Raw genomic sequence first — 144,179 nt, 5'->3', positions numbered from 1 at the left:
TAACATGTCAAGAAAACACAATTTTTTGATGATCAAAACTACCCAAATTTAGACACCTCCTTTTCTGAAAAAGTGGACAGGTCCGGACCTGTTGAAAAAAATAAAATTTTGGCCAATTTTATTTCTTCATAATTTCGATGCCCGAGCTTTAGAAATAGCTTACAGGTTAACATGTCAAGAAAACACAATTTTTTGATGATCAAAACTACCCAAATTTAGACACCTCCTTTTCTGAAAAAGTGGACAGGTCCGGACCTGTTGAAAAAAATAAAATTTTGGCCAATTGTATTTCTTCATAATTTCGATGCCCGAGCTTTAGAAATAGCTTACAGGTTAACATGTCAAGAAAACACAATTTTTTGATGATCAAAACTACCCAAATTTAGACACCTCCTTTTCTGAAAAAGTGGACAGGTCCGGACCTGTTGAAAAAAATTAAATTTTGGCCAATTTTATTTCTTCATAATTTCGATGCCCGAGCTTTAGAAATAGCTTACAGGTTAACATGTCAAGAAAACACAATTTTTTGATGATCAAAACTACCCAAATAGACACCTCCTTTTCTGAAAAAGTGGACAGGTCCGGACCTGTTGAAAAAAATAAATTATGGCCAATTTTATTTCTTCATAATTTCGATGCCCGAGCTTTAGAAATAGCTTACAGGTTAACATGTCAAGAAAACACAATTTTTTGATGATCAAAACTACCCAAATTTAGACACCTCCTTTTCTGAAAAAGTGGACAGGTCCGGACCTTTTGAAAAAATTAAATTTTGGCCAATTTTATTTCTTCATAATTTCGATGCCCGAGCTTTAGAAATAGCTTACAGGTTAACATGTCAAGAAAACACAATTTTTTGATGATCAAAACTACCCAAATAGACACCTCCTTTTCTGAAAAAGTGGACAGGTCCGGACCTGTTGAAAAAAATAAATTATGGCCAATTTTATTTCTTCATAATTTCGATGCCCGAGCTTTAGAAATAGCTTACAGGTTAACATGTCAAGAAAACACAATTTTTTGATGATCAAAACTACCCAAATTTAGACACCTCCTTTTCTGAAAAAGTGGACAGGTCCGGACCTTTTGAAAAAATTAAATTTTGGCCAATTTTATTTCTTCATAATTTCGATGCCCGAGCTTTAGAAATAGCTTACAGGTTAACATGTCAAGAAAACACAATTTTTTGATGATCAAAACTACCCAAATTTAGACACCTCCTTTTCTGAAAAAGTGGACAGGTCCGGACCTGTTGAAAAAAATTAAATTTTGGCCAATTTTATTTCTTCATAATTTCGATGCCCGAGCTTTAGAAATAGCTTACAGGTTAACATGTCAAGAAAACACAATTTTTTGATGATCAAAACTACCCAAATTTAGACACCTCCTTTTCTGAAAAAGTGGACAGGTCCGGACCTGTTGAAAAAAATTAAATTTTGGCCAATTTTATTTCTTCATAATTTCGATGCCCGAGCTTTAGAAATAGCTTACAGGTTAACATGTCAAGAAAACACAATTTTTTGATGATCAAAACTACCCAAATTTAGACACCTCCTTTTCTGAAAAAGTGGACAGGTCCGGACCTGTTGAAAAAAAATAAATTTTGGCCAATTTTATTTCTTCATAATTTCGATGCCCGAGCTTTAGAAATTGCTTACAGGTTAACATGTCAAGAAAACACAATTTTTTGATGATCAAAACTACCCAAATTTAGACACCTCCTTTTCTGAAAAAGTGGACAGGTCCGGACCTGTTGAAAAAAATTAAATTTTGGCCAATTTTATTTCTTCATAATTTCGATGCCCGAGCTTTAGAAATAGCTTACAGGTTAACATGTCAAGAAAACACAATTTTTTGATGATCAAAACTACCCAAATTTAGACACCTCCTTTTCTGAAAAAGTGGACAGGTCCGGACCTGTTGAAAAAAATTAAATTTTGGCCAATTTTATTTCTTCATAATTTCGATGCCCGAGCTTTAGAAATAGCTTACAGGTTAACATGTCAAGAAAACACAATTTTTTGATGATCAAAACTACCCAAATTTAGACACCTCCTTTTCTGAAAAATTGGACAGGTCCGGACCTGTTGAAAAAAAATAAATTTTGGCCAATTTTATTTCTTCATAATTTCGATGCCCGAGCTTTAGAAATAGCTTACAGGTTAACATGTCAAGAAAACACAATTTTTTGATGATCAAAACTACCCAAATTTAGACACCTCCTTTTCTGAAAAAGTGGACAGGTCCGGACCTGTTGAAAAAAATTAAATTTTGGCCAATTTTATTTCTTCATAATTTCGATGCCCGAGCTTTAGAAATAGCTTACAGGTTAACATGTCAAGAAAACACAATTTTTTGATGATCAAAACTACCCAAATTTAGACACCTCCTTTTCTGAAAAAGTGGACAGGTCCGGACCTGTTGAAAAAAAATAAATTTTGGCCAATTTTATTTCTTCATAATTTCGATGCCCGAGCTTTAGAAATAGCTTACAGGTTAACATGTCAAGAAAACACAATTTTTTGATGATCAAAACTACCCAAATTTAGACACCTACTTTTCTGAAAAAGTGGACAGGTCCGGACCTGTTGAAAAAAATTAAATTTTGGCCAATTTTATTTCTTCATAATTTCGATGCCCGAGCTTTAGAAATAGCTTACAGGTTAACATGTCAAGAAAACACAATTTTTTGATGATCAAAACTCCCCAAATTTAGACACCTCCTTTTCTGAAAAAGTGGACAGGTCCGGACCTGTTGAAAAAAAATAAATTTTGGCCAATTTTATTTCTTCATAATTTCGATGCCCGAGCTTTAGAAATAGCTTACAGGTTAACATGTCAAGAAAACACAATTTTTTGATGATCAAAACTACCCAAATTTAGACACCTCCTTTTCTGAAAAAGTGGACAGGTCCGGACCTGTTGAAAAAAAATAAATTTTGGCCAATTTTATTTCTTCATAATTTCGATGCCCGAGCTTTAGAAATAGCTTACAGGTTAACATGTCAAGAAAACACAATTTTTTGATGATCAAAAATACCCAAATTTAGACACCTCCTTTTCTGAAAAAGTGGACAGGTCCGGACCTGTTGAAAAAAAATAAATTTTGGCCAATTTTATTTCTTCATAATTTCGATGCCCGAGCTTTAGAAATAGCTTACAGGTTAACATGTCAAGAAAACACAATTTTTTGATGATCAAAACTACCCAAATTTAGACACCTACTTTTCTGAAAAAGTGGACAGGTCCGGACCTGTTGAAAAAAATTAAATTTTGGCCAATTTTATTTCTTCATAATTTCGATGCCCGAGCTTTAGAAATAGCTTACAGGTTAACATGTCAAGAAAACACAATTTTTTGATGATCAAAACTACCCAAATTTAGACACCTACTTTTCTGAAAAAGTGGACAGGTCCGGACCTGTTGAAAAAAAATAAATTTTGGCCAATTTTATTTCTTCATAATTTCGATGCCCGAGCTTTAGAAATAGCTTACAGGTTAACATGTCAAGAAAACACAATTTTTTGATGATCAAAACTACCCAAATTTAGACACCTACTTTTCTGAAAAAGTGGACAGGTCCGGACCTGTTGAAAAAAATAAAATTTTGGCCAATTTTATTTCTTCATAATTTCGATGCCCGAGCTTTAGAAATAGCTTACAGGTTAACATGTCAAGAAAACACCATTTTTTGATGATCAAAACTACCCAAATTTAGACACCTCCTTTTCTGAAAAAGTGGACAGGTCCGGACCTGTTGAAAAAAAATAAATTTTGGCCAATTTTATTTCTTCATAATTTCGATGCCCGAGCTTTAGAAATAGCTTACAGGTTAACATGTCAAGAAAACACAATTTTTTGATGATCAAAACTACCCAAATTTAGACACCTACTTTTCTGAAAAAGTGGACAGGTCCGGACCTGTTGAAAAAAAATAAATTTTGGCCAATTTTATTTCTTCATAATTTCGATGCCCGAGCTTTAGAAATAGCTTACAGGTTAACATGTCAAGAAAACACAATTTTTTGATGATCAAAACTACCCAAATTTAGACACCTCCTTTTCTGAAAAAGTGGACAGGTCCGGACCTGTTGAAAAAAAATAAATTTTGGCCAATTTTATTTCTTCATAATTTCGATGCCCGAGCTTTAGAAATAGCTTACAGGTTAACATGTCAAGAAAACACAATTTTTTGATGATCAAAACTACCCAAATTTAGACACCTACTTTTCTGAAAAAGTGGACAGGTCCGGACCTGTTGAAAAAAATTAAATTTTGGCCAATTTTATTTCTTCATAATTTCGATGCCCGAGCTTTAGAAATAGCTTACAGGTTAACATGTCAAGAAAACACAATTTTTTGATGATCAAAACTACCCAAATTTAGACACCTACTTTTCTGAAAAAGTGGACAGGTCCGGACCTGTTGAAAAAAATAAAATTTTGGCCAATTTTATTTCTTCATAATTTCGATGCCCGAGCTTTAGAAATAGCTTACAGGTTAACATGTCAAGAAAACACAATTTTTTGATGATCAAAACTACCCAAATTTAGACACCTCCTTTTCTGAAAAAGTGGACAGGTCCGGACCTGTTGAAAAAAAATAAATTTTGGCCAATTTTATTTCTTCATAATTTCGATGCCCGAGCTTTAGAAATAGCTTACAGGTTAACATGTCAAGAAAACACAATTTTTTGATGATCAAAACTACCCAAATTTAGACACCTACTTTTCTGAAAAAGTGGACAGGTCCGGACCTGTTGAAAAAAAATAAATTTTGGCCAATTTTATTTCTTCATAATTTCGATGCCCGAGCTTTAGAAATAGCTTACAGGTTAACATGTCAAGAAAACACAATTTTTTGATGATCAAAACTACCCAAATTTAGACACCTCCTTTTCTGAAAAAGTGGACAGGTCCGGACCTGTTGAAAAAAAATAAATTTTGGCCAATTTTATTTCTTCATAATTTCGATGCCCGAGCTTTAGAAATAGCTTACAGGTTAACATGTCAAGAAAACACAATTTTTTGATGATCAAAACTACCCAAATTTAGACACCTACTTTTCTGAAAAAGTGGACAGGTCCGGACCTGTTGAAAAAAATTAAATTTTGGCCAATTTTATTTCTTCATAATTTCGATGCCCGAGCTTTAGAAATAGCTTACAGGTTAACATGTCAAGAAAACACAATTTTTTGATGATCAAAACTACCCAAATTTAGACACCTACTTTTCTGAAAAAGTGGACAGGTCCGGACCTGTTGAAAAAAATAAAATTTTGGCCAATTTTATTTCTTCATAATTTCGATGCCCGAGCTTTAGAAATAGCTTACAGGTTAACATGTCAAGAAAACACAATTTTTTGATGATCAAAACTACCCAAATTTAGACACCTCCTTTTCTGAAAAAGTGGACAGGTCCGGACCTGTTGAAAAAAAATAAATTTTGGCCAATTTTATTTCTTCATAATTTCGATGCCCGAGCTTTAGAAATAGCTTACAGGTTAACATGTCAAGAAAACACAATTTTTTGATGATCAAAACTACCCAAATTTAGACACCTACTTTTCTGAAAAAGTGGACAGGTCCGGACCTGTTGAAAAAAAATAAATTTTGGCCAATTTTATTTCTTCATAATTTCGATGCCCGAGCTTTAGAAATAGCTTACAGGTTAACATGTCAAGAAAACACAATTTTTTGATGATCAAAACTACCCAAATTTAGACACCTCCTTTTCTGAAAAAGTGGACAGGTCCGGACCTGTTGAAAAAAAATAAATTTTGGCCAATTTTATTTCTTCATAATTTCGATGCCCGAGCTTTAGAAATAGCTTACAGGTTAACATGTCAAGAAAACACAATTTTTTGATGATCAAAAATACCCAAATTTAGACACCTCCTTTTCTGAAAAAGTGGACAGGTCCGGACCTGTTGAAAAAAAATAAATTTTGGCCAATTTTATTTCTTCATAATTTCGATGCCCGAGCTTTAGAAATAGCTTACAGGTTAACATGTCAAGAAAACACCATTTTTTGATGATCAAAACTACCCAAATTTAGACACCTCCTTTTCTGAAAAAGTGGACAGGTCCGGACCTGTTGAAAAAAAATAAATTTTGGCCAATTTTATTTCTTCATAATTTCGATGCCCAAGCTTTAGAAATAGCTTACAGGTTAACATGTCAAGAAAACACAATTTTTTGATGATCAAAACTACCCAAATTTAGACACCTCCTTTTCTGAAAAAGTGGACAGGTCCGGACCTGTTGAAAAAAATAAAATTTTGGCCAATTTTATTTCTTCATAATTTCGATGCCCGAGCTTTAGAAATAGCTTACAGGTTAACATGTCAAGAAAACACAATTTTTTGATGATCAAAACTACCCAAATTTAGACACCTCCTTTTCTGAAAAAGTGGACAGGTCCGGACCTGTTGAAAAAAAATAAATTTTGGCCAATTTTATTTCTTCATAATTTCGATGCCCGAGCTTTAGAAATAGCTTACAGGTTAACATGTCAAGAAAACACAATTTTTTGATGATCAAAACTACCCAAATTTAGACACCTCCTTTTCTGAAAAAGTGGACAGGTCCGGACCTGTTGAAAAAAAATAAATTTTGGCCAATTTTATTTCTTCATAATTTCGATGCCCGAGCTTTAGAAATAGCTTACAGGTTAACATGTCAAGAAAACACAATTTTTTGATGATCAAAACTACCCAAATTTAGACACCTCCTTTTCTGAAAAAGTGGACAGGTCCGGACCTGTTGAAAAAAATAAATTTTGACCAATTTTATTTCTTCATAATTTCGATGCCCGAGCTTTAGAAATAGCTTACAGGTTAACATGTCAAGAAAACACAATTTTTTGATGATCAAAACTACCCAAATTTAGACACCTACTTTTCTGAAAAAGTGGACAAGTCCGGACCTGTTGAAAAAAATTAAATTTTGGCCAATTTTATTTCTTCATAATTTCGATGCCCGAGCTTTAGAAATAGCTTACAGGTTAACATGTCAAGAAAACACAATTTTTTGATGATCAAAACTACCCAAATTTAGACACCTACTTTTCTGAAAAAGTGGACAGGTCCGGACCTGTTGAAAAAAATAAAATTTTGGCCAATTTTATTTCTTCATAATTTCGATGCCCGAGCTTTAGAAATAGCTTACAGGTTAACATGTCAAGAAAACACAATTTTTTGATGATCAAAACTACCCAAATTTAGACATCTACTTTTCTGAAAAAGTGGACAGGTCCGGACCTGTTGAAAAAAATAAAATTTTGGCCAATTTTATTTCTTCATAATTTCGATGCCCGAGCTTTAGAAATAGCTTACAGGTTAACATGTCAAGAAAACACAATTTTTTGATGATCAAAACTACCCAAATTTAGACACCTACTTTTCTGAAAAAGTGGACAGGTCCGGACCTGTTGAAAAAAATTAAATTTTGGCCAATTTTATTTCTTCATAATTTCGATGCCCGAGCTTTAGAAATAGCTTACAGGTTAACATGTCAAGAAAACACAATTTTTTGATGATCAAAACTACCCAAATTTAGACACCTACTTTTCTGAAAAAGTGGACAGGTCCGGACCTGTTGAAAAAAATAAAATTTTGGCCAATTTTATTTCTTCATAATTTCGATGCCCGAGCTTTAGAAATAGCTTACAGGTTAACATGTCAAGAAAACACAATTTTTTGATGATCAAAACTACCCAAATTTAGACACCTCCTTTTCTGAAAAAGTGGACAGGTCCGGACCTGTTGAAAAAAAATAAATTTTGGCCAATTTTATTTCTTCATAATTTCGATGCCCGAGCTTTAGAAATAGCTTACAGGTTAACATGTCAAGAAAACACAATTTTTTGATGATCAAAACTACCCAAATTTAGACACCTCCTTTTCTGAAAAAGTGGACAGGTCCGGACCTGTTGAAAAAAAATAAATTTTGGCCAATTTTATTTCTTCATAATTTCGATGCCCGAGCTTTAGAAATAGCTTACAGGTTAACATGTCAAGAAAACACAATTTTTTGATGATCAAAACTACCCAAATTTAGACACCTCCTTTTCTGAAAAAGTGGACAGGTCCGGACCTGTTGAAAAAAATAAATTTTGGCCAATTTTATTTCTTCATAATTTCGATGCCCGAGCTTTAGAAATAGCTTACAGGTTAACATGTCAAGAAAACACAATTTTTTGATGATCAAAACTACCCAAATTTAGACACCTACTTTTCTGAAAAAGTGGACAAGTCCGGACCTGTTGAAAAAAATTAAATTTTGGCCAATTTTATTTCTTCATAATTTCGATGCCCGAGCTTTAGAAATAGCTTACAGGTTAACATGTCAAGAAAACACAATTTTTTGATGATCAAAACTACCCAAATTTAGACACCTACTTTTCTGAAAAAGTGGACAGGTCCGGACCTGTTGAAAAAAATAAAATTTTGGCCAATTTTATTTCTTCATAATTTCGATGCCCGAGCTTTAGAAATAGCTTACAGGTTAACATGTCAAGAAAACACAATTTTTTGATGATCAAAACTACCCAAATTTAGACACCTACTTTTCTGAAAAAGTGGACAGGTCCGGACCTGTTGAAAAAAATAAAATTTTGGCCAATTTTATTTCTTCATAATTTCGATGCCCGAGCTTTAGAAATAGCTTACAGGTTAACATGTCAAGAAAACACAATTTTTTGATGATCAAAACTACCCAAATTTAGACACCTACTTTTCTGAAAAAGTGGACAGGTCCGGACCTGTTGAAAAAAATTAAATTTTGGCCAATTTTATTTCTTCATAATTTCGATGCCCGAGCTTTAGAAATAGCTTACAGGTTAACATGTCAAGAAAACACAATTTTTTGATGATCAAAACTACCCAAATTTAGACACCTACTTTTCTGAAAAAGTGGACAGGTCCGGACCTGTTGAAAAAAATAAAATTTTGGCCAATTTTATTTCTTCATAATTTCGATGCCCGAGCTTTAGAAATAGCTTACAGGTTAACATGTCAAGAAATCACAATTTTTTGATGATCAAAACTACCCAAATTTAGACACCTACTTTTCTGAAAAAGTGGACAGGTCCGGACCTGTTGAAAAAAAATAAATTTTGGCCAATTTTATTTCTTCATAATTTCGATGCCCGAGCTTTAGAAATAGCTTACAGGTTAACATGTCAAGAAAACACAATTTTTTGATGATCAAAACTACCCAAATTTAGACACCTATTTTTCTGAAAAAGTGGACAGGTCCGGACCTGTTGAAAAAAATTAAATTTTGGCCAATTTTATTTCTTCATAATTTCGATGCCCGAGCTTTAGAAATAGCTTACAGGTTAACATGTCAAGAAAACACAATTTTTTGATGATCAAAACTACCCAAATTTAGACACCTACTTTTCTGAAAAAGTGGACAGGTCCGGACCTGTTGAAAAAAATAAAATTTTGGCCAATTTTATTTCTTCATAATTTCGATGCCCGAGCTTTAGAAATAGCTTACAGGTTAACATGTCAAGAAAACACAATTTTTTGATGATCAAAACTACCCAAATTTAGACACCTACTTTTCTGAAAAAGTGGACAGGTCCGGACCTGTTGAAAAAAATAAAATTTTGGCCAATTTTATTTCTTCATAATTTCGATGCCCGAGCTTTAGAAATAGCTTACAGGTTAACATGTCAAGAAAACACAATTTTTTGATGATCAAAACTACCCAAATTTAGACACCTCCTTTTCTGAAAAAGTGGACAGGTCCGGACCTGTTGAAAAAAATTAAATTTTGGCCAATTTTATTTCTTCATAATTTCGATGCCCGAGCTTTAGAAATAGCTTACAGGTTAACATGTCAAGAAAACACAATTTTTTGATGATCAAAACTACCCAAATTTAGACACCTACTTTTCTGAAAAAGTGGACAGGTCCGGACCTGTTGAAAAAAATAAAATTTTGGCCAATTTTATTTCTTCATAATTTCGATGCCCGAGCTTTAGAAATAGCTTACAGGTTAACATGTCAAGAAAACACAATTTTTTGATGATCAAAACTACCCAAATTTAGACACCTACTTTTCTGAAAAAGTGGACAGGTCCGGACCTGTTGAAAAAAATAAAATTTTGGCCAATTTTATTTCTTCATAATTTCGATGCCCGAGCTTTAGAAATAGCTTACAGGTTAACATGTCAAGAAAACACAATTTTTTGATGATCAAAACTACCCAAATTTAGACACCTACTTTTCTGAAAAAGTGGACAGGTCCGGACCTGTTGAAAAAAATAAAATTTTGGCCAATTTTATTTCTTCATAATTTCGATGCCCGAGCTTTAGAAATAGCTTACAGGTTAACATGTCAAGAAAACACAATTTTTTGATGATCAAAACTACCCAAATTTAGACACCTCCTTTTCTGAAAAAGTGGACAGGTCCGGACCTGTTGAAAAAAATAAAATTTTGGCCAATTTTATTTCTTCATAATTTCGATGCCCGAGCTTTAGAAATAGCTTACAGGTTAACATGTCAAGAAAACACAATTTTTTGATGATCAAAACTACCCAAATTTAGACACCTACTTTTCTGAAAAAGTGGACAGGTCCGGACCTGTTGAAAAAAATAAAATTTTGGCCAATTTTATTTCTTCATAATTTCGATGCCCGAGCTTTAGAAATAGCTTACAGGTTAACATGTCAAGAAAACACAATTTTTTGATGATCAAAACTACCCAAATTTAGACACCTCCTTTTCTGAAAAAGTGGACAGGTCCGGACCTGTTGAAAAAAATTAAATTTTGGCCAATTTTATTTCTTCATAATTTCGATGCCCGAGCTTTAGAAATAGCTTACAGGTTAACATGTCAAGAAAACACAATTTTTTGATGATCAAAACTACCCAAATTTAGACACCTACTTTTCTGAAAAAGTGGACAGGTCCGGACCTGTTGAAAAAAATAAAATTTTGGCCAATTTTATTTCTTCATAATTTCGATGCCCGAGCTTTAGAAATAGCTTACAGGTTAACATGTCAAGAAAACACAATTTTTTGATGATCAAAACTACCCAAATTTAGACACCTACTTTTCTGAAAAAGTGGACAGGTCCGGACCTGTTGAAAAAAATAAAATTTTGGCCAATTTTATTTCTTCATAATTTCGATGCCCGAGCTTTAGAAATAGCTTACAGGTTAACATGTCAAGAAAACACAATTTTTTGATGATCAAAACTACCCAAATTTAGACACCTACTTTTCTGAAAAAGTGGACAGGTCCGGACCTGTTGAAAAAAATAAAATTTTGGCCAATTTTATTTCTTCATAATTTCGATGCCCGAGCTTTAGAAATAGCTTACAGGTTAACATGTCAAGAAAACACAATTTTTTGATGATCAAAACTACCCAAATTTAGACACCTCCTTTTCTGAAAAAGTGGACAGGTCCGGACCTGTTGAAAAAAATTAAATTTTGGCCAATTTTATTTCTTCATAATTTCGATGCCCGAGCTTTAGAAATAGCTTACAGGTTAACATGTCAAGAAAAAACAATTTTTTGATGATCAAAACTACCCAAATTTAGACACCTCCTTTTCTGAAAAAGTGGACAGGTCCGGACCTGTTGAAAAAAAATAAATTTTGGCCAATTTTATTTCTTCATAATTTCGATACCCGAGCTTTAGAAATAGCTTACAGGTTAACATGTCAAGAAAACACAATTTTTTGATGATCAAAACTACCCAAATTTAGACACCTCCTTTTCTGAAAAAGTGGACAGGTCCGGACCTGTTGAAAAAAAATAAATTTTGGCCAATTTTATTTCTTCATAATTTCGATGCCCGAGCTTTAGAAATAGCTTACAGGTTAACATGTCAAGAAAACACAATTTTTTGATGATCAAACTACCCAAATTTAGACACCTACTTTTCTGAAAAAGTGGACAGGTCCGGACCTGTTGAAAAAAATTAAATTTTGGCCAATTTTATTTCTTCATAATTTCGATGCCCGAGCTTTAGAAATAGCTTACAGGTTAACATGTCAAGAAAACACAATTTTTTGATGATCAAAACTACCCAAATTTAGACACCTACTTTTCTGAAAAAGTGGACAGGTCCGGACCTGTTGAAAAAAATAAAATTTTGGCCAATTTTATTTCTTCATAATTTCGATGCCCGAGCTTTAGAAATAGCTTACAGGTTAACATGTCAAGAAAACACAATTTTTTGATGATCAAAACTACCCAAATTTAGACACCTACTTTTCTGAAAAAGTGGACAGGTCCGGACCTGTTGAAAAAAATAAAATTTTGGCCAATTTTATTTCTTCATAATTTCGATGCCCGAGCTTTAGAAATAGCTTACAGGTTAACATGTCAAGAAAACACAATTTTTTGATGATCAAAACTACCCAAATTTAGACACCTCCTTTTCTGAAAAAGTGGACAGGTCCGGACCTGTTGAAAAAAATTAAATTTTGGCCAATTTTATTTCTTCATAATTTCGATGCCCGAGCTTTAGAAATAGCTTACAGGTTAACATGTCAAGAAAACACAATTTTTTGATGATCAAAACTACCCAAATTTAGACACCTACTTTTCTGAAAAAGTGGACAGGTCCGGACCTGTTGAAAAAAATAAAATTTTGGCCAATTTTATTTCTTCATAATTTCGATGCCCGAGCTTTAGAAATAGCTTACAGGTTAACATGTCAAGAAAACACAATTTTTTGATGATCAAAACTACCCAAATTTAGACACCTACTTTTCTGAAAAAGTGGACAGGTCCGGACCTGTTGAAAAAAATAAAATTTTGGCCAATTTTATTTCTTCATAATTTCGATGCCCGAGCTTTAGAAATAGCTTACAGGTTAACATGTCAAGAAAACACAATTTTTTGATGATCAAAACTACCCAAATTTAGACACCTACTTTTCTGAAAAAGTGGACAGGTCCGGACCTGTTGAAAAAAATAAAATTTTGGCCAATTTTATTTCTTCATAATTTCGATGCCCGAGCTTTAGAAATAGCTTACAGGTTAACATGTCAAGAAAACACAATTTTTTGATGATCAAAACTACCCAAATTTAGACACCTCCTTTTCTGAAAAAGTGGACAGGTCCGGACCTGTTGAAAAAAATTAAATTTTGGCCAATTTTATTTCTTCATAATTTCGATGCCCGAGCTTTAGAAATAGCTTACAGGTTAACATGTCAAGAAAACACAATTTTTTGATGATCAAAACTACCCAAATTTAGACACCTACTTTTCTGAAAAAGTGGACAGGTCCGGACCTGTTGAAAAAAATAAAATTTTGGCCAATTTTATTTCTTCATAATTTCGATGCCCGAGCTTTAGAAATAGCTTACAGGTTAACATGTCAAGAAAACACAATTTTTTGATGATCAAAACTACCCAAATTTAGACACCTACTTTTCTGAAAAAGTGGACAGGTCCGGACCTGTTGAAAAAAATAAAATTTTGGCCAATTTTATTTCTTCATAATTTCGATGCCCGAGCTTTAGAAATAGCTTACAGGTTAACATGTCAAGAAAACACAATTTTTTGATGATCAAAACTACCCAAATTTAGACACCTACTTTTCTGAAAAAGTGGACAGGTCCGGACCTGTTGAAAAAAATAAAATTTTGGCCAATTTTATTTCTTCATAATTTCGATGCCCGAGCTTTAGAAATAGCTTACAGGTTAACATGTCAAGAAAACACAATTTTTTGATGATCAAAACTACCCAAATTTAGACACCTCCTTTTCTGAAAAAGTGGACAGGTCCGGACCTGTTGAAAAAAATTAAATTTTGGCCAATTTTATTTCTTCATAATTTCGATGCCCGAGCTTTAGAAATAGCTTACAGGTTAACATGTCAAGAAAAAACAATTTTTTGATGATCAAAACTACCCAAATTTAGACACCTCCTTTTCTGAAAAAGTGGACAGGTCCGGACCTGTTGAAAAAAAATAAATTTTGGCCAATTTTATTTCTTCATAATTTCGATACCCGAGCTTTAGAAATAGCTTACAGGTTAACATGTCAAGAAAACACAATTTTTTGATGATCAAAACTACCCAAATTTAGACACCTCCTTTTCTGAAAAAGTGGACAGGTCCGGACCTGTTGAAAAAAAATAAATTTTGGCCAATTTTATTTCTTCATAATTTCGATGCCCGAGCTTTAGAAATAGCTTACAGGTTAACATGTCAAGAAAACACAATTTTTTGATGATCAAACTACCCAAATTTAGACACCTACTTTTCTGAAAAAGTGGACAGGTCCGGACCTGTTGAAAAAAATTAAATTTTGTCCAATTTTATTTCTTCATAATTTCGATGCCCGAGCTTTAGAAATAGCTTACAGGTTAATATGTCAAGAAAACACAATTTTTTGATGATCAAAACTACCCAAATTTAGACACCTCCTTTTCTGAAAAAGTGGACAGGTCCGGACCTGTTGAAAAAAATTAAATTTTGGCCAATTTTATTTCTTCATAATTTCGATGCCCGAGCTTTAGAAATAGCTTACAGGTTAACATGTCAAGAAAACACAATTTTTTGATGATCAAAACTACCCAAATTTAGACACCTACTTTTCTGAAAAAGTGGACAGGTCCGGACCTGTTGAAAAAAAATAAATTTTGGCCAATTTTATTTCTTCATAATTTCGATACCCGAGCTTTAGAAATAGCTTACAGGTTAACATGTCAAGAAAACACAATTTTTTGATGATCAAAACTACCCAAATTTAGACACCTCCTTTTCTGAAAAAGTGGACAGGTCCGGACCTGTTGAAAAAAAATAAATTTTGGCCAATTTTATTTCTTCATAATTTCGATGCCCGAGCTTTAGAAATAGCTTACAGGTTAACATGTCAAGAAAACACAATTTTTTGATGATCAAACTACCCAAATTTAGACACCTACTTTTCTGAAAAAGTGGACAGGTCCGGACCTGTTGAAAAAAATTAAATTTTGGCCAATTTTATTTCTTCATAATTTCGATGCCCGAGCTTTAGAAATAGCTTACAGGTTAATATGTCAAGAAAACACAATTTTTTGATGATCAAAACTACCCAAATTTAGACACCTCCTTTTCTGAAAAAGTGGACAGGTCCGGACCTGTTGAAAAAAATTAAATTTTGGCCAATTTTATTTCTTCATAATTTCGATGCCCGAGCTTTAGAAATAGCTTACAGGTTAACATGTCAAGAAAACACAATTTTTTGATGATCAAAACTACCCAAATTTAGACACCTACTTTTCTGAAAAAGTGGACAGGTCCGGACCTGTTGAAAAAAAATAAATTTTGGCCAATTTTATTTCTTCATAATTTCGATGCCGAGCTTTAGAAATAGCTTACAGGTTAACATGTCAAGAAAACACAATTTTTTGATGATCAAAACTACCCAAATTTAGACACCTCCTTTTCTGAAAAAGTGGACAGGTCCGGACCTGTTGAAAAAAATTTAATTTTGGCCAATTTTATTTCTTCATAATTTCGATGCCCGAGCTTTAGAAATAGCTTACAGGTTAACATGTCAAGAAAAAACAATTTTTTGATGATCAAAACTACCCAAATTTAGACACCTCCTTTTCTGAAAAAGTGGACAGGTCCGGACCTGTTGAAAAAAAATAAATTTTGGCCAATTTTATTTCTTCATAATTTCGATGCCCGAGCTTTAGAAATAGCTTACAGGTTAACATGTCAAGAAAACACAATTTTTTGATGATCAAAACTACCCAAATTTAGACACCTACTTTTCTGAAAAAGTGGACAGGTCCGGACCTGTTGAAAAAAATTTAATTTTGGCCAATTTTATTTCTTCATAATTTCGATGCCCGAGCTTTAGAAATAGCTTACAGGTTAACATGTCAAGAAAAAACAATTTTTTGATGATCAAAACTACCCAAATTTAGACACCTCCTTTTCTGAAAAAGTGGACAGGTCCGGACCTGTTGAAAAAAAATAAATTTTGGCCAATTTTATTTCTTCATAATTTCGATACCCGAGCTTTAGAAATAGCTTACAGGTTAACATGTCAAGAAAACACAATTTTTTGATGATCAAAACTACCCAAATTTAGACACCTCCTTTTCTGAAAAAGTGGACAGGTCCGGACCTGTTGAAAAAAAATAAATTTTGGCCAATTTTATTTCTTCATAATTTCGATGCCCGAGCTTTAGAAATAGCTTACAGGTTAACATGTCAAGAAAACACAATTTTTTGATGATCAAAACTACCCAAATTTAGACACCTACTTTTCTGAAAAAGTGGACAGGTCCGGACCTGTTGAAAAAAATTAAATTTTGGCCAATTTTATTTCTTCATAATTTCGATGCCCGAGCTTTAGAAATAGCTTACAGGTTAACATGTCAAGAAAACACAATTTTTTGATGATCAAAACTACCCAAATTTAGACACCTCCTTTTCTGAAAAAGTGGACAGGTCCGGACCTGTTGAAAAAAATTAAATTTTGGCCAATTTTATTTCTTCATAATTTCGATGCCCGAGCTTTAGAAATAGCTTACAGGTTAACATGTCAAGAAAACACAATTTTTTGATGATCAAAACTACCCAAATTTAGACACCTACTTTTCTGAAAAAGTGGACAGGTCCGGACCTGTTGAAAAAAAATAAATTTTGGCCAATTTTATTTCTTCATAATTTCGATGCCCGAGCTTTAGAAATAGCTTACAGGTTAACATGTCAAGAAAACACAATTTTTTGATGATCAAAACTACCCAAATTTAGACACCTCCTTTTCTGAAAAAGTGGACAGGTCCGGACCTTTTGAAAAAAATAAATTTTGGCCAATTTTATTTCTTCATAATTTCGATGCCCGAGCTTTAGAAATAGCTTACAGGTTAACATGTCAAGAAAACACAATTTTTGATGATCAAAACTACCCAAATTTAGACACCTACTTTTCTGAAAAAGTGGACAGGTCCGGACCTGTTGAAAAAAAATAAATTTTGGCCAATTTTATTTCTTCATAATTTCGATGCCCGAGCTTTAGAAATAGCTTACAGGTTAACATGTCAAGAAAACACAATTTTTTGATGATCAAAACTACCCAAATTTAGACACCTCCTTTTCTGAAAAAGTGGACAGGTCCGGACCTGTTGAAAAAAATTTAATTTTGGCCAATTTTATTTCTTCATAATTTTGATGCCCGAGCTTTAGAAATAGCTTACAGGTTAACATGTCAAGAAAACACAATTTTTTGATGATCAAAACTACCCAAATTTAGACACCTCCTTTTCTGAAAAAGTGGACAGGTCCGGACCTGTTGAAAAAAAATAAATTTTGGCCAATTTTATTTCTTCATAATTTCGATGCCCGAGCTTTAGAAATAGCTTACAGGTTAACATGTCAAGAAAACACATTTTTTTGATGATCAAAACTACCCAAATTTAGACACCTCCTTTTCTGAAAAAGTGGACAGGTCCGGACCTGTTGAAAAAAAATAAATTTTGGCCAATTTTATTTCTTCATAATTTCGATGCCCGAGCTTTAGAAATAGCTTACAGGTTAACATGTCAAGAAAACACAATTTTTTGATGATCAAAACTACCCAAATTTAGACACCTCCTTTTCTGAAAAAGTGGACAGGTCCGGACCTGTTGAAAAAAATAAATTTTGGCCAATTTTATTTCTTCATAATTTCGATGCCCGAGCTTTAGAAATAGCTTACAGGTTAACATGTCAAGAAAACACAATTTTTTGATGATCAAAACTACCCAAATTTAGACACCTACTTTTCTGAAAAAGTGGACAGGTCCGGACCTGTTGAAAAAAATAAAATTTTGGCCAATTTTATTTCTTCATAATTTCGATGCCCGAGCTTTAGAAATAGCTTACAGGTTAACATGTCAAGAAAACACAATTTTTTGATGATCAAAACTACCCAAATTTAGACACCTACTTTTCTGAAAAAGTGGACAGGTCCGGACCTGTTGAAAAAAATAAAATTTTGGCCAATTTTATTTCTTCATAATTTCGATGCCCGAGCTTTAGAAATAGCTTACAGGTTAACATGTCAAGAAAACACAATTTTTTGATGATCAAAACTACCCAAATTTAGACACCTCCTTTTCTGAAAAAGTGGACAGGTCCGGACCTTTTGAAAAAAATAAATTTTGGCCAATTTTATTTCTTCATAATTTCGATGCCCGAGCTTTAGAAATAGCTTACAGGTTAACATGTCAAGAAAACACAATTTTTTGATGATCAAAACTACCCAAATTTAGACACCTCCTTTTCTGAAAAAGTGGACAGGTCCGGACCTGTTGAAAAAAAATAAATTTTGGCCAATTTTATTTCTTCATAATTTCGATGCCCGAGCTTTAGAAATAGCTTACAGGTTAACATGTCAAGAAAACACAATTTTTTGATGATCAAAACTACCCAAATTTAGACACCTCCTTTTCTGAAAAAGTGGACAGGTCCGGACCTGTTGAAAAAAAATAAATTTTGGCCAATTTTATTTCTTCATAATTTCGATGCCCGAGCTTTAGAAATAGCTTACAGGTTAACATGTCAAGAAAACACAATTTTTTGATGATCAAAACTACCCAAATTTAGACACCTCCTTTTCTGAAAAAGTGGACAGGTCCGGACCTGTTGAAAAAAATAAATTTTGGCCAATTTTATTTCTTCATAATTTCGATGCCCGAGCTTTAGAAATAGCTTACAGGTTAACATGTCAAGAAAACACAATTTTTTGATGATCAAAACTACCCAAATTTAGACACCTACTTTTCTGAAAAAGTGGACAGGTCCGGACCTGTTGAAAAAAATAAAATTTTGGCCAATTTTATTTCTTCATAATTTCGATGCCCGAGCTTTAGAAATAGCTTACAGGTTAACATGTCAAGAAAACACAATTTTTTGATGATCAAAACTACCCAAATTTAGACACCTCCTTTTCTGAAAAAGTGGACAGGTCCGGACCTGTTGAAAAAAATTAAATTTTGGCCAATTTTATTTCTTCATAATTTCGATGCCCGAGCTTTAGAAATAGCTTACAGGTTAACATGTCAAGAAAACACAATTTTTTGATGATCAAAACTACCCAAATTTAGACACCTCCTTTTCTGAAAAAGTGGACAGGTCCGGACCTGTTGAAAAAAAATAAATTTTGGCCAATTTGATTTCTTCATAATTTCGATGCCCGAGCTTTAGAAATAGCTTACAGGTTAACATGTCAAGAAAACACAATTTTTTGATGATCAAAACTACCCAAATTTAGACACCTCCTTTTCTGAAAAAGTGGACAGGTCCGGACCTGTTGAAAAAAAATAAATTTTGGCCAATTTTATTTCTTCATAATTTCGATGCCCGAGCTTTAGAAATAGCTTACAGGTTAACATGTCAAGAAAACACAATTTTTTGATGATCAAAACTACCCAAATTTAGACACCTACTTTTCTGAAAAAGTGGACAGGTCCGGACCTGTTGAAAAAAATTAAATTTTGGCCAATTTTATTTCTTCATAATTTCGATGCCCGAGCTTTAGAAATAGCTTACAGGTTAACATGTCAAGAAAACACAATTTTTTGATGATCAAAACTACCCAAATTTAGACACCTCCTTTTCTGAAAAAGTGGACAGGTCCGGACCTGTTGAAAAAAATTAAATTTTGGCCAATTTTATTTCTTCATAATTTCGATGCCCGAGCTTTAGAAATAGCTTACAGGTTAACATGTCAAGAAAACACAATTTTTTGATGATCAAAACTACCCAAATTTAGACACCTCCTTTTCTGAAAAAGTGGACAGGTCCGGACCTGTTGAAAAAAATTAAATTTTGGCCAATTTTATTTCTTCATAATCTCGATGCCCGAGCTTTAGAAATAGCTTACAGGTTAACATGTCAAGAAAACACAATTTTTTGATGATCAAAACTACCCAAATTTAGACACCTCCTTTTCTGAAAAAGTGGACAGGTCCGGACCTGTTGAAAAAAATTAAATTTTGGCCAATTTTATTTCTTCATAATTTCGATGCCCGAGCTTTAGAAATAGCTTACAGGTTAACATGTCAAGAAAACACAATTTTTTGATGATCAAAACTACCCAAATTTAGACACCTCCTTTTCTGAAAAAGTGGACAGGTCCGGACCTGTTGAAAAAAAATAAATTTTGGCCAATTTTATTTCTTCATAATTTCGATGCCCGAGCTTTAGAAATAGCTTACAGGTTAACATGTCAAGAAAACACAATTTTTTGATGATCAAAACTACCCAAATTTAGACACCTCCTTTTCTGAAAAAGTGGACAGGTCCGGACCTGTTGAAAAAAATTAAATTTTGGCCAATTTTATTTCTTCATAATTTCGATGCCCGAGCTTTAGAAATAGCTTACAGGTTAACATGTCAAGAAAACACAATTTTTTGATGATCAAAACTACCCAAATTTAGACACCTACTTTTCTGAAAAAGTGGACAGGTCCGGACCTGTTGAAAAAAATTAAATTTTGGCCAATTTTATTTCTTCATAATCTCGATGCCCGAGCTTTAGAAATAGCTTACAGGTTAACATGTCAAGAAAACACAATTTTTTGATGATCAAAACTACCCAAATTTAGACACCTCCTTTTCTGAAAAAGTGGACAGGTCCGGACCTGTTGAAAAAAATTAAATTTTGGCCAATTTTATTTCTTCATAATTTCGATGCCCGAGCTTTAGAAATAGCTTACAGGTTAACATGTCAAGAAAACACAATTTTTTGATGATCAAAACTACCCAAATTTAGACACCTCCTTTTCTGAAAAAGTGGACAGGTCCGGACCTGTTGAAAAAAAATAAATTTTGGCCAATTTTATTTCTTCATAATTTCGATGCCCGAGCTTTAGAAATAGCTTACAGGTTAACATGTCAAGAAAACACAATTTTTTGATGATCAAAACTACCCAAATTTAGACACCTCCTTTTCTGAAAAAGTGGACAGGTCCGGACCTGTTGAAAAAAAATAAATTTTGGCCAATTTTATTTCTTCATAATTTCGATGCCCGAGCTTTAGAAATAGCTTACAGGTTAACATGTCAAGAAAACACAATTTTTTGATGATCAAAACTACCCAAATTTAGACACCTCCTTTTCTGAAAAAGTGGACAGGTCCGGACCTGTTGAAAAAAATTAAATTTTGGCCAATTTTATTTCTTCATAATTTCGATGCCCGAGCTTTAGAAATAGCTTACAGGTTAACATGTCAAGAAAACACAATTTTTTGATGATCAAAACTACCCAAATTTAGACACCTCCTTTTCTGAAAAAGTGGACAGGTCCGGACCTGTTGAAAAAAAATAAATTTTGGCCAATTTTATTTCTTCATAATTTCGATGCCCAAGCTTTAGAATAGCTTACAGGTTAACATGTCAAGAAAACACAATTTTTTGATGATCAAAACTACCCAAATTTAGACACCTACTTTTCTGAAAAAGTGGACAGGTCCGGACCTGTTGAAAAAAATAAAATTTTGGCCAATTTTATTTCTTCATAATTTCGATGCCCGAGCTTTAGAAATAGCTTACAGGTTAACATGTCAAGAAAACACAATTTTTTGATGATCAAAACTACCCAAATTTAGACACCTCCTTTTCTGAAAAAGTGGACAGGTCCGGACCTGTTGAAAAAAAATAAATTTTGGCCAATTTTATTTCTTCATAATTTCGATGCCCGAGCTTTAGAAATAGCTTACAGGTTAACATGTCAAGAAAACACAATTTTTTGATGATCAAAACTACCCAAATTTAGACACCTCCTTTTCTGAAAAAGTGGACAGGTCCGGACCTGTTGAAAAAAATTAAATTTTGGCCAATTTTATTTCTTCATAATTTCGATGCCCGAGCTTTAGAAATAGCTTACAGGTTAACATGTCAAGAAAACACAATTTTTTGATGATCAAAACTACCCAAATTTAGACACCTACTTTTCTGAAAAAGTGGACAGGTCCGGACCTGTTGAAAAAAATTAAATTTTGGCCAATTTTATTTCTTCATAATTTCGATGCCCGAGCTTTAGAAATAGCTTACAGGTTAACATGTCAAGAAAACACAATTTTTTGATGATCAAAACTACCCAAATTTAGACACCTCCTTTTCTGAAAAAGTGGACAGGTCCGGACCTGTTGAAAAAAAATAAATTTTGGCCAATTTTATTTCTTCATAATTTCGATGCCCGAGCTTTAGAAATAGCTTACAGGTTAACATGTCAAGAAAACACAATTTTTTGATGATCAAAACTACCCAAATTCAGACACCTACTTTTCTGAAAAAGTGGACAGGTCCGGACCTGTTGAAAAAAATTAAATTTTGGCCAATTTTATTTCTTCATAATTTCGATGCCCGAGCTTTAGAAATAGCTTACAGGTTAACATGTCAAGAAAACACAATTTTTTGATGATCAAAACTACCCAAATTTAGACACCTCCTTTTCTGAAAAAGTGGACAGGTCCGGACCTGTTGAAAAAAATTAAATTTTGGCCAATTTTATTTCTTCATAATTTCGATGCCCGAGCTTTAGAAATAGCTTACAGGTTAACATGTCAAGAAAACACAATTTTTTGATGATCAAAACTACCCAAATTTAGACACCTACTTTTCTGAAAAAGTGGACAGGTCCGAACCTGTTGAAAAAAATAAAATTTTGGCCAATTTTATTTCTTCATAATTTCGATGCCCGAGCTTTAGAAATAGCTTACAGGTTAACATGTCAAGAAAACACAATTTTTTGATGATCAAAACTACCCAAATTTAGACACCTACTTTTCTGAAAAAGTGGACAGGTCCGGACCTGTTGAAAAAAATAAAATTTTGGCCAATTTTATTTCTTCATAATTTCGATGCCCGAGCTTTAGAAATAGCTTACAGGTTAACATGTCAAGAAAACACAATTTTTTGATGATCAAAACTACCCAAATTTAGACACCTACTTTTCTGAAAAAGTGGACAGGTCCGGACCTGTTGAAAAAAAATAAATTTTGGCCAATTTTATTTCTTCATAATTTCGATGCCCGAGCTTTAGAAATAGCTTACAGGTTAACATGTCAAGAAAACACAATTTTTTGATGATCAAAACTACCCAAATTTAGACACCTACTTTTCTGAAAAAGTGGACAGGTCCGGACCTGTTGAAAAAAAATACATTTTGGCCAATTTTATTTCTTCATAATTTCGATGCCCGAGCTTTAGAAATAGCTTACAGGTTAACATGTCAAGAAAACACAATTTTTTGATGATCAAAACTACCCAAATTTAGACACCTCCTTTTCTGAAAAAGTGGACAGGTCCGGACCTGTTGAAAAAAATAAAATTTTGGCCAATTTTATTTCTTCATAATTTTGATGCCCGAGCTTTAGAAATAGCTTACAGGTTAACATGTCAAGAAAACACAATTTTTTGATGATCAAAACTACCCAAATTTAGACACCTACTTTTCTGAAAAAGTGGACAGGTCCGGACCTGTTGAAAAAAAATAAATTTTGGCCAATTTTATTTCTTCATAATTTCGATGCCCGAGCTTTAGAAATAGCTTACAGGTTAACATGTCAAGAAAACACAATTTTTTGATGATCAAAACTACCCAAATTTAGACACCTACTTTTCTGAAAAAGTGGACAGGTCCGGACCTGTTGAAAAAAATTAAATTTTGGCCAATTTTATTTCTTCATAATTTCGATGCCCGAGCTTTAGAAATAGCTTACAGGTTAACATGTCAAGAAAACACAATTTTTTGATGATCAAAACTACCCAAATTTAGACACCTCCTTTTCTGAAAAAGTGGACAGGACCGGACCTGTTGAAAAAAATTAAATTTTGGCCAATTTTATTTCTTCATAATTTCGATGCCCGAGCTTTAGAAATAGCTTACAGGTTAACATGTCAAGAAAACACAATTTTTTGATGATCAAAACTACCCAAATTTAGACACCTCCTTTTCTGAAAAAGTGGACAGGACCGGACCTGTTGAAAAAAATTAAATTTTGGCCAATTTTATTTCTTCATAATTTCGATGCCCGAGCTTTAGAAATAGCTTACAGGTTAACATGTCAAGAAAACACAATTTTTTGATGATCAAAACTACCCAAATTTAGACACCTCCTTTTCTGAAAAAGTGGACAGGTCCGGACCTGTTGAAAAAAATAAAATTTTGGCCAATTTTATTTCTTCATATTTTCGATGCCCGAGCTTTAGAAATAGCTTACAGGTTAACATGTCAAGAAAACACAATTTTTTGATGATCAAAACTACCCAAATTTAGACACCTCCTTTTCTGAAAAAGTGGACAGGTCCGGACCTGTTGAAAAAAAATAAATTTTGGCCAATTTTATTTCTTCATAATTTCGATGCCCGAGCTTTAGAAATAGCTTACAGGTTAACATGTCAAGAAAACACAATTTTTTGATGATCAAAACTACCCAAATTTAGACACCTCCTTTTCTGAAAAAGTGGACAGGTCCGGACCTGTTGAAAAAAAATAAATTTTGGCCATTTTTATTTCTTCATAATCTCGATGCCCGAGCTTTAGAAATAGCTTACAGGTTAACATGTCAAGAAAACACAATTTTTTGATGATCAAAACTACCCAAATTTAGACACCTCCTTTTCTGAAAAAGTGGACAGGTCCGGACCTGTTGAAAAAAAATAAATTTTGGCCAATTTTATTTCTTCATAATTTCGATGCCCAAGCTTTAGAAATAGCTTACAGGTTAACATGTCAAGAAAACACAATTTTTTGATGATCAAAACTACCCAAATTTAGACACCTCCTTTTCTGAAAAAGTGGACAGGTCCGGACCTGTTGAAAAAAATTAAATTTTGGCCAATTTTATTTCTTCATAATTTCGATGCCCGAGCTTTAGAAATAGCTTACAGGTTAACATGTCAAGAAAACACAATTTTTTGATGATCAAAACTACCCAAATTTAGACACCTCCTTTTCTGAAAAAGTGGACAGGTCCGGACCTGTTGAAAAAAAATAAATTTTGGCCATTTTTATTTCTTCATAATCTCGATGCCCGAGCTTTAGAAATAGCTTACAGGTTAACATGTCAAGAAAACACAATTTTTTGATGATCAAAACTACCCAAATTTAGACACCTACTTTTCTGAAAAAGTGGACAGGTCCGGACCTGTTGAAAAAAAATAAATTTTGGCCAATTTTATTTCTTCATAATTTCGATGCCCGAGCTTTAGAAATAGCTTACAGGTTAACATGTCAAGAAAACACAATTTTTTGATGATCAAAACTACCCAAATTTAGACACCTCCTTTTCTGAAAAAGTGGACAGGTCCGGACCTGTTGAAAAAAATTAAATTTTGGCCAATTTTATTTCTTCATAATTTCGATGCCCGAGCTTTAGAAATAGCTTACAGGTTAACATGTCAAGAAAACACAATTTTTTAATGATCAAAACTACCCAAATTTAGACACCTCCTTTTCTGAAAAAGTGGACAGGTCCGGACCTTTTGAAAAAAATAAATTTTGGCCAATTTTATTTCTTCATAATTTCGATGCCCGAGCTTTAGAAATAGCTTACAGGTTAACATGTCAAGAAAACACAATTTTTTGATGATCAAAACTACCCAAATTTAGACACCTCCTTTTCTGAAAAAGTGGACAGGTCCGGACCTGTTGAAAAAAAATAAATTTTGGCCATTTTTATTTCTTCATAATCTCGATGCCCGAGCTTTAGAAATAGCTTACAGGTTAACATGTCAAGAAAACACAATTTTTTGATGATCAAAACTACCCAAATTTAGACACCTACTTTTCTGAAAAAGTGGACAGGTCCGGACCTGTTGAAAAAAAATAAATTTTGGCCAATTTTATTTCTTCATAATTTCGATGCCCGAGCTTTAGAAATAGCTTACAGGTTAACATGTCAAGAAAACACAATTTTTTGATGATCAAAACTACCCAAATTTAGACACCTCCTTTTCTGAAAAAGTGGACAGGTCCGGACCTGTTGAAAAAAAATAAATTTTGGCCAATTTTATTTCTTCATAATTTCGATGCCCGAGCTTTAGAAATAGCTTACAGGTTAACATGTCAAGAAAACACAATTTTTTGATGATCAAAACTACCCAAATTTAGACACCTCCTTTTCTGAAAAAGTGGACAGGTCCGGACCTGTTGAAAAAAATAAAATTTTGGCCAATTTTATTTCTTCATAATTTCGATGCCCGAGCTTTAGAAATAGCTTACAGGTTAACATGTCAAGAAAACACAATTTTTTGATGATCAAAACTACCCAAATTTAGACACCTCCTTTTCTGAAAAAGTGGACAGGTCCGGACCTTTTGAAAAAAATAAATTTTGGCCAATTTTATTTCTTCATAATTTCGATGCCCGAGCTTTAGAAATAGCTTACAGGTTAACATGTCAAGAAAACACAATTTTTTGATGATCAAAACTACCCAAATTTAGACACCTCCTTTTCTGAAAAAGTGGACAGGTCCGGACCTGTTGAAAAAAAATAAATTTTGGCCATTTTTATTTCTTCATAATCTCGATGCCCGAGCTTTAGAAATAGCTTACAGGTTAACATGTCAAGAAAACACAATTTTTTGATGATCAAAACTACCCAAATTTAGACACCTACTTTTCTGAAAAAGTGGACAGGTCCGGACCTGTTGAAAAAAAATAAATTTTGGCCAGTTTTATTTCTTCATAATTTCGATGCCCGAGCTTTAGAAATAGCTTACAGGTTAACATGTCAAGAAAACACAAGTTTTTGATGATCAAAACTACCCAAATTTAGACACCTCCTTTTCTGAAAAAGTGGACAGGTCCGGACCTGTTGAAAAAAATTAAATTTTGGCCAATTTTATTTCTTCATAATTTCGATGCCCGAGCTTTAGAAATAGCTTACAGGTTAACATGTCAAGAAAACACAATTTTTTGATGATCAAAACTACCCAAATTTAGACACCTCCTTTTCTGAAAAAGTGGACAGGTCCGGACCTGTTGAAAAAAAATAAATTTTGGCCAATTTTATTTCTTCATAATTTCGATGCCCGAGCTTTAGAAATAGCTTACAGGTTAACATGTCAAGAAAACACAATTTTTTGATGATCAAAACTACCCAAATTTAGACACCTACTTTTCTGAAAAAGTGGACAGGTCCGGACCTGTTGAAAAAAATTAAATTTTGGCCAATTTTATTTCTTCATAATTTCGATGCCCGAGCTTTAGAAATAGCTTACAGGTTAACATGTCAAGAAAACACAATTTTTTGATGATCAAAACTACCCAAATTTAGACACCTACTTTTCTGAAAAAGTGGACAGGTCCGGACCTGTTGAAAAAAATAAAATTTTGGCCAATTTTATTTCTTCATAATTTCGATGCCCGAGCTTTAGAAATAGCTTACAGGTTAACATGTCAAGAAAACACAATTTTTTGATGATCAAAACTACCCAAATTTAGACACCTCCTTTTCTGAAAAAGTGGACAGGTCCGGACCTGTTGAAAAAAAATAAATTTTGGCCAATTTTATTTCTTCATAATTTCGATGCCCGAGCTTTAGAAATAGCTTACAGGTTAACATGTCAAGAAAACACAATTTTTTGATGATCAAAACTACCCAAATTTAGACACCTACTTTTCTGAAAAAGTGGACAGGTCCGGACCTGTTGAAAAAAAATAAATTTTGGCCAATTTTATTTCTTCATAATTTCGATGCCCGAGCTTTAGAAATAGCTTACAGGTTAACATGTCAAGAAAACACAATTTTTTGATGATCAAAAATACCCAAATTTAGACACCTCCTTTTCTGAAAAAGTGGACAGGTCCGGACCTGTTGAAAAAAAATAAATTTTGGCCAATTTTATTTCTTCATAATTTCGATGCCCGAGCTTTAGAAATAGCTTACAGGTTAACATGTCAAGAAAACACAATTTTTTGATGATCAAAACTACCCAAATTTAGACACCTCCTTTTCTGAAAAAGTGGACAGGTCCGGACCTGTTGAAAAAAATAAAATTTTGGCCAATTTTATTTCTTCATAATTTCGATGCCCGAGCTTTAGAAATAGCTTACAGGTTAACATGTCAAGAAAACACAATTTTTTGATGATCAAAACTACCCAAATTTAGACACCTCCTTTTCTGAAAAAGTGGACAGGTCCGGACCTGTTGAAAAAAAATAAATTTTGGCCAATTTTATTTCTTCATAATTTCGATGCCCGAGCTTTAGAAATAGCTTACAGGTTAACATGTCAAGAAAACACAATTTTTTGATGATCAAAACTACCCAAATTTAGACACCTCCTTTTCTGAAAAAGTGGACAGGTCCGGACCTGTTGAAAAAAAATAAATTTTGGCCAATTTGATTTCTTCATAATTTCGATGCCCGAGCTTTAGAAATAGCTTACAGGTTAACATGTCAAGAAAACACAATTTTTTGATGATCAAAACTACCCAAATTTAGACACCTCCTTTTCTGAAAAAGTGGACAGGTCCGGACCTTTTGAAAAAAATAAATTTTGGCCAATTTTATTTCTTCATAATTTCGATGCCCGAGCTTAGAAATAGCTTACAGGTTAACATGTCAAGAAAACACAATTTTTTGATGATCAAAACTACCCAAATTTAGACACCTCCTTTTCTGAAAAAGTGGACAGGTCCGGACCTTTTGAAAAAAATAAATTTTGGCCAATTTTATTTCTTCATAATTTCGATGCCCGAGCTTAGAAATAGCTTACAGGTTAACATGTCAAGAAAACACAATTTTTTGATGATCAAAACTACCCAAATTTAGACACCTACTTTTCTGAAAAAGTGGACAAGTCCGGACCTGTTGAAAAAAATTAAATTTTGGCCAATTTTATTTCTTCATAATTTCGATGCCCGAGCTTTAGAAATAGCTTACAGGTTAACATGTCAAGAAAACACAATTTTTTGATGATCAAAACTACCCAAATTTAGACACCTCCTTTTCTGAAAAAGTGGACAGGTCCGGACCTGTTGAAAAAAAATAAATTTTGGCCAATTTTATTTCTTCATAATTTCGATGCCCGAGCTTTAGAAATAGCTTACAGGTTAACATGTCAAGAAAACACAATTTTTTGATGATCAAAACTACCCAAATTTAGACACCTCCTTTTCAGAAAAAGTGGACAGGTCCGGACCTGTTGAAAAAAATAAAATTTTGGCCAATTTTATTTCTTCATAATTTCGATGCCCGAGCTTTAGAAATAGCTTACAGGTTAACATGTCAAGAAAACACAATTTTTTGATGATCAAAACTACCCAAATTTAGACACCTCCTTTTCTGAAAAAGTGGACAGGTCCGGACCTGTTGAAAAAAAATAAATTTTGGCCAATTTTATTTCTTCATAATTTCGATGCCCGAGCTTTAGTAATAGCTTACAGGTTAACATGTCAAGAAAACACAATTTTTTGATGATCAAAACTACCCAAATTTAGACACCTACTTTTCTGAAAAAGTGGACAGGTCCGGACCTGTTGAAAAAAATTAAATTTTGGCCAATTTTATTTCTTCATAATTTCGATGCCCGAGCTTTAGAAATAGCTTACAGGTTAACATGTCAAGAAAACACAATTTTTTGATGATCAAAACTACCCAAATTTAGACACCTACTTTTCTGAAAAAGTGGACAGGTCCGGACCTGTTGAAAAAAATAAAATTTTGGCCAATTTTATTTCTTCATAATTTCGATGCCCGAGCTTTAGAAATAGCTTACAGGTTAACATGTCAAGAAAACACAATTTTTTGATGATCAAAACTACACAAATTTAGACACCTCCTTTTCTGAAAAAGTGGACAGGTCCGGACCTGTTGAAAAAAAATAAATTTTGGCCAATTTGATTTCTTCATAATTTCGATGCCCGAGCTTTAGAAATAGCTTACAGGTTAACATGTCAAGAAAACACAATTTTTTGATGATCAAAACTACCCAAATTTAGACACCTCCTTTTCTGAAAAAGTGGACAGGTCCGGACCTTTTGAAAAAAATAAATTTTGGCCAATTTTATTTCTTCATAATTTCGATGCCCGAGCTTAGAAATAGCTTACAGGTTAACATGTCAAGAAAACACAATTTTTTGATGATCAAAACTACCCAAATTTAGACACCTACTTTTCTGAAAAAGTGGACAGGTCCGGACCTGTTGAAAAAAAATAAATTTTGGCCAATTTTATTTCTTCATAATTTCGATGCCCGAGCTTTAGAAATAGCTTACAGGTTAACATGTCAAGAAAACACAATTTTTTGATGATCAAAACTACCCAAATTTAGACACCTCCTTTTCTGAAAAAGTGGACAGGTCCGGACCTGTTGAAAAAAAATAAATTTTGGCCAATTTTATTTCTTCATAATTTCGATGCCCGAGCTTTAGAAATAGCTTACAGGTTAACATGTCAAGAAAACACAATTTTTTGATGATCAAAACTACCCAAATTTAGACACCTCCTTTTCTGAAAAAGTGGACAGGTCCGGACCTTTTGAAAAAAATAAATTTTGGCCAATTTTATTTCTTCATAATTTCGATGCCCGAGCTTAGAAATAGCTTACAGGTTAACATGTCAAGAAAACACAATTTTTTGATGATCAAAACTACCCAAATTTAGACACCTCCTTTTCTGAAAAAGTGGACAGGTCCCGAATGTTGAAAAAAATTAAATTTTGGCCAATTTTATTTCTTCATAATTTCGATGCCCGAGCTTTAGAAATAGCTTACAGGTTAACATGTCAAGAAAACACAATTTTTTGATGATCAAAACTACCCAAATTTAGACACCTCCTTTTCTGAAAAAGTGGACAGGTCTGGACCTGTTGAAAAAAATTTAATTTTGGCCAATTTTATTTCTTCATAATTTCGATGCCCGAGCTTTAGAAATAGCTTACAGGTTAACATGTCAAGAAAACACAATTTTTTGATGATCAAAACTACCCAAATTTAGACACCTCCTTTTCTGAAAAAGTGGACAGGTCCGGACCTGTTGAAAAAAAATAAATTTTGGCCAATTTTATTTCTTCATAATTTCGATGCCCGAGCTTTAGAAATAGCTTACAGGTTAACATGTCAAGAAAACACAATTTTTTGATGATCAAAACTACCCAAATTTAGACACCTCCTTTTCTGAAAAAGTGGACAGGTCCGGACCTGTTGAAAAAAAATAAATTTTGGCCAATTTGATTTCTTCATAATTTCGATGCCCGAGCTTTAGAAATAGCTTACAGGTTAACATGTCAAGAAAACACAATTTTTTGATGATCAAAACTACCCAAATTTAGACACCTCCTTTTCTGAAAAAGTGGACAGGTCCGGACCTTTTGAAAAAAATAAATTTTGGCCAATTTTATTTCTTCATAATTTCGATGCCCGAGCTTAGAAATAGCTTACAGGTTAACATGTCAAGAAAACACAATTTTTTGATGATCAAAACTACCCAAATTTAGACACCTCCTTTTCTGAAAAAGTGGACAGGTCCGGACCTTTTGAAAAAAATAAATTTTGGCCAATTTTATTTCTTCATAATTTCGATGCCCGAGCTTAGAAATAGCTTACAGGTTAACATGTCAAGAAAACACAATTTTTTGATGATCAAAACTACCCAAATTTAGACACCTACTTTTCTGAAAAAGTGGACAAGTCCGGACCTGTTGAAAAAAATTAAATTTTGGCCAATTTTATTTCTTCATAATTTCGATGCCCAAGCTTTAGAAATAGCTTACAGGTTAACATGTCAAGAAAACACAATTTTTTGATGATCAAAACTACCCAAATTTAGACACCTCCTTTTCTGAAAAAGTGGACAGGTCCGGACCTGTTGAAAAAAAATAAATTTTGGCCAATTTGATTTCTTCATAATTTCGATGCCCGAGCTTTAGAAATAGCTTACAGGTTAACATGTCAAGAAAACACAATTTTTTGATGATCAAAACTACCCAAATTTAGACACCTCCTTTTCAGAAAAAGTGGACAGGTCCGGACCTGTTGAAAAAAAATAAATTTTGGCCAATTTTATTTCTTCATAATTTCGATGCCCGAGCTTTAGAAATAGCTTACAGGTTAACATGTCAAGAAAACACAATTTTTTGATGATCAAAACTACCCAAATTTAGACACCTACTTTTCTGAAAAAGTGGACAGGTCCGGACCTGTTGAAAAAAATAAAATTTTGGCCAATTTTATTTCTTCATAATTTCGATGCCCGAGCTTTAGAAATAGCTTACAGGTTAACATGTCAAGAAAACACAATTTTTTGATGATCAAAACTACCCAAATTTAGACACCTCCTTTTCTGAAAATGTGGACAGGTCCGGACCTGTTGAAAAAAAATAAATTTTGGCCAATTTTATTTCTTCATAATTTCGATGCCCGAGCTTTAGAAATAGCTTACAGGTTAACATGTCAAGAAAACACAATTTTTTGATGATCAAAACTACCCAAATTTAGACACCTACTTTTCTGAAAAAGTGGACAGGTCCGGACCTGTTGAAAAAAAATAAATTTTGGCCAATTTTATTTCTTCATAATTTCGATGCCCGAGCTTTAGAAATAGCTTACAGGTTAACATGTCAAGAAAACACAATTTTTTGATGATCAAAACTACCCAAATTTAGACACCTCCTTTTCTGAAAAAGTGGACAGGTCCGGACCTGTTGAAAAAAAATAAATTTTGGCCAATTTGATTTCTTCATAATTTCGATGCCCGAGCTTTAGAAATAGCTTACAGGTTAACATGTCAAGAAAACACAATTTTTTGATGATCAAAACTACCCAAATTTAGACACCTCCTTTTCTGAAAAAGTGGACAGGTCCGGACCTTTTGAAAAAAATAAATTTTGGCCAATTTTATTTCTTCATAATTTCGATGCCCGAGCTTAGAAATAGCTTACAGGTTAACATGTCAAGAAAACACAATTTTTTGATGATCAAAACTACCCAAATTTAGACACCTACTTTTCTGAAAAAGTGGACAAGTCCGGACCTGTTGAAAAAAATTAAATTTTGGCCAATTTTATTTCTTCATAATTTCGATGCCCGAGCTTTAGAAATAGCTTACAGGTTAACATGTCAAGAAAACACAATTTTTTGATGATCAAAACTACCCAAATTTAGACACCTCCTTTTCTGAAAAAGTGGACAGGTCCGGACCTGTTGAAAAAAAATAAATTTTGGCCAATTTGATTTCTTCATAATTTCGATGCCCGAGCTTTAGAAATAGCTTACAGGTTAACATGTCAAGAAAACACAATTTTTTGATGATCAAAACTACCCAAATTTAGACACCTCCTTTTCAGAAAAAGTGGACAGGTCCGGACCTGTTGAAAAAAAATAAATTTTGGCCAATTTTATTTCTTCATAATTTCGATGCCCGAGCTTTAGAAATAGCTTACAGGTTAACATGTCAAGAAAACACAATTTTTTGATGATCAAAACTACCCAAATTTAGACACCTACTTTTCTGAAAAAGTGGACAGGTCCGGACCTGTTGAAAAAAATAAAATTTTGGCCAATTTTATTTCTTCATAATTTCGATGCCCGAGCTTTAGAAATAGCTTACAGGTTAACATGTCAAGAAAACACAATTTTTTGATGATCAAAACTACCCAAATTTAGACACCTCCTTTTCTGAAAATGTGGACAGGTCCGGACCTGTTGAAAAAAAATAAATTTTGGCCAATTTTATTTCTTCATAATTTCGATGCCCGAGCTTTAGAAATAGCTTACAGGTTAACATGTCAAGAAAACACAATTTTTTGATGATCAAAACTACCCAAATTTAGACACCTACTTTTCTGAAAAAGTGGACAGGTCCGGACCTGTTGAAAAAAAATAAATTTTGGCCAATTTTATTTCTTCATAATTTCGATGCCCGAGCTTTAGAAATAGCTTACAGGTTAACATGTCAAGAAAACACAATTTTTTGATGATCAAAAATACCCAAATTTAGACACCTCCTTTTCTGAAAAAGTGGACAGGTCCGGACCTGTTGAAAAAAAATAAATTTTGGCCAATTTTATTTCTTCATAATTTCGATGCCCGAGCTTTAGAAATAGCTTACAGGTTAACATGTCAAGAAAACACAATTTTTTGATGATCAAAACTACCCAAATTTAGACACCTCCTTTTCTGAAAAAGTGGACAGGTCCGGACCTGTTGAAAAAAATAAAATTTTGGCCAATTTTATTTCTTCATAATTTCGATGCCCGAGCTTTAGAAATAGCTTACAGGTTAACATGTCAAGAAAACACAATTTTTTGATGATCAAAACTACCCAAATTTAGACACCTCCTTTTCTGAAAAAGTGGACAGGTCCGGACCTGTTGAAAAAAAAAAAATTTTGGCCAATTTGATTTCTTCATAATTTCGATGCCCGAGCTTTAGAAATAGCTTACAGGTTAACATGTCAAGAAAACACAATTTTTTGATGATCAAAACTACCCAAATTTAGACACCTCCTTTTCTGAAAAAGTGGACAGGTCCGGACCTTTTGAAAAAAATAAATTTTGGCCAATTTTATTTCTTCATAATTTCGATGCCCGAGCTTAGAAATAGCTTACAGGTTAACATGTCAAGAAAACACAATTTTTTGATGATCAAAACTACCCAAATTTAGACACCTACTTTTCTGAAAAAGTGGACAAGTCCGGACCTGTTGAAAAAAAATAAATTTTGGCCAATTTTATTTCTTCATAATTTCGATGCCCGAGCTTTAGAAATAGCTTACAGGTTAACATGTCAAGAAAACACAATTTTTTGATGATCAAAACTACCCAAAATTAGACACCTCCTTTTCTGAAAAAGTGGACAGGTCCGGACCTGTTGAAAAAAAATAAATTTTGGCCAATTTGATTTCTTCATAATTTCGATGCCCGAGCTTTAGAAATAGCTTACAGGTTAACATGTCAAGAAAACACAATTTTTTGATGATCAAAACTACCCAAATTTAGACACCTCCTTTTCAGAAAAAGTGGACAGGTCCGGACCTGTTGAAAAAAAATAAATTTTGGCCAATTTTATTTCTTCATAATTTCGATGCCCGAGCTTTAGAAATAGCTTACAGGTTAACATGTCAAGAAAACACAATTTTTTGATGATCAAAACTACCCAAATTTAGACACCTACTTTTCTGAAAAAGTGGACAGGTCCGGACCTGTTGAAAAAAAATAAATTTTGGCCAATTTTATTTCTTCATAATTTCGATGCCCGAGCTTTAGAAATAGCTTACAGGTTAACATGTCAAGAAAACACAATTTTTTGATGATCAAAACTACCCAAATTTAGACACCTCCTTTTCTGAAAAAGTGGACAGGTCCGGACCTGTTGAAAAAAATAAAATTTTGGCCAATTTTATTTCTTCATAATTTCGATGCCCGAGCTTTAGAAATAGCTTACAGGTTAACATGTCAAGAAAACACAATTTTTTGATGATCAAAACTACCCAAATTTAGACACCTCCTTTTCTGAAAAAGTGGACAGGTCCGGACCTGTTGAAAAAAAAAAAATTTTGGCCAATTTGATTTCTTCATAATTTCGATGCCCGAGCTTTAGAAATAGCTTACAGGTTAACATGTCAAGAAAACACAATTTTTTGATGATCAAAACTACCCAAATTTAGACACCTCCTTTTCTGAAAAAGTGGACAGGTCCGGACCTTTTGAAAAAAATAAATTTTGGCCAATTTTATTTCTTCATAATTTCGATGCCCGAGCTTAGAAATAGCTTACAGGTTAACATGTCAAGAAAACACAATTTTTTGATGATCAAAACTACCCAAATTTAGACACCTACTTTTCTGAAAAAGTGGACAAGTCCGGACCTGTTGAAAAAAAATAAATTTTGGCCAATTTTATTTCTTCATAATTTCGATGCCCGAGCTTTAGAAATAGCTTACAGGTTAACATGTCAAGAAAACACAATTTTTTGATGATCAAAACTACCCAAAATTAGACACCTCCTTTTCTGAAAAAGTGGACAGGTCCGGACCTGTTGAAAAAAAATAAATTTTGGCCAATTTGATTTCTTCATAATTTCGATGCCCGAGCTTTAGAAATAGCTTACAGGTTAACATGTCAAGAAAACACAATTTTTTGATGATCAAAACTACCCAAATTTAGACACCTCCTTTTCAGAAAAAGTGGACAGGTCCGGACCTGTTGAAAAAAAATAAATTTTGGCCAATTTTATTTCTTCATAATTTCGATGCCCGAGCTTTAGAAATAGCTTACAGGTTAACATGTCAAGAAAACACAATTTTTTGATGATCAAAACTACCCAAATTTAGACACCTACTTTTCTGAAAAAGTGGACAGGTCCGGACCTGTTGAAAAAAATAAAATTTTGGCCAATTTTATTTCTTCATAATTTCGATGCCCGAGCTTTAGAAATAGCTTACAGGTTAACATGTCAAGAAAACACAATTTTTTGATGATCAAAACTACCCAAATTTAGACACCTCCTTTTCTGAAAATGTGGACAGGTCCGGACCTGTTGAAAAAAAATAAATTTTGGCCAATTTTATTTCTTCATAATTTCGATGCCCGAGCTTTAGAAATAGCTTACAGGTTAACATGTCAAGAAAACACAATTTTTTGATGATCAAAACTACCCAAATTTAGACACCTACTTTTCTGAAAAAGTGGACAGGTCCGGACCTGTTGAAAAAAAATAAATTTTGGCCAATTTTATTTCTTCATAATTTCGATGCCCGAGCTTTAGAAATAGCTTACAGGTTAACATGTCAAGAAAACACAATTTTTTGATGATCAAAACTACCCAAATTTAGACACCTCCTTTTCAGAAAAAGTGGACAGGTCCGGACCTGTTGAAAAAAATAAAATTTTGGCCAATTTTATTTCTTCATAATTTCGATGCCCGAGCTTTAGAAATAGCTTACAGGTTAACATGTCAAGAAAACACAATTTTTTGATGATCAAAACTACCCAAATTTAGACACCTACTTTTCTGAAAAAGTGGACAAGTCCGGACCTGTTGAAAAAAATTAAATTTTGGCCAATTTTATTTCTTCATAATTTCGATGCCCGAGCTTTAGAAATAGCTTACAGGTTAACATGTCAAGAAAACACAATTTTTTGATGATCAAAACTACCCAAATTTAGACACCTACTTTTCTGAAAAAGTGGACAGGTCCGGACCTGTTGAAAAAAATAAAATTTTGGCCAATTTTATTTCTTCATAATTTCGATGCCCGAGCTTTAGAAATAGCTTACAGGTTAACATGTCAAGAAAACACAATTTTTTGATGATCAAAACTACCCAAATTTAGACACCTACTTTTCTGAAAAAGTGGACAGGTCCGGACCTGTTGAAAAAAATAAAATTTTGGCCAATTTTATTTCTTCATAATTTCGATGCCCGAGCTTTAGAAATAGCTTACAGGTTAACATGTCAAGAAAACACAATTTTTTGATGATCAAAACTACCCAAATTTAGACACCTACTTTTCTGAAAAAGTGGACAGGTCCGGACCTGTTGAAAAAAATTAAATTTTGGCCAATTTTATTTCTTCATAATTTCGATGCCCGAGCTTTAGAAATAGCTTACAGGTTAACATGTCAAGAAAACACAATTTTTTGATGATCAAAACTACCCAAATTTAGACACCTACTTTTCTGAAAAAGTGGACAGGTCCGGACCTGTTGAAAAAAATAAAATTTTGGCCAATTTTATTTCTTCATAATTTCGATGCCCGAGCTTTAGAAATAGCTTACAGGTTAACATGTCAAGAAAACACAATTTTTTGATGATCAAAACTACCCAAATTTAGACACCTCCTTTTCTGAAAAAGTGGACAGGTCTGGACCTGTTGAAAAAAATAAAATTTTGGCCAATTTTATTTCTTCATAATTTCGATGCCCGAGCTTTAGAAATAGCTTACAGGTTAACATGTCAAGAAAACACAATTTTTTGATGATCAAAACTACCCAAATTTAGACACCTACTTTTCTGAAAAAGTGGACAGGTCCGGACCTGTTGAAAAAAATTAAATTTTGGCCAATTTTATTTCTTCATAATTTCGATGCCCGAGCTTTAGAAATAGCTTACAGGTTAACATGTCAAGAAAACACAATTTTTTGATGATCAAAACTACCCAAATTTAGACACCTCCTTTTCTGAAAAAGTGGACAGGTCCGGACCTGTTGAAAAAAATAAAATTTTGGCCAATTTTATTTCTTCATAATTTCGATGCCCGAGCTTTAGAAATAGCTTACAGGTTAACATGTCAAGAAAACACAATTTTTTGATGATCAAAACTACCCAAATTTAGACACCTACTTTTCTGAAAAAGTGGACAGGTCCGGACCTGTTGAAAAAAATAAAATTTTGGCCAATTTTATTTCTTCATAATTTCGATGCCCGAGCTTTAGAAATAGCTTACAGGTTAACATGTCAAGAAAACACAATTTTTTGATGATCAAAACTACCCAAATTTAGACACCTCCTTTTCTGAAAAAGTGGACAGGTCTGGACCTGTTGAAAAAAAATAAATTTTGGCCAATTTTATTTCTTCATAATTTCGATGCCCGAGCTTTAGAAATAGCTTACAGGTTAACATGTCAAGAAAACACAATTTTTTGATGATCAAAACTACCCAAATTTAGACACCTACTTTTCTGAAAAAGTGGACAGGTCCGGACCTGTTGAAAAAAAATAAATTTTGGCCAATTTTATTTCTTCATAATTTCGATGCCCGAGCTTTAGAAATAGCTTACAGGTTAACATGTCAAGAAAACACAATTTTTTGATGATCAAAACTACCCAAATTTAGACACCTCCTTTTCTGAAAAAGTGGACAGGTCCGGACCTTTTGAAAAAAATAAATCTTGGCCAATTTTATTTCTTCATAATTTCGATGCCCGAGCTTTAGAAATAGCTTACAGGTTAACATGTCAAGAAAACACAATTTTTTGATGATCAAAACTACCCAAATTTAGACACCTCCTTTTTTGAAAAAGTGGACAGGTCCGGACCTGTTGAAAAAAAATAAATTTTGGCCAATTTTATTTATTCATAATTTCGATGCCCGAGCTTTAGAAATAGCTTACAGTTTAACATGTCAAGAAAACACAATTTTTTGATGATCAAAACTACCCAAATTTAGACACCTACTTTTCTGAAAAAGTGGACAGGTCCGGACCTGTTGAAAAAAAATAAATTTTGGCCAATTTTATTTCTTCATAATTTCGATGCCCGAGCTTTAGAAATAGCTTACAGGTTAACATGTCAAGAAAACACAATTTTTTGATGATCAAAACTACCCAAATTTAGACACCTCCTTTTCTGAAAAAGTGGACAGATCCGGACCTGTTGAAAAAAAATAAATTTTGGCCAATTTTATTTCTTCATAATTTCGATGCCCGAGCTTTAGAAATAGCTTACAGGTTAACATGTCAAGAAAACACAATTTTTTGATGATCAAAACTACCCAAATTTAGACACCTCCTTTTCTGAAAAAGTGGACAGGTCCGGACCTGTTGAAAAAAATTAAATTTTGGCCAATTTTATTTCTTCATAATTTCGATGCCCGAGCTTTAGAAATAGCTTACAGGTTAACATGTCAAGAAAACACAATTTTTTGATGATCAAAACTACCCAAATTTAGACACCTCCTTTTCTGAAAAAGTGGACAGGTCCGGACCTGTTGAAAAAAAATAAATTTTGGCCAATTTTATTTCTTCATAATTTCGATGCCCGAGCTTTAGAAATAGCTTACAGGTTAACATGTCAAGAAAACACAATTTTTTGATGATCAAAACTACCCAAATTTAGACACCTCCTTTTCTGAAAAAGTGGACAGGTCCGGACCTGTTGAAAAAAATTAAATTTTGGCCAATTTTATTTCTTCATAATTTCGATGCCCGAGCTTTAGAAATAGCTTACAGGTTAACATGTCAAGAAAACACAATTTTTTGATGATCAAAACTACCCAAATTTAGACACCTCCTTTTCTGAAAAAGTGGACAGGTCCGGACCTTTTGAAAAAAATAAATCTTGGCAATTTTATTTCTTCATAATTTCGATGCCCGAGCTTTAGAAATAGCTTACAGGTTAACATGTCAAGAAAACACAATTTTTTGATGATCAAAACTACCCAAATTTAGACACCTCCTTTTTTGAAAAAGTGGACAGGTCCGGACCTGTTGAAAAAAAATAAATTTTGGCCAATTTTATTTATTCATAATTTCGATGCCCGAGCTTTAGAAATAGCTTACAGTTTAACATGTCAAGAAAACACAATTTTTTGATGATCAAAACTACCCAAATTTAGACACCTACTTTTCTGAAAAAGTGGACAGGTCCGGACCTGTTGAAAAAAAATAAATTTTGGCCAATTTTATTTCTTCATAATTTCGATGCCCGAGCTTTAGAAATAGCTTACAGGTTAACATGTCAAGAAAACACAATTTTTTGATTATCAAAACTACCCAAATTTAGACACCTCCTTTTCTGAAAAAGTGGACAGATCCGGACCTGTTGAAAAAAAATAAATTTTGGCCAATTTTATTTCTTCATAATTTCGATGCCCGAGCTTTAGAAATAGCTTACAGGTTAACATGTCAAGAAAACACAATTTTTTGATGATCAAAACTACCCAAATTTAGACACCTCCTTTTCTGAAAAAGTGGACAGGTCCGGACCTTTTGAAAAAAATAAATTTTGGCCAATTTTATTTCTTCATAATTTCGATGCCCGAGCTTTAGAAATAGCTTACAGGTTAACATGTCAAGAAAACACAATTTTTTGATGATCAAAACTACCCAAATTTAGACACCTCCTTTTCTGAAAAAGTGGACAGGTCCGGACCTGTTGAAAAAAATTAAATTTTGGCCAATTTTATTTCTTCATAATTTCGATGCCCGAGCTTTAGAAATAGCTTACAGGTTAACATGTCAAGAAAACACAATTTTTTGATGATCAAAACTACCCAAATTTAGACACCTACTTTTCTGAAAAAGTGGACAGGTCCGGACCTGTTGAAAAAAATAAAATTTTGGCCAATTTTATTTCTTCATAATTTCGATGCCCGAGCTTTAGAAATAGCTTACAGGTTAACATGTCAAGAAAACACAATTTTTTGATGATCAAAACTACCCAAATTTAGACACCTACTTTTCTGAAAAAGTGGACAGGTCCGGACCTGTTGAAAAAAAATAAATTTTGGCCAATTTTATTTCTTCATAATTTCGATGCCCGAGCTTTAGAAATAGCTTACAGGTTAACATGTCAAGAAAACACAATTTTTTGATGATCAAAACTACCCAAATTTAGACACCTCCTTTTTTGAAAAAGTGGACAGGTCCGGACCTGTTGAAAAAAAATAAATTTTGGCCAATTTTATTTCTTCATAATTTCGATGCCCGAGCTTTAGAAATAGCTTACAGGTTAACATGTCAAGAAAACACAATTTTTTGAATTTCAAAACTACCCAAATTTAGACACCTCCTTTTTTGAAAAAGTGGACAGGTCCGGACCTTTTGAAAAAAATAAATCTTGGCAATTTTATTTCTTCATAATTTCGATGCCCGAGCTTTAGAAATAGCTTACAGGTTAACATGTCAAGAAAACACAATTTTTTGATGATCAAAACTACCCAAATTTAGACACCTCCTTTTTTGAAAAAGTGGACAGGTCCGGACCTGTTGAAAAAAAATAAATTTTGGCCAATTTTATTTATTCATAATTTCGATGCCCGAGCTTTAGAAATAGCTTACAGGTTAACATGTCAAGAAAACACAATTTTTTGATTATCAAAACTACCCAAATTTAGACACCTCCTTTTCTGAAAAAGTGGACAGATCCGGACCTGTTGAAAAAAAATAAATTTTGGCCAATTTTATTTCTTCATAATTTCGATGCCCGAGCTTTAGAAATAGCTTACAGGTTAACATGTCAAGAAAACACAATTTTTTGATGATCAAAACTACCCAAATTTAGACACCTCCTTTTCTGAAAAAGTGGACAGGTCCGGACCTTTTGAAAAAAATAAATTTTGGCCAATTTTATTTCTTCATAATTTCGATGCCCGAGCTTTAGAAATAGCTTACAGGTTAACATGTCAAGAAAACACAATTTTTTGATGATCAAAACTACCCAAATTTAGACACCTACTTTTCTGAAAAAGTGGACAGGTCCGGACCTGTTGAAAAAAAATAAATTTTGGCCAATTTTATTTCTTCATAATTTCGATGCCCGAGCTTTAGAAATAGCTTACAGGTTAACATGTCAAGAAAACACAATTTTTTGATTATCAAAACTACCCAAATTTAGACACCTCCTTTTCTGAAAAAGTGGACAGATCCGGACCTGTTGAAAAAAATTAAATTTTGGCCAATTTTATTTCTTCATAATTTCGATGCCCGAGCTTTAGAAATAGCTTACAGGTTAACATGTCAAGAAAACACAATTTTTTGATGATCAAAACTACCCAAATTTAGACACCTACTTTTCTGAAAAAGTGGACAGGTCCGGACCTGTTGAAAAAAATAAAATTTTGGCCAATTTTATTTCTTCATAATTTCGATGCCCGAGCTTTAGAAATAGCTTACAGGTTAACATGTCAAGAAAACACAATTTTTTGATGATCAAAACTACCCAAATTTAGACACCTCCTTTTCTGAAAAAGTGGACAGGTCCGGACCTGTTGAAAAAAATTAAATTTTGGCCAATTTTATTTCTTCATAATTTCGATGCCCGAGCTTTAGAAATAGCTTACAGGTTAACATGTCAAGAAAACACAATTTTTTGATGATCAAAACTACCCAAATTTAGACACCTACTTTTCTGAAAAAGTGGACAGGTCCGGACCTGTTGAAAAAAATAAAATTTTGGCCAATTTTATTTCTTCATAATTTCGATGCCCGAGCTTTAGAAATAGCTTACAGGTTAACATGTCAAGAAAACACAATTTTTTGATGATCAAAACTACCCAAATTTAGACACCTACTTTTCTGAAAAAGTGGACAGGTCCGGACCTGTTGAAAAAAATAAAATTTTGGCCAATTTTATTTCTTCATAATTTCGATGCCCGAGCTTTAGAAATAGCTTACAGGTTAACATGTCAAGAAAACACAATTTTTTGATGATCAAAACTACCCAAATTTAGACACCTCCTTTTTTGAAAAAGTGGACAGGTCCGGACCTGTTGAAAAAAAATAAATTTTGGCCAATTTTATTTATTCATAATTTCGATGCCCGAGCTTTAGAAATAGCTTACAGTTTAACATGTCAAGAAAACACAATTTTTTGATGATCAAAACTACCCAAATTTAGACACCTACTTTTCTGAAAAAGTGGACAGGTCCGGACCTGTTGAAAAAAAATAAATTTTGGCCAATTTTATTTCTTCATAATTTCGATGCCCGAGCTTTAGAAATAGCTTACAGGTTAACATGTCAAGAAAACACAATTTTTTGATGATCAAAACTACCCAAATTTAGACACCTCCTTTTCTGAAAAAGTGGACAGGTCCGGACCTTTTGAAAAAAATAAATTTTGGCCAATTTTATTTCTTCATAATTTCGATGCCCGAGCTTTAGAAATAGCTTACAGGTTAACATGTCAAGAAAACACAATTTTTTGATGATCAAAACTACCCAAATTTAGACACCTCCTTTTCTGAAAAAGTGGACAGGTCCGGACCTTTTGAAAAAAATAAATTTTGGCCAATTTTATTTCTTCATAATTTCGATGCCCGAGCTTTAGAAATAGCTTACAGGTTAACATGTCAAGAAAACACAATTTTTTGATGATCAAAACTACCCAAATTTAGACACCTACTTTTCTGAAAAAGTGGACAGGTCCGGACCTGTTGAAAAAAATAAAATTTTGGCCAATTTTATTTCTTCATAATTTCGATGCCCGAGCTTTAGAAATAGCTTACAGGTTAACATGTCAAGAAAACACAATTTTTTGATGATCAAAACTACCCAAATTTAGACACCTCCTTTTCTGAAAAAGTGGACAGGTCCGGACCTGTTGAAAAAAATAAAATTTTGGCCAATTTTATTTCTTCATAATTTCGATGCCCGAGCTTTAGAAATAGCTTACAGGTTAACATGTCAAGAAAACACAATTTTTTGATGATCAAAACTACCCAAATTTAGACACCTCCTTTTCTGAAAAAGTGGACAGGTCCGGACCTGTTGAAAAAAATTAAATTTTGGCCAATTTTATTTCTTCATAATTTCGATGCCCGAGCTTTAGAAATAGCTTACAGGTTAACATGTCAAGAAAACACAATTTTTTGATGATCAAAACTACCCAAATTTAGACAACTACTTTTCTGAAAAAGTGGACAGGTCCGGACCTGTTGAAAAAAATAAAATTTTGGCCAATTTTATTTCTTCATAATTTCGATGCCCGAGCTTTAGAAATAGCTTACAGGTTAACATGTCAAGAAAACACAATTTTTTGATGATCAAAACTACCCAAATTTAGACACCTACTTTTCTGAAAAAGTGGACAGGTCCGGACCTGTTGAAAAAAATAAAATTTTGGCCAATTTTATTTCTTCATAATTTCGATGCCCGAGCTTTAGAAATAGCTTACAGGTTAACATGTCAAGAAAACACAATTTTTTGATGATCAAAACTACCCAAATTTAGACACCTCCTTTCTGAAAAAGTGGACAGGTCCGGACCTGTTGAAAAAAATAAAATTTTGGCCAATTTTATTTCTTCATAATTTCGATGCCCGAGCTTTAGAAATAGCTTACAGGTTAACATGTCAAGAAAAAACAATTTTTTGATGATCAAAACTACCCAAATTTAGACACCTACTTTTCTGAAAAAGTGGACAGGTCCGGACCTGTTGAAAAAAATAAAATTTTGGCCAATTTTATTTCTTCATAATTTCGATGCCCGAGCTTTAGAAATAGCTTACAGGTTAACATGTCAAGAAAACACAATTTTTTGATGATCAAAACTACCCAAATTTAGACACCTACTTTTCTGAAAAAGTGGACAGGTCCGGACCTGTTGAAAAAAATAAAATTTTGGCCAATTTTATTTCTTCATAATTTCGATGCCCGAGCTTTAGAAATAGCTTACAGGTTAACATGTCAAGAAAACACAATTTTTTGATGATCAAAACTACCCAAATTTAGACACCTACTTTTCTGAAAAAGTGGACAGGTCCGGACCTGTTGAAAAAAATAAAATTTTGGCCAATTTTATTTCTTCATAATTTCGATGCCCGAGCTTTAGAAATAGCTTACAGGTTAACATGTCAAGAAAACACAATTTTTTGATGATCAAAACTACCCAAATTTAGACACCTCCTTTTTTGAAAAAGTGGACAGGTCCGGACCTGTTGAAAAAAAATAAATTTTGGCCAATTTTATTTATTCATAATTTCGATGCCCGAGCTTTAGAAATAGCTTACAGTTTAACATGTCAAGAAAACACAATTTTTTGATGATCAAAACTACCCAAATTTAGACACCTACTTTTCTGAAAAAGTGGACAGGTCCGGACCTGTTGAAAAAAAATAAATTTTGGCCAATTTTATTTCTTCATAATTTCGATGCCCGAGCTTTAGAAATAGCTTACAGGTTAACATGTCAAGAAAACACAATTTTTTGATGATCAAAACTACCCAAATTTAGACACCTCCTTTTCTGAAAAAGTGGACAGGTCCGGACCTTTTGAAAAAAATAAATTTTGGCCAATTTTATTTCTTCATAATTTCGATGCCCGAGCTTTAGAAATAGCTTACAGGTTAACATGTCAAGAAAACACAATTTTTTGATGATCAAAACTACCCAAATTTAGACACCTCCTTTTCTGAAAAAGTGGACAGGTCCGGACCTTTTGAAAAAAATAAATTTTGGCCAATTTTATTTCTTCATAATTTCGATGCCCGAGCTTTAGAAATAGCTTACAGGTTAACATGTCAAGAAAACACAATTTTTTGATGATCAAAACTACCCAAATTTAGACACCTACTTTTCTGAAAAAGTGGACAGGTCCGGACCTGTTGAAAAAAATAAAATTTTGGCCAATTTTATTTCTTCATAATTTCGATGCCCGAGCTTTAGAAATAGCTTACAGGTTAACATGTCAAGAAAACACAATTTTTTGATGATCAAAACTACCCAAATTTAGACACCTCCTTTTCTGAAAAAGTGGACAGGTCCGGACCTGTTGAAAAAAATAAAATTTTGGCCAATTTTATTTCTTCATAATTTCGATGCCCGAGCTTTAGAAATAGCTTACAGGTTAACATGTCAAGAAAACACAATTTTTTGATGATCAAAACTACCCAAATTTAGACACCTCCTTTTCTGAAAAAGTGGACAGGTCCGGACCTGTTGAAAAAAATTAAATTTTGGCCAATTTTATTTCTTCATAATTTCGATGCCCGAGCTTTAGAAATAGCTTACAGGTTAACATGTCAAGAAAACACAATTTTTTGATGATCAAAACTACCCAAATTTAGACAACTACTTTTCTGAAAAAGTGGACAGGTCCGGACCTGTTGAAAAAAATAAAATTTTGGCCAATTTTATTTCTTCATAATTTCGATGCCCGAGCTTTAGAAATAGCTTACAGGTTAACATGTCAAGAAAACACAATTTTTTGATGATCAAAACTACCCAAATTTAGACACCTACTTTTCTGAAAAAGTGGACAGGTCCGGACCTGTTGAAAAAAATAAAATTTTGGCCAATTTTATTTCTTCATAATTTCGATGCCCGAGCTTTAGAAATAGCTTACAGGTTAACATGTCAAGAAAACACAATTTTTTGATGATCAAAACTACCCAAATTTAGACACCTCCTTTCTGAAAAAGTGGACAGGTCCGGACCTGTTGAAAAAAATAAAATTTTGGCCAATTTTATTTCTTCATAATTTCGATGCCCGAGCTTTAGAAATAGCTTACAGGTTAACATGTCAAGAAAAAACAATTTTTTGATGATCAAAACTACCCAAATTTAGACACCTACTTTTCTGAAAAAGTGGACAGGTCCGGACCTGTTGAAAAAAATAAAATTTTGGCCAATTTTATTTCTTCATAATTTCGATGCCCGAGCTTTAGAAATAGCTTACAGGTTAACATGTCAAGAAAACACAATTTTTTGATGATCAAAACTACCCAAATTTAGACACCTACTTTTCTGAAAAAGTGGACAGGTCCGGACCTGTTGAAAAAAATAAAATTTTGGCCAATTTTATTTCTTCATAATTTCGATGCCCGAGCTTTAGAAATAGCTTACAGGTTAACATGTCAAGAAAACACAATTTTTTGATGATCAAAACTACCCAAATTTAGACACCTCCTTTTCTGAAAAAGTGGACAGGTCCGGACCTGTTGAAAAAAATAAAATTTTGGCCAATTTTATTTCTTCATAATTTCGATGCCCGAGCTTTAGAAATAGCTTACAGGTTAACATGTCAAGAAAACACAATTTTTTGATGATCAAAACTACCCAAATTTAGACACCTCCTTTTCTGAAAAAGTGGACAGGTCCGGACCTGTTGAAAAAAATAAAATTTTGGCCAATTTTATTTCTTCATAATTTCGATGCCCGAGCTTTAGAAATAGCTTACAGGTTAACATGTCAAGAAAACACAATTTTTTGATGATCAAAACTACCCAAATTTAGACACCTACTTTTCTGAAAAAGTGGACAGGTCCGGACCTGTTGAAAAAAATTAAATTTTGGCCAATTTTATTTCTTCATAATTTCGATGCCCGAGCTTTAGAAATAGCTTACAGGTTAACATGTCAAGAAAACACAATTTTTTGATGATCAAAACTACCCAAATTTAGACACCTACTTTTCTGAAAAAGTGGACAGGTCCGGACCTGTTGAAAAAAATAAAATTTTGGCCAATTTTATTTCTTCATAATTTCGATGCCCGAGCTTTAGAAATAGCTTACAGGTTAACATGTCAAGAAAACACAATTTTTTGATGATCAAAACTACCCAAATTTAGACACCTACTTTTCTGAAAAAGTGGACAGGTCCGGACCTGTTGAAAAAAATAAAATTTTGGCCAATTTTATTTCTTCATAATTTCGATGCCCGAGCTTTAGAAATAGCTTACAGGTTAACATGTCAAGAAAACACAATTTTTTGATGATCAAAACTACCCAAATTTAGACACCTACTTTTCTGAAAAAGTGGACAGGTCCGGACCTGTTGAAAAAAATAAAATTTTGGCCAATTTTATTTCTTCATAATTTCGATGCCCGAGCTTTAGAAATAGCTTACAGGTTAACATGTCAAGAAAACACAATTTTTTGATGATCAAAACTACCCAAATTTAGACACCTCCTTTTCTGAAAAAGTGGACAGGTCCGGACCTGTTGAAAAAAATTAAATTTTGGCCAATTTTATTTCTTCATAATTTCGATGCCCGAGCTTTAGAAATAGCTTACAGGTTAACATGTCAAGAAAACACAATTTTTTGATGATCAAAACTACCCAAATTTAGACACCTACTTTTCTGAAAAAGTGGACAGGTCCGGACCTGTTGAAAAAAATAAAATTTTGGCCAATTTTATTTCTTCATAATTTCGATGCCCGAGCTTTAGAAATAGCTTACAGGTTAACATGTCAAGAAAACACAATTTTTTGATGATCAAAACTACCCAAATTTAGACACCTACTTTTCTGAAAAAGTGGACAGGTCCGGACCTGTTGAAAAAAATAAAATTTTGGCCAATTTTATTTCTTCATAATTTCGATGCCCGAGCTTTAGAAATAGCTTACAGGTTAACATGTCAAGAAAACACAATTTTTTGATGATCAAAACTACCCAAATTTAGACACCTACTTTTCTGAAAAAGTGGACAGGTCCGGACCTGTTGAAAAAAATAAAATTTTGGCCAATTTTATTTCTTCATAATTTCGATGCCCGAGCTTTAGAAATAGCTTACAGGTTAACATGTCAAGAAAACACAATTTTTTGATGATCAAAACTACCCAAATTTAGACACCTACTTTTCTGAAAAAGTGGACAGGTCCGGACCTGTTGAAAAAAATAAAATTTTGGCCAATTTTATTTCTTCATAATTTCGATGCCCGAGCTTTAGAAATAGCTTACAGGTTAACATGTCAAGAAAACACAATTTTTTGATGATCAAAACTACCCAAATTTAGACACCTCCTTTTCTGAAAAAGTGGACAGGTCCGGACCTGTTGAAAAAAATTAAATTTTGGCCAATTTTATTTCTTCATAATTTCGATGCCCGAGCTTTAGAAATAGCTTACAGGTTAACATGTCAAGAAAAAACAATTTTTTGATGATCAAAACTACCCAAATTTAGACACCTCCTTTTCTGAAAAAGTGGACAGGTCCGGACCTGTTGAAAAAAAATAAATTTTGGCCAATTTTATTTCTTCATAATTTCGATACCCGAGCTTTAGAAATAGCTTACAGGTTAACATGTCAAGAAAACACAATTTTTTGATGATCAAAACTACCCAAATTTAGACACCTCCTTTTCTGAAAAAGTGGACAGGTCCGGACCTGTTGAAAAAAAATAAATTTTGGCCAATTTTATTTCTTCATAATTTCGATGCCCGAGCTTTAGAAATAGCTTACAGGTTAACATGTCAAGAAAACACAATTTTTTGATGATCAAAACTACCCAAATTTAGACACCTACTTTTCTGAAAAAGTGGACAGGTCCGGACCTGTTGAAAAAAATTAAATTTTGGCCAATTTTATTTCTTCATAATTTCGATGCCCGAGCTTTAGAAATAGCTTACAGGTTAACATGTCAAGAAAACACAATTTTTTGATGATCAAAACTACCCAAATTTGACACCTCCTTTTCTGAAAAAGTGGACAGGTCCGGACCTGTTGAAAAAAATTAAATTTTGGCCAATTTTATTTCTTCATAATTTCGATGCCCGAGCTTTAGAAATAGCTTACAGGTTAACATGTCAAGAAAACACAATTTTTTGATGATCAAAACTACCCAAATTTAGACACCTACTTTTCTGAAAAAGTGGACAGGTCCGGACCTGTTGAAAAAAAATAAATTTTGGCCAATTTTATTTCTTCATAATTTCGATGCCGAGCTTTAGAAATAGCTTACAGGTTAACATGTCAAGAAAACACAATTTTTTGATGATCAAAACTACCCAAATTTAGACACCTCCTTTTCTGAAAAAGTGGACAGGTCCGGACCTGTTGAAAAAAAATAAATTTTGGCCAATTTTATTTCTTCATAATTTCGATGCCCGAGCTTTAGAAATAGCTTACAGGTTAACATGTCAAGAAAACACAATTTTTTGATGATCAAAACTACCCAAATTTAGACACCTCCTTTTCTGAAAAAGTGGACAGGTCCGGACCTGTTGAAAAAAAATAAATTTTGGCCAATTTTATTTCTTCATAATTTCGATGCCCGAGCTTTAGAAATAGCTTACAGGTTAACATGTCAAGAAAACACAATTTTTTGATGATCAAAACTACCCAAATTTAGACACCTCCTTTTCTGAAAAAGTGGACAGGTCCGGACCTGTTGAAAAAAATTAAATTTTGGCCAATTTTATTTCTTCATAATTTCGATGCCCGAGCTTTAGAAATAGCTTACAGGTTAACATGTCAAGAAAACACAATTTTTTGATGATCAAAACTACCCAAATTTAGACACCTCCTTTTCTGAAAAAGTGGACAGGTCCGGACCTGTTGAAAAAAATAAAATTTTGGCCAATTTTATTTCTTCATAATTTCGATGCCCGAGCTTTAGATAGAGCTTACAGGTTAACATGTCAAGAAAACACAATTTTTTGATGATCAAAACTACCCAAATTTAGACACCTCCTTTTCTGAAAAAGTGGACAGGTCCGGACCTTTTGAAAAAAATAAATTTTGGCCAATTTTATTTCTTCATAATTTCGATGCCCGAGCTTTAGAAATAGCTTACAGGTTAACATGTCAAGAAAACACAATTTTTTGATGATCAAAACTACCCAAATTTAGACACCTACTTTTCTGAAAAAGTGGACAGGTCCGGACCTGTTGAAAAAAATAAAATTTTGGCCAATTTTATTTCTTCATAATTTCGATGCCCGAGCTTTAGAAATAGCTTACAGGTTAACATGTCAAGAAAACACAATTTTTTGATGATCAAAACTACCCAAATTTAGACACCTCCTTTTCTGAAAAAGTGGACAGGTCGGACCTTTTGAAAAAAATAAATTTTGGCCAATTTTATTTCTTCATAATTTCGATGCCCGAGCTTTAGAAATAGCTTACAGGTTAACATGTCAAGAAAACACAATTTTTTGATGATCAAAACTACCCAAATTTAGACACCTACTTTTCTGAAAAAGTGGACAGGTCCGGACCTGTTGAAAAAAATAAAATTTTGGCCAATTTTATTTCTTCATAATTTCGATGCCCGAGCTTTAGAAATAGCTTACAGGTTAACATGTCAAGAAAACACAATTTTTTGATGATCAAAACTACCCAAATTTAGACACCTCCTTTTCTGAAAAAGTGGACAGGTCCGGACCTTTTGAAAAAAATAAATTTTGGCCAATTTTATTTCTTCATAATTTCGATGCCCGAGCTTTAGAAATAGCTTACAGGTTAACATGTCAAGAAAACACAATTTTTTGATGATCAAAACTACCCAAATTTAGACACCTACTTTTCTGAAAAAGTGGACAGGTCCGGACCTGTTGAAAAAAATAAAATTTTGGCCAATTTTATTTCTTCATAATTTCGATGCCCGAGCTTTAGAAATAGCTTACAGGTTAACATGTCAAGAAAACACAATTTTTTGATGATCAAAACTACCCAAATTTAGACACCTCCTTTTCTGAAAAAGTGGACAGGTCCGGACCTGTTGAAAAAAATTAAATTTTGGCCAATTTTATTTCTTCATAATTTCGATGCCCGAGCTTTAGAAATAGCTTACAGGTTAACATGTCAAGAAAACACAATTTTTTGATGATCAAAACTACCCAAATTTAGACACCTACTTTTCTGAAAAAGTGGACAGGTCCGGACCTGTTGAAAAAAATTAAATTTTGGCCAATTTTATTTCTTCATAATTTCGATGCCCGAGCTTTAGAAAAAGCTTACAGGTTAACATGTCAAGAAAACACAATTTTTTGATGATCAAAACTACCCAAATTTAGACACCTACTTTTCTGAAAAAGTGGACAGGTCCGGACCTGTTGAAAAAAATAAAATTTTGGCCAATTTTATTTCTTCATAATTTCGATGCCCGAGCTTTAGAAATAGCTTACAGGTTAACATGTCAAGAAAACACAATTTTTTGATGATCAAAACTACCCAAATTTAGACACCTACTTTTCTGAAAAAGTGGACAGGTCCGGACCTGTTGAAAAAAATTAAATTTTGGCCAATTTTATTTCTTCATAATTTCGATGCCCGAGCTTTAGAAATAGCTTACAGGTTAACATGTCAAGAAAACACAATTTTTTGATGATCAAAACTACCCAAATTTAGACACCTCCTTTTCTGAAAAAGTGGACAGGTCCGGACCTGTTGAAAAAAATTAAATTTTGGCCAATTTTATTTCTTCATAATTTCGATGCCCGAGCTTTAGAAATAGCTTACAGGTTAACATGTCAAGAAAACACAATTTTTTGATGATCAAAACTACCCAAATTTAGACACCTACTTTTCTGAAAAAGTGGACAGGTCCGGACCTGTTGAAAAAAATAAAATTTTGGCCAATTTTATTTCTTCATAATTTCGATGCCCGAGCTTTAGAAATAGCTTACAGGTTAACATGTCAAGAAAACACAATTTTTTGATGATCAAAACTACCCAAATTTAGACACCTCCTTTTCTGAAAAAGTGGACAGGTCCGGACCTTTTGAAAAAAATAAATTTTGGCCAATTTTATTTCTTCATAATTTCGATGCCCGAGCTTTAGAAATAGCTTACAGGTTAACATGTCAAGAAAACACAATTTTTTGATGATCAAAACTACCCAAATTTAGACACCTACTTTTCTGAAAAAGTGGACAGGTCCGGACCTGTTGAAAAAAATAAAATTTTGGCCAATTTTATTTCTTCATAATTTCGATGCCCGAGCTTTAGAAATAGCTTACAGGTTAACATGTCAAGAAAACACAATTTTTTGATGATCAAAACTACCCAAATTTAGACACCTCCTTTTCTGAAAAAGTGGACAGGTCCGGACCTTTTGAAAAAAATAAATTTTGGCCAATTTTATTTCTTCATAATTTCGATGCCCGAGCTTTAGAAATAGCTTACAGGTTAACATGTCAAGAAAACACAATTTTTTGATGATCAAAACTACCCAAATTTAGACACCTACTTTTCTGAAAAAGTGGACAGGTCCGGACCTGTTGAAAAAAATAAAATTTTGGCCAATTTTATTTCTTCATAATTTCGATGCCCGAGCTTTAGAAATAGCTTACAGGTTAACATGTCAAGAAAACACAATTTTTTGATGATCAAAACTACCCAAATTTAGACACCTCCTTTTCTGAAAAAGTGGACAGGTCCGGACCTGTTGAAAAAAATTAAATTTTGGCCAATTTTATTTCTTCATAATTTCGATGCCCGAGCTTTAGAAATAGCTTACAGGTTAACATGTCAAGAAAACACAATTTTTTGATGATCAAAACTACCCAAATTTAGACACCTACTTTTCTGAAAAAGTGGACAGGTCCGGACCTGTTGAAAAAAATTAAATTTTGGCCAATTTTATTTCTTCATAATTTCGATGCCCGAGCTTTAGAAAAAGCTTACAGGTTAACATGTCAAGAAAACACAATTTTTTGATGATCAAAACTACCCAAATTTAGACACCTACTTTTCTGAAAAAGTGGACAGGTCCGGACCTGTTGAAAAAAATAAAATTTTGGCCAATTTTATTTCTTCATAATTTCGATGCCCGAGCTTTAGAAATAGCTTACAGGTTAACATGTCAAGAAAACACAATTTTTTGATGATCAAAACTACCCAAATTTAGACACCTACTTTTCTGAAAAAGTGGACAGGTCCGGACCTGTTGAAAAAAATTAAATTTTGGCCAATTTTATTTCTTCATAATTTCGATGCCCGAGCTTTAGAAATAGCTTACAGGTTAACATGTCAAGAAAACACAATTTTTTGATGATCAAAACTACCCAAATTTAGACACCTCCTTTTCTGAAAAAGTGGACAGGTCCGGACCTGTTGAAAAAAATTAAATTTTGGCCAATTTTATTTCTTCATAATTTCGATGCCCGAGCTTTAGAAATAGCTTACAGGTTAACATGTCAAGAAAACACAATTTTTTGATGATCAAAACTACCCAAATTTAGACACCTACTTTTCTGAAAAAGTGGACAGGTCCGGACCTGTTGAAAAAAATAAAATTTTGGCCAATTTTATTTCTTCATAATTTCGATGCCCGAGCTTTAGAAATAGCTTACAGGTTAACATGTCAAGAAAACACAATTTTTTGATGATCAAAACTACCCAAATTTAGACACCTCCTTTTCTGAAAAAGTGGACAGGTCCGGACCTGTTGAAAAAAATTAAATTTTGGCCAATTTTATTTCTTCATAATTTCGATGCCCGAGCTTTAGAAATAGCTTACAGGTTAACATGTCAAGAAAACACAATTTTTTGATGATCAAAACTACCCAAATTTAGACACCTCCTTTTCTGAAAAAGTGGACAGGTCCGGACCTGTTGAAAAAAATTAAATTTTGGCCAATTTTATTTCTTCATAATTTCGATGCCCGAGCTTTAGAAATAGCTTACAGGTTAACATGTCAAGAAAACACAATTTTTTGATGATCAAAACTACCCAAATTTAGACACCTCCTTTTCTGAAAAAGTGGACAGGTCCGGACCTGTTGAAAAAAAATTAATTTTGGCTAATTTTATTTCTTCATAATTTCGATGCCCGAGCTTTAGAAATAGCTTACAGGTTAACATGTCAAGAAAACACAATTTTTTGATGATCAAAACTACCCAAATTTAGACACCTACTTTTCTGAAAAAGTGGACAGGTCCGGACCTGTTGAAAAAAATTAAATTTTGGCCAATTTTATTTCTTCATAATTTCGATGCCCGAGCTTTAGAAATAGCTTACAGGTTAACATGTCAAGAAAACACAATTTTTTGATGATCAAAACTACCCAAATTTAGACACCTACTTTTCTGAAAAAGTGGACAGGTCCGGACCTGTTGAAAAAAATAAAATTTTGGCCAATTTTATTTCTTCATAATTTCGATGCCCGAGCTTTAGAAATAGCTTACAGGTTAACATGTCAAGAAAACACAATTTTTTGATGATCAAAACTACCCAAATTTAGACACCTCCTTTTCTGAAAAAGTGGACAGGTCCGGACCTGTTGAAAAAAATTAAATTTTGGCCAATTTTATTTCTTCATAATTTCGATGCCCGAGCTTTAGAAATAGCTTACAGGTTAACATGTCAAGAAAACACAATTTTTTGATGATCAAAACTACCCAAATTTAGACACCTCCTTTTCTGAAAAAGTGGACAGGTCCGGACCTGTTGAAAAAAATTAAATTTTGGCCAATTTTATTTCTTCATAATTTCGATGCCCGAGCTTTAGAAATAGCTTACAGGTTAACATGTCAAGAAAACACAATTTTTTGATGATCAAAACTACCCAAATTTAGACACCTCCTTTTCTGAAAAAGTGGACAGGTCCGGACCTGTTGAAAAAAAATTAATTTTGGCTAATTTTATTTCTTCATAATTTCGATGCCCGAGCTTTAGAAATAGCTTACAGGTTAACATGTCAAGAAAACACAATTTTTTGATGATCAAAACTACCCAAATTTAGACACCTACTTTTCTGAAAAAGTGGACAGGTCCGGACCTGTTGAAAAAAAATAAATTTTGGCCAATTTTATTTCTTCATAATTTCGATGCCCGAGCTTTAGAAATAGCTTACAGGTTAACATGTCAAGAAAACACAATTTTTTGATGATCAAAACTACCCAAATTTAGACACCTCCTTTTCTGAAAAAGTGGACAGGTCCGGACCTGTTGAAAAAAAATAAATTTTGGCCAATTTTATTTCTTCATAATTTCGATGCCCGAGCTTTAGAAATAGCTTACAGGTTAACATGTCAAGAAAACACAATTTTTTGATGATCAAAACTACCCAAATTTAGACACCTCCTTTTCTGAAAAAGTGGACAGGTCCGGACCTGTTGAAAAAAAATAAATTTTGGCCAATTTTATTTCTTCATAATTTCGATGCCCGAGCTTTAGAAATAGCTTACAGGTTAACATGTCAAGAAAACACAATTTTTTGATGATCAAAACTACCCAAATTTAGACACCTCCTTTTCTGAAAAAGTGGACAGGTCCGGACCTGTTGAAAAAAAATAAATTTTGGCCAATTTTATTTCTTCATAATTTCGATGCCCGAGCTTTAGAAATAGCTTACAGGTTAACATGTCAAGAAAACACAATTTTTTGATGATCAAAACTACCCAAATTTAGACACCTCCTTTTCTGAAAAAGTGGACAGGTCCGGACCTTTTGAAAAAAATAAATTTGGGCCAATTTTATTTCTTCATAATTTCGATGCCCGAGCTTTAGAAATAGCTTACAGGTTAACATGTCAAGAAAACACAATTTTTTGATGATCAAAACTACCCAAATTTAGACACCTACTTTTCTGAAAAAGTGGACAGGTCCGGACCTGTTGAAAAAAATAAAATTTTGGCCAATTTTATTTCTTCATAATTTCGATGCCCGAGCTTTAGAAATAGCTTACAGGTTAACATGTCAAGAAAACACAATTTTTTGATGATCAAAACTACCCAAATTTAGACACCTCCTTTTCTGAAAAAGTGGACAGGTCCGGACCTGTTGAAAAAAAATAAATTTTGGCCAATTTTATTTCTTCATAATTTCGATGCCCGAGCTTTAGAAATAGCTTACAGGTTAACATGTCAAGAAAACACAATTTTTTGATGATCAAAACTACCCAAATTTAGACACCTCCTTTTCTGAAAAAGTGGACAGGTCCGGACCTGTTGAAAAAAAATTAATTTTGGCTAATTTTATTTCTTCATAATTTCGATGCCCGAGCTTTAGAAATAGCTTACAGGTTAACATGTCAAGAAAACACAATTTTTTGATGATCAAAACTACCCAAATTTAGACACCTACTTTTCTGAAAAAGTGGACAGGTCCGGACCTGTTGAAAAAAAATAAATTTTGGCCAATTTTATTTCTTCATAATTTCGATGCCCGAGCTTTAGAAATAGCTTACAGGTTAACATGTCAAGAAAACACAATTTTTTGATGATCAAAACTACCCAAATTTAGACACCTCCTTTTCTGAAAAAGTGGACAGGTCCGGACCTGTTGAAAAAAAATTAATTTTGGCTAATTTTATTTCTTCATAATTTCGATGCCCGAGCTTTAGAAATAGCTTACAGGTTAACATGTCAAGAAAACACAATTTTTTGATGATCAAAACTACCCAAATTTAGACACCTACTTTTCTGAAAAAGTGGACAGGTCCGGACCTGTTGAAAAAAAATAAATTTTGGCCAATTTTATTTCTTCATAATTTCGATGCCCGAGCTTTAGAAATAGCTTACAGGTTAACATGTCAAGAAAACACAATTTTTTGATGATCAAAACTACCCAAATTTAGACACCTCCTTTTCTGAAAAAGTGGACAGGTCCGGACCTGTTGAAAAAAAATAAATTTTGGCCAATTTTATTTCTTCATAATTTCGATGCCCGAGCGTTAGAAATAGCTTACAGGTTAACATGTCAAGAAAACACAATTTTTTGATGATCAAAACTACCCAAATTTAGACACCTCCTTTTCTGAAAAAGTGGACAGGTCCGGACCTGTTGAAAAAAAATAAATTTTGGCCAATTTTATTTCTTCATAATTTCGATGCCCGAGCTTTAGAAATAGCTTACAGGTTAACATGTCAAGAAAACACAATTTTTTGATGATCAAAACTACCCAAATTTAGACACCTCCTTTTCTGAAAAAGTGGACAGGTCCGGACCTGTTGAAAAAAAATAAATTTTGGCCAATTTTATTTCTTCATAATTTCGATGCCCGAGCTTTAGAAATAGCTTACAGGTTAACATGTCAAGAAAACACAATTTTTTGATGATCAAAACTACCCAAATTTAGACACCTCCTTTTCTGAAAAAGTGGACAGGTCCGGACCTGTTGAAAAAAAATAAATTTTGGCCAATTTTATTTCTTCATAATTTCGATGCCCGAGCTTTAGAAATAGCTTACAGGTTAACATGTCAAGAAAACACAATTTTTTGATGATCAAAACTACCCAAATTTAGACACCTCCTTTTCTGAAAAAGTGGACAGGTCCGGACCTGTTGAAAAAAAATAAATTTTGGCCAATTTTATTTCTTCATAATTTCGATGCCCGAGCTTTAGAAATAGCTTACAGGTTAACATGTCAAGAAAACACAATTTTTTGATGATCAAAACTACCCAAATTTAGACACCTCCTTTTCTGAAAAAGTGGACAGGTCCGGACCTGTTGAAAAAAAATTAATTTTGGCTAATTTTATTTCTTCATAATTTCGATGCCCGAGCTTTAGAAATAGCTTACAGGTTAACATGTCAAGAAAACACAATTTTTTGATGATCAAAACTACCCAAATTTAGACACCTACTTTTCTGAAAAAGTGGACAGGTCCGGACCTGTTGAAAAAAAATAAATTTTGGCCAATTTTATTTCTTCATAATTTCGATGCCCGAGCTTTAGAAATAGCTTACAGGTTAACATGTCAAGAAAACACAATTTTTTGATGATCAAAACTACCCAAATTTAGACACCTCCTTTTCTGAAAAAGTGGACAGGTCCGGACCTGTTGAAAAAAAATAAATTTTGGCCAATTTTATTTCTTCATAATTTCGATGCCCGAGCGTTAGAAATAGCTTACAGGTTAACATGTCAAGAAAACACAATTTTTTGATGATCAAAACTACCCAAATTTAGACACCTCCTTTTCTGAAAAAGAGGACAGGTCCGGACCTGTTGAAAAAAAATAAATTTTGGCCAATTTTATTTCTTCATAATTTCGATGCCCGAGCTTTAGAAATAGCTTACAGGTTAACATGTCAAGAAAACACAATTTTTTGATGATCAAAACTACCCAAATTTAGACACCTACTTTTCTGAAAAAGTGGACAGGTCCGGACCTGTTGAAAAAAAATAAATTTTGGCCAATTTTATTTCTTCATAATTTCGATGCCCGAGCTTTAGAAATAGCTTACAGGTTAACATGTCAAGAAAACACAATTTTTTGATGATCAAAACTACCCAAATTTAGACACCTCCTTTTCTGAAAAAGTGGACAGGTCCGGACCTGTTGAAAAAAATAAAATTTTGGCCAATTTTATTTCTTCATAATTTCGATGCCCGAGCTTTAGAAATAGCTTACAGGTTAACATGTCAAGAAAACACAATTTTTTGATGATCAAAACTACCCAAATTTAGACACCTCCTTTTCTGAAAAAGTGGACAGGTCCGGACCTGTTGAAAAAAAATAAATTTTGGCCAATTTTATTTCTTCATAATTTCGATGCCCGAGCTTTAGAAATAGCTTACAGGTTAACATGTCAAGAAAACACAATTTTTTGATGATCAAAACTACCCAAATTTAGACACCTCCTTTTCTGAAAAAGTGGACAGGTCCGGACCTGTTGAAAAAAAATAAATTTTGGCCAATTTTATTTCTTCATAATTTCGATTCCCGAGCTTTAGAAATAGCTTACAGGTTAACATGTCAAGAAAACACAATTTTTTGATGATCAAAACTACCCAAATTTAGACACCTCCTTTTCTGAAAAAGTGGACAGGTCCGGACCTGTTGAAAAAAATTAAATTTTGGCCAATTTTATTTCTTCATAATTTCGATGCCCGAGCTTTAGAAATAGCTTACAGGTTAACATGTCAAGAAAACACAATTTTTTGATGATCAAAACTACCCAAATTTAGACACCTCCTTTTCTGAAAAAGTGGACAGGTCCGGACCTGTTGAAAAAAATTAAATTTTGGCCAATTTTATTTCTTCATAATTTCGATGCCCGAGCTTTAGAAATAGCTTACAGGTTAACATGTCAAGAAAACACAATTTTTTGATGATCAAAACTACCCAAATTTAGAAACCTACTTTTCTGAAAAAGTGGACAGGTCCGGACCTGTTGAAAAAAATTAAATTTTGGCCAATTTTATTTCTTCATAATTTCGATGCCCGAGCTTTAGAAATAGCTTACAGGTTAACATGTCAAGAAAACACAATTTTTTGATGATCAAAACTACCCAAATTTAGACACCTCCTTTTCTGAAAAAGTGGACAGGTCCGGACCTGTTGAAAAAAAATTAATTTTGTCCAATTTTATTTCTTCATAATTTCGATGCCCGAGCTTTAGAAATAGCTTACAGGTTAACATGTCAAGAAAACACAATTTTTTGATGATCAAAACTACCCAAATTTAGACACCTCCTTTTCTGAAAAAGTGGACAGGTCCGGACCTGTTGAAAAAAATTAAATTTTGGCCAATTTTATTTCTTCATAATTTCGATGCCCGAGCTTTAGAAATAGCTTACAGGTTAACATGTCAAGAAAACACAATTTTTTGATGATCAAAACTACCCAAATTTAGACACCTCCTTTTCTGAAAAAGTGGACAGGTCCGGACCTGTTGAAAAAAATAAAATTTTGGCCAATTTTATTTCTTCATAATTTCGATGCCCGAGCTTTAGAAATAGCTTACAGGTTAACATGTCAAGAAAACACAATTTTTTGATGATCAAAACTACCCAAATTTAGACACCTACTTTTCTGAAAAAGTGGACAGGTCCGGACCTGTTGAAAAAAAATAAATTTTGGCCAATTTTATTTCTTCATAATTTCGATGCCCGAGCTTTAGAAATAGCTTACAGGTTAACATGTCAAGAAAACACAATTTTTTGATGATCAAAACTACCCAAATTTAGACACCTCCTTTTCTGAAAAAGTGGACAGGTCCGGACCTGTTGAAAAAAAATAAATTTTGGCCAATTTTATTTCTTCATAATTTCGATGCCCGAGCTTTAGAAATAGCTTACAGGTTAACATGTCAAGAAAACACAATTTTTTGATGATCAAAACTACCCAAATTTAGACACCTCCTTTTCTGAAAAAGTGGACAGGTCCGGACCTGTTGAAAAAAATTAAATTTTGGCCAATTTTATTTCTTCATAATTTCGATGCCCGAGCTTTAGAAATAGCTTACAGGTTAACATGTCAAGAAAACACAATTTTTTGATGATCAAAACTACCCAAATTTAGACACCTCCTTTTCTGAAAAAGTGGACAGGTCCGGACCTGTTGAAAAAAAATAAATTTTGTCCAATTTTATTTCTTCATAATTTCGATGCCCGAGCTTTAGAAATAGCTTACAGGTTAACATGTCAAGAAAACACAATTTTTTGATGATCAAAACTACCCAAATTTAGACACCTCCTTTTCTGAAAAAGTGGACAGGTCCGGACCTGTTGAAAAAAAATAAATTTTGTCCAATTTTATTTCTTCATAATTTCGATGCCCGAGCTTTAGAAATAGCTTACAGGTTAACATGTCAAGAAAACACAATTTTTTGATGATCAAAACTACCCAAATTTAGACACCTACTTTTCTGAAAAAGTGGACAGGTCCGGACCTGTTGAAAAAAATTAAATTTTGGCCAATTTTATTTCTTCATAATTTCGATGCCCGAGCTTTAGAAATAGCTTACAGGTTAACATGTCAAGAAAACACAATTTTTTGATGATCAAAACTACCCAAATTTAGACACCTCCTTTTCTGAAAAAGTGGACAGGTCCGGACCTGTTGAAAAAAATTAAATTTTGGCCAATTTTATTTCTTCATAATTTCGATGCCCGAGCTTTAGAAATAGCTTACAGGTTAACATGTCAAGAAAACACAATTTTTTGATGATCAAAACTACCCAAATTTAGACACCTACTTTTCTGAAAAAGTGGACAGGTCCGGACCTGTTGAAAAAAATAAAATTTTGGCCAATTTTATTTCTTCATAATTTCGATGCCCGAGCTTTAGAAATAGCTTACAGGTTAACATGTCAAGAAAACACAATTTTTTGATGATCAAAACTACCCAAATTTAGACACCTCCTTTTCTGAAAAAGTGGACAGGTCCGGACCTGTTGAAAAAAAATAAATTTTGGCCAATTTTATTTCTTCATAATTTCGATGCCCGAGCTTTAGAAATAGCTTACAGGTTAACATGTCAAGAAAACACAATTTTTTGATGATCAAAACTACCCAAATTTAGACACCTCCTTTTCTGAAAAAGTGGACAGGTCCGGACCTGTTGAAAAAAAATAAATTTTGGCCAATTTTATTTCTTCATAATTTCGATGCCCGAGCTTTAGAAATAGCTTACAGGTTAACATGTCAAGAAAACACAATTTTTTGATGATCAAAACTACCCAAATTTAGACACCTACTTTTCTGAAAAAGTGGACAGGTCCGGACCTTTTGAAAAAAATAAATTTTGGCCAATTTTATTTCTTCATAATTTCGATGCCCGAGCTTTAGAAATAGCTTACAGGTTAACATGTCAAGAAAACACAATTTTTTGATGATCAAAACTACCCAAATTTAGACACCTCCTTTTCTGAAAAAGTGGACAGGTCCGGACCTGTTGAAAAAAAATAAATTTTTTCCAATTTTATTTCTTCATAATTTCGATGCCCGAGCTTTAGAAATAGCTTACAGGTTAACATGTCAAGAAAACACAATTTTTTGATGATCAAAACTACCCAAATTTAGACACCTACTTTTCTGAAAAAGTGGACAGGTCCGGACCTGTTGAAAAAAATTAAATTTTGGCCAATTTTATTTCTTCATAATTTCGATGCCCGAGCTTTAGAAATAGCTTACAGGTTAACATGTCAAGAAAACACAATTTTTTGATGATCAAAACTACCCAAATTTAGACACCTCCTTTTCTGAAAAAGTGGACAGGTCCGGACCTGTTGAAAAAAATTAAATTTTGGCCAATTTTATTTCTTCATAATTTCGATGCCCGAGCTTTAGAAATAGCTTACAGGTTAACATGTCAAGAAAACACAATTTTTTGATGATCAAAACTACCCAAATTTAGACACCTCCTTTTCTGAAAAAGTGGACAGGTCCGGACCTGTTGAAAAAAAATAAATTTTGGCCAATTTTATTTCTTCATAATTTCGATGCCCGAGCTTTAGAAATAGCTTACAGGTTAACATGTCAAGAAAACACAATTTTTTGATGATCAAAACTACCCAAATTTAGACACCTCCTTTTCTGAAAAAGTGGACAGGTCCGGACCTGTTGAAAAAAAATAAATTTTGGCCAATTTTATTTCTTCATAATTTCGATGCCCGAGCTTTAGAAATAGCTTACAGGTTAACATGTCAAGAAAACACAATTTTTTGATGATCAAAACTACCCAAATTTAGACACCTCCTTTTCTGAAAAAGTGGACAGGTCCGGACCTGTTGAAAAAAATAAATTTTGGCCAATTTTATTTCTTCATAATTTCGATGCCCGAGCTTTAGAAATAGCTTACAGGTTAACATGTCAAGAAAACACAATTTTTTGATGATCAAAACTACCCAAATTTAGACACCTCCTTTTTTGAAAAAGTGGACAGGTCCGGACCTGTTGAAAAAAAATAAATTTTGGCCAATTTTATTTATTCATAATTTCGATGCCCGAGCTTTAGAAATAGCTTACAGTTTAACATGTCAAGAAAACACAATTTTTTGATGATCAAAACTACCCAAATTTAGACACCTACTTTTCTGAAAAAGTGGACAGGTCCGGACCTGTTGAAAAAAATAAAATTTTGGCCAATTTTATTTCTTCATAATTTCGATGCCCGAGCTTTAGAAATAGCTTACAGGTTAACATGTCAAGAAAACACAATTTTTTGATGATCAAAACTACCCAAATTTAGACACCTCCTTTTCTGAAAAAGTGGACAGGTCCGGACCTGTTGAAAAAAAATAAATTTTGGCCAATTTTATTTCTTCATAATTTCGATGCCCGAGCTTTAGAAATAGCTTACAGGTTAACATGTCAAGAAAACACAATTTTTTGATGATCAAAACTACCCAAATTTAGACACCTCCTTTTCTGAAAAAGTGGACAGGTCCGGACCTGTTGAAAAAAATTAAATTTTGGCCAATTTTATTTCTTCATAATTTCGATGCCCGAGCTTTAGAAATAGCTTACAGGTTAACATGTCAAGAAAACACAATTTTTTGATGATCAAAACTTCCCAAATTTAGACACCTCCTTTTCTGAAAAAGTGGACAGGTCCGGACCTGTTGAAAAAAAATAAATTTTGGCCAATTTTATTTCTTCATAATTTCGATGCCCGAGCTTTAGAAATAGCTTACAGGTTAACATGTCAAGAAAACACAATTTTTTGATGATCAAAACTTCCCAAATTTAGACACCTCCTTTTCTGAAAAAGTGGACAGGTCCGGACCTGTTGAAAAAAAATAAATTTTGGCCAATTTTATTTCTTCATAATTTCGATGCCCGAGCTTTAGAAATAGCTTACAGGTTAACATGTCAAGAAAACACAATTTTTTGATGATCAAAACTACCCAAATTTAGACACCTCCTTTTCTGAAAAAGTGGACAGGTCCGGACCTGTTGAAAAAAATTAAATTTTGGCCAATTTTATTTCTTCATAATTTCGATGCCCGAGCTTTAGAAATAGCTTACAGGTTAACATGTCAAGAAAACACAATTTTTTGATGATCAAAACTACCCAAATTTAGACACCTCCTTTTCTGAAAAAGTGGACAGGTCCGGACCTTTTGAAAAAAATAAATATTGGCCAATTTTATTTCTTCATAATTTCGATGCCCGAGCTTTAGAAATAGCTTACAGGTTAACATGTCAAGAAAACACAATTTTTTGATGATCAAAACTACCCAAATTTAGACACCTCCTTTTCTGAAAAAGTGGACAGGTCCGGACCTGTTGAAAAAAATTAAATTTTGGCCAATTTTATTTCTTCATAATTTCGATGCCCGAGCTTTAGAAATAGCTTACAGGTTAACATGTCAAGAAAACACAATTTTTTGATGATCAAAACTACCCAAATTTAGACACCTACTTTTCTGAAAAAGTGGACAGGTCCGGACCTGTTGAAAAAAATAAAATTTTGGCCAATTTTATTTCTTCATAATTTCGATGCCCGAGCTTTAGAAATAGCTTACAGGTTAACATGTCAAGAAAACACAATTTTTTGATGATCAAAACTACCCAAATTTAGACACCTACTTTTCTGAAAAAGTGGACAGGTCCGGACCTGTTGAAAAAAATTAAATTTTGGCCAATTTTATTTCTTCATAATTTCGATGCCCGAGCTTTAGAAATAGCTTACAGGTTAACATGTCAAGAAAACACAATTTTTTGATGATCAAAACTACCCAAATTTAGACACCTACTTTTCTGAAAAAGTGGACAGGTCCGGACCTGTTGAAAAAAATAAAATTTTGGCCAATTTTATTTCTTCATAATTTCGATGCCCGAGCTTTAGAAATAGCTTACAGGTTAACATGTCAAGAAAACACAATTTTTTGATGATCAAAACTACCCAAATTTAGACACCTACTTTTCTGAAAAAGTGGACAGGTCCGGACCTGTTGAAAAAAATAAAATTTTGGCCAATTTTATTTCTTTATAATTTCGATGCCCGAGCTTTAGAAATAGCTTACAGGTTAACATGTCAAGAAAACACAATTTTTTGATGATCAAAACTACCCAAATTTAGACACCTCCTTTCTGAAAAAGTGGACAGGTCCGGACCTTTTGAAAAAAATAAATTTTGGCCAATTTTATTTCTTCATAATTTCGATGCCCGAGCTTTAGAAATAGCTTACAGGTTAACATGTAAAGAAATCACAATTTTTTGATGATCAAAACTACCCAAATTTAGACACCTACTTTTCTGAAAAAGTGGACAGGTCCGGACCTGTTGAAAAAAATTAAATTTTGGCCAATTTTATTTCTTCATAATTTCGATGCCCGAGCTTTAGAAATAGCTTACAGGTTAACATGTCAAGAAAACACAATTTTTTGATGATCAAAACTACCCAAATTTAGACACCTCCTTTTCTGAAAAAGTGGACAGGTCCGGACCTGTTGAAAAAAATTAAATTTTGGCCAATTTTATTTCTTCATAATTTCGATGCCCGAGCTTTAGAAATAGCTTACAGGTTAACATGTCAAGAAAACACAATTTTTTGATGATCAAAACTACCCAAATTTAGACACCTCCTTTTCTGAAAAAGTGGACAGGTCCGGACCTGTTGAAAAAAATTAAATTTTGGCCAATTTTATTTCTTCATAATTTCGATGCCCGAGCTTTAGAAATAGCTTACAGGTTAACATGTCAAGAAAACACAATTTTTTGATGATCAAAACTACCCAAATTTAGACACCTACTTTTCTGAAAAAGTGGACAGGTCCGGACCTGTTGAAAAAAATAAAATTTTGGCCAATTTTATTTCTTCATAATTTCGATGCCCGAGCTTTAGAAATAGCTTACAGGTTAACATGTCAAGAAAACACAATTTTTTGATGATCAAAACTACCCAAATTTAGACACCTCCTTTTCTGAAAAAGTGGACAGGTCCGGACCTGTTGAAAAAAATAAATTTTGGCCAATTTTATTTCTTCATAATTTCGATGCCCGAGCTTTAGAAATAGCTTACAGGTTAACATGTCAAGAAAAAACAATTTTTTGATGATCAAAACTACCCAAATTTAGACACCTCCTTTTCTGAAAAAGTGGACAGGTCCGGACCTGTTGAAAAAAAATAAATTTTGGCCAATTTTATTTCTTCATAATTTCGATGCCCGAGCTTTAGAAATAGCTTACAGGTTAACATGTCAAGAAAACACAATTTTTTGATGATCAAAACTACCCAAATTTAGACACCTCCTTTTCTGAAAAAGTGGACAGGTCCGGACCTGTTGAAAAAAATTAAATTTTGGCCAATTTTATTTCTTCATAATTTCGATGCCCGAGCTTTAGAAATAGCTTACAGGTTAACATGTCAAGAAAACACAATTTTTTGATGATCAAAACTACCCAAATTTAGACACCTACTTTTCTGAAAAAGTGGACAGGTCCGGACCTGTTGAAAAAAAAATAAATTTTGGCCAATTTTATTTCTTCATAATTTCGATGCCGAGCTTTAGAAATAGCTTACAGGTTAACATGTCAAGAAAACACAATTTTTTGATGATCAAAACTACCCAAATTTAGACACCTCCTTTTCTGAAAAAGTGGACAGGTCCGGACCTGTTGAAAAAAATTTAATTTTGGCCAATTTTATTTCTTCATAATTTCGATGCCCGAGCTTTAGAAATAGCTTACAGGTTAACATGTCAAGAAAACACAATTTTTTGATGATCAAAACTACCCAAATTTAGACACCTACTTTTCTGAAAAAGTGGACAGGTCCGGACCTGTTGAAAAAAAATAAATTTTGGCCAATTTTATTTCTTCATAATTTCGATGCCCGAGCTTTAGAAATAGCTTACAGGTTAACATGTCAAGAAAACACAATTTTTTGATGATCAAAACTACCCAAATTTAGACACCTCCTTTTCTGAAAAAGTGGACAGGTCCGGACCTTTTGAAAAAAATAAATTTTGGCCAATTTTATTTCTTCATAATTTCGATGCCCGAGCTTTAGAAATAGCTTACAGGTTAACATGTCAAGAAAACACAATTTTTGATGATCAAAACTACCCAAATTTAGACACCTACTTTTCTGAAAAAGTGGACAGGTCCGGACCTGTTGAAAAAAAATAAATTTTGGCCAATTTTATTTCTTCATAATTTCGATGCCCGAGCTTTAGAAATAGCTTACAGGTTAACATGTCAAGAAAACACAATTTTTTGATGATCAAAACTACCCAAAATTTAGACACCTCCTTTTCTGAAAAAGTGGACAGGTCCGGACCTTTTGAAAAAAATAAATTTTGGCCAATTTTATTTCTTCATAATTTCGATGCCCGAGCTTTAGAAATAGCTTACAGGTTAACATGTCAAGAAAACACAATTTTTGATGATCAAAACTACCCAAATTTAGACACCTACTTTTCTGAAAAAGTGGACAGGTCCGGACCTGTTGAAAAAAAATAAATTTTGGCCAATTTTATTTCTTCATAATTTCGATGCCCGAGCTTTAGAAATAGCTTACAGGTTAACATGTCAAGAAAACACAATTTTTTGATGATCAAAACTACCCAAATTTAGACACCTCCTTTTCTGAAAAAGTGGACAGGTCCGGACCTGTTGAAAAAAATTTAATTTTGGCCAATTTTATTTCTTCATAATTTCGATGCCCGAGCTTTAGAAATAGCTTACAGGTTAACATGTCAAGAAAACACAATTTTTTGATGATCAAAACTACCCAAATTTAGACACCTCCTTTTCTGAAAAAGTGGACAGGTCCGGACCTTTTGAAAAAAATAAATTTTGGCCAATTTTATTTCTTCATAATTTCGATGCCCGAGCTTTAGAAATAGCTTACAGGTTAACATGTCAAGAAAACACAATTTTTTGATGATCAAAACTACCCAAATTTAGACACCTCCTTTTCTGAAAAAGTGGACAGGTCCGGACCTGTTGAAAAAAATTAAATTTTGGCCAATTTTATTTCTTCATAATTTCGATGCCCGAGCTTTAGAAATAGCTTACAGGTTAACATGTCAAGAAAACACAATTTTTTGATGATCAAAACTACCCAAATTTAGACACCTACTTTTCTGAAAAAGTGGACAGGTCCGGACCTGTTGAAAAAAATTAAATTTTGGCCAATTTTATTTCTTCATAATTTCGATGCCCGAGCTTTAGAAATAGCTTACAGGTTAACATGTCAAGAAAACACAATTTTTTGATGATCAAAACTACCCAAATTTAGACACCTACTTTTCTGAAAAAGTGGACAGGTCCGGACCTGTTGAAAAAAATAAAATTTTGGCCAATTTTATTTCTTCATAATTTCGATGCCCGAGCTTTAGAAATAGCTTACAGGTTAACATGTCAAGAAAACACAATTTTTTGATGATCAAAACTACCCAAATTTAGACACCTACTTTTCTGAAAAAGTGGACAGGTCCGGACCTGTTGAAAAAAATTAAATTTTGGCCAATTTTATTTCTTCATAATTTCGATGCCCGAGCTTTAGAAATAGCTTACAGGTTAACATGTCAAGAAAACACAATTTTTTGATGATCAAAACTACCCAAATTTAGACACCTACTTTTCTGAAAAAGTGGACAGGTCCGGACCTGTTGAAAAAAATTAAATTTTGGCCAATTTTATTTCTTCATAATTTCGATGCCCGAGCTTTAGAAATAGCTTACAGGTTAACATGTCAAGAAATCACAATTTTTTGATGATCAAAACTACCCAAATTTAGACACCTACTTTTCTGAAAAAGTGGACAGGTCCGGACCTGTTGAAAAAAAATAAATTTTGGCCAATTTTATTTCTTCATAATTTCGATGCCCGAGCTTTAGAAATAGCTTACAGGTTAACATGTCAAGAAAACACAATTTTTTGATGATCAAAACTACCCAAATTTAGACACCTACTTTTCTGAAAAAGTGGACAGGTCCGGACCTGTTGAAAAAAATTAAATTTTGGCCAATTTTATTTCTTCATAATTTCGATGCCCGAGCTTTAGAAATAGCTTACAGGTTAACATGTCAAGAAAACACAATTTTTTGATGATCAAAACTACCCAAATTTAGACACCTACTTTTCTGAAAAAGTGGACAGGTCCGGACCTGTTGAAAAAAAATAAATTTTGGCCAATTTTATTTCTTCATAATTTCGATGCCCGAGCTTTAGAAATAGCTTACAGGTTAACATGTCAAGAAAACACAATTTTTTGATGATCAAAACTACCCAAATTTAGACACCTACTTTTCTGAAAAAGTGGACAGGTCCGGACCTGTTGAAAAAAAATAAATTTTGGCCAATTTTATTTCTTCATAATTTCGATGCCCGAGCTTTAGAAATAGCTTACAGGTTAACATGTCAAGAAAACACAATTTTTTGATGATCAAAACTACCCAAATTTAGACACCTACTTTTCTGAAAAAGTGGACAGGTCCGGACCTGTTGAAAAAAATAAAATTTTGGCCAATTTTATTTCTTCATAATTTCGATGCCCGAGCTTTAGAAATAGCTTACAGGTTAACATTTCAAGAAAACACAATTTTTTGATGATCAAAACTACCCAAATTTAGACACCTCCTTTTCTGAAAAAGTGGACAGGTCCGGACCTGTTGAAAAAAAATAAATTTTGGCCAATTTTATTTCTTCATAATTTCGATGCCCGAGCTTTAGAAATAGCTTACAGGTTAACATGTCAAGAAAACACAATTTTTTGATGATCAAAACTACCCAAATTTAGACACCTAATTTTCTGAAAAAGTGGACAGGTCCGGACCTGTTGAAAAAAATTAAATTTTGGCCAATTTTATTTCTTCATAATTTCGATGCCCGAGCTTTAGAAATAGCTTACAGGTTAACATGTCAAGAAAACACAATTTTTTGATGATCAAAACTACCCAAATTTAGACACCTACTTTTCTGAAAAAGTGGACAGGTCCGGACCTGTTGAAAAAAATAAATTTTGGCCAATTTTATTTCTTCATAATTTCGATGCCCGAGCTTTAGAAATAGCTTACAGGTTAACATGTCAAGAAAACACAATTTTTTGATGATCAAAACTACCCAAATTTAGACACCTCCTTTTCTGAAAAAGTGGACAGGTCCGGACCTTTTGAAAAAAAATAAATTTTGGCCAATTTTATTTCTTCATAATTTCGATGCCCGAGCTTTAGAAATAGCTTACAGGTTAACATGTCAAGAAAACACAATTTTTGATGATCAAAACTACCCAAATTTAGACACCTACTTTTCTGAAAAAGTGGACAGGTCCGGACCTGTTGAAAAAAAATAAATTTTGGCCAATTTCATTTCTTCATAATTTCGATGCCCGAGCTTTAGAAATAGCTTACAGGTTAACATGTCAAGAAAACACAATTTTTTGATGATCAAAACTACCCAAATTTAGACACCTCCTTTTCTGAAAAAGTGGACAGGTCCGGACCTGTTGAAAAAAAAATAAATTTTGGCCAATTTTATTTCTTCATAATTTCGATGCCCGAGCTTTAGAAATAGCTTACAGGTTAACATGTCAAGAAAACACAATTTTTTGATGATCAAAACTACCCAAATTTAGACACCTACTTTTCTGAAAAAGTGGACAGGTCCGGACCTGTTGAAAAAAATAAAATTTTGGCCAATTTTATTTCTTCATAATTTCGATGCCCGAGCTTTAGAAATAGCTTACAGGTTAACATGTCAAGAAAACACAATTTTTTGATGATCAAAACTACCCAAATTTAGACACCTACTTTTCTGAAAAAGTGGACAGGTCCGGACCTGTTGAAAAAAATTAAATTTTGGCCAATTTTATTTCTTCATAATTTCGATGCCCGAGCTTTAGAAAAAGCTTACAGGTTAACATGTCAAGAAAACACAATTTTTTGATGATCAAAACTACCCAAATTTAGACACCTACTTTTCTGAAAAAGTGGACAGGTCCGGACCTGTTGAAAAAAATAAAATTTTGGCCAATTTTATTTCTTCATAATTTCGATGCCCGAGCTTTAGAAATAGCTTACAGGTTAACATGTCAAGAAAACACAATTTTTTGATGATCAAAACTACCCAAATTTAGACACCTACTTTTCTGAAAAAGTGGACAGGTCCGGACCTGTTGAAAAAAATTAAATTTTGGCCAATTTTATTTCTTCATAATTTCGATGCCCGAGCTTTAGAAATAGCTTACAGGTTAACATGTCAAGAAAACACAATTTTTTGATGATCAAAACTACCCAAATTTAGACACCTCCTTTTCTGAAAAAGTGGACAGGTCCGGACCTGTTGAAAAAAATTAAATTTTGGCCAATTTTATTTCTTCATAATTTCGATGCCCGAGCTTTAGAAATAGCTTACAGGTTAACATGTCAAGAAAACACAATTTTTTGATGATCAAAACTACCCAAATTTAGACACCTCCTTTTCTGAAAAAGTGGACAGGTCCGGACCTGTTGAAAAAAATAAAATTTTGGCCAATTTTATTTCTTCATAATTTCGATGCCCGAGCTTTAGAAATAGCTTACAGGTTAACATGTCAAGAAAACACAATTTTTTGATCAAAACTACCCAAATTTAGACACCTCCTTTTCTGAAAAAGTGGACAGGTCCGGACCTGTTGAAAAAAAATAAATTTTGGCCAATTTTATTTCTTCATAATTTCGATGCCCGAGCTTTAGAAATAGCTTACAGGTTAACATGTCAAGAAAACACAATTTTTTGATGATCAAAACTACCCAAATTTAGACACCTCCTTTTCTGAAAAAGTGGACAGGTCCGGACCTGTTGAAAAAAATAAAATTTTGGCCAATTTTATTTCTTCATAATTTCGATGCCCGAGCTTTAGAAATAGCTTACAGGTTAACATGTCAAGAAAACACAATTTTTGATGATCAAAACTACCCAAATTTAGACACCTCCTTTTCTGAAAAAGTGGACAGGTCCGGACCTGTTGAAAAAAAATAAATTTTGGCCAATTTTATTTCTTCATAATTTCGATGCCCGAGCTTTAGAAATAGCTTACAGGTTAACATGTCAAGAAAACACAATTTTTTGATGATCAAAACTACCCAAATTTAGACACCTACTTTTCTGAAAAAGTGGACAGGTCCGGACCTGTTGAAAAAAATAAAATTTTGGCCAATTTTATTTCTTCATAATTTCGATGCCCGAGCTTTAGAAATAGCTTACAGGTTAACATGTCAAGAAAACACAATTTTTTGATGATCAAAACTACCCAAATTTAGACACCTCCTTTTCTGAAAAAGTGGACAGGTCCGGACCTGTTGAAAAAAAATAAATTTTGGCCAATTTTATTTCTTCATAATTTCGATGCCCGAGCTTTAGAAATAGCTTACAGGTTAACATGTCAAGAAAACACAATTTTTTGATGATCAAAACTACCCAAATTTAGACACCTCCTTTTCTGAAAAAGTGGACAGGTCCGGACCTGTTGAAAAAAATTAAATTTTGGCCAATTTTATTTCTTCATAATTTCGATGCCCGAGCTTTAGAAATAGCTTACAGGTTAACATGTCAAGAAAACACAATTTTTTGATGATCAAAACTTCCCAAATTTAGACACCTCCTTTTCTGAAAAAGTGGACAGGTCCGGACCTGTTGAAAAAAAATAAATTTTGGCCAATTTTATTTCTTCATAATTTCGATGCCCGAGCTTTAGAAATAGCTTACAGGTTAACATGTCAAGAAAACACAATTTTTTGATGATCAAAACTTCCCAAATTTAGACACCTCCTTTTCTGAAAAAGTGGACAGGTCCGGACCTGTTGAAAAAAAATAAATTTTGGCCAATTTTATTTCTTCATAATTTCGATGCCCGAGCTTTAGAAATAGCTTACAGGTTAACATGTCAAGAAAACACAATTTTTTGATGATCAAAACTACCCAAATTTAGACACCTCCTTTTCTGAAAAAGTGGACAGGTCCGGACCTGTTGAAAAAAATTAAATTTTGGCCAATTTTATTTCTTCATAATTTCGATGCCCGAGCTTTAGAAATAGCTTACAGGTTAACATGTCAAGAAAACACAATTTTTTGATGATCAAAACTACCCAAATTTAGACACCTCCTTTTCTGAAAAAGTGGACAGGTCCGGACCTTTTGAAAAAAATAAATATTGGCCAATTTTATTTCTTCATAATTTCGATGCCCGAGCTTTAGAAATAGCTTACAGGTTAACATGTCAAGAAAACACAATTTTTTGATGATCAAAACTACCCAAATTTAGACACCTCCTTTTCTGAAAAAGTGGACAGGTCCGGACCTGTTGAAAAAAATTAAATTTTGGCCAATTTTATTTCTTCATAATTTCGATGCCCGAGCTTTAGAAATAGCTTACAGGTTAACATGTCAAGAAAACACAATTTTTTGATGATCAAAACTACCCAAATTTAGACACCTACTTTTCTGAAAAAGTGGACAGGTCCGGACCTGTTGAAAAAAATAAAATTTTGGCCAATTTTATTTCTTCATAATTTCGATGCCCGAGCTTTAGAAATAGCTTACAGGTTAACATGTCAAGAAAACACAATTTTTTGATGATCAAAACTACCCAAATTTAGACACCTACTTTTCTGAAAAAGTGGACAGGTCCGGACCTGTTGAAAAAAATTAAATTTTGGCCAATTTTATTTCTTCATAATTTCGATGCCCGAGCTTTAGAAATAGCTTACAGGTTAACATGTCAAGAAAACACAATTTTTTGATGATCAAAACTACCCAAATTTAGACACCTACTTTTCTGAAAAAGTGGACAGGTCCGGACCTGTTGAAAAAAATAAAATTTTGGCCAATTTTATTTCTTCATAATTTCGATGCCCGAGCTTTAGAAATAGCTTACAGGTTAACATGTCAAGAAAACACAATTTTTTGATGATCAAAACTACCCAAATTTAGACACCTACTTTTCTGAAAAAGTGGACAGGTCCGGACCTGTTGAAAAAAATAAAATTTTGGCCAATTTTATTTCTTTATAATTTCGATGCCCGAGCTTTAGAAATAGCTTACAGGTTAACATGTCAAGAAAACACAATTTTTTGATGATCAAAACTACCCAAATTTAGACACCTCCTTTCTGAAAAAGTGGACAGGTCCGGACCTTTTGAAAAAAATAAATTTTGGCCAATTTTATTTCTTCATAATTTCGATGCCCGAGCTTTAGAAATAGCTTACAGGTTAACATGTAAAGAAATCACAATTTTTTGATGATCAAAACTACCCAAATTTAGACACCTACTTTTCTGAAAAAGTGGACAGGTCCGGACCTGTTGAAAAAAATTAAATTTTGGCCAATTTTATTTCTTCATAATTTCGATGCCCGAGCTTTAGAAATAGCTTACAGGTTAACATGTCAAGAAAACACAATTTTTTGATGATCAAAACTACCCAAATTTAGACACCTACTTTTCTGAAAAAGTGGACAGGTCCGGACCTGTTGAAAAAAATTAAATTTTGGCCAATTTTATTTCTTCATAATTTCGATGCCCGAGCTTTAGAAATAGCTTACAGGTTAACATGTCAAGAAAACACAATTTTTTGATGATCAAAACTACCCAAATTTAGACACCTCCTTTTCTGAAAAAGTGGACAGGTCCGGACCTGTTGAAAAAAAATAAATTTTGGCCAATTTTATTTCTTCATAATTTCGATGCCCGAGCTTTAGAAATAGCTTACAGGTTAACATGTCAAGAAAACACAATTTTTTGATGATCAAAACTACCCAAATTTAGACACCTACTTTTCTGAAAAAGTGGACAGGTCCGGACCTGTTGAAAAAAAATAAATTTTGGCCAATTTTATTTCTTCATAATTTCGATGCCCGAGCTTTAGAAATAGCTTACAGGTTAACATGTCAAGAAAACACAATTTTTTGATGATCAAAACTACCCAAATTTAGACACCTCCTTTTCTGAAAAAGTGGACAGGTCCGGACCTGTTGAAAAAAATTAAATTTTGGCCAATTTTATTTCTTCATAATTTCGATGCCCGAGCTTTAGAAATAGCTTACAGGTTAACATGTCAAGAAAACACAATTTTTTGATGATCAAAACTACCCAAATTTAGACACCTACTTTTCTGAAAAAGTGGACAGGTCCGGACCTGTTGAAAAAAAATAAATTTTGGCCAATTTTATTTCTTCATAATTTCGATGCCGAGCTTTAGAAATAGCTTACAGGTTAACATGTCAAGAAAACACAATTTTTTGATGATCAAAACTACCCAAATTTAGACACCTCCTTTTCTGAAAAAGTGGACAGGTCCGGACCTGTTGAAAAAAATTTAATTTTGGCCAATTTTATTTCTTCATAATTTCGATGCCCGAGCTTTAGAAATAGCTTACAGGTTAACATGTCAAGAAAACACAATTTTTTGATGATCAAAACTACCCAAATTTAGACACCTACTTTTCTGAAAAAGTGGACAGGTCCGGACCTGTTGAAAAAAAATAAATTTTGGCCAATTTTATTTCTTCATAATTTCGATGCCCGAGCTTTAGAAATAGCTTACAGGTTAACATGTCAAGAAAACACAATTTTTTGATGATCAAAACTACCCAAATTTAGACACCTCCTTTTCTGAAAAAGTGGACAGGTCCGGACCTTTTGAAAAAAATAAATTTTGGCCAATTTTATTTCTTCATAATTTCGATGCCCGAGCTTTAGAAATAGCTTACAGGTTAACATGTCAAGAAAACACAATTTTTGATGATCAAAACTACCCAAATTTAGACACCTACTTTTCTGAAAAAGTGGACAGGTCCGGACCTGTTGAAAAAAAATAAATTTTGGCCAATTTTATTTCTTCATAATTTCGATGCCCGAGCTTTAGAAATAGCTTACAGGTTAACATGTCAAGAAAACACAATTTTTTGATGATCAAAACTACCCAAAATTTAGACACCTCCTTTTCTGAAAAAGTGGACAGGTCCGGACCTTTTGAAAAAAATAAATTTTGGCCAATTTTATTTCTTCATAATTTCGATGCCCGAGCTTTAGAAATAGCTTACAGGTTAACATGTCAAGAAAACACAATTTTTGATGATCAAAACTACCCAAATTTAGACACCTACTTTTCTGAAAAAGTGGACAGGTCCGGACCTGTTGAAAAAAAATAAATTTTGGCCAATTTTATTTCTTCATAATTTCGATGCCCGAGCTTTAGAAATAGCTTACAGGTTAACATGTCAAGAAAACACAATTTTTTGATGATCAAAACTACCCAAATTTAGACACCTCCTTTTCTGAAAAAGTGGACAGGTCCGGACCTGTTGAAAAAAATTTAATTTTGGCCAATTTTATTTCTTCATAATTTCGATGCCCGAGCTTTAGAAATAGCTTACAGGTTAACATGTCAAGAAAACACAATTTTTTGATGATCAAAACTACCCAAATTTAGACACCTACTTTTCTGAAAAAGTGGACAGGTCCGGACCTGTTGAAAAAAAATAAATTTTGGCCAATTTTATTTCTTCATAATTTCGATGCCCGAGCTTTAGAAATAGCTTACAGGTTAACATGTCAAGAAAACACAATTTTTTGATGATCAAAACTACCCAAATTTAGACACCTCCTTTTCTGAAAAAGTGGACAGGTCCGGACCTGTTGAAAAAAATTAAATTTTGGCCAATTTTATTTCTTCATAATTTCGATGCCCGAGCTTTAGAAATAGCTTACAGGTTAACATGTCAAGAAAACACAATTTTTTGATGATCAAAACTACCCAAATTTAGACACCTACTTTTCTGAAAAAGTGGACAGGTCCGGACCTGTTGAAAAAAAATAAATTTTGGCCAATTTTATTTCTTCATAATTTCGATGCCGAGCTTTAGAAATAGCTTACAGGTTAACATGTCAAGAAAACACAATTTTTTGATGATCAAAACTACCCAAATTTAGACACCTCCTTTTCTGAAAAAGTGGACAGGTCCGGACCTGTTGAAAAAAATTTAATTTTGGCCAATTTTATTTCTTCATAATTTCGATGCCCGAGCTTTAGAAATAGCTTACAGGTTAACATGTCAAGAAAACACAATTTTTTGATGATCAAAACTACCCAAATTTAGACACCTACTTTTCTGAAAAAGTGGACAGGTCCGGACCTGTTGAAAAAAAATAAATTTTGGCCAATTTTATTTCTTCATAATTTCGATGCCCGAGCTTTAGAAATAGCTTACAGGTTAACATGTCAAGAAAACACAATTTTTTGATGATCAAAACTACCCAAATTTAGACACCTCCTTTTCTGAAAAAGTGGACAGGTCCGGACCTTTTGAAAAAAATAAATTTTGGCCAATTTTATTTCTTCATAATTTCGATGCCCGAGCTTTAGAAATAGCTTACAGGTTAACATGTCAAGAAAACACAATTTTTGATGATCAAAACTACCCAAATTTAGACACCTACTTTTCTGAAAAAGTGGACAGGTCCGGACCTGTTGAAAAAAAATAAATTTTGGCCAATTTTATTTCTTCATAATTTCGATGCCCGAGCTTTAGAAATAGCTTACAGGTTAACATGTCAAGAAAACACAATTTTTTGATGATCAAAACTACCCAAAATTTAGACACCTCCTTTTCTGAAAAAGTGGACAGGTCCGGACCTTTTGAAAAAAATAAATTTTGGCCAATTTTATTTCTTCATAATTTCGATGCCCGAGCTTTAGAAATAGCTTACAGGTTAACATGTCAAGAAAACACAATTTTTGATGATCAAAACTACCCAAATTTAGACACCTACTTTTCTGAAAAAGTGGACAGGTCCGGACCTGTTGAAAAAAAATAAATTTTGGCCAATTTTATTTCTTCATAATTTCGATGCCCGAGCTTTAGAAATAGCTTACAGGTTAACATGTCAAGAAAACACAATTTTTTGATGATCAAAACTACCCAAATTTAGACACCTCCTTTTCTGAAAAAGTGGACAGGTCCGGACCTGTTGAAAAAAATTTAATTTTGGCCAATTTTATTTCTTCATAATTTCGATGCCCGAGCTTTAGAAATAGCTTACAGGTTAACATGTCAAGAAAACACAATTTTTTGATGATCAAAACTACCCAAATTTAGACACCTACTTTTCTGAAAAAGTGGACAGGTCCGGACCTGTTGAAAAAAAATAAATTTTGGCCAATTTTATTTCTTCATAATTTCGATGCCCGAGCTTTAGAAATAGCTTACAGGTTAACATGTCAAGAAAACACAATTTTTTGATGATCAAAACTACCCAAATTTAGACACCTACTTTTCTGAAAAAGTGGACAGGTCCGGACCTGTTGAAAAAAATTAAATTTTGGCCAATTTTATTTCTTCATAATTTCGATGCCCGAGCTTTAGAAATAGCTTACAGGTTAACATGTCAAGAAAACACAATTTTTTGATGATCAAAACTACCCAAATTTAGACACCTACTTTTCTGAAAAAGTGGACAGGTCCGGACCTGTTGAAAAAAATTAAATTTTGGCCAATTTTATTTCTTCATAATTTCGATGCCCGAGCTTTAGAAATAGCTTACAGGTTAACATGTCAAGAAATCACAATTTTTTGATGATCAAAACTACCCAAATTTAGACACCTCCTTTTCTGAAAAAGTGGACAGGTCCGGACCTGTTGAAAAAAAATAAATTTTGGCCAATTTTATTTCTTCATAATTTCGATGCCCGAGCTTTAGAAATAGCTTACAGGTTAACATGTCAAGAAAACACAATTTTTTGATGATCAAAACTACCCAAATTTAGACACCTACTTTTCTGAAAAAGTGGACAGGTCCGGACCTGTTGAAAAAAATTAAATTTTGGCCAATTTTATTTCTTCATAATTTCGATGCCCGAGCTTTAGAAATAGCTTACAGGTTAACATGTCAAGAAAACACAATTTTTTGATGATCAAAACTACCCAAATTTAGACACCTACTTTTCTGAAAAAGTGGACAGGTCCGGACCTGTTGAAAAAAAATAAATTTTGGCCAATTTTATTTCTTCATAATTTCGATGCCCGAGCTTTAGAAATAGCTTACAGGTTAACATGTCAAGAAAACACAATTTTTTGATGATCAAAACTACCCAAATTTAGACACCTCCTTTTCTGAAAAAGTGGACAGGTCCGGACCTTTTGAAAAAAATAAATTTTGGCCAATTTTATTTCTTCATAATTTCGATGCCCGAGCTTTAGAAATAGCTTACAGGTTAACATGTCAAGAAAACACAATTTTTGATGATCAAAACTACCCAAATTTAGACACCTACTTTTCTGAAAAAGTGGACAGGTCCGGACCTGTTGAAAAAAAATAAATTTTGGCCAATTTTATTTCTTCATAATTTCGATGCCCGAGCTTTAGAAATAGCTTACAGGTTAACATGTCAAGAAAACACAATTTTTTGATGATCAAAACTACCCAAATTTAGACACCTCCTTTTCTGAAAAAGTGGACAGGTCCGGACCTGTTGAAAAAAAATAAATTTTGGCCAATTTTATTTCTTCATAATTTCGATGCCCGAGCTTTAGAAATAGCTTACAGGTTAACATGTCAAGAAAACACAATTTTTTGATGATCAAAACTACCCAAATTTAGACACCTCCTTTTCTGAAAAAGTGGACAGGTCCGGACCTGTTGAAAAAAATAAATTTTGGCCAATTTTATTTCTTCATAATTTCGATGCCCGAGCTTTAGAAATAGCTTACAGGTTAACATGTCAAGAAAACACAATTTTTTGATGATCAAAACTACCCAAATTTAGACACCTACTTTTCTGAAAAAGTGGACAGGTCCGGACCTGTTGAAAAAAATTAAATTTTGGCCAATTTTATTTCTTCATAATTTCGATGCCCGAGCTTTAGAAATAGCTTACAGGTTAACATGTCAAGAAAACACAATTTTTTGATGATCAAAACTACCCAAATTTAGACACCTACTTTTCTGAAAAAGTGGACAGGTCCGGACCTGTTGAAAAAAATTAAATTTTGGCCAATTTTATTTCTTCATAATTTCGATGCCCGAGCTTTAGAAATAGCTTACAGGTTAACATGTCAAGAAAACACAATTTTTTGATGATCAAAACTACCCAAATTTAGACACCTCCTTTTCTGAAAAAGTGGACAGGTCCGGACCTGTTGAAAAAAATTTAATTTTGGCCAATTTTATTTCTTCATAATTTCGATGCCCGAGCTTTAGAAATAGCTTACAGGTTAACATGTCAAGAAAACACAATTTTTTGATGATCAAAACTACCCAAATTTAGACACCTCCTTTTCTGAAAAAGTGGACAGGTCCGGACCTGTTGAAAAAAAATAAATTTTGGCCAATTTTATTTCTTCATAATTTCGATGCCCGAGCTTTAGAAATAGCTTACAGGTTAACATGTCAAGAAAACACAATTTTTTGATGATCAAAACTACCCAAATTTAGACACCTCCTTTTCTGAAAAAGTGGACAGGTCCGGACCTGTTGAAAAAAAATAAATTTTGGCCAATTTTATTTCTTCATAATTTCGATGCCCGAGCTTTAGAAATAGCTTACAGGTTAACATGTCAAGAAAACACAATTTTTTGATGATCAAAACTACCCAAATTTAGACACCTCCTTTTCTGAAAAAGTGGACAGGTCCGGACCTGTTGAAAAAAATAAATTTTGGCCAATTTTATTTCTTCATAATTTCGATGCCCGAGCTTTAGAAATAGCTTACAGGTTAACATGTCAAGAAAACACAATTTTTTGATGATCAAAACTACCCAAATTTAGACACCTACTTTTCTGAAAAAGTGGACAGGTCCGGACCTGTTGAAAAAAATAAAATTTTGGCCAATTTTATTTCTTCATAATTTCGATGCCCGAGCTTTAGAAATAGCTTACAGGTTAACATGTCAAGAAAACACAATTTTTTGATGATCAAAACTACCCAAATTTAGACACCTCCTTTTCTGAAAAAGTGGACAGGTCCGGACCTGTTGAAAAAAATTAAATTTTGGCCAATTTTATTTCTTCATAATTTCGATGCCCGAGCTTTAGAAATAGCTGACAGGTTAACATGTCAAGAAAACACAATTTTTTGATGATCAAAACTACCCAAATTTAGACACCTCCTTTTCTGAAAAAGTGGACAGGTCCGGACCTGTTGAAAAAAAATAAATTTTGGCCAATTTGATTTCTTCATAATTTCGATGCCCGAGCTTTAGAAATAGCTTACAGGTTAACATGTCAAGAAAACACAATTTTTTGATGATCAAAACTACCCAAATTTAGACACCTACTTTTCTGAAAAAGTGGACAGGTCCGGACCTGTTGAAAAAAAATAAATTTTGGCCAATTTTATTTCTTCATAATTTCGATGCCCGAGCTTTAGAAATAGCTTACAGGTTAACATGTCAAGAAAACACAATTTTTTGATGATCAAAACTACCCAAATTTAGACACCTACTTTTCTGAAAAAGTGGACAGGTCCGGACCTGTTGAAAAAAATTAAATTTTGGCCAATTTTATTTCTTCATAATTTCGATGCCCGAGCTTTAGAAATAGCTTACAGGTTAACATGTCAAGAAAACACAATTTTTTGATGATCAAAACTACCCAAATTTAGACACCTCCTTTTCTGAAAAAGTGGACAGGTCCGGACCTGTTGAAAAAAATTAAATTTTGGCCAATTTTATTTCTTCATAATTTCGATGCCCGAGCTTTAGAAATAGCTTACAGGTTAACATGTCAAGAAAACACAATTTTTTGATGATCAAAACTACCCAAATTTAGACACCTCCTTTTCTGAAAAAGTGGACAGGTCCGGACCTGTTGAAAAAAATTAAATTTTGGCCAATTTTATTTCTTCATAATTTCGATGCCCGAGCTTTAGAAATAGCTTACAGGTTAACATGTCAAGAAAACACAATTTTTTGATGATCAAAACTACCCAAATTTAGACACCTCCTTTTCTGAAAAAGTGGACAGGTCCGGACCTGTTGAAAAAAAATAAATTTTGGCCAATTTTATTTCTTCATAATTTCGATGCCCGAGCTTTAGAAATAGCTTACAGGTTAACATGTCAAGAAAACACAATTTTTTGATGATCAAAACTACCCAAATTTAGACACCTCCTTTTCTGAAAAAGTGGACAGGTCCGGACCTGTTGAAAAAAATTAAATTTTGGCCAATTTTATTTCTTCATAATTTCGATGCCCGAGCTTTAGAAATAGCTTACAGGTTAACATGTCAAGAAAACACAATTTTTTGATGATCAAAACTACCCAAATTTAGACACCTCCTTTTCTGAAAAAGTGGACAGGTCCGGACCTGTTGAAAAAAAATAAATTTTGGCCAATTTTATTTCTTCATAATTTCGATGCCCGAGCTTTAGAAATAGCTTACAGGTTAACATGTCAAGAAAACACAATTTTTTGATGATCAAAACTACCCAAATTTAGACACCTCCTTTTCTGAAAAAGTGGACAGGTCCGGACCTGTTGAAAAAAAATAAATTTTGGCCAATTTTATTTCTTCATAATTTCGATGCCCGAGCTTTAGAAATAGCTTACAGGTTAACATGTCAAGAAAACACAATTTTTTGATGATCAAAACTACCCAAATTTAGACACCTCCTTTTCTGAAAAAGTGGACAGGTCCGGACCTGTTGAAAAAAATTAAATTTTGGCCAATTTTATTTCTTCATAATTTCGATGCCCGAGCTTTAGAAATAGCTTACAGGTTAACATGTCAAGAAAACACAATTTTTTGATGATCAAAACTACCCAAATTTAGACACCTACTTTTCTGAAAAAGTGGACAGGTCCGGACCTGTTGAAAAAAATTAAATTTTGGCCAATTTTATTTCTTCATAATCTCGATGCCCGAGCTTTAGAAATAGCTTACAGGTTAACATGTCAAGAAAACACAATTTTTTGATGATCAAAACTACCCAAATTTAGACACCTACTTTTCTGAAAAAGTGGACAGGTCCGGACCTGTTGAAAAAAATTAAATTTTGGCCAATTTTATTTCTTCATAATTTCGATGCCCGAGCTTTAGAAATAGCTTACAGGTTAACATGTCAAGAAAACACAATTTTTTGATGATCAAAACTACCCAAATTTAGACACCTCCTTTTCTGAAAAAGTGGACAGGTCCGGACCTGTTGAAAAAAAATAAATTTTGGCCAATTTTATTTCTTCATAATTTCGATGCCCGAGCTTTAGAATAGCTTACAGGTTAACATGTCAAGAAAACACAATTTTTTGATGATCAAAACTACCCAAATTTAGACACCTCCTTTTCTGAAAAAGTGGACAGGTCCGGACCTGTTGAAAAAAAATAAATTTTGGCCAATTTTATTTCTTCATAATTTCGATGCCCGAGCTTTAGAAATAGCTTACAGGTTAACATGTCAAGAAAACACAATTTTTTGATGATCAAAACTACCCAAATTTAGACACCTACTTTTCTGAAAAAGTGGACAGGTCCGGACCTGTTGAAAAAAATTAAATTTTGGCCAATTTTATTTCTTCATAATTTCGATGCCCGAGCTTTAGAAATAGCTTACAGGTTAACATGTCAAGAAAACACAATTTTTTGATGATCAAAACTACCCAAATTTAGACACCTCCTTTTCTGAAAAAGTGGACAGGTCCGGACCTGTTGAAAAAAATTAAATTTTGGCCAATTTTATTTCTTCATAATTTCGATGCCCGAGCTTTAGAAATAGCTTACAGGTTAACATGTCAAGAAAACACAATTTTTTGATGATCAAAACTACCCAAATTTAGACACCTACTTTTCTGAAAAAGTGGACAGGTCCGGACCTGTTGAAAAAAATTAAATTTTGGCCAATTTTATTTCTTCATAATTTCGATGCCCGAGCTTTAGAAATAGCTTACAGGTTAACATGTCAAGAAAACACAATTTTTTGATGATCAAAACTACCCAAATTTAGACACCTCCTTTTCTGAAAAAGTGGACAGGTCCGGACCTGTTGAAAAAAATTAAATTTTGGCCAATTTTATTTCTTCATAATTTCGATGCCCGAGCTTTAGAAATAGCTTACAGGTTAACATGTCAAGAAAACACAATTTTTTGATGATCAAAACTACCCAAATTTAGACACCTACTTTTCTGAAAAAGTGGACAGGTCCGGACCTGTTGAAAAAAATTAAATTTTGGCCAATTATATTTCTTCATAATCTCGATGCCCGAGCTTTAGAAATAGCTTACAGGTTAACATGTCAAGAAAACACAATTTTTTGATGATCAAAACTACCCAAATTTAGACACCTCCTTTTCTGAAAAAGTGGACAGGTCCGGACCTGTTGAAAAAAATAAAATTTTGGCCAATTTTATTTCTTCATAATTTCGATGCCCGAGCTTTAGAAATAGCTTACAGGTTAACATGTCAAGAAAACACAATTTTTTGATGATCAAAACTACCCAAATTTAGACACCTCCTTTTCTGAAAAAGTGGACAGGTCCGGACCTGTTGAAAAAAAATAAATTTTGGCCAATTTTATTTCTTCATAATTTCGATGCCCGAGCTTTAGAAATAGCTTACAGGTTAACATGTCAAGAAAACACAATTTTTTGATGATCAAAACTACCCAAATTTAGACACCTCCTTTTCTGAAAAAGTGGACAGGTCCGGACCTGTTGAAAAAAAATAAATTTTGGCCAATTTTATTTCTTCATAATTTCGATGCCCGAGCTTTAGAAATAGCTTACAGGTTAACATGTCAAGAAAACACAATTTTTTGATGATCAAAACTACCCAAATTTAGACACCTCCTTTTCTGAAAAAGTGGACAGGTCCGGACCTGTTGAAAAAAATTAAATTTTGGCCAATTTTATTTCTTCATAATTTCGATGCCCGAGCTTTAGAAATAGCTTACAGGTTAACATGTCAAGAAAACACAATTTTTTGATGATCAAAACTACCCAAATTTAGACACCTCCTTTTCTGAAAAAGTGGACAGGTCCGGACCTGTTGAAAAAAATTAAATTTTGGCCAATTTTATTTCTTCATAATTTCGATGCCCGAGCTTTAGAAATAGCTTACAGGTTAACATGTCAAGAAAACACAATTTTTTGATGATCAAAACTACCCAAATTTAGACACCTACTTTTCTGAAAAAGTGGACAGGTCCGGACCTGTTGAAAAAAATAAAATTTTGGCCAATTTTATTTCTTCATAATTTCGATGCCCGAGCTTTAGAAATAGCTTACAGGTTAACATGTCAAGAAAACACAATTTTTTGATGATCAAAACTACCCAAATTTAGACACCTCCTTTTCTGAAAAAGTGGACAGGTCCGGACCTGTTGAAAAAAAATAAATTTTGGCCAATTTTATTTCTTCATAATTTCGATGCCCGAGCTTTAGAAATAGCTTACAGGTTAACATGTCAAGAAAACACAATTTTTTGATGATCAAAACTACCCAAATTTAGACACCTACTTTTCTGAAAAAGTGGACAGGTCCGGACCTGTTGAAAAAAATTAAATTTTGGCCAATTTTATTTCTTCATAATTTCGATGCCCGAGCTTTAGAAATAGCTTACAGGTTAACATGTCAAGAAAACACAATTTTTTGATGATCAAAACTACCCAAATTTAGACACCTACTTTTCTGAAAAAGTGGACAGGTCCGGACCTGTTGAAAAAAATAAAATTTTGGCCAATTTTATTTCTTCATAATTTCGATGCCCGAGCTTTAGAAATAGCTTACAGGTTAACATGTCAAGAAAACACAATTTTTTGATGATCAAAACTACCCAAATTTAGACACCTCCTTTTCTGAAAAAGTGGACAGGACCGGACCTGTTGAAAAAAATTAAATTTTGGCCAATTTTATTTCTTCATAATTTCGATGCCCGAGCTTTAGAAATAGCTTACAGGTTAACATGTCAAGAAAACACAATTTTTTGATGATCAAAACTACCCAAATTTAGACACCTCCTTTTCTGAAAAAGTGGACAGGTCCGGACCTGTTGAAAAAAATTAAATTTTGGCCAATTTTATTTCTTCATAATTTCGATGCCCGAGCTTTAGAAATAGCTTACAGGTTAACATGTCAAGAAAACACAATTTTTTGATGATCAAAACTACCCAAATTTAGACACCTCCTTTTCTGAAAAAGTGGACAGGTCCGGACCTGTTGAAAAAAATTAAATTTTGGCCAATTTTATTTCTTCATAATTTCGATGCCCGAGCTTTAGAAATAGCTTACAGGTTAACATGTCAAGAAAACACAATTTTTTGATGATCAAAACTACCCAAATTTAGACACCTCCTTTTCTGAAAAAGTGGACAGGTCCGGACCTGTTGAAAAAAATTAAATTTTGGCCAATTTTATTTCTTCATAATTTCGATGCCCGAGCTTTAGAAATAGCTTACAGGTTAACATGTCAAGAAAACACAATTTTTTGATGATCAAAACTACCCAAATTTAGACACCTACTTTTCTGAAAAAGTGGACAGGTCCGGACCTGTTGAAAAAAATAAAATTTTGGCCAATTTTATTTCTTCATAATTTCGATGCCCGAGCTTTAGAAATAGCTTACAGGTTAACATGTCAAGAAAACACAATTTTTTGATGATCAAAACTACCCAAATTTAGACACCTCCTTTTCTGAAAAAGTGGACAGGTCCGGACCTGTTGAAAAAAATAAATTTTGGCCAATTTTATTTCTTCATAATTTCGATGCCCGAGCTTTAGAAATAGCTTACAGGTTAACATGTCAAGAAAACACAATTTTTGAAGATCAAAACTACCCAAATTTAGACACCTACTTTTCTGAAAAAGTGGACAGGTCCGGACCTGTTGAAAAAAATAAAATTTTGGCCAATTTTATTTCTTCATAATTTCGATGCCCGAGCTTTAGAAATAGCTTACAGGTTAACATGTCAAGAAAACACAATTTTTTGATGATCAAAACTACCCAAATTTAGACACCTCCTTTTCTGAAAAAGTGGACAGGTCCGGACCTGTTGAAAAAAAATAAATTTTGGCCAATTTTATTTCTTCATAATTTCGATGCCCGAGCGTTAGAAATAGCTTACAGGTTAACATGTCAAGAAAACACAATTTTTTGATGATCAAAACTACCCAAATTTAGACACCTCCTTTTCTGAAAAAGTGGACAGGTCCGGACCTGTTGAAAAAAAATAAATTTTGGCCAATTTTATTTCTTCATAATTTCGATGCCCGAGCTTTAGAAATAGCTTACAGGTTAACATGTCAAGAAAACACAATTTTTTGATGATCAAAACTACCCAAATTTAGACACCTACTTTTCTGAAAAAGTGGACAGGTCCGGACCTGTTGAAAAAAATAAAATCTTGGCCAATTTTATTTCTTCATAATTTCGATGCCCGAGCGTTAGAAATAGCTTACAGGTTAACATGTCAAGAAAACACAATTTTTTGATGATCAAAACTACCCAAATTTAGACACCTCCTTTTCTGAAAAAGTGGACAGGTCCGGACCTGTTGAAAAAAAATAAATTTTGGCCAATTTTATTTCTTCATAATTTCGATGCCCGAGCTTTAGAAATAGCTTACAGGTTAACATGTCAAGAAAACACAATTTTTTGATGATCAAAACTACCCAAATTTAGACACCTACTTTTCTGAAAAAGTGGACAGGTCCGGACCTGTTGAAAAAAATAAAATCTTGGCCAATTTTATTTCTTCATAATTTCGATGCCCGAGCTTTAGAAATAGCTTACAGGTTAACATGTCAAGAAAACACAATTTTTTGATGATCAAAACTACCCAAATTTAGACACCTCCTTTTCTGAAAAAGTGGACAGGTCCGGACCTGTTGAAAAAAATAAATTTTGGCCAATTTTATTTCTTCATAATTTCGATGCCCGAGCTTTAGAAATAGCTTACAGGTTAACATGTCAAGAAAACACAATTTTTTGATGATCAAAACTACCCAAATTTAGACACCTACTTTTCTGAAAAAGTGGACAGGTCCGGACCTGTTGAAAAAAATAAAATCTTGGCCAATTTTATTTCTTCATAATTTCGATGCCCGAGCTTTAGAAATAGCTTACAGGTTAACATGTCAAGAAAACACAATTTTTTGATGATCAAAACTACCCAAATTTAGACACCTCCTTTTCTGAAAAAGTGGACAGGTCCGGACCTGTTGAAAAAAATAAATTTTGGCCAATTTTATTTCTTCATAATTTCGATGCCCGAGCTTTAGAAATAGCTTACAGGTTAACATGTCAAGAAAACACAATTTTTTGAAGATCAAAACTACCCAAATTTAGACACCTACTTTTCTGAAAAAGTGGACAGGTCCGGACCTGTTGAAAAAAATAAAATTTTGGCCAATTTTATTTCTTCATAATTTCGATGCCCGAGCTTTAGAAATAGCTTACAGGTTAACATGTCAAGAAAACACAATTTTTTGATGATCAAAACTACCCAAATTTAGACACCTCCTTTTCTGAAAAAGTGGACAGGTCCGGACCTGTTGAAAAAAAATAAATTTTGGCCAATTTTATTTCTTCATAATTTCGATGCCCGAGCTTTAGAAATAGCTTACAGGTTAACATGTCAAGAAAACACAATTTTTTGATGATCAAAACTACCCAAATTTAGACACCTCCTTTTCTGAAAAAGTGGACAGGTCCGGACCTGTTGAAAAAAAATAAATTTTGGCCAATTTTATTTCTTCATAATTTCGATGCCCGAGCTTTAGAAATAGCTTACAGGTTAACATGTCAAGAAAACACAATTTTTTGATGATCAAAACTACCCAAATTTAGACACCTCCTTTTCTGAAAAAGTGGACAGGTCCGGACCTGTTGAAAAAAAATAAATTTTGGCCAATTTTATTTCTTCATAATTTCGATGCCCGAGCTTTAGAAATAGCTTACAGGTTAACATGTCAAGAAAACACAATTTTTTGATGATCAAAACTACCCAAATTTAGACACCTCCTTTTCTGAAAAAGTGGACAGGTCCGGACCTGTTGAAAAAAAATAAATTTTGGCCAATTTTATTTCTTCATAATTTCGATGCCCGAGCTTTAGAAATAGCTTACAGGTTAACATGTCAAGAAAACACAATTTTTTGATGATCAAAACTACCCAAATTTAGACACCTCCTTTTCTGAAAAAGTGGACAGGTCCGGACCTTTTGAAAAAAATAAATTTTGGCCAATTTTATTTCTTCATAATTTCGATGCCCGAGCTTTAGAAATAGCTTACAGGTTAACATGTCAAGAAAACACAATTTTTTGATGATCAAAACTACCCAAATTTAGACACCTCCTTTTCTGAAAAAGTGGACAGGTCCGGACCTGTTGAAAAAAAATAAATTTTGGCCAATTTTATTTCTTCATAATTTCGATGCCCGAGCTTTAGAAATAGCTTACAGGTTAACATGTCAAGAAAACACAATTTTTTGATGATCAAAACTACCCAAATTTAGACACCTCCTTTTCTGAAAAAGTGGACAGGTCCGGACCTGTTGAAAAAAATTAAATTTTGGCCAATTTTATTTCTTCATAATTTCGATGCCCGAGCTTTAGAAATAGCTTACAGGTTAACATGTCAAGAAAACACAATTTTTTGATGATCAAAACTACCCAAATTTAGACACCTCCTTTTCTGAAAAAGTGGACAGGTCCGGACCTGTTGAAAAAAAATAAATTTTGGCCAATTTTATTTCTTCATAATTTCGATGCCCGAGCTTTAGAAATAGCTTACAGGTTAACATGTCAAGAAAACACAATTTTTTGATGATCAAAACTACCCAAATTTAGACACCTCCTTTTCTGAAAAAGTGGACAGGTCCGGACCTGTTGAAAAAAATTAAATTTTGGCCAATTTTATTTCTTCATAATTTCGATGCCCGAGCTTTAGAAATAGCTTACAGGTTAACATGTCAAGAAAACACAATTTTTTGATGATCAAAACTACCCAAATTTAGACACCTCCTTTTCTGAAAAAGTGGACAGGTCCGGACCTGTTGAAAAAAAATTAATTTTGGCTAATTTTATTTCTTCATAATTTCGATGCCCGAGCTTTAGAAATAGCTTACAGGTTAACATGTCAAGAAAACACAATTTTTTGATGATCAAAACTACCCAAATTTAGACACCTACTTTTCTGAAAAAGTGGACAGGTCCGGACCTGTTGAAAAAAAATAAATTTTGGCCAATTTTATTTCTTCATAATTTCGATGCCCGAGCTTTAGAAATAGCTTACAGGTTAACATGTCAAGAAAACACAATTTTTTGATGATCAAAACTACCCAAATTTAGAACCTCCTTTTCTGAAAAAGTGGACAGGTCCGGACCTGTTGAAAAAAAATAAAATTTTGGCCAATTTTATTTCTTCATAATTTCGATGCCCGAGCTTTAGAAATAGCTTACAGGTTAACATGTCAAGAAAACACAATTTTTTGATGATCAAAACTACCCAAATTTAGACACCTCCTTTTCTGAAAAAGTGGACAGGTCCGGACCTGTTGAAAAAAAATAAATTTTGGCCAATTTTATTTCTTCATAATTTCGATGCCCGAGCTTTAGAAATAGCTTACAGGTTAACATGTCAAGAAAACACAATTTTTTGATGATCAAAACTACCCAAATTTAGACACCTACTTCTGAAAAAGTGGACAGGTCCGGACCTGTTGAAAAAAAATAAATTTTGGCCAATTTTATTTCTTCATAATTTCGATGCCCGAGCTTTAGAAATAGCTTACAGGTTAACATGTCAAGAAAACACAATTTTTTGATGATCAAAACTACCCAAATTTAGACACCTCCTTTTCTGAAAAAGTGGACAGGTCCGGACCTGTTGAAAAAAAATAAATTTTGGCCAATTTTATTTCTTCATAATTTCGATGCCCGAGCTTTAGAAATAGCTTACAGGTTAACATGTCAAGAAAACACAATTTTTTGATGATCAAAACTACCCAAATTTAGACACCTCCTTTTCTGAAAAAGTGGACAGGTCCGGACCTTTTGAAAAAAATAAATTTTGGCCAATTTTATTTCTTCATAATTTCGATGCCCGAGCTTTAGAAAAAGCTTACAGGTTAACATGTCAAGAAAACACAATTTTTTGATGATCAAAACTACCCAAATTTAGACACCTACTTTTCTGAAAAAGTGGACAGGTCCGGACCTGTTGAAAAAAATAAAATTTTGGCCAATTTTATTTCTTCATAATTTCGATGCCCGAGCTTTAGAAAAAGCTTACAGGTTAACATGTCAAGAAAACACAATTTTTTGATGATCAAAACTACCCAAATTTAGACACCTCCTTTTCTGAAAAAGTGGACAGGTCCGGACCTTTTGAAAAAAATAAATTTTGGCCAATTTTATTTCTTCATAATTTCGATGCCCGAGCTTTAGAAAAAGCTTACAGGTTAACATGTCAAGAAAACACAATTTTTTGATGATCAAAACTACCCAAATTTAGACACCTACTTTTCTGAAAAAGTGGACAGGTCCGGACCTGTTGAAAAAAATAAAATTTTGGCCAATTTTATTTCTTCATAATTTCGATGCCCGAGCTTTAGAAATAGCTTACAGGTTAACATGTCAAGAAAACACAATTTTTTGATGATCAAAACTACCCAAATTTAGACACCTCCTTTTCTGAAAAAGTGGACAGGTCCGGACCTGTTGAAAAAAATTAAATTTTGGCCAATTTTATTTCTTCATAATTTCGATGCCCGAGCTTTAGAAATAGCTTACAGGTTAACATGTCAAGAAAACACAATTTTTTGATGATCAAAACTACCCAAATTTAGACACCTCCTTTTCTGAAAAAGTGGACAGGTCCGGACCTGTTGAAAAAAAATAAATTTTGGCCAATTTTATTTCTTCATAATTTCGATGCCCGAGCGTTAGAAATAGCTTACAGGTTAACATGTCAAGAAAACACAATTTTTTGATGATCAAAACTACCCAAATTTAGAACCTCCTTTTCTGAAAAAGTGGACAGGTCCGGACCTGTTGAAAAAAATAAAATTTTGGCCAATTTTATTTCTTCATAATTTCGATGCCCGAGCTTTAGAAATAGCTTACAGGTTAACATGTCAAGAAAACACAATTTTTTGATGATCAAAACTACCCAAATTTAGACACCTCCTTTTCTGAAAAAGTGGACAGGTCCGGACCTGTTGAAAAAAATTAAATTTTGGCCAATTTTATTTCTTCATAATTTCGATGCCCGAGCTTTAGAAATAGCTTACAGGTTAACATGTCAAGAAAACACAATTTTTTGATGATCAAAACTACCCAAATTTAGACACCTCCTTTTCAGAAAAAGTGGACAGGTCCGGACCTGTTGAAAAAAATAAAATTTTGGCCAATTTTATTTCTTCATAATTTCGATGCCCGAGCTTTAGAAATAGCTTACAGGTTAACATGTCAAGAAAACACAATTTTTTGATGATCAAAACTACCCAAATTTAGACACCTCCTTTTCTGAAAAAGTGGACAGGTCCGGACCTGTTGAAAAAAATAAAATTTTGGCCAATTTTATTTCTTCATAATTTCGATGCCCGAGCTTTAGAAATAGCTTAAAGGTTAACATGTCAAGAAAACACAATTTTTTGATGATCAAAACTACCCAAATTTAGACACCTCCTTTTCTGAAAAAGTGGACAGGTCCGGACCTGTTGAAAAAAAATAAATTTTGGCCAATTTTATTTCTTCATAATTTCGATGCCCGAGCTTTAGAAATAGCTTACAGGTTAACATGTCAAGAAAACACAATTTTTTGATGATCAAAACTACCCAAATTTAGACACCTCCTTTTCTGAAAAAGTGGACAGGTCCGGACCTGTTGAAAAAAATAAAATTTTGGCCAATTTTATTTCTTCATAATTTCGATGCCCGAGCTTTAGAAATAGCTTACAGGTTAACATGTCAAGAAAACACAATTTTTTGATGATCAAAACTACCCAAATTTAGACACCTCCTTTTCTGAAAAAGTGGACAGGTCCGGACCTTTTGAAAAAAATAAATTTTGGCCAATTTTATTTCTTCATAATTTCGATGCCCGAGCTTTAGAAATAGCTTACAGGTTAACATGTCAAGAAAACACAATTTTTTGATGATCAAAACTACCCAAATTTAGACACCTCCTTTTCTGAAAAAGTGGACAGGTCCGGACCTGTTGAAAAAAAAAAATTTTGGCCAATTTTATTTCTTCATAATTTCGATGCCCGAGCTTTAGAAATAGCTTACAGGTTAACATGTCAAGAAAACACAATTTTTTGATGATCAAAACTACCCAAATTTAGACACCTCCTTTTCTGAAAAAGTGGACAGGTCCGGACCTTTTGAAAAAAATAAATTTTGGCCAATTTTATTTCTTCATAATTTCGATGCCCGAGCTTTAGAAATAGCTTACAGGTTAACATGTCAAGAAAACACAATTTTTTGATGATCAAAACTACCCAAATTTAGACACCTACTTTTCTGAAAAAGTGGACAGGTCCGGACCTGTTGAAAAAAAATAAATTTTGGCCAATTTTATTTCTTCATAATTTCGATGCCCGAGCTTTAGAAATAGCTTACAGGTTAACATGTCAAGAAAACACAATTTTTTGATGATCAAAACTACCCAAATTTAGACACCTCCTTTTCTGAAAAAGTGGACAGGTCCGGACCTGTTGAAAAAAAATAAATTTTGGCCAATTTTATTTCTTCATAATTTCGATGCCCGAGCTTTAGAAATAGCTTACAGGTTAACATGTCAAGAAAACACAATTTTTTGATGATCAAAACTACCCAAATTTAGACACCTCCTTTTCTGAAAAAGTGGACAGGTCCGGACCTGTTGAAAAAAAATAAATTTTGGCCAATTTTATTTCTTCATAATTTCGATGCCCGAGCTTTAGAAATAGCTTACAGGTTAACATGTCAAGAAAACACAATTTTTTGATGATCAAAACTACCCAAATTTAGACACCTCCTTTTCTGAAAAAGTGGACAGGTCCAGACCTGTTGAAAAAAATTAAATTTTGGCCAATTTTATTTCTTCATAATTTCGATGCCCGAGCTTTAGAAATAGCTTACAGGTTAACATGTCAAGAAAACACAATTTTTTGATGATCAAAACTACCCAAATTTAGACACCTACTTTTCTGAAAAAGTGGACAGGTCCGGACCTGTTGAAAAAAAATAAATTTTGGCCAATTTTATTTCTTCATAATTTCGATGCCCGAGCTTTAGAAATAGCTTACAGGTTAACATGTCAAGAAAACACAATTTTTTGATGATCAAAACTACCCAAATTTAGACACCTCCTTTTCTGAAAAAGTGGACAGGTCCGGACCTGTTGAAAAAAATTAAATTTTGGCCAATTTTATTTCTTCATAATTTCGATGCCCGAGCTTTAGAAATAGCTTAAAGGTTAACATGTCAAGAAAACACAATTTTTTGATGATCAAAACTACCCAAATTTAGACACCTACTTTTCTGAAAAAGTGGACAAGTCCGGACCTGTTGAAAAAAAATAAATTTTGGCCAATTTTATTTCTTCATAATTTCGATGCCCGAGCTTTAGAAATAGCTTACAGGTTAACATGTCAAGAAAACACAATTTTTTGATGATCAAAACTACCCAAATTTAGACACCTCCTTTTCTGAAAAAGAGGACAGGTCCGGACCTTTTGAAAAAAATAAATTTTGGCCAATTTTATTTCTTCATAATTTCGATGCCCGAGCTTTAGAAATAGCTTACAGGTTAACATGTCAAGAAAACACAATTTTTTGATGATCAAAACTACCCAAATTTAGACACCTACTTTTCTGAAAAAGTGGACAGGTCCGGACCTGTTGAAAAAAAATAAATTTTGGCCAATTTTATTTCTTCATAATTTCGATGCCCGAGCTTTAGAAATAGCTTACAGGTTAACATGTCAAGAAAACACAATTTTTTGATGATCAAAACTACCCAAATTTAGACACCTCCTTTTCTGAAAAAGTGGACAGGTCCGGACCTTTTGAAAAAAATAAATTTTGGCCAATTTTATTTCTTCATAATTTCGATGCCCGAGCTTTAGAAATAGCTTACAGGTTAACATGTCAAGAAAACACAATTTTTTGATGATCAAAACTACCCAAATTTAGACACCTACTTTTCTGAAAAAGTGGACAGGTCCGGACCTGTTGAAAAAAAATAAATTTTGGCCAATTTTATTTCTTCATAATTTCGATGCCCGAGCTTTAGAAATAGCTTACAGGTTAACATGTCAAGAAAACACAATTTTTTGATGATCAAAACTACCCAAATTTAGACACCTCCTTTTCTGAAAAAGTGGACAGGTCCAGACCTGTTGAAAAAAATAAAATTTTGGCCAATTTTATTTCTTCATAATTTCGATGCCCGAGCTTTAGAAATAGCTTAAAGGTTAACATGTCAAGAAAACACAATTTTTTGATGATCAAAACTACCCAAATTTAGACACCTCCTTTTCTGAAAAAGTGGACAGGTCCGGACCTGTTGAAAAAAAATAAATTTTGGCCAATTTTATTTCTTCATAATTTCGATGCCCGAGCTTTAGAAATAGCTTACAGGTTAACATGTCAAGAAAACACAATTTTTTGATGATCAAAACTACCCAAATTTAGACACCTCCTTTTCTGAAAAAGTGGACAGGTCCGGACCTGTTGAAAAAAATAAAATTTTGGCCAATTTTATTTCTTCATAATTTCGATGCCCGAGCTTTAGAAATAGCTTACAGGTTAACATGTCAAGAAAACACAATTTTTTGATGATCAAAACTACCCAAATTTAGACACCTCCTTTTCTGAAAAAGTGGACAGGTCCGGACCTTTTGAAAAAAATAAATTTTGGCCAATTTTATTTCTTCATAATTTCGATGCCCGAGCTTTAGAAATAGCTTACAGGTTAACATGTCAAGAAAACACAATTTTTTGATGATCAAAACTACCCAAATTTAGACACCTCCTTTTCTGAAAAAGTGGACAGGTCCGGACCTGTTGAAAAAAAAAAATTTTGGCCAATTTTATTTCTTCATAATTTCGATGCCCGAGCTTTAGAAATAGCTTACAGGTTAACATGTCAAGAAAACACAATTTTTTGATGATCAAAACTACCCAAATTTAGACACCTCCTTTTCTGAAAAAGTGGACAGGTCCGGACCTTTTGAAAAAAATAAATTTTGGCCAATTTTATTTCTTCATAATTTCGATGCCCGAGCTTTAGAAATAGCTTACAGGTTAACATGTCAAGAAAACACAATTTTTTGATGATCAAAACTACCCAAATTTAGACACCTACTTTTCTGAAAAAGTGGACAGGTCCGGACCTGTTGAAAAAAAATAAATTTTGGCCAATTTTATTTCTTCATAATTTCGATGCCCGAGCTTTAGAAATAGCTTACAGGTTAACATGTCAAGAAAACACAATTTTTTGATGATCAAAACTACCCAAATTTAGACACCTCCTTTTCTGAAAAAGTGGACAGGTCCGGACCTGTTGAAAAAAAATAAATTTTGGCCAATTTTATTTCTTCATAATTTCGATGCCCGAGCTTTAGAAATAGCTTACAGGTTAACATGTCAAGAAAACACAATTTTTTGATGATCAAAACTACCCAAATTTAGACACCTCCTTTTCTGAAAAAGTGGACAGGTCCGGACCTGTTGAAAAAAAATAAATTTTGGCCAATTTTATTTCTTCATAATTTCGATGCCCGAGCTTTAGAAATAGCTTACAGGTTAACATGTCAAGAAAACACAATTTTTTGATGATCAAAACTACCCAAATTTAGACACCTCCTTTTCTGAAAAAGTGGACAGGTCCAGACCTGTTGAAAAAAATTAAATTTTGGCCAATTTTATTTCTTCATAATTTCGATGCCCGAGCTTTAGAAATAGCTTACAGGTTAACATGTCAAGAAAACACAATTTTTTGATGATCAAAACTACCCAAATTTAGACACCTCCTTTTCTGAAAAAGTGGACAGGTCCGGACCTGTTGAAAAAAAATAAATTTTGGCCAATTTTATTTCTTCATAATTTCGATGCCCGAGCTTTAGAAATAGCTTACAGGTTAACATGTCAAGAAAACACAATTTTTTGATGATCAAAACTACCCAAATTTAGACACCTCCTTTTCTGAAAAAGTGGACAGGTCCAGACCTGTTGAAAAAAATTAAATTTTGGCCAATTTTATTTCTTCATAATTTCGATGCCCGAGCTTTAGAAATAGCTTACAGGTTAACATGTCAAGAAAACACAATTTTTTGATGATCAAAACTACCCAAATTTAGACACCTACTTTTCTGAAAAAGTGGACAGGTCCGGACCTGTTGAAAAAAAAAAAATTTTGGCCAATTTTATTTCTTCATAATTTCGATGCCCGAGCTTTAGAAATAGCTTACAGGTTAACATGTCAAGAAAACACAATTTTTTGATGATCAAAACTACCCAAATTTAGACACCTCCTTTTCTGAAAAAGTGGACAGGTCCGGACCTGTTGAAAAAAATTAAATTTTGGCCAATTTTATTTCTTCATAATTTCGATGCCCGAGCTTTAGAAATAGCTTACAGGTTAACATGTCAAGAAAACACAATTTTTTGATGATCAAAACTACCCAAATTTAGACACCTACTTTTCTGAAAAAGTGGACAAGTCCGGACCTGTTGAAAAAAAATAAATTTTGGCCAATTTTATTTCTTCATAATTTCGATGCCCGAGCTTTAGAAATAGCTTACAGGTTAACATGTCAAGAAAACACAATTTTTTGATGATCAAAACTACCCAAATTTAGACACCTCCTTTTCTGAAAAAGTGGACAGGTCCGGACCTTTTGAAAAAAATAAATTTTGGCCAATTTTATTTCTTCATAATTTCGATGCCCGAGCTTTAGAAATAGCTTACAGGTTAACATGTCAAGAAAACACAATTTTTTGATGATCAAAACTACCCAAATTTAGACACCTCCTTTTCTGAAAAAGTGGACAGGTCCCGACCTGTTGAAAAAAATTATATTTTGGCCAATTTTATTTCTTCATAATTTCGATGCCCGAGCTTTAGAAATAGCTTACAGGTTAACATGTCAAGAAAACACAATTTTTTGATGATCAAAACTACCCAAATTTAGACACCTCCTTTTCTGAAAAAGTGGACAGGTCCGGACCTGTTGAAAAAAATTAAATTTTGGCCAATTTTATTTCTTCATAATTTCGATGCCCGAGCTTTAGAAATAGCTTACAGGTTAACATGTCAAGAAAACACAATTTTTTGATGATCAAACCTACCCAAATTTAGACACCTCCTTTTCTGAAAAAGTGGACAGGTCCGGACCTGTTGAAAAAAATAAAATTTTGGCCAATTTTATTTCTTCATAATTTCGATGCCCGAGCTTTAGAAATAGCTTACAGGTTAACATGTCAAGAAAACATAATTTTTTGATGATCAAAACTACCCAAATTTAGACACCTCCTTTTCTGAAAAAGTGGACAGGTCCGGACCTGTTGAAAAAAATAAATTTTGGCCAATTTTATTTCTTCATAATTTCGATGCCCGAGCTTTAGAAATAGCTTACAGGTTAACATGTCAAGAAAACACAATTTTTTGATGATCAAAACTACCCAAATTTAGACACCTACTTTTCTGAAAAAGTGGACAGGTCCGGACCTGTTGAAAAAAATAAAATTTTGGCCAATTTTATTTCTTCATAATTTCGATGCCCGAGCATTAGAAATAGCTTACAGGTTAACATGTCAAGAAAACACAATTTTTTGATGATCAAAACTACCCAAATTTAGACACCTCCTTTTCTGAAAAAGTGGACAGGTCCGGACCTTTTGAAAAAAATAAATTTTGGCCAATTTTATTTCTTCATAATTTCGATGCCCGAGCTTTAGAAATAGCTTACAGGTTAACATGTCAAGAAATCACAATTTTTTGATGATCAAAACTACCCAAATTTAGACACCTACTTTTCTGAAAAAGTGGACAGGTCCGGACCTGTTGAAAAAAATTAAATTTTGGCCAATTTTATTTCTTCATAATTTCGATGCCCGAGCTTTAGAAATAGCTTACAGGTTAACATGTCAATAAAACACAATTTTTTGATGATCAAAACTACCCAAATTTAGACACCTACTTTTCTGAAAAAGTGGACAGGTCCGGACCTGTTGAAAAAAATTAAATTTTGGCCAATTTTATTTCTTCATAATTTCGATGCCCGAGCTTTAGAAATAGCTTACAGGTTAACATGTCAAGAAAACACAATTTTTTGATGATCAAAACTACCCAAATTTAGACACCTACTTTTCTGAAAAAGTGGACAGGTCCGGACCTGTTGAAAAAAATAAATTTTGGCCAATTTTATTTCTTCATAATTTCGATGCCCGAGCTTTAGAAATAGCTTACAGGTTAACATGTCAAGAAATCACAATTTTTTGATGATCAAAACTACCCAAATTTAGACACCTACTTTTCTGAAAAAGTGGACAGGTCCGGACCTGTTGAAAAAAATTAAATTTTGGCCAATTTTATTTCTTCATAATTTCGATGCCCGAGCTTTAGAAATAGCTTACAGGTTAACATGTCAAGAAAACACAATTTTTTGATGATCAAAACTACCCAAATTTAGACACCTCCTTTTCTGAAAAAGTGGACAGGTCCGGACCTGTTGAAAAAAATTAAATTTTGGCCAATTTTATTTCTTCATAATTTCGATGCCCGAGCTTTAGAAATAGCTTACAGGTTAACATGTCAAGAAAACACAATTTTTTGATGATCAAAACTACCCAAATTTAGACACCTACTTTTCTGAAAAAGTGGACAGGTCCGGACCTGTTGAAAAAAAATAAATTTTGGCCAATTTTATTTCTTCATAATTTCGATGCCCGAGCTTTAGAAATAGCTTACAGGTTAACATGTCAAGAAAACACAATTTTTTGATGATCAAAACTACCCAAATTTAGACACCTCCTTTTCTGAAAAAGTGGACAGGTCCGGACCTTTTGAAAAAAATAAATTTTGGCCAATTTTATTTCTTCATAATTTCGATGCCCGAGCTTTAGAAATAGCTTACAGGTTAACATGTCAAGAAAACACAATTTTTTGATGATCAAAACTACCCAAATTTAGACACCTACTTTTCTGAAAAAGTGGACAGGTCCGGACCTGTTGAAAAAAATAAAATTTTGGCCAATTTTATTTCTTCATAATTTCGATGCCTGAGCTTTAGAAATAGCTTACAGGTTAACATGTCAAGAAAACACAATTTTTTGATGATCAAAACTACCCAAATTTAGACACCTCCTTTTCTGAAAAAGTGGACAGGTCCGGACCTGTTGAAAAAAAATAAATTTTGGCCAATTTTATTTCTTCATAATTTCGATGCCCGAGCTTTAGAAATAGCTTACAGGTTAACATGTCAAGAAAACACAATTTTTTGATGATCAAAACTACCCAAATTTAGACACCTCCTTTTCTGAAAAAGTGGACAGGTCCGGACCTGTTGAAAAAAAATAAATTTTGGCCAATTTTATTTCTTCATAATTTCGATGCCCGAGCTTTAGAAATAGCTTACAGGTTAACATGTCAAGAAAACACAATTTTTTGATGATCAAAACTACCCAAATTTAGACACCTACTTTTCTGAAAAAGTGGACAGGTCCGGACCTGTTGAAAAAAATAAAATTTTGGCCAATTTTATTTCTTCATAATTTCGATGCCCGAGCTTTAGAAATAGCTTACAGGTTAACATGTCAAGAAAACACAATTTTTTGATGATCAAAACTACCCAAATTTAGACACCTCCTTTTCTGAAAAAGTGGACAGGTCCGGACCTGTTGAAAAAAATTAAATTTTGGCCAATTTTATTTCTTCATAATTTCGATGCCCGAGCTTTAGAAATAGCTTACAGGTTAACATGTCAAGAAAACACAATTTTTTGATGATCAAAACTACCCAAATTTAGACACCTACTTTTCTGAAAAAGTGGACAGGTCCGGACCTGTTGAAAAAAAATAAATTTTGGCCAATTTTATTTCTTCATAATTTCGATGCCCGAGCTTTAGAAATAGCTTACAGGTTAACATGTCAAGAAAACACAATTTTTTGATGATCAAAACTACCCAAATTTAGACACCTCCTTTTCTGAAAAAGTGGACAGGTCCGGACCTTTTGAAAAAAATAAATTTTGGCCAATTTTATTTCTTCATAATTTCGATGCCCGAGCTTTAGAAATAGCTTACAGGTTAACATGTCAAGAAAACACAATTTTTTGATGATCAAAACTACCCAAATTTAGACACCTACTTTTCTGAAAAAGTGGACAGGTCCGGACCTGTTGAAAAAAATAAAATTTTGGCCAATTTTATTTCTTCATAATTTCGATGCCCGAGCTTTAGAAATAGCTTACAGGTTAACATGTCAAGAAAACACAATTTTTTGATGATCAAAACTACCCAAATTTAGACACCTCCTTTTCTGAAAAAGTGGACAGGTCCGGACCTGTTGAAAAAAAATAAATTTTGGCCAATTTTATTTCTTCATAATTTCGATGCCCGAGCTTTAGAAATAGCTTACAGGTTAACATGTCAAGAAAACACAATTTTTTGATGATCAAAACTACCCAAATTTAGACACCTCCTTTTCTGAAAAAGTGGACAGGTCCGGACCTGTTGAAAAAAATAAAATTTTGGCCAATTTTATTTCTTCATAATTTCGATGCCCGAGCTTTAGAAATAGCTTACAGGTTAACATGTCAAGAAAACACAATTTTTTGATGATCAAAACTACCCAAATTTAGACACCTCCTTTTCTGAAAAAGTGGACAGGTCCGGACCTGTTGAAAAAAAATAAATTTTGGCCAATTTTATTTCTTCATAATTTCGATGCCCGAGCTTTAGAAATAGCTTACAGGTTAACATGTCAAGAAAACACAATTTTTTGATGATCAAAACTACCCAAATTTAGACACCTCCTTTTCTGAAAAAGTGGACGGTCCGGACCTGTTGAAAAAAATTAAATTTTGGCCAATTTTATTTCTTCATAATTTCGATGCCCGAGCTTTAGAAATAGCTTACAGGTTAACATGTCAAGAAAACACAATTTTTTGATGATCAAAACTACCCAAATTTAGACACCTCCTTTTCTGAAAAAGTGGACAGGTCCGGACCTGTTGAAATAAATTAAATTTTGGCCAATTTTATTTCTTCATAATTTCGATGCCCGAGCTTTAGAAATAGCTTACAGGTTAACATGTCAAGAAAACACAATTTTTTGATGATCAAAACTACCCAAATTTAGACACCTCCTTTTCTGAAAAAGTGGACAGGTCCGGACCTGTTGAAAAAAATAAAATTTTGGCCAATTTTATTTCTTCATAATTTCGATGCCCGAGCTTTAGAAATAGCTTACAGGTTAACATGTCAAGAAAACACAATTTTTTGATGATCAAACCTACCCAAATTTAGACACCTACTTTTCTGAAAAAGTGGACAGGTCCGGACCTGTTGAAAAAAATTAAATTTTGGCCAATTTTATTTCTTCATAATTTCGATGCCCGAGCTTTAGAAATAGCTTACAGGTTAACATGTCAAGAAAACACAATTTTTTGATGATCAAAACTACCCAAATTTAGACACCTCCTTTTCTGAAAAAGTGGACAGGTCCGGACCTGTTGAAAAAAATAAAATTTTGGCCAATTTTATTTCTTCATAATTTCGATGCCCGAGCTTTAGAAATAGCTTACAGGTTAACATGTCAAGAAAACACAATTTTTTGATGATCAAACCTACCCAAATTTAGACACCTACTTTTCTGAAAAAGTGGACAGGTCCGGACCTGTTGAAAAAAATTAAATTTTGGCCAATTTTATTTCTTCATAATTTCGATGCCCGAGCTTTAGAAATAGCTTACAGGTTAACATGTCAAGAAAACACAATTTTTTGATGATCAAAACTACCCAAATTTAGACACCTCCTTTTCTGAAAAAAGTGGACAGGTCCCGACCTGTTGAAATAAATTAAATTTTGGCCAATTTTATTTCTTCATAATTTCGATGCCCGAGCTTTAGAAATAGCTTACAGGTTAACATGTCAAGAAAACACAATTTTTTGATGATCAAAACTACCCAAATTTAGACACCTCCTTTTCTGAAAAAGTGGACAGGTCCGGACCTGTTGAAAAAAATAAAATTTTGGCCAATTTTATTTCTTCATAATTTCGATGCCCGAGCTTTAGAAATAGCTTACAGGTTAACATGTCAAGAAAACACAATTTTTTGATGATCAAACCTACCCAAATTTAGACACCTACTTTTCTGAAAAAGTGGACAGGTCCGGACCTGTTGAAAAAAAATAAATTTTGGCCAATTTTATTTCTTCATAATTTCGATGCCCGAGCTTTAGAAATAGCTTACAGGTTAACATGTCAAGAAAACACAATTTTTTGATGATCAAAACTACCCAAATTTAGACACCTCCTTTTCTGAAAAAGTGGACAGGTCCGGACCTGTTGAAAAAAAATAAATTTTGGCCAATTTTATTTCTTCATAATTTCGATGCCCGAGCTTTAGAAATAGCTTACAGGTTAACATGTCAAGAAAACACAATTTTTTGATGATCAAACCTACCCAAATTTAGACACCTCCTTTTCTGAAAAAGTGGACAGGTCCGGACCTGTTGAAAAAAATTAAATTTTGGCCAATTTTATTTCTTCATAATTTCGATGCCCGAGCTTTAGAAATAGCTTACAGGTTAACATGTCAAGAAAACACAATTTTTTGATGATCAAACCTACCCAAATTTAGACACCTCCTTTTCTGAAAAAGTGGACAGGTCCGGACCTGTTGAAAAAAATAAATTTTGGCCAATTTTATTTCTTCATAATTTCGATGCCCGAGCTTTAGAAATAGCTTACAGGTTAACATGTCAAGAAAACACAATTTTTTGATGATCAAAACTACCCAAATTTAGACACCTCCTTTTCTGAAAAAGTGGACAGGTCCGGACCTGTTGAAAAAAAATAAATTTTGGCCAATTTTATTTCTTCATAATTTCGATGCCCGAGCTTTAGAAATAGCTTACAGGTTAACATGTCAAGAAAACACAATTTTTTGATGATCAAAACTACCCAAATTTAGACACCTCCTTTTCTGAAAAAAGTGGACAGGTCCCGACCTGTTGAAATAAATTAAATTTTGGCCAATTTTATTTCTTCATAATTTCGATGCCCGAGCTTTAGAAATAGCTTACAGGTTAACATGTCAAGAAAACACAATTTTTTGATGATCAAAACTACCCAAATTTAGACACCTCCTTTTCTGAAAAAGTGGACAGGTCCGGACCTGTTGTAAAAAATAAAATTTTGGCCAATTTTATTTCTTCATAATTTCGATGCCCGAGCTTTAGAAATAGCTTACAGGTTAACATGTCAAGAAAACACAATTTTTTGATGATCAAAACTACCCAAATTTAGACACCTCCTTTTCTGAAAAAGTGGACAGGTCCGGACCTGTTGAAAAAAAATAAATTTTGGCCAATTTTATTTCTTCATAATTTCGATGCCCGAGCTTTAGAAATAGCTTACAGGTTAACATGTCAAGAAAACACAATTTTTTGATCATCAAAACTACCCAAATTTAGACACCTCCTTTTCTGAAAAAGTAGACAGGTCCGGACCTGTTGAAAAAAATAAAATTTTGGCCAATTTTATTTCTTCATAATTTCGATGCCCGAGCTTTAGAAATAGCTTACAGGTTAACATGTCAAGAAAACACAATTTTTTGATGATCAAAACTACCCAAATTTAGACACCTCCTTTTCTGAAAAAGTGGACAGGTCCGGACCTTTTGAAAAAAATAAATTTTGGCCAATTTTATTTCTTCATAATTTCGATGCCCGAGCTTTAGAAATAGCTTACAGGTTAACATGTCAAGAAAACACAATTTTTTGATGATCAAAACTACCCAAATTTAGACACCTCCTTTTCTGAAAAAGTGGACAGGTCCGGACCTGTTGAAAAAAATAAATTTTGGCCAATTTTATTTCTTCATAATTTCGATGCCCGAGCTTTAGAAATAGCTTACAGGTTAACATGTCAAGAAAACACAATTTTTTGATGATCAAAACTACCCAAATTTAGACACCTCCTTTTCTGAAAAAGTGGACAGGTCCGGACCTGTTGTAAAAAATAAAATTTTGGCCAATTTTATTTCTTCATAATTTCGATGCCCGAGCTTTAGAAATAGCTTACAGGTTAACATGTCAAGAAAACACAATTTTTTGATGATCAAAACTACCCAAATTTAGACACCTCCTTTTCTGAAAAAGTGGACAGGTCCGGACCTGTTGAAAAAAAATAAATTTTGGCCAATTTTATTTCTTCATAATTTCGATGCCCGAGCTTTAGAAATAGCTTACAGGTTAACATGTCAAGAAAACACAATTTTTTGATCATCAAAACTACCCAAATTTAGACACCTCCTTTTCTGAAAAAGTAGACAGGTCCGGACCTGTTGAAAAAAATTAAATTTTGGCCAATTTTATTTCTTCATAATTTCGATGCCCGAGCTTTAGAAATAGCTTACAGGTTAACATGTCAAGAATACACAATTTTTTGATGATCAAAACTACCCAAATTTAGACACCTCCTTTTCTGAAAAAGTGGACAGGTCTGGACCTGTTGAAAAAAATTAAATTTTGGCCAATTTTATTTCTTCATAATTTCGATGCCCGAGCTTTAGAAATAGCTTACAGGTTAACATGTCAAGAAAACACAATTTTTTGATGATCAAAACTACCCAAATTTAGACACCTCCTTTTCTGAAAAAGTGGACAGGTCCCGACCTGTTGAAAAAAATTAAATTTTGGCCAATTTTATTTCTTCATAATTTCGATGCCCAAGCTTTAGAAATAGCTTACAGGTTAACATGTCAAGAAAACACAATTTTTTGATGATCAAAACTACCCAAATTTAGACACCTCCTTTTCTGAAAAAGTGGACAGGTCCGGACCTGTTGAAAAAAATAAAATTTTGGCCAATTTTATTTCTTCATAATTTCGATGCCCGAGCTTTAGAAATAGCTTACAGGTTAACATGTCAAGAAAACACAATTTTTTGATGATCAAAACTACCCAAATTTAGACACCTCCTTTTCTGAAAAAGTGGACAGGTCCGGACCTGTTGAAAAAAATAAAATTTTGGCCAATTTTATTTCTTCATAATTTCGATGCCCGAGCTTTAGAAATAGCTTACAGGTTAACATGTCAAGAAAACACAATTTTTTGATGATCAAAACTACCCAAATTTAGACACCTCCTTTTCTGAAAAAGTGGACAGGTCCGGACCTGTTGAAAAAAATTAAATTTTGGCCAATTTTATTTCTTCATAATTTCGATGCCCGAGCTTTAGAAATAGCTTACAGGTTAACATGTCAAGAAAACACAATTTTTTGATGATCAAAACTACCCAAATTTAGACACCTCCTTTTCTGAAAAAGTGGACAGGTCCGGACCTGTTGAAAAAAATTAAATTTTGGCCAATTTTATTTCTTCATAATTTCGATGCCCGAGCTTTAGAAATAGCTTACAGGTTAACATGTCAAGAAAACACAATTTTTTGATGATCAAAACTACCCAAATTTAGACACCTCCTTTTCTGAAAAAGTGGACAGGTCCGGACCTGTTGAAAAAAAATAAATTTTGGCCAATTTTATTTCTTCATAATTTCGATGCCCGAGCTTTAGAAATAGCTTACAGGTTAACATGTCAAGAAAACACAATTTTTTGATGATCAAAACTACCCAAATTTAGACACCTCCTTTTCAGAAAAAGTGGACAGGTCCGGACCTGTTGAAAAAAATAAAATTTTGGCCAATTTTATTTCTTCATAATTTCGATGCCCGAGCTTTAGAAATAGCTTACAGGTTAACATGTCAAGAAAACACAATTTTTTGATGATCAAAACTACCCAAATTTAGACACCTACTTTTCTGAAAAAGTGGACAGGTCCGGACCTGTTGAAAAAAATAAAATTTTGGCCAATTTTATTTCTTCATAATTTCGATGCCCGAGCTTTAGAAATAGCTTACAGGTTAACATGTCAAGAAAACACAATTTTTTGATGATCAAAACTACCCAAATTTAGACACCTCCTTTTCTGAAAAAGTGGACAGGTCCGGACCTGTTGAAAAAAAATAAATTTTGGCCAATTTTATTTCTTCATAATTTCGATGCCCGAGCTTTAGAAATAGCTTACAGGTTAACATGTCAAGAAAACACAATTTTTTGATGATCAAAACTACCCAAATTTAGACACCTCCTTTTCTGAAAAAGTGGACAGGTCCGGACCTGTTGAAAAAAATTAAATTTTGGCCAATTTTATTTCTTCATAATTTCGATGCCCGAGCTTTAGAAATAGCTTACAGGTTAACATGTCAAGAAAACACAATTTTTTGATGATCAAAACTACCCAAATTTAGACACCTCCTTTTCTGAAAAAGTGGACAGGTCCGGACCTGTTGAAAAAAATTAAATTTTGGCCAATTTTATTTCTTCATAATTTCGATGCCCGAGCTTTAGAAATAGCTTACAGGTTAACATGTCAAGAAAACACAATTTTTTGATGATCAAAACTACCCAAATTTAGACACCTCCTTTTCTGAAAAAGTGGACAGGTCCGGACCTGTTGAAAAAAATTAAATTTTGGCCAATTTTATTTCTTCATAATTTCGATGCCCGAGCTTTAGAAATAGCTTACAGGTTAACATGTCAAGAAAACACAATTTTTTGATGATCAAAACTACCCAAATTTAGACACCTCCTTTTCTGAAAAAGTGGACAGGTCCGGACCTGTTGAAAAAAAATAAATTTTGGCCAATTTTATTTCTTCATAATTTCGATGCCCGAGCTTTAGAAATAGCTTACAGGTTAACATGTCAAGAAAACACAATTTTTTGATGATCAAAACTACCCAAATTTAGACACCTCCTTTTCTGAAAAAGTGGACAGGTCCGGACCTGTTGAAAAAAATTAAATTTTGGCCAATGTTATTTCTTCATAATTTCGATGCCCGAGCTTTAGAAATAGCTTACAGGTTAACATGTCAAGAAAACACAATTTTTTGATGATCAAAACTACCCAAATTTAGACACCTCCTTTTCTGAAAAAGTGGACAGGTCCGGACCTGTTGAAAAAAATAAATTTTGGCCAATTTTATTTCTTCATAATTTCGATGCCAGAGCTTTAGAAATAGCTTACAGGTTAACATGTCAAGAAAACACAATTTTTTGATGATCAAAACTACCCAAATTTAGACACCTACTTTTCTGAAAAAGTGGACAGGTCCGGACCTGTTGAAAAAAATAAAATTTTGGCCAATTTTATTTCTTCATAATTTCGATGCCCGAGCTTTAGAAATAGCTTACAGGTTAACATGTCAAGAAAACACAATTTTTTGATGATCAAAACTACCCAAATTTAGACACCTCCTTTTCTGAAAAAGTGGACAGGTCCGGACCTGTTGAAAAAAAATAAATTTTGGCCAATTTGATTTCTTCAAAATTTCGATGCCCAAGCTTTAGAAATAGCTTACAGGTTAACATGTCAAGAAAACACAATTTTTTGATGATCAAAACTACCCAAATTTAGACACCTACTTTTCTGAAAAAGTGGACAGGTCCGGACCTTTTGAAAAAAATAAATTTTGGCCAATTTTATTTCTTCATAATTTCGATGCCCGAGCTTTAGAAATAGCTTACAGGTTAACATGTCAAGAAAACACAATTTTTTGATGATCAAAACTACCCAAATTTAGACACCTACTTTTCTGAAAAAGTGGACAGGTCCGGACCTGTTGAAAAAAAATTAAATTTTGGCCAATTTTATTTCTTCATAATTTCGATGCCCGAGCTTTAGAAATAGCTTACAGGTTAACATGTCAAGAAAACACAATTTTTTGATGATCAAAACTACCCAAATTTAGACACCTCCTTTTCTGAAAAAGTGGACAGGTCCGGACCTGTTGAAAAAAATTAAATTTTGGCCAATTTTATTTCTTCATAATTTCGATGCCCGAGCTTTAGAAATAGCTTACAGGTTAACATGTCAAGAAAACACAATTTTTTGATGATCAAAACTACCCAAATTTAGACACCTCCTTTTCTGAAAAAGTGGACAGGTCCGGACCTGTTGAAAAAAATTAAATTTTGGCCAATTTTATTTCTTCATAATTTCGATGCCCGAGCTTTAGAAATAGCTTACAGGTTAACATGTCAAGAAAACACAATTTTTTGATGATCAAAACTACCCAAATTTAGACACCTCCTTTTCTGAAAAAGTGGACAGGTCCGGACCTGTTGAAAAAAATTAAATTTTGGCCAATTTTATTTCTTCATAATTTCGATGCCCGAGCTTTAGAAATAGCTTACAGGTTAACATGTCAAGAAAACACAATTTTTTGATGATCAAAACTACCCAAATTTAGACACCTCCTTTTCTGAAAAAGTGGACAGGTCCGGACCTGTTGAAAAAAATTAAATTTTGGCCAATTTTATTTCTTCATAATTTCGATGCCCGAGCTTTAGAAATAGCTTACAGGTTAACATGTCAAGAAAACACAATTTTTTGATGATCAAAACTACCCAAATTTAGACACCTCCTTTTCTGAAAAAGTGGACAGGTCCGGGCCTGTTGAAAAAAAATAAATTTTTTCCAATTTTATTTCTTCATAATTTCGATGCCCGAGCTTTAGAAATAGCTTACAGGTTAACATGTCAAGAAAACACAATTTTTTGATGATCAAAACTACCCAAATTTAGACACCTCCTTTTCTGAAAAAGTGGACAGGTCCGGACCTGTTGAAAAAAAATAAATTTTTTCCAATTTTATTTCTTCATAATTTCGATGCCCGAGCTTTAGAAATAGCTTACAGGTTAACATGTCAAGAAAACACAATTTTTTGATGATCAAAACTACCCAAATTTAGACACCTACTTTTCTGAAAAAGTGGACAGGTCCGGACCTGTTGAAAAAAATTAAATTTTGGCCAATTTTATTTCTTCAGAATTTCGATGCCCGAGCTTTAGAAATAGCTTACAGGTTAACAAGTCAAGAAAACACAATTTTTTGATGATCAAAACTACCCAAATTTAGACACCTCCTTTTCTGAAAAAGTGGACAGGTCCGGACCTGTTGAAAAAAATTAAATTTTGGCCAATTTTATTTCTTCATAATTTCGATGCCCGAGCTTTAGAAATAGCTTACAGGTTAACATGTCAAGAAAACACAATTTTTTGATGATCAAAACTACCCAAATTTAGACACCTCCTTTTCTGAAAAAGTGGACAGGTCCGGACCTGTTGAAAAAAATTAAATTTTGGCCAATTTTATTTCTTCATAATTTCGATGCCCGAGCTTTAGAAATAGCTTACAGGTTAACATGTCAAGAAAACACAATTTTTTGATGATCAAAACTACCCAAATTTAGACACCTCCTTTTCTGAAAAAGTGGACAGGTCCGGACCTGTTGAAAAAAATTAAATTTTGGCCAATTTTATTTCTTCATAATTTCGATGCCCGAGCTTTAGAAATAGCTTACAGGTTAACATGTCAAGAAAACACAATTTTTTGATGATCAAAACTACCCAAATTTAGACACCTCCTTTTCTGAAAAAGTGGACAGGTCCGGACCTGTTGAAAAAAAATAAATTTTTTCCAATTTTATTTCTTCATAATTTCGATGCCCGAGCTTTAGAAATAGCTTACAGGTTAACATGTCAAGAAAACACAATTTTTTGATGATCAAAACTACCCAAATTTAGACACCTCCTTTTCTGAAAATGTGGACAGGTCCGGACCTGTTGAAAAAAAATAAATTTTTTCCAATTTTATTTCTTCATAATTTCGATGCCCGAGCTTTAGAAATAGCTTACAGGTTAACATGTCAAGAAAACACAATTTTTTGATGATCAAAACTACCCAAATTTAGACACCTACTTTTCTGAAAAAGTGGACAGGTCCGGACCTGTTGAAAAAAATTAAATTTTGGCCAATTTTATTTCTTCAGAATTTCGATGCCCGAGCTTTAGAAATAGCTTACAGGTTAACAAGTCAAGAAAACACAATTTTTTGATGATCAAAACTACCCAAATTTAGACACCTACTTTTCTGAAAAAGTGGACAGGTCCGGACCTGTTGAAAAAAATTAAATTTTGGCCAATTTTATTTCTTCATAATTTCGATGCCCGAGCTTTAGAAATAGCTTACAGGTTAACATGTCAAGAAAACACAATTTTTTGATGATCAAAACTACCCAAATTTAGACACCTCCTTTTCTGAAAAAGTGGACAGGTCCGGACCTGTTGAAAAAAATTAAATTTTGGCCAATTTTATTTCTTCATAATTTCGATGCCCGAGCTTTAGAAATAGCTTACAGGTTAACATGTCAAGAAAACACAATTTTTTGATGATCAAAACTACCCAAATTTAGACACCTCCTTTTCTGAAAAAGTGGACAGGTCCGGACCTGTTGAAAAAAATTAAATTTTGGCCAATTTTATTTCTTCATAATTTCGATGCCCGAGCTTTAGAAATAGCTTACAGGTTAACATGTCAAGAAAACACAATTTTTTGATGATCAAAACTACCCAAATTTAGACATCTCCTTTTCTGAAAAAGTGGACAGGTCCGGACCTGTTGAAAAAAATTAAATTTTGGCCAATTTTATTTCTTCATAATTTCGATGCCCGAGCTTTAGAAATAGCTTACAGGTTAACATGTCAAGAAAACACAATTTTTTGATGATCAAAACTACCCAAATTTAGACACCTCCTTTTCTGAAAAAGTTTACAGGTCCGGACCTGTTGAAAAAAATAAATTTTTTCCAATTTTATTTCTTCATAATTTCGATGCCCGAGCTTTAGAAATAGCTTACAGGTTAACATGTCAAGAAAACACAATTTTTTGATGATCAAAACTACCCAAATTTAGACACCTCCTTTTCTGAAAAAGTGGACAGGTCCGGACCTGTTGAAAAAAAATAAATTTTTTCCAATTTTATTTCTTCATAATTTCGATGCCCGAGCTTTAGAAATAGCTTACAGGTTAACATGTCAAGAAAACACAATTTTTTGATGATCAAAACTACCCAAATTTAGACACCTACTTTTCTGAAAAAGTGGACAGGTCCGGACCTGTTGAAAAAAATTAAATTTTGGCCAATTTTATTTCTTCATAATTTCGATGCCCGAGCTTTAGAAATAGCTTACAGGTTAACATGTCAAGAAAACACAATTTTTTGATGATCAAAACTACCCAAATTTAGACACCTCCTTTTCTGAAAAAGTGGACAGGTCCGGACCTGTTGAAAAAAATTAAATTTTGGCCAATTTTATTTCTTCATAATTTCGATGCCCGAGCTTTAGAAATAGCTTACAGGTTAACATGTCAAGAAAACACAATTTTTTGATGATCAAAACTACCCAAATTTAGACACCTCCTTTTCTGAAAAAGTGGACAGGTCCGGACCTGTTGAAAAAAATTAAATTTTGGCCAATTTTATTTCTTCATAATTTCGATGCCCGAGCTTTAGAAATAGCTTACAGGTTAACATGTCAAGAAAACACAATTTTTTGATGATCAAAACTACCCAAATTTAGACATCTCCTTTTCTGAAAAAGTGGACAGGTCCGGACCTGTTGAAAAAAATTAAATTTTGGCCAATTTTATTTCTTCATAATTTCGATGCCCGAGCTTTAGAAATAGCTTACAGGTTAACATGTCAAGAAAACACAATTTTTTGATGATCAAAACTACCCAAATTTAGACACCTCCTTTTCTGAAAAAGTGGACAGGTCCGGACCTGTTGAAAAAAATAAATTTTTTCCAATTTTATTTCTTCATAATTTCGATGCCCGAGCTTTAGAAATAGCTTACAGGTTAACATGTCAAGAAAACACAATTTTTTGATGATCAAAACTACCCAAATTTAGACACCTCCTTTTCTGAAAAAGTGGACAGGTCCGGACCTGTTGAAAAAAAATAAATTTTTTCCAATTTTATTTCTTCATAATTTCGATGCCCGAGCTTTAGAAATAGCTTACAGGTTAACATGTCAAGAAAACACAATTTTTTGATGATCAAAACTACCCAAATTTAGACACCTACTTTTCTGAAAAAGTGGACAGGTCCGGACCTGTTGAAAAAAATTAAATTTTGGCCAATTTTATTTCTTCATAATTTCGATGCCCGAGCTTTAGAAATAGCTTACAGGTTAACATGTCAAGAAAACACAATTTTTTGATGATCAAAACTACCCAAATTTAGACACCTCCTTTTCTGAAAAAGTGGACAGGTCCGGACCTGTTGAAAAAAATTAAATTTTGGCCAATTTTATTTCTTCATAATTTCGATGCCCGAGCTTTAGAAATAGCTTACAGGTTAACATGTCAAGAAAACACAATTTTTTGATGATCAAAACTACCCAAATTTAGACACCTCCTTTTCTGAAAAAGTGGACAGGTCCGGACCTGTTGAAAAAAATTAAATTTTGGCCAATTTTATTTCTTCATAATTTCGATGCCCGAGCTTTAGAAATAGCTTACAGGTTAACATGTCAAGAAAACACAATTTTTTGATGATCAAAACTACCCAAATTTAGACACCTCCTTTTCTGAAAAAGTGGACAGGTCCGGACCTGTTGAAAAAAAATAAATTTTGGCCAATTTTATTTCTTCATTATTTCGATGCCCGAGCTTTAGAAATAGCTTACAGGTTAACATGTCAAGAAAACACAATTTTTTGATGATCAAAACTACCCAAATTTAGACACCTCCTTTTCTGAAAAAGTGGACAGGTCCGGACCTGTTGAAAAAAAATAAATTTTGGCCAATTTTATTTCTTCATAATTTCGATGCCCGAGCTTTAGAAATAGCTTACAGGTTAACATGTCAAGAAAACACAATTTTTTGATGATCAAAACTACCCAAATTTAGACACCTACTTTTCTGAAAAAGTGGACAGGTCCGGACCTGTTGAAAAAAAATAAATTTTGGCCAATTTTATTTCTTCATAATTTCGATGCCCGAGCTTTAGAAATAGCTTACAGGTTAACATGTCAAGAAAACACAATTTTTTGATGATCAAAACTACCCAAATTTAGACACCTCCTTTTCTGAAAAAGTTGACAGGTCCGGACCTGTTGAAAAAAATTAAATTTTGGCCAATTTTATTTCTTCATAATTTCGATGCCCGAGCTTTAGAAATAGCTTACAGGTTAACATGTCAAGAAAACACCATTTTTTGATGATCAAAACTACCCAAATTTAGACACCTCCTTTTCTGAAAAAGTGGACAGGTCCGGACCTGTTGAAAAAAATAAAATTTTGGCCAATTTTATTTCTTCATAATTTCGATGCCCGAGCTTTAGAAATAGCTTACAGGTTAACATGTCAAGAAAACACAATTTTTTGATGATCAAAACTACCCAAATTTAGACACCTCCTTTTCTGAAAAAGTGGACAGGTCCGGACCTGTTGAAAAAAATTAAATTTTGGCCAATTTTATTTCTTCATAATTTCGATGCCCGAGCTTTAGAAATAGCTTACAGGTTAACATGTCAAGAAAACACAATTTTTTGATGATCAAAACTACCCAAATTTAGACACCTCCTTTTCTGAAAAAGTGGACAGGTCCGGACCTGTTGAAAAAAAATACATTTTGGCCAATTTTATTTCTTCATAATTTCGATGCCCGAGCTTTAGAAATAGCTTACAGGTTAACATGTCAAGAAAACACAATTTTTTGATGATCAAAACTACCCAAATTTAGACACCTACTTTTCTGAAAAAGTGGACAGGTCCGGACCTGTTGAAAAAAATTAAATTTTGGCCAATTTTATTTCTTCATAATTTCGATGCCCGAGCTTTAGAAATAGCTTACAGCTTAACATGTCAAGAAAACACAATTTTTTGATGATCAAAACTACCCAAATTTAGACACCTCCTTTTCTGAAAAAGTGGACAGGTCCGGACCTGTTGAAAAAAAATAAATTTTGGCCAATTTGATTTCTTCAAAATTTCGATGCCCAAGCTTTAGAAATAGCTTACAGGTTAACATGTCAAGAAAACACAATTTTTTGATGATCAAAACTACCCAAATTTAGACACCTACTTTTCTGAAAAAGTGGACAGGTCCGGACCTTTTGAAAAAAATAAATTTTGGCCAATTTTATTTCTTCATAATTTCGATGCCCGAGCTTTAGAAATAGCTTACAGGTTAACATGTCAAGAAAACACAATTTTTTGATGATCAAAACTACCCAAATTTAGACACCTCCTTTTCTGAAAAAGTGGACAGGTCCGGACCTGTTGAAAAAAATAAAATTTTGGCCAATTTTATTTCTTCATAATTTCGATGCCCGAGCTTTAGAAATAGCTTACAGGTTAACATGTCAAGAAAACACAATTTTTTGATGATCAAAACTACCCAAATTTAGACACCTCCTTTTCTGAAAAAGTGGACAGGTCCGGACCTGTTGAAAAAAAATAAATTTTGGCCAATTTTATTTCTTCATAATTTCGATGCCCGAGCTTTAGAAATAGCTTACAGGTTAACATGTCAAGAAAACACAATTTTTTGATGATCAAAACTACCCAAATTTAGACACCTCCTTTTCTGAAAAAGTGGACAGGTCCGGACCTGTTGAAAAAAAATAAATTTTGGCCAATTTTATTTCTTCATAATTTCGATGCCCGAGCTTTAGAAATAGCTTACAGGTTAACATGTCAAGAAAACACAATTTTTTGATGATCAAAACTACCCAAATTTAGACACCTCCTTTTCTGAAAAAGTGGACAGGTCCGGACCTGTTGAAAAAAATTAAATTTTGGCCAATTTTATTTCTTCATAATTTCGATGCCCGAGCTTTAGAAATAGCTTACAGGTTAACATGTCAAGAAAACACAATTTTTTGATGATCAAAACTACCCAAATTTAGACACCTCCTTTTCTGAAAAAGTGGACAGGTCCGGACCTGTTGAAAAAAAATAAATTTTGGCCAATTTTATTTCTTCATAATTTCGATGCCCGAGCTTTAGAAATAGCTTACAGGTTAACATGTCAAGAAAACACAATTTTTTGATGATCAAAACTACCCAAATTTAGACACCTCCTTTTCTGAAAAAGTGGACAGGTCCGGACCTGTTGAAAAAAAAAAAAATTTTGGCCAATTTTATTTCTTCATAATTTCGATGCCCGAGCTTTAGAAATTGCTTACAGGTTAACATGTCAAGAAAACACAATTTTTTGATGATCAAAACTACCCAAATTTAGACACCTCCTTTTCTGAAAAAGTGGACAGGTCCGGACCTGTTGAAAAAAATTAAATTTTGGCCAATTTTATTTCTTCATAATTTCGATGCCCGAGCTTTAGAAATAGCTTACAGGTTAACATGTCAAGAAAACACAATTTTTGATGATCAAAACTACCCAAATTTAGACACCTCCTTTTCTGAAAAAGTGGACAGGTCCGGACCTGTTGAAAAAAATAAAATTTTGGCCAATTTTATTTCTTCATTATTTCGATGCCCGAGCTTTAGAAATAGCTTACAGGTTAACATGTCAAGAAAACACAATTTTTGATGATCAAAACTACCCAAATTTAGACACCTCCTTTTCTGAAAAAGTGGACAGGTCCGGACCTTTTGAAAAAAATAAATTTTGGCCAATTTTATTTCTTCATAATTTCGATGCCCGAGCTTTAGAAATAGCTTACAGGTTAACATGTCAAGAAAACACAATTTTTTGATGATCAAAACTACCCAAATTTAGACACCTACTTTTCTGAAAAAGTGGACAGGTCCGGACCTGTTGAAAAAAATTAAATTTTGGCCAATTTTATTTCTTCATAATTTCGATGCCCGAGCTTTAGAAATAGCTTACAGGTTAACATGTCAAGAAAACACAATTTTTTGATGATCAAAACTACCCAAATTTAGACACCTCCTTTTCTGAAAAAGTGGACAGGTCCGGACCTGTTGAAAAAAATTAAATTTTGGCCAATTTTATTTCTTCATAATTTCGATGCCCGAGCTTTAGAAATAGCTTACAGGTTAACATGTCAAGAAAACACAATTTTTTGATGATCAAAACTACCCAAATTTAGACACCTCCTTTTCTGAAAAAGTGGACAGGTCCGGACCTGTTGAAAAAAATTAAATTTTGGCCAATTTTATTTCTTCATAATTTCGATGCCCGAGCTTTAGAAATAGCTTACAGGTTAACATGTCAAGAAAACACAATTTTTTGATGATCAAAACTACCCAAATTTAGACACCTCCTTTTCTGAAAAAGTGGACAGGTCCGGACCTGTTGAAAAAAATTAAATTTTGGCCAATTTTATTTCTTCATAATTTCGATGCCCGAGCTTTAGAAATAGCTTACAGGTTAACATGTCAAGAAAACACAATTTTTTGATGATCAAAACTACCCAAATTTAGACACCTCCTTTTCTGAAAAAGTGGACAGGTCCGGACCTGTTGAAAAAAATTAAATTTTGGCCAATTTTATTTCTTCATAATTTCGATGCCCGAGCTTTAGAAATAGCTTACAGGTTAACATGTCAAGAAAACACAATTTTTTGATGATCAAAACTACCCAAATTTAGACACCTCCTTTTCTGAAAAAGTGGACAGGTCCGGACCTGTTGAAAAAAATTAAATTTTGGCCAATTTTATTTCTTCATAATTTCGATGCCCGAGCTTTAGAAATAGCTTACAGGTTAACATGTCAAGAAAACACAATTTTTTGATGATCAAAACTACCCAAATTTAGACACCTCCTTTTCTGAAAAAGTGGACAGGTCCGGACCTGTTGAAAAAAATTAAATTTTGGCCAATTTTATTTCTTCATAATTTCGATGCCCGAGCTTTAGAAATAGCTTACAGGTTAACAAGTCAAGAAAACACAATTTTTTGATGATCAAAACTACCCAAATTTAGACACCTACTTTTCTGAAAAAGTGGACAGGTCCGGACCTGTTGAAAAAAATTAAATTTTGGCCAATTTTATTTCTTCATAATTTCGATGCCCGAGCTTTAGAAATAGCTTACAGGTTAACATGTCAAGAAAACACAATTTTTTGATGATCAAAACTACCCAAATTTAGACACCTCCTTTTCTGAAAAAGTGGACAGGTCCGGACCTGTTGAAAAAAATTAAATTTTGGCCAATTTTATTTCTTCATAATTTCGATGCCCGAGCTTTAGAAATAGCTTACAGGTTAACATGTCAAGAAAACACAATTTTTTGATGATCAAAACTACCCAAATTTAGACACCTCCTTTTCTGAAAAAGTGGACAGGTCCGGACCTGTTGAAAAAAATTAAATTTTGGCCAATTTTATTTCTTCATAATTTCGATGCCCGAGCTTTAGAAATAGCTTACAGGTTAACATGTCAAGAAAACACAATTTTTTGATGATCAAAACTACCCAAATTTAGACACCTCCTTTTCTGAAAAAGTGGACAGGTCCGGACCTGTTGAAAAAAATTTAATTTTGACCAATTTTATTTCTTCATAATTTCGATGCCCGAGCTTTAGAAATAGCTTACAGGTTAACATGTCAAGAAAACACAATTTTTTGATGATCAAAACTACCCAAATTTAGACACCTCCTTTTCTGAAAAAGTGGACAGGTCCGGACCTGTTGAAAAAAAATAAATTTTGGCCAATTTTATTTCTTCATTATTTCGATGCCCGAGCTTTAGAAATAGCTTACAGGTTAACATGTCAAGAAAACACAATTTTTTGATGATCAAAACTACCCAAATTTAGACACCTCCTTTTCTGAAAAAGTGGACAGGTCCGGACCTGTTGAAAAAAAATAAATTTTGGCCAATTTTATTTCTTCATAATTTCGATGCCCGAGCTTTAGAAATAGCTTACAGGTTAACATGTCAAGAAAACACAATTTTTTGATGATCAAAACTACCCAAATTTAGACACCTACTTTTCTGAAAAAGTGGACAGGTCCGGACCTGTTGAAAAAAAATAAATTTTGGCCAATTTTATTTCTTCATAATTTCGATGCCCGAGCTTTAGAAATAGCTTACAGGTTAACATGTCAAGAAAACACAATTTTTTGATGATCAAAACTACCCAAATTTAGACACCTCCTTTTCTGAAAAAGTGGACAGGTCCGGACCTGTTGAAAAAAATTAAATTTTGGCCAATTTTATTTCTTCATAATTTCGATGCCCGAGCTTTAGAAATAGCTTACAGGTTAACATGTCAAGAAAACACCATTTTTTGATGATCAAAACTACCCAAATTTAGACACCTCCTTTTCTGAAAAAGTGGACAGGTCCGGACCTGTTGAAAAAAATAAAATTTTGGCCAATTTTATTTCTTCATAATTTCGATGCCCGAGCTTTAGAAATAGCTTACAGGTTAACATGTCAAGAAAACACAATTTTTTGATGATCAAAACTACCCAAATTTAGACACCTCCTTTTCTGAAAAAGTGGACAGGTCCGGACCTGTTGAAAAAAATTAAATTTTGGCCAATTTTATTTCTTCATAATTTCGATGCCCGAGCTTTAGAAATAGCTTACAGGTTAACATGTCAAGAAAACACAATTTTTTGATGATCAAAACTACCCAAATTTAGACACCTCCTTTTCTGAAAAAGTGGACAGGTCCGGACCTGTTGAAAAAAAATACATTTTGGCCAATTTTATTTCTTCATAATTTCGATGCCCGAGCTTTAGAAATAGCTTACAGGTTAACATGTCAAGAAAACACAATTTTTTGATGATCAAAACTACCCAAATTTAGACACCTCCTTTTCTGAAAAAGTGGACAGGTCCGGACCTGTTGAAAAAAATAAATTTTGGCCAATTTTATTTCTTCATAATTTCGATGCCCGAGCTTTAGAAATAGCTTACAGGTTAACATGTCAAGAAAACACAATTTTTTGATGATCAAAACTACCCAAATTTAGACACCTACTTTTCTGAAAAAGTGGACAGGTCCGGACCTGTTGAAAAAAATTAAATTTTGGCCAATTTTATTTCTTCATAATTTCGATGCCCGAGCTTTAGAAATAGCTTACAGCTTAACATGTCAAGAAAACACAATTTTTTGATGATCAAAACTACCCAAATTTAGACACCTCCTTTTCTGAAAAAGTGGACAGGTCCGGACCTGTTGAAAAAAAATAAATTTTGGCCAATTTGATTTCTTCAAAATTTCGATGCCCAAGCTTTAGAAATAGCTTACAGGTTAACATGTCAAGAAAACACAATTTTTTGATGATCAAAACTACCCAAATTTAGACACCTACTTTTCTGAAAAAGTGGACAGGTCCGGACCTTTTGAAAAAAATAAATTTTGGCCAATTTTATTTCTTCATAATTTCGATGCCCGAGCTTTAGAAATAGCTTACAGGTTAACATGTCAAGAAAACACAATTTTTTGATGATCAAAACTACCCAAATTTAGACACCTCCTTTTCTGAAAAAGTGGACAGGTCCGGACCTGTTGAAAAAAATAAAATTTTGGCCAATTTTATTTCTTCATAATTTCGATGCCCGAGCTTTAGAAATAGCTTACAGGTTAACATGTCAAGAAAACACAATTTTTTGATGATCAAAACTACCCAAATTTAGACACCTCCTTTTCTGAAAAAGTGGACAGGTCCGGACCTGTTGAAAAAAAATAAATTTTGGCCAATTTTATTTCTTCATAATTTCGATGCCCGAGCTTTAGAAATAGCTTACAGGTTAACATGTCAAGAAAACACAATTTTTTGATGATCAAAACTACCCAAATTTAGACACCTACTTTTCTGAAAAAGTGGACAGGTCCGGACCTGTTGAAAAAAATTAAATTTTGGCCAATTTTATTTCTTCATAATTTCGATGCCCGAGCTTTAGAAATAGCTTACAGCTTAACATGTCAAGAAAACACAATTTTTTGATGATCAAAACTACCCAAATTTAGACACCTCCTTTTCTGAAAAAGTGGACAGGTCCGGACCTGTTGAAAAAAAATAAATTTTGGCCAATTTGATTTCTTCAAAATTTCGATGCCCAAGCTTTAGAAATAGCTTACAGGTTAACATGTCAAGAAAACACAATTTTTTGATGATCAAAACTACCCAAATTTAGACACCTACTTTTCTGAAAAAGTGGACAGGTCCGGACCTTTTGAAAAAAATAAATTTTGGCCAATTTTATTTCTTCATAATTTCGATGCCCGAGCTTTAGAAATAGCTTACAGGTTAACATGTCAAGAAAACACAATTTTTTGATGATCAAAACTACCCAAATTTAGACACCTCCTTTTCTGAAAAAGTGGACAGGTCCGGACCTGTTGAAAAAAAATAAAATTTTGGCCAATTTTATTTCTTCATAATTTCGATGCCCGAGCTTTAGAAATAGCTTACAGGTTAACATGTCAAGAAAACACAATTTTTTGATGATCAAAACTACCCAAATTTAGACACCTCCTTTTCTGAAAAAGTGGACAGGTCCGGACCTGTTGAAAAAAAATAAATTTTGGCCAATTTTATTTCTTCATAATTTCGATGCCCGAGCTTTAGAAATAGCTTACAGGTTAACATGTCAAGAAAACACAATTTTTTGATGATCAAAACTACCCAAATTTAGACACCTCCTTTTCTGAAAAAGTGGACAGGTCCGGACCTGTTGAAAAAAAAATAAATTTTGGCCAATTTTATTTCTTCATAATTTCGATGCCCGAGCTTTAGAAATAGCTTACAGGTTAACATGTCAAGAAAACACAATTTTTTGATGATCAAAACTACCCAAATTTAGACACCTCCTTTTCTGAAAAAGTGGACAGGTCCGGACCTGTTGAAAAAAATTAAATTTTGGCCAATTTTATTTCTTCATAATTTCGATGCCCGAGCTTTAGAAATAGCTTACAGGTTAACATGTCAAGAAAACACAATTTTTTGATGATCAAAACTACCCAAATTTAGACACCTCCTTTTCTGAAAAAGTGGACAGGTCCGGACCTGTTGAAAAAAATTAAATTTTGGCCAATTTTATTTCTTCATAATTTCGATGCCCGAGCTTTAGAAATAGCTTACAGGTTAACATGTCAAGAAAACACAATTTTTTGATGATCAAAACTACCCAAATTTAGACACCTACTTTTCTGAAAAAGTGGACAGGTCCGGACCTGTTGAAAAAAAATAAATTTTGGCCAATTTTATTTCTTCATAATTTCGATGCCCGAGCTTTAGAAATAGCTTACAGGTTAACATGTCAAGAAAACACAATTTTTTGATGATCAAAACTACCCAAATTTAGACACCTCCTTTTCTGAAAAAGTGGACAGGTCCGGACCTGTTGAAAAAAAAAAAATTTTGGCCAATTTTATTTCTTCATAATTTCGATGCCCGAGCTTTAGAAATTGCTTACAGGTTAACATGTCAAGAAAACACAATTTTTTGATGATCAAAACTACCCAAATTTAGACACCTCCTTTTTTGAAAAAGTGGACAGGTCCGGACCTGTTGAAAAAAATTTAATTTTGGCCAATTTTATTTCTTCATAATTTCGATGCCCGAGCTTTAGAAATAGCTTACAGGTTAACATGTCAAGAAAACACAATTTTTGATGATCAAAACTACCCAAATTTAGACACCTCCTTTTCTAAAAAGTGGACAGGTCCGGACCTGTTGAAAAAAATAAAATTTTGGCCAATTTTATTTCTTCATTATTTCGATGCCCGAGCTTTAGAAATAGCTTACAGGTTAACATGTCAAGAAAACACAATTTTTTGATGATCAAAACTACCCAAATTTAGACACCTCCTTTTCTGAAAAAGTGGACAGGTCCGGACCTGTTGAAAAAAAATAAATTTTGGCCAATTTTATTTCTTTATAATTTCGATGCCCGAGCTTTAGAAATAGCTTACAGGTTAACATGTCAAGAAAACACAATTTTTTGATGATCAAAACTACCCAAATTTAGACACCTCCTTTTCTGAAAAAGTGGACAGGTCCGGACCTGTTGAAAAAAATTAAATTTTGGCCAATTTTATTTCTTCATAATTTCGATGCCCGAGCTTTAGAAATAGCTTACAGGTTAACATGTCAAGAAAACACAATTTTTTGATGATCAAAACTACCCAAATTTAGACACCTCCTTTTCTGAAAAAGTGGACAGGTCCGGACCAGTTGAAAAAAAATAAATTTTGGCCAATTTTATTTCTTCATAATTTCGATGCCCGAGCTTTAGAAATAGCTTACAGGTTAACATGTCAAGAAAACACAATTTTTTGATGATCAAAACTACCCAAATCTAGACACCTCCTTTTCTGAAAAAGTGGACAGGTCCGGACCTTTTGAAAAAAATAAATTTTGGCCAATTTTATTTCTTCATAATTTCGATGCCCGAGCTTTAGAAATAGCTTACAGGTTAACATGTCAAGAAAACACAATTTTTTGATGATCAAAACTACCCAAATTTAGACACCTACTTTTCTGAAAAAGTGGACAGGTCCGGACCTGTTGAAAAAAAATAAATTTTGGCCAATTTTATTTCTTCATAATTTCGATGCCCGAGCTTTAGAAATAGCTTACAGGTTAACATGTCAAGAAAACACAATTTTTTGATGATCAAAACTACCCAAATTTAGACACCTCCTTTTCTGAAAAAGTGGACAGGTCCGGACCTGTTGAAAAAAATTAAATTTTGGCCAATTTTATTTCTTCATAATTTCGATGCCCGAGCTTTAGAAATAGCTTACAGGTTAACATGTCAAGAAAACACAATTTTTTGATGATCAAAACTACCCAAATTTAGACACCTACTTTTCTGAAAAAGTGGACAGGTCCGGACCTGTTGAAAAAAAATAAATTTTGGCCAATTTTATTTCTTCATAATTTCGATGCCCGAGCTTTAGAAATAGCTTACAGGTTAACATGTCAAGAAAACACAATTTTTTGATGATCAAAACTACCCAAATTTAGACACCTACTTTTCTGAAAAAGTGGACAGGTCCGGACCTGTTGAAAAAAAATTAAATTTTGGCCAATTTTATTTCTTCATAATTTCGATGCCCGAGCTTTAGAAATAGCTTACAGGTTAACATGTCAAGAAAACACAATTTTTTGATGATCAAAACTACCCAAATTTAGACACCTCCTTTTCTGAAAAAGTGGACAGGTCCGGACCTTTTGAAAAAAATAAATTTTGGCCAATTTTATTTCTTCATAATTTCGATGCCCGAGCTTTAGAAATAGCTTACAGGTTAACATGTCAAGAAAACACAATTTTTTGATGATCAAAACTACCCAAATTTAGACACCTCCTTTTCTGAAAAAGTGGACAGGTCCGGACCTGTTGAAAAAAATTTAATTTTGGCCAATTTTATTTCTTCATAATTTCGATGCCCGAGCTTTAGAAATAGCTTACAGGTTAACATGTCAAGAAAACACAATTTTTTGATGATCAAAACTACCCAAATTTAGACACCTCCTTTTCTGAAAAAGTGGACAGGTCCGGACCTGTTGAAAAAAATTAAATTTTGGCCAATTTTATTTCTTCATAATTTCGATGCCCGAGCTTTAGAAATAGCTTACAGGTTAACATGTCAAGAAAACACAATTTTTTGATGATCAAAACTACCCAAATTTAGACACCTCCTTTTCTGAAAAAGTGGACAGGTCCGGACCTTTTGAAAAAAATAAATTTTGGCCAATTTTATTTCTTCATAATTTCGATGCCCGAGCTTTAGAAATAGCTTACAGGTTAACATGTCAAGAAAACACAATTTTTTGATGATCAAAACTACCCAAATTTAGACACCTCCTTTTCTGAAAAAGTGGACAGGTCCGGACCTGTTGAAAAAAATTAAATTTTGGCCAATTTTATTTCTTCATAATTTCGATGCCCGAGCTTTAGAAATAGCTTACAGGTTAACATGTCAAGAAAACACAATTTTTTGATGATCAAAACTACCCAAATTTAGACACCTCCTTTTCTGAAAAAGTGGACAGGTCCGGACCTGTTGAAAAAAAATAAATTTTGGCCAATTTTATTTCTTCATAATTTCGATGCCCGAGCTTTAGAAATAGCTTACAGGTTAACATGGTAAGAAAACACAATTTTTTGATGATCAAAACTACCCAAATTTAGACACCTCCTTTTCTGAAAAAGTGGACAGGTCCGGACCTGTTGAAAAAAATAAATTTTGGCCAATTTTATTTCTTTATAATTTCGATGCCCGAGCTTTAGAAATAGCTTACAGGTTAACATGTCAAGAAAACACAATTTTTTGATGATCAAAACTACCCAAATTTAGACACCTACTTTTCTGAAAAAGTGGACAGGTCCGGACCTGTTGAAAAAAATTAAATTTTGGCCAATTTTATTTCTTCATAATTTCGATGCCCGAGCTTTAGAAATAGCTTACAGGTTAACATGTCAAGAAAACACAATTTTTTGATGATCAAAACTACCCAAATTTAGACACCTCCTTTTCTGAAAAAGTGGACAGGTCCGGACCTGTTGAAAAAAAATAAATTTTGGCCAATTTGATTTCTTCAAAATTTCGATGCCCAAGCTTTAGAAATAGCTTACAGGTTAACATGTCAAGAAAACACAATTTTTTTGATGATCAAAACTACCCAAATTTAGACACCTACTTTTCTGAAAAAGTGGACAGGTCCGGACCTTTTGAAAAAAATAAATTTTGGCCAATTTTATTTCTTCATAATTTCGATGCCCGAGCTTTAGAAATAGCTTACAGGTTAACATGTCAAGAAAACACAATTTTTGATGATCAAAACTACCCAAATTTAGACACCTCCTTTTCTGAAAAAGTGGACAGGTCCGGACCTGTTGAAAAAAATAAAATTTTGGCCAATTTTATTTCTTCATAATTTCGATGCCCGAGCTTTAGAAATAGCTTACAGGTTAACATGTCAAGAAAACACTATTTTTTGATGATCAAAACTACCCAAATTTAGACACCTACTTTTCTGAAAAAGTGGACAGGTCCGGACCTGTTGAAAAAAATAAAATTTTGGCCAATTTTATTTCTTCATAATTTCGATGCCCGAGCTTTAGAAATAGCTTACAGGTTAACATGTCAAGAAAACACAATTTTTTGATGATCAAAACTACCCAAATTTAGACACCTCCTTTTCTGAAAAAGTGGACAGGTCCGGACCTGTTGAAAAAAAATAAATTTTGGCCAATTTGATTTCTTCAAAATTTCGATGCCCAAGCTTTAGAAATAGCTTACAGGTTAACATGTCAAGAAAACACAATTTTTTGATGATCAAAACTACCCAAATTTAGACACCTACTTTTCTGAAAAAGTGGACAGGTCCGGACCTTTTGAAAAAAATAAATTTTGGCCAATTTTATTTCTTCATAATTTCGATGCCCGAGCTTTAGAAATAGCTTACAGGTTAACATGTCAAGAAAACACAATTTTTGATGATCAAAACTACCCAAATTTAGACACCTCCTTTTCTGAAAAAGTGGACAGGTCCGGACCTGTTGAAAAAAAATAAATTTTGGCCAATTTTATTTCTTCATAATTTCGATGCCCGAGCTTTAGAAATAGCTTACAGGTTAACATGTCAAGAAAACACAATTTTTTGATGATCAAAACTACCCAAATTTAGACACCTACTTTTTTGAAAAAGTGGACAGGTCCGGACCTGTTGAAAAAAAATAAATTTTGGCCAATTTTATTTCTTCATAATTTCGATGCCCGAGCTTTAGAAATAGCTTAGAGGTTAACATGTCAAGAAAACACAATGTTTTGATGATCAAAACTACCCAAATTTAGACACCTCCTTTTCTGAAAAAGTGGACAGGTCCGGACCTTTTGAAAAAAATAAATTTTGGCCAATTTTATTTCTTCATAATTTCGATGCCCGAGCTTTAGAAATAGCTTACAGGTTAACATGTCAAGAAAACACAATTTTTTGATGATCAAAACTACCCAAATTTAGACACCTACTTTTTTGAAAAAGTGGACAGGTCCGGACCTGTTGAAAAAAAATAAATTTTGGCCAATTTTATTTCTTCATAATTTCGATGCCCGAGCTTTAGAAATAGCTTACAGGTTAACATGTCAAGAAAACACAATTTTTGATGATCAAAACTACCCAAATTTAGACACATCCTTTTTTGAAAAAGTGGACAGGTCCGGACCTTTTGAAAAAAATAAATTTTGGCCAATTTTATTTCTTCATAATTTCGATGCCCGAGCTTTAGAAATAGCTTACAGGTTAACATGTCAAGAAAACACAATTTTTTGATGATCAAAACTACCCAAATTTAGACACCTCCTTTTCTGAAAAAGTGGACAGGTCCGGACCTGTTGAAAAAAATTAAATTTTGGCCAATTTTATTTCTTCATAATTTCGATGCCCGAGCTTTAGAAATAGCTTACAGGTTAACATGTCAAGAAAACACAATTTTTTGATGATCAAAACTACCCAAATTTAGACACCTCCTTTTCTGAAAAAGTGGACAGGTCCGGACCTGTTGAAAAAAATAAAATTTTGGCCAATTTTATTTCTTCATAATTTCGATGCCCGAGCTTTAGAAATAGCTTACAGGTTAACATGTCAAGAAAACACAATTTTTTGATGATCAAAACTACCCAAATTTAGACACCTCCTTTTCTGAAAAAGTGGACAGGTCCGGACCTGTTGAAAAAAAATAAATTTTGGCCAATTTGATTTCTTCAAAATTTCGATGCCCAAGCTTTAGAAATAGCTTACAGGTTAACATGTCAAGAAAACACAATTTTTTGATGATCAAAACTACCCAAATTTAGACACCTACTTTTCTGAAAAAGTGGACAGGTCCGGACCTTTTGAAAAAAATAAATTTTGGCCAATTTTATTTCTTCATAATTTCGATGCCCGAGCTTTAGAAATAGCTTACAGGTTAACATGTCAAGAAAACACAATTTTTGATGATCAAAACTACCCAAATTTAGACACCTCCTTTTCTGAAAAAGTGGACAGGTCCGGACCTGTTGAAAAAAATAAAATTTTGGCCAATTTTATTTCTTCATAATTTCGATGCCCGAGCTTTAGAAATAGCTTACAGGTTAACATGTCAAGAAAACACAATTTTTTGATGATCAAAACTACCCAAATTTAGACACCTCCTTTTCTGAAAAAGTGGACAGGTCTGGACCTTTTGAAAAAAATTAAATTTTGGCCAATTTTATTTCTTCATAATTTCGATGCCCGAGCTTTAGAAATAGCTTACAGGTTAACATGTCAAGAAAACACAATTTTTTGATGATCAAAACTACCCAAATTTAGACACCTCCTTTTCTGAAAAAGTGGACAGGTCCGGACCTGTTGAAAAAAAATAAATTTTGGCCAATTTTATTTCTTCATAATTTCGATGCCCGAGCTTTAGAAATAGCTTACAGGTTAACATGTCAAGAAAACACAATTTTTTGATGATCAAAACTACCCAAATTTAGACACCTCCTTTTCTGAAAAAGTGGACAGGTCCGGACCTGTTGAAAAAAATAAAATTTTGGCCAATTTTATTTCTTCATAATTTCGATGCCCGAGCTTTAGAAATAGCTTACAGGTTAACATGTCAAGAAAACACAATTTTTTGATGATCAAAACTACCCAAATTTAGACACCTCCTTTTCTGAAAAAGTGGACAGGTCCGGACCTTTTGAAAAAAATAAATTTTGGCCAATTTTATTTCTTCATAATTTCGATGCCCGAGCTTTAGAAATAGCTTACAGGTTAACATGTCAAGAAAACACAATTTTTTGATGATCAAAACTACCCAAATTTAGACACCTCCTTTTCTGAAAAAGTGGACAGGTCCGGACCTGTTGAAAAAAATTAAATTTTGGCCAATTTTATTTCTTCATAATTTCGATGCCCGAGCTTTAGAAATAGCTTACAGGTTAACATGTCAAGAAAACACAATTTTTTGATGATCAAAACTACCCAAATTTAGACACCTCCTTTTCTGAAAAAGTGGACAGGTCCGGACCTGTTGAAAAAAATTAAATTTTGGCCAATTTTATTTCTTCATAATTTCGATGCCCGAGCTTTAGAAATAGCTTACAGGTTAACATGTCAAGAAAACACAATTTTTTGATGATCAAAACTACCCAAATTTAGACACCTCCTTTTCTGAAAAAGTGGACAGGTCCGGACCTGTTGAAAAAAAAAAAATTTTGGCCAATTTTATTTCTTCATAATTTCGATGCCCGAGCTTTAGAAATTGCTTACAGGTTAACATGTCAAGAAAACACAATTTTTTGATGATCAAAACTACCCAAATTTAGACACCTCCTTTTCTGAAAAAGTGGACAGGTCCGGACCTGTTGAAAAAAATTAAATTTTGGCCAATTTTATTTCTTCATAATTTCGATGCCCGAGCTTTAGAAATAGCTTACAGGTTAACATGTCAAGAAAACACAATTTTTTGATGATCAAAACTACCCAAATTTAGACACCTCCTTTTCTGAAAAAGTGGACAGGTCTGGACCTGTTGAAAAAAATAAAATTTTGGCCAATTTTATTTCTTCATAATTTCGATGCCCGAGCTTTAGAAATAGCTTACAGGTTAACATGTCAAGAAAACACAATTTTTTGATGATCAAAACTACCTAAATTTAGACACCTCCTTTTCTGAAAAAGTGGACAGGTCCGGACCTGTTGAAAAAAAATAAATTTTGGCCAATTTTATTTCTTCATAATTTCGATGCCCGAGCTTTAGAAATAGCTTACAGGTTAACATGTCAAGAAAACACAATTTTTTGATGATCAAAACTACCCAAATTTAGACACCTCCTTTTCTGAAAAAGTGGACAGGTCCCGACCTGTTGAAAAAAAATTAAATTTTGGCCAATTTTATTTCTTCATAATTTCGATGCCCGAGCTTTAGAAATAGCTTACAGGTTAACATGTCAAGAAAACACAATTTTTTGATGATCAAAACTACCCAAATTTAGACACCTCCTTTTCTGAAAAAGTGGACAGGTCCGGACCTGTTGAAAAAAATTAAATTTTGGCCAATTTTATTTCTTCATAATTTCGATGCCCGAGCTTTAGAAATAGCTTACAGGTTAACATGTCAAGAAAACACAATTTTTTGATGATCAAAACTACCCAAATTTAGACACCTCCTTTTCTGAAAAAGTGGACAGGTCCGGACCTGTTGAAAAAAATTAAATTTTGGCCAATTTTATTTCTTCATAATTTCGATGCCCGAGCTTTAGAAATAGCTTACAGGTTAACATGTCAAGAAAACACAATTTTTTGATGATCAAAACTACCCAAATTTAGACACCTCCTTTTCTGAAAAAGTGGACAGGTCCCGACCTGTTGAAAAAAATTAAATTTTGGCCAATTTTATTTCTTCATAATTTCGATGCCCGAGCTTTAGAAATAGCTTACAGGTTAACATGTCAAGAAAACACAATTTTTTGATGATCAAAACTACCCAAATTTAGACACCTCCTTTTCTGAAAAAGTGGACAGGTCCGGACCTGTTGAAAAAAATAAAATTTTGGCCAATTTTATTTCTTCATAATTTCGATGCCCGAGCTTTAGAAATAGCTTACAGGTTAACATGTCAAGAAAACACAATTTTTTGATGATCAATACTACCCAAATTTAGACACCTCCTTTTCTGAAAAAGTGGACAGGTCCGGACCTGTTGAAAAAAATTAAATTTTGGCCAATTTTATTTCTTCATAATTTCGATGCCCGAGCTTTAGAAATAGCTTACAGGTTAACATGTCAAGAAAACACAATTTTTTGATGATCAAAACTACCCAAATTTAGACACCTCCTTTTCTGAAAAAGTGGACAGGTCCGGACCTGTTGAAAAAAAATAAATTTTGGCCAATTTTATTTCTTCATAATTTCGATGCCCGAGCTTTAGAAATAGCTTACAGGTTAACATGTCAAGAAAACACAATTTTTTGATGATCAAAACTACCCAAATTTAGACACCTACTTTTCTGAAAAAGTGGACAGGTCCGGACTGTTGAAAAAAATTAAATTTTGGCCAATTTTATTTCTTCATAATTTCGATGCCCGAGCTTTAGAAATAGCTTACAGGTTAACATGTCAAGAAAACACAATTTTTTGATGATCAAAACTACCCAAATTTAGACACCTCCTTTTCTGAAAAAGTGGACAGGTCCGGACCTGTTGAAAAAAAATAAATTTTGGCCAATTTTATTTCTTCATAATTTCGATGCCCGAGCTTTAGAAATAGCTTACAGGTTAACATGTCAAGAAAACACAATTTTTTGATGATCAAAACTACCCAAATTTAGACACCTCCTTTTCTGAAAAAGTGGACAGGTCCGGACCTGTTGAAAAAAATTAAATTTTGGCCAATTTTATTTCTTCATAATTTCGATGCCCGAGCTTTAGAAATAGCTTACAGGTTAACATGTCAAGAAAACACAATTTTTTGATGATCAAAACTACCCAAATTTAGACACCTCCTTTTCTGAAAAAGTGGACAGGTCCGGACCTGTTGAAAAAAATTAAATTTTGGCCAATTTTATTTCTTCATAATTTCGATGCCCGAGCTTTAGAAATAGCTTACAGGTTAACATGTCAAGAAAACACAATGTTTTGATGATCAAAACTACCCAAATTTAGACACCTCCTTTTCTGAAAAAGTGGACAGGTCCGGACCTGTTGAAAAAAAATAAATTTTGGCCAATTTTATTTCTTCATAATTTCGATGCCCGAGCTTTAGAAATAGCTTACAGGTTAACATGTCAAGAAAACACAATTTTTTGATGATCAAAACTACCCAAATTTAGACACCTCCTTTTCTGAAAAAGTGGACAGGTCCGGACCTGTTGAAAAAAATTAAATTTTGGCCAATTTTATTTCTTCATAATTTCGATGCCCGAGCTTTAGAAATAGCTTACAGGTTAACATGTCAAGAAAACACAATTTTTTGATGATCAAAACTACCCAAATTTAGACACCTACTTTTCTGAAAAAGTGGACAGGTCCGGACCTGTTGAAAAAAAAAAAAATTTTGGCCAATTTTATTTCTTCATAATTTCGATGCCCGAGCTTTAGAAATTGCTTACAGGTTAACATGTCAAGAAAACACAATTTTTTGATGATCAAAACTACCCAAATTTAGACACCTCCTTTTCTGAAAAAGTGGACAGGTCCGGACCTGTTGAAAAAAATTAAATTTTGGCCAATTTTATTTCTTCATAATTTCGATGCCCGAGCTTTAGAAATAGCTTACAGGTTAACATGTCAAGAAAACACAATTTTTTGATGATCAAAACTACCCAAATTTAGACACCTCCTTTTCTGAAAAAGTGGACAGGTCCGGACCTGTTGAAAAAAAATAAATTTTGGCCAATTTTATTTCTTCATAATTTCGATGCCCGAGCTTTAGAAATAGCTTACAGGTTAACATGTCAAGAAAACACAATTTTTTGATGATCAAAACTACCCAAATTTAGACACCTCCTTTTCTGAAAAAGTGGACAGGTCCGGACCTGTTGAAAAAAATTAAATTTTGGCCAATTTTATTTCTTCATAATTTCGATGCCCGAGCTTTAGAAATAGCTTACAGGTTAACATGTCAAGAAAACACAATTTTTTGATGATCAAAACTACCCAAATTTAGACACCTACTTTTCTGAAAAAGTGGACAGGTCCGGACCTGTTGAAAAAAATTAAATTTTGGCCAATTTTATTTCTTCATAATTTCGATGCCCGAGCTTTAGAAATAGCTTACAGGTTAACATGTCAAGAAAACACAATTTTTTGATGATCAAAACTACCCAAATTTAGACACCTACTTTTCTGAAAAAGTGGACAGGTCCGGACCTGTTGAAAAAAATAACATTTTGGCCAATTTTATTTCTTCATAATTTCGATGCCCGAGCTTTAGAAATAGCTTACAGGTTAACATGTCAAGAAAACACAATTTTTTGATGATCAAAACTACCCAAATTTAGACACCTCCTTTTCTGAAAAAGTGGACAGGTCCGGACCTTTTGAAAAAAATAAATTTTGGCCAATTTTATTTCTTCATAATTTCGATGCCCGAGCTTTAGAAATAGCTTACAGGTTAACATGTCAAGAAAACACAATTTTTTGATGATCAAAACTACCCAAATTTAGACACCTCCTTTTCTGAAAAAGTGGACAGGTCCGGACCTGTTGAAAAAAAATAAATTTTGGCCAATTTTATTTCTTCATAATTTCGATGCCCGAGATTTAGAAATAGCTTACAGGTTAACATGTCAAGAAAACACAATTTTTGATGATCAAAACTACCCAAATTTAGACACCTCCTTTTCTGAAAAAGTGGACAGGTCCGGACCTGTTGAAAAAAAAAAAATTTTGGCCAATTTTATTTCTTCATAATTTCGATGCCCGAGCTTTAGAAATTGCTTACAGGTTAACATGTCAAGAAAACACAATTTTTTGATGATCAAAACTACCCAAATTTAGATACCTCCTTTTCTGAAAAAGTGGACAGGTCCGGACCTGTTGAAAAAAATTAAATTTTGGCCAATTTTATTTCTTCATAATTTCGATGCCCGAGCTTTAGAAATAGCTTACAGGTTAACATGTCAAGAAAACACAATTTTTTGATGATCAAAACTACCCAAATTTAGACACCTCCTTTTCTGAAAAAGTGGACAGGTCCGGACCTTTTGAAAAAAATAAATTTTGGCCAATTTTATTTCTTCATAATTTCGATGCCCGAGCTTTAGAAATAGCTTACAGGTTAACATGTCAAGAAAACACAATTTTTTGATGATCAAAACTACCCAAATTTAGACACCTCCTTTTCTGAAAAAGTGGACAGGTCCGGACCTGTTGAAAAAAATAAATTTTGGCCAATTTTATTTCTTCATAATTTCGATGCCCGAGCTTTAGAAATAGCTTACAGGTTAACATGTCAAGAAAACACAATTTTTTGATGATCAAAACTACCCAAATTTAGACACCTACTTTTCTGAAAAAGTGGACAGGTCCGGACCTGTTGAAAAAAAAATAAAATTTTGGCCAATTTTATTTCTTCATAATTTCGATGCCCAAGCTTTAGAAATAGCTTACAGGTTAACATGTCAAGAAAACACAATTTTTTGATGATCAAAACTACCCAAATTTAGACACCTCCTTTTCTGAAAAAGTGGACAGGTCCGGACCTGTTGAAAAAAATTAAATTTTGGCCAATTTTATTTCTTCATAATTTCGATGCCCGAGCTTTAGAAATAGCTTACAGGTTAACATGTCAAGAAAACACAATTTTTTGATGATCAAAACTACCCAAATTTAGACACCTCCTTTTCTGAAAAAGTGGACAGGTCCGGACCTGTTGAAAAAAAATAAATTTTGGCCAATTTTATTTCTTCATAATTTCGATGCCCGAGCTTTAGAAATAGCTTACAGGTTAACATGTCAAGAAAACACAATTTTTTGATGATCAAAACTACCCAAATTTAGACACCTCCTTTTCTGAAAAAGTGGACAGGTCCGGACCTGTTGAAAAAAATAAATTTTGGCCAATTTTATTTCTTCATAATTTCGATGCCCGAGCTTTAGAAATAGCTTACAGGTTAACATGTCAAGAAAACACAATTTTTTGATGATCAAAACTACCCAAATTTAGACACCTACTTTTCTGAAAAAGTGGACAGGTCCGGACCTGTTGAAAAAAAATAAATTTTGGCCAATTTTATTTCTTCATAATTTCGATGCCCGAGCTTTAGAAATAGCTTACAGGTTAACATGTCAAGAAAACACAATTTTTTGATGATCAAAACTACCCAAATTTAGACACCTACTTTTCTGAAAAAGTGGACAGGTCCGGACCTGTTGAAAAAAATTAAATTTTGGCCAATTTTATTTCTTCATAATTTCGATGCCCGAGCTTTAGAAATAGCTTACAGGTTAACATGTCAAGAAAACACAATTTTTTGATGATCAAAACTACCCAAATTTAGACACCTCCTTTTCTGAAAAAGTGGACAGGTCCGGACCTGTTGAAAAAAATAAAATTTTGGCCAATTTTATTTCTTCATAATTTCGATGCCCGAGCTTTAGAAATAGCTTACAGGATAACATGTCAAGAAAACACAATTTTTTGATGATCAAAACTACCCAAATTTAGACACCTCCTTTTCTGAAAAAGTGGACAGGTCCGGACCTGTTGAAAAAAATTAAATTTTGGCCAATTTTATTTCTTCATAATTTCGATGCCCGAGCTTTAGAAATAGCTTACAGGTTAACATGTCAAGAAAACACAATTTTTTGATGATCAAAACTACCCAAATTTAGACACCTCCTTTTCTGAAAAAGTGGACAGGTCCGGACCTTTTGAAAAAAATAAATTTTGGCCAATTTTATTTCTTCATAATTTCGATGCCCGAGCTTTAGAAATAGCTTACAGGTTAACATGTCAAGAAAACACAATTTTTTGATGATCAAAACTACCCAAATTTAGACACCTCCTTTTCTGAAAAAGTGGACAGGTCTTGACCTGTTGAAAAAAATAAATTTTGGCCAATTTTATTTCTTCATAATTTCGATGCCCGAGCTTTAGAAATAGCTTACAGGTTAACATGTCAAGAAAACACAATTTTTTGATGATCAAAACTACCCAAATTTAGACACCTACTTTTCTGAAAAAGTGGACAGGTCCGGACCTGTTGAAAAAAATTAAATTTTGGCCAATTTTATTTCTTCATAATTTCGATGCCCGAGCTTTAGAAATAGCTTACAGGTTAACATGTCAAGAAAACACAATTTTTTGATGATCAAAACTACCCAAATTTAGACACCTCCTTTTCTGAAAAAGTGGACAGGTCCGGACCTTTTGAAAAAAATAAATTTTGGCCAATTTTATTTCTTCATAATTTCGATGCCCGAGCTTTAGAAATAGCTTACAGGTTAACATGTCAAGAAAACACAATTTTTTGATGATCAAAACTACCCAAATTTAGACACCTCCTTTTCTGAAAAAGTGGACAGGTCCGGACCTGTTGAAAAAAATTAAATTTTGGCCAATTTTATTTCTTCATAATTTCGATGCCCGAGCTTTAGAAATAGCTTACAGGTTAACATGTCAAGAAAACACAATTTTTTGATGATCAAAACTACCCAAATTTAGACACCTCCTTTTCTGAAAAAGTGGACAGGTCCGGACCTGTTGAAAAAAAATAAATTTTGGCCAATTTTATTTCTTCATAATTTCGATGCCCGAGCTTTAGAAATAGCTTACAGGTTAACATGTCAAGAAAACACAATTTTTTGATGATCAAAACTACCCAAATTTAGACACCTCCTTTTCTGAAAAAGTGGACAGGTCCGGACCTGTTGAAAAAAATTAAATTTTGGCCAATTTTATTTCTTCATAATTTCGATGCCCGAGCTTTAGAAATAGCTTACAGGTTAACATGTCAAGAAAACACAATTTTTTGATGATCAAAACTACCCAAATTTAGACACCTCCTTTTCTGAAAAAGTGGACAGGTCCGGACCTGTTGAAAAAAATTAAATTTTGGCCAATTTTATTTCTTCATAATTTCGATGCCCGAGCTTTAGAAATAGCTTACAGGTTAACATGTCAAGAAAACACCATTTTTTGATGATCAAAACTACCCAAATTTAGACACCTCCTTTTCTGAAAAAGTGGACAGGTCCGGACCTGTTGAAAAAAAATAAATTTTGGCCAATTTTATTTCTTCATAATTTCGATGCCCGAGCTTTAGAAATAGCTTACAGGTTAACATGTCAAGAAAACACAATTTTTTGATGATCAAAACTACCCAAATTTAGACACCTACTTTTCTGAAAAAGTGGACAGGTCCGGACCTGTTGAAAAAAATAAATTTTGGCCAATTTTATTTCTTCATAATTTCGATGCCCGAGCTTTAGAAATAGCTTACAGGTTAACATGTCAAGAAAACACAATTTTTTGATGATCAAAACTACCCAAATTTAGACACCTCCTTTTCTGAAAAAGTGGACAGGTCCGGACCTGTTGAAAAAAAATTAATTTTGGCCAATTTTATTTCTTCATAATTTCGATGCCCGAGCTTTAGAAATAGCTTACAGGTTAACATGTCAAGAAAACACAATTTTTTGATGATCAAAACTACCCAAATTTAGACACCTCCTTTTCTGAAAAAGTGGACAGTCCGTACCAGTTGAAAAAAAATAAATTTTGGCCAATTTTATTTCTTCATAATTTCGATGCCCGAGCTTTAGAAATAGCTTACAGGTTAACATGTCAAGAAAACACAATTTTTGATGATCAAAACTACCCAAATTTAGACACCTCCTTTTCTGAAAAAGTGGACAGGTCCGGACCTTTTGAAAAAAATAAATTTTGGCCAATTTTATTTCTTCATAATTTCGATGCCCGAGCTTTAGAAATAGCTTACAGGTTAACATGTCAAGAAAACACAATTTTTTGATGATCAAAACTACCCAAATTTAGACACCTACTTTTCTGAAAAAGTGGACAGGTCCGGACTTGTTGAAAAAAATAAATTTTGGCCAATTTTATTTCTTCATAATTTCGATGCCCGAGCTTTAGAAATAGCTTACAGGTTAACATGTCAAGAAAACACAATTTTTTGATGATCAAAACTACCCAAATTTAGACACCTCCTTTTCTGAAAAAGTGGACAGGTCCGGACCTTTTGAAAAAAATAAATTTTGGCCAACTTTATTTCTTCATAATTTCGATGCCCGAGCTTTAGAAATAGCTTACAGGTTAACATGTCAAGAAAACACAATTTTTTGATGATCAAAACTACCCAAATTTAGACACCTCCTTTTCTGAAAAAGTGGACAGGTCCGGACCTGTTGAAAAAAATAAAATTTTGGCCAATTTTATTTCTTCATAATTTCGATGCCCGAGCTTTAGAAATAGCTTACAGGTTAACATGTCAAGAAAACACAATTTTTTGATGATCAAAACTACCCAAATTTAGACACCTACTTTTCTGAAAAAGTGGACAGGTCCGGACTTGTTGAAAAAAATAAATTTTGGCCAATTTTATTTCTTCATAATTTCGATGCCCGAGCTTTAGAAATAGCTTACAGGTTAACATGTCAAGAAAACACAATTTTTTGATGATCAAAACTACCCAAATTTAGACACCTCCTTTTCTGAAAAAGTGGACAGGTCCGGACCTTTTGAAAAAAATAAATTTTGGCCAACTTTATTTCTTCATAATTTCGATGCCCGAGCTTTAGAAATAGCTTACAGGTTAACATGTCAAGAAAACACAATTTTTTGATGATCAAAACTACCCAAATTTAGACACCTCCTTTTCTGAAAAAGTGGACAGGTCCGGACCTGTTGAAAAAAATAAAATTTTGGCCAATTTTATTTCTTCATAATTTCGATGCCCGAGCTTTAGAAATAGCTTACAGGTTAACATGTCAAGAAAACACAATTTTTTGATGATCAAAACTACCCAAATTTAGACACCTACTTTTCTGAAAAAGTGGACAGGTCCGGACCTGTTGAAAAAAAATTAATTTTGGCCAATTTTATTTCTTCATAATTTCGATGCCCGAGCTTTAGAAATAGCTTACAGGTTAACATGTCAAGAAAACACAATTTTTTGATGATCAAAACTACCCAAATTTAGACACCTCCTTTTCTGAAAAAGTGGACAGGTCCGGACCTGTTGAAAAAAATAAAATTTTTGCCAATTTTATTTCTTCATAATTTCGATGCCCGAGCTTTAGAAATAGCTTACAGGTTAACATGTCAAGAAAACACAATTTTTTGATGATCAAAACTACCCAAATTTAGACACCTCCTTTTCTGAAAAAGTGGACAGGTCCGGACCTGTTGAAAAAAATTAAATTTTGGCCAATTTTATTTCTTCATAATTTCGATGCCCGAGCTTTAGAAATAGCTTACAGGTTAACATGTCAAGAAAACACAATTTTTTGATGATCAAAACTACCCAAATTTAGACACCTCCTTTTCTGAAAAAGTGGACAGGTCCGGACCTTTTGAAAAAAATAAATTTTGGCCAATTTTATTTCTTCATAATTTCAATGCCCGAGCTTTAGAAATAGCTTACAGGTTAACATGTCAAGAAAACACAATTTTTTGATGATCAAAACCACCCAAATTTAGACACCTACTTTTCTGAAAAAGTGGACAGGTCCGGACCTATTGAAAAAAATAAATTTTGGCCAATTTTATTTCTTCATAATTTCGATGCCCGAGCTTTAGAAATAGCTTACAGGTTAACATGTCAAGAAAACACAATTTTTTGATGATCAAAACTACCCAAATTTAGACACCTACTTTTCTGAAAAAGTGGACAGGTCCGGACCTGTTGAAAAAAATAAATTTTGGCCAATTTTATTTCTTCATAATTTCGATGCCCGAGCTTTAGAAATAGCTTACAGGTTAACATGTCAAGAAAACACAATTTTTTGATGATCAAAACTACCCAAATTTAGACACCTCCTTTTCTGAAAAAGTGGACAGGTCCGGACCTGTTGAAAAAAAATTAATTTTGGCCAATTTTATTTCTTCATAATTTCGATGCCCGAGCTTTAGAAATAGCTTACAGGTTAACATGTCAAGAAAACACAATTTTTTGATGATCAAAACTACCCAAATTTAGACACCTCCTTTTCTGAAAAAGTGGACAGGTCCGGACCAGTTGAAAAAAAATAAATTTTGGCCAATTTTATTTCTTCATAATTTCGATGCCCGAGCTTTAGAAATAGCTTACAGGTTAACATGTCAAGAAAACACAATTTTTTGATGATCAAAACTACCCAAATTTAGACACCTCCTTTTCTGAAAAAGTGGACAGGTCCGGACCTTTTGAAAAAAATAAATTTTGGCCAATTTTATTTCTTCATAATTTCGATGCCCGAGCTTTAGAAATAGCTTACAGGTTAACATGTCAAGAAAACACAATTTTTTGATGATCAAAACTACCCAAATTTAGACACCTACTTTTCTGAAAAAGTGGACAGGTCCGGACCTGTTGAAAAAAAATAAATTTTGGCCAATTTTATTTCTTCATAATTTCGATGCCCGAGCTTTAGAAATAGCTTACAGGTTAACATGTCAAGAAAACACAATTTTTTGATGATCAAAACTACCCAAATTTAGACACCTCCTTTTCTGAAAAAGTGGACAGGTCCGGACCTGTTGAAAAAAATTAAATTTTGGCCAATTTTATTTCTTCATAATTTCGATGCCCGAGCTTTAGAAATAGCTTACAGGTTAACATGTCAAGAAAACACAATTTTTTGATGATCAAAACTACCCAAATTTAGACACCTACTTTTCTGAAAAAGTGGACAGGTCCGGACCTGTTGAAAAAAAATAAATTTTGGCCAATTTTATTTCTTCATAATTTCGATGCCCGAGCTTTAGAAATAGCTTACAGGTTAACATGTCAAGAAAACACAATTTTTTGATGATCAAAACTACCCAAATTTAGACACCTACTTTTCTGAAAAAGTGGACAGGTCCGGACCTGTTGAAAAAAATTAAATTTTGGCCAATTTTATTTCTTCATAATTTCGATGCCCGAGCTTTAGAAATAGCTTACAGGTTAACATGTCAAGAAAACACAATTTTTTGATGATCAAAACTACCCAAATTTAGACACCTCCTTTTCTGAAAAAGTGGACAGGTCCGGACCTTTTGAAAAAAATAAATTTTGGCCAATTTTATTTCTTCATAATTTCGATGCCCGAGCTTTAGAAATAGCTTACAGGTTAACATGTCAAGAAAACACAATTTTTTGATGATCAAAACTACCCAAATTTAGACACCTCCTTTTCTGAAAAAGTGGACAGGTCCGGACCTGTTGAAAAAAAATAAATTTTGGCCAATTTTATTTCTTCATAATTTCGATGCCCGAGCTTTAGAAATAGCTTACAGGTTAACATGTCAAGAAAACACAATTTTTTGATGATCAAAACTACCCAAATTTAGACACCTCCTTTTCTGAAAAAGTGGACAGGTCCGGACCTGTTGAAAAAAATTAAATTTTGGCCAATTTTATTTCTTCATAATTTCGATGCCCGAGCTTTAGAAATAGCTTACAGGTTAACATGTCAAGAAAACACAATTTTTTGATGATCAAAACTACCCAAATTTAGACACCTCCTTTTCTGAAAAAGTGGACAGGTCCGGACCTGTTGAAAAAAATAAAATTTTGGCCAATTTTATTTCTTCATAATTTCGATGCCCGAGCTTTAGAAATAGCTTACAGGTTAACATGTCAAGAAAACACAATTTTTTGATGATCAAAACTACCCAAATTTAGACACCTCCTTTTCTGAAAAAGTGGACAGGTCCGGACCTGTTGAAAAAAATTAAATTTTGGCCAATTTTATTTCTTCATAATTTCGATGCCCGAGCTTTAGAAATAGCTTACAGGTTAACATGTCAAGAAAACACAATTTTTTGATGATCAAAACTACCCAAATTTAGACACCTCCTTTTCTGAAAAAGTGGACAGGTCCGGACCTGTTGAAAAAAATTAAATTTTGGCCAATTTTATTTCTTCATAATTTCGATGCCCGAGCTTTAGAAATAGCTTACAGGTTAACATGTCAAGAAAACACAATTTTTTGATGATCAAAACTACCCAAATTTAGACACCTCCTTTTCTGAAAAAGTGGACAGGTCCGGACCTGTTGAAAAAAATAAATTTTGGCCAATTTTATTTCTTCATAATTTCGATGCCCGAGCTTTAGAAATAGCTTACAGGTTAACATGTCAAGAAAACACAATTTTTTGATGATCAAAACTACCCAAATTTAGACACCTCCTTTTCTGAAAAAGTGGACAGGTCCGGACCTGTTGAAAAAAAATAAATTTTGGCCAATTTTATTTCTTCATAATTTCGATGCCCGAGCTTTAGAAATAGCTTACAGGTTAACATGTCAAGAAAACACAATTTTTTGATGATCAAAACTACCCAAATTTAGACACCTCCTTTTCTGAAAAAGTGGACAGGTCCGGACCTTTTGAAAAAAATAAATTTTGGCCAATTTTATTTCTTCATAATTTCGATGCCCGAGCTTTAGAAATAGCTTACAGGTTAACATGTCAAGAAAACACAATTTTTTGATGATCAAAACTACCCAAATTTAGACACCTCCTTTTCTGAAAAAGTGGACAGGTCCGGACCTGTTGAAAAAAATTAAATTTTGGCCAATTTTATTTCTTCATAATTTCGATGCCTGAGCTTTAGAAATAGCTTACAGGTTAACATGTCAAGAAAACACAATTTTTTGATGATCAAAACTACCCAAATTTAGACACCTCCTTTTCTGAAAAAGTGGACAGGTCTGGACCTGTTGAAAAAAATAAAATTTTGGCCAATTTTATTTCTTCATAATTTCGATGCCCGAGCTTTAGAAATAGCTTACAGGTTAACATGTCAAGAAAACACAATTTTTTGATGATCAAAACTACCTAAATTTAGACACCTCCTTTTCTGAAAAAGTGGACAGGTCCGGACCTGTTTAAAAAAAATAAATTTTGGCCAATTTTATTTCTTCATAATTTCGATGCCCGAGCTTTAGAAATAGCTTACAGGTTAACATGTCAAGAAAACACAATTTTTTGATGATCAAAACTACCCAAATTTAGACACCTCCTTTTCTGAAAAAGTGGACAGGTCCCGACCTGTTGAAAAAAATTAAATTTTGGCCAATTTTATTTCTTCATAATTTCGATGCCCGAGCTTTAGAAATAGCTTACAGGTTAACATGTCAAGAAAACACAATTTTTTGATGATCAAAACTACCCAAATTTAGACACCTCCTTTTCTGAAAAAGTGGACAGGTCCGGACCTGTTGAAAAAAATTAAATTTTGGCCAATTTTATTTCTTCATAATTTCGATGCCCGAGCTTTAGAAATAGCTTACAGGTTAACATGTCAAGAAAACACAATTTTTTGATGATCAAAACTACCCAAATTTAGACACCTCCTTTTCTGAAAAAGTGGACAGGTCCGGACCTGTTGAAAAAAAATAAATTTTGGCCAATTTTATTTCTTCATAATTTCGATGCCCGAGCTTTAGAAATAGCTTACAGGTTAACATGTCAAGAAAACACAATTTTTTGATGATCAAAACTACCCAAATTTAGACACCTCCTTTTCTGAAAAAGTGGACAGGTCCGGACCTGTTGAAAAAAATTAAATTTTGGCCAATTTTATTTCTTCATAATTTCGATGCCCGAGCTTTAGAAATAGCTTACAGGTTAACATGTCAAGAAAACACAATTTTTTGATGATCAAAACTACCCAAATTTAGACACCTCCTTTTCTGAAAAAGTGGACAGGTCCGGACCTGTTGAAAAAAAATAAATTTTGGCCAATTTTATTTCTTCATAATTTCGATGCCCGAGCTTTAGAAATAGCTTACAGGTTAACATGTCAAGAAAACACAATTTTTTGATGATCAAAACTACCCAAATTTAG

Source organism: Acipenser ruthenus, chromosome 14 (assembly GCF_902713425.1).
Source record: "Acipenser ruthenus chromosome 14, fAciRut3.2 maternal haplotype, whole genome shotgun sequence".
Taxonomy (NCBI): Eukaryota; Metazoa; Chordata; class Actinopteri; order Acipenseriformes; family Acipenseridae; genus Acipenser; species Acipenser ruthenus.
Note: the sequence above shows the minus strand (reverse complement) of the source record.